Source organism: Dermacentor silvarum, chromosome 1 (assembly GCF_013339745.2).
Source record: "Dermacentor silvarum isolate Dsil-2018 chromosome 1, BIME_Dsil_1.4, whole genome shotgun sequence".
Taxonomy (NCBI): Eukaryota; Metazoa; Arthropoda; class Arachnida; order Ixodida; family Ixodidae; genus Dermacentor; species Dermacentor silvarum.
The window spans coordinates 377,843,234-377,987,412 of record NC_051154.1 but is presented as its reverse complement, the minus strand read 5'-3'; the positions used below and the strand labels follow the sequence as shown (position 1 = coordinate 377,987,412).

The window sequence follows — 144,179 nt, the reverse complement described above, 5'->3', positions numbered from 1 at the left end:
TTTCTAGCCACAGTACAAGCACCGTATACGCTGCTCGCACAGTTTGCATGCGGCGTGATGAGCTCCGAAAGCGCTTACATGTCCTTTCAAGCTGTGGCCAAAGCTTCGGGTCGTCCACCCAGTCATCGCGAACGATGTACACCGAAACAGGGGTATGCTGAGAGGCACCGCCCTCATGCACATCCATTGTAAACACGGGGGCAACGAAGGCAGCTGAGGCAAGCAATGAACATGTCACCATGCACGTGATCAAACATGGCGGCTCCCACGAGATCGCCGTGGGAAGGTTCTATAAGTTACTGTGTATACTGTGCGTTACCGTGCATGGCACTGAACGAAAACTAAGAATTCAATGAAAGGAAAGTACGCACAGGCCCTCACGGGCATTTTTTGTTGTTGTTGTTGTTTTACAGGACTTAATTCGACCAATAGTGAGGCGCAGCCCTCTTTCCAGACTTTGCTTGCCGGCCCGTGCGGCCAGATAAAATGATGGCACTTCCTATAACTTATTTTTACCCCCGTATTCACAAACGCACCTCGACTCGACCCTCCACTCGAAATGCTCCTTGAGGGCGGCTTTTCATTTCACAAATCGCCCTCCACTCGAAACGCGCCTTGTGTGAAAGAAAGCTCGAGCGTTTTATTAGGCGGGTTAGGCTCACGTGGTGTTCTTTATATTGCCACGTGTACTTATTACCGCTTCCGGTGACCGTCTTTCACCGGCGAACAAATGTTCAAAGTTATCGCCGAGCGCAAGACGCGCCTTTCTGTATGTGAAGTTTCTCAATTGTTATCGCCGGTTCTAACCGTTGTCTGTTGTCACCGAACCTTGTGTAATCTGATTGTATGAGCGACGCGAGTGAGTAGTGCTATCTGGAAGGCACGAGGGCACCAGAAATTGCGCTGTAACGTTTAACGAGTCATGTATAAAAGCCGACGTGCTTGACCAACAAAAGAATTACATTTCGACGATCGCCGACTGTGTTCGCCGCTATCGTTTTGTTTCGAGTGTGACTTGCTTTTGTGGGCAGAGGTTCGCCCAATAAAGAAAAAGTTACTTTCGTGATTCACAGTTTTGCTACTGTGTTGTTCCCCATCACTACAGCGTGACAATAAGCAGGGTGCTCATTTTCAAGTTTTACGTACAGAATTTTTAAAATCGCCTGTGGCAGGTAGCATAATTCCTATCGTTGAGCTTGGTTATTCGAAGAGGCGGACATTAGTAGCACGAGAAATCGAAACACATATTCAACTAATTAAGAAGAAATGACTAATGAACTTCTTAGTTAATTAATTTATGACACATATTACAATTTACGAATGGTAGCCGATTAGCCTACAAGACGCATCCACTTGAAATTAATTTCCATGATGTAAAGTAATTAACCAAGAAGTTAATTAGCGAATTTTTGTTAATTAGTTGAATATGTGTTTCGATTTCTCGTGCTACTAATGTCCGCCTCATCGAATAACCCAACTTAATGATAAGAATTATGCTACCTGCAACAGCCGATTTCTAAAAATTCCGTCAAACTTAAAAATGAACACCCTGTACAGTGTATACAGGGAGACTAGATACACGGCGCCTCATTGCGCCATCAATCGGATTTTCACCAGCTGACGGGGTGTAACTAAGCAATTTGCAGTAGGAAATAAAAAAATTCATGACTATCCACGAGAAGCCTCATTCTGCCGCCTTGGTGCTTTTGTACCGCGCTCTTCTCGGATCATTATGGCCAGTTTTTAGACTTGCTGGTAAACTACATATCATACTGGATTTGAAGTTTTACCAGGCATATTTGAAAACTAATTTCAAAGCGTGTCACTTTCAGCCCTAACGTCCATGCTGGCTTCATTCCACAATTTTTTATTGAGCATTCGAAATAAACGAAGCCTATTGCCTTACGGCTTCTGTGTTCGCCAATTACCGCTTTATTAGTCCGGGGCCGCCTTTTAGCGTCACTGTGATGCTGGTATGCCAGTGATGTACTGATACTAAGCTGACTCGCCCGTTGTTCTAATTTTTATTAAAAACACGTTCCCTCTCAATCTCTTCCCGTTTGCAGTGCTAGATTCGTCGAGCAAGCTTCCTGCTGGCATTCTAGAGGGCACGGTAACGGACCTAGGCGACTACGACACCTGTCTGAACCTGAGCTTCCCCGACCGCTTCGATAACCAGGTGGAAGACTTCCGAGGACAGTACTGTGGGGTGGCCATCCGATTCCCGCTGCCCCAGAAACCTGAGGTCATTCGACATGGCGCCGTCATTGTGAACCCCGCTGGATTTCCCAACACCAGCGTGAGTGGGACAGTACCCATCACTCTCGCTCGTGCAGGGCCTTTGGCATTCCAGTTCTTGTTACTTAGCATTGGCTAGTAGACGAAGAAACACGTTGATGTGTGATTTTCAACTAAAACAAAGCACACTTGTTTACGTTCACATGTGCAGTTTTAGTAACAAAATTGCTACCATTGCTTTGAACCAGCGCCCTGTGCTTCCCAATGTAACGATGTGGTAACGTTTAGACTTGTGCTGTCGAGCACACATTTCAATTTATTGTGATTCAATCAAGTATGCCACATTTCTTTCTACCATGCAATGTCGGCAAAACACTGGCAGATCAACCTATTACTTAAGAGCGTTGATAGCTCAACTGAATCTTCATTGAACGCAAAAATGTTGTGCGCCAAGAATGATGGTCTGAAGATCGAGAAACGTTTTTAACAGATTGATTTAGCTGGGAGATCATGTGGAAAGGTTGAAAGCACCTGCTTCTGGCTACTCCATTTCACTGGCATATCATGAAAGATAATATGACAGTTTACAACTACTTTAAAATTCTGCTTAATGCAGCAAATAAACAAGAAAGAAATAATGGATGAGGGATTAAAACTACTTTAAAATTCTGCTTAACGCAGAAATGAACAAGAAAGAAATAATGGATGAGGTAAGATTATAATTAGGTTTTACCGATACATCTGTACTATGTATCAACTGTTTGTACTGACTTACTGGCGGATAGTGAGGGCATGCTGAAGTCTTCCACATGAAGAGCAAAAGTTATCCACACGGATGAACAGTTCAGCCAGCTTACGTAGCACCAGTTAAAATGCTTTTATAAATCAAGATCACCACGAGAAATCCACAGTGTATTTGCTCTTGACAGACTTTACAAAAACTGCGGACTAACAAGTCTACAGGGTCTTGAAAGTTAAACTAACGCAAATTTTATTAAAATTATGATACTAGCTACTCAAACTCTGCTTGCACCGGCGGTTTATGTGCTTTGGCAGACACAATTTGCGCAAACATTTAGAATCATCGAACGTCTAATTAGCAAAAGCTTCTTAATTAACCTTTTTTTGCTTTCACGATTGTGGTATACGTTTATATTTGAAACCTTAAGACAATCGCATTTGAATACAACTTCACTTTAATTCTCTTGGAGCCTTTCTGTTCCGAGATACTCATCATCAAATTTGACACTTAGTCAGCTAATTTCGCATTAGGGGCGTGGATCTGCGTAAAACGTCAAGCCGTGAGAGAACGTCAACGTGAGGGAAAACGAAAAAGTCAGTCGCTGCTTGTTTTCGCCAGCCGACAGCAAGAGTGCAGCTGTTAGCTTCTTATATCTTGCGAACAATGTGCCACACGCATTAAGCTACGTGACAATGGGTGCTTGGTGTTGTGTCGAGATCCACGCCCCTGGATGACGAAATTAGCTGACTGACTGCCAAATTTGATTATGAATATCTCGGAACAGAAGCGCTGAAGGGGAATCAAACAGAGTGCAGTTGTCTTCAAATGCGATTGGGTTAACGTTCGAAATATAGATATATACCATAGTCGGGAGAGCAAAAAGAAAATAATGTTCGAAATATAGATATATACCATAGTCGGGAGAGCAAAAAGAAAATAATTAGGAAGTAAGTATTTGTGTTTGGTGACTAATTTGTCGCGACAAAACGAATAAACCGCGCTTGTCCAAACAGATTTTGCGTAGCTAGCCATAGCGTTCTTATTAAAATTAGTCACTTGAAGCCCCTGTATAGTATTCTTCAAAGAAGCCCAGTTACGCGCACACTTTACATGCAACACTTTGTCCATTTCTTTTTTTTTTACAGTGATTCAAGGTTTAAGAGAGAAAATAACTGCGAGACCCACTATAACGATATTGAACAACAAAGGCGTGTAGGGCGTGAAAAGTGTTATCATTTTTAATTCGCCCTTATTTAACTTCAGCATGACTGCGTTGCCTTACTAGTTCACGTGACATTTAATGATGATTTCCTCTCAAATCAGGTTATCAAGTACCTGGCCCGCAAGTCCTACACCCTGTACCACACTTTCATCCGCTTAGGCCTCTGCCTTCCTAGTCATTGCACAGAAGAGGATGTACAAAAACTCATCAGTCCAAGTAAGGATTCCAGTGCAGAATTGCTTCCCTTTGCAAGCCATACCTTCAACGCGCGCATACGTTGTTTGTATTTGTGTCCTCGTATGCAAATGATTCTGCTCTCCCGCATAGACAGCCTCCTGCGCCGTCAAGGCAGCGGCTAGCTAACGGAGTAACGTCATCCGTCTTTGAAAGGAACGATGACTTCATTGCAGCGCAAGTGTTACACGCTATGTAGCATACAGTTAAGATCGAGTGCTTCGGCATCACCATCAACGTGCGCTCATCTACTGCATTTAAAACGGAAAAAAAGGAAGGGAAATTTCCGAGGTTAGTGTCCCCGTGGCCAAGGCTGCCTTTGGGTCACGAAGCAAGGCTCCTTGTTAGCAACGTTCCAACAAAATGGAGTGCAGTAGGCACAGTGAGAACTCGCAAATTCACACTGCACAGACGCGATGTTTCACAGGCACGCTGTGAAAACGCAGCCTTGGTAATACACGAGGTAGCCTGAAAATTTTTGACAAAGCTGTACATTTTCGGCAGCAGACTTCCGAGCGCAGTGTACTAAATGATAACGGTAGAGTGTACTAGAATGGGGGAGTGGGTCCAGCGGACGCCTTGGCAAGCGCCGAGGGGGAAGCAAAAAACGCGGAAAATGTGGCGGCGCTGCCGTCGCCTTATTCTGCATTAGGGGTTTACGAACAGTGCAGGCAAATTTAGACATTAGGCGGGTCGAAATAACCAAACGGAGGTTATCTCATTGGTGGCTAAAATCAAGGCAGGGGTGAAATTTCACCCACCACAAAGTAAAAATTATGTTAATAGTCATGGCTAGGTGGCGTATGCCACAGCCCGATTTAAAGGGTTCAGCCTCATCCATCCATCCATCCATCCATCCATCCATCCATCCATCCATCTGGATCTCCGGCCAATAATCTCCGGCTCCAGCTGTTTCGGCAGCGCTCCTTGGCTGAGGCGAGCTCACGGGCTGAGTAGCTGTCGTCTGCCCAACGCACCGTCGTTGCTGCGTCGTTTGCGTTCTTTCCGCTGCTCTTTTTCCATTTTATTTACAATAGATTGGTGGGGAATAGTCTCAGTGTTACCGCCACCAAGTATCCGCCTGTCAAAGCCCCATCCAGCTGCGGTAGGGTCTCCGACGCGACAAGCGTCCGGCCGGCGCGTGGGGCCGCTCATTCGGGGGAAAGCGACGTTGGCGCCACCAACTTTTCAATATAAAAAAAAAAGCCTCAGCGGGGAGCCTGCGTTGGAACCACTCCCCCAGTCTAGGACACTCTAATAACGGTACACGCTTGTATTAACAGGGGCACTCGTGTTTGTTCAATGTGTTACGTCCTTGTTTTGAAGTGCGTTGCCATATTCCATCTGTAATTCGATTGTTCCGAGCTTCGCATTGTTGTAACGTAGCCATTTTCCCATGTTTTTTCTAAACTTTCCTCCCTTTTCGTCGTGAACTTACCATGCGTTTTGTTGAATGTAAAGTGTTCTTTGTGATAATTGTATTTTTATGTTTATTGAGTTTTCTTTTTCTCGTATTGCGCCGAATTGTTTTCTCCTCTTATTTTTTTCTCCTCTATAAAGCCTCTCACAGTTGTTCTTTGTTTAATTAAATTTTGCTGATGCACCTGGGCGCCAGCATTCATACTATCAGATTCTTCCCCGGCACGTTGAATATACAATAGATTGATTGATCAATTTATTTATTGATGGTTGTGCTAGAATGCTTACTAAAACTCAATTATTTTTTCGTACCATGCAGTGTACTTTTTCAATATGTACTTAGATTGTGTTGATTGATTGATTAATTGATTTTATTTATTATTATCTATCTAGCTATTGATCGATTCGATTGATCGGACGGTCCACTATGCTTAGTGTGTAATGTAATAGCTTTACGTTATAACGTAAGCGGTGGAGTCGAGAGGATGGTCTTTATTTATTTCGACCAGAGGTGACTTCTATAGCTTTTCAGTGCCTTGTTATGTTTCCTTCAGCCACTGTCTATGGACTATATGTAGCCACTGTGACAGAAAATCAATCTGCTTATGTTTAACTTGCCTGTGCAAAACCTTGTTGCATTCAGCAGCGGGTACCCTGCAAATTTGTATGCAGCATATTCTTCATTTTATTTAGTTCAACACTTTCGTCTTGTTCCGTTCGCGAATTGTTCTTGACTACTCACTGACGCAAGAAATCTTTTCTAACAACGCCTCGGCGTGCCTTTTTGTTTTGGGCGCCTGTTTGCTTATTTTTGTATACTTCATCTGCTAAAGTCCACTCACTGCCACTTGGCTCATAAAGTAGCACCTGCTCCTCTCTCAAAACTTCTTTTCAGCGTACTAGAGCCGGTGCGCTAAATCACTTATATGTTTGAAAGGAACTTCATGAACCTTCATGAACCTTTCTTCTTGTTGCCTTGAGTAAAATAAAAATGGTCATTTTGCGCAGTTAAGACATACCTTCACCTCAACGCCACGGTGCTCAACTGCCAAGTTCGACAAGACAACCACATGATGAACAAAGACCAGGTAGCCGCAATGTAAGCGGATGCGTTCTGCTTTGTCAATCGATATTTCTGTGACTGCTTTCAAATCTGCTCCTTGACTGAAACAACCTGTTCACAGCTAAAATTGTTTTTCCTCCGTACGCGCGCTAAGGACCGTTTAAGCATAAATGAAATGTTTCTTTCTCCACGTGTGATTTATTCTGAGAGCCGGCTATAACATTGTTGTCTTGAGTCTGTAAACTGCAAACTGGATAATTATACTTGTGCCGGACTTGTGTATCTTCTGTCTAAACACATCACTAATAAGGAATAGTAATTCGCCACTAAACACATTTGGACTGAGTTGGGAGCCATTTCCAACGTATAAGATAAACAAGCAGACTGGTTGCTCATTTTTTGTGCACTCGCGTTTAAGTTATCAAAGTGTTTAACAACTATTGCCTCCCCCTTTCCTATAGCACAAATATCCAATTTAACCTTGTATGAGCATCAGTGTACGGAACTTAGTGAGTCATTTATACATGCAAAACAGTGTACCATTCATACAATTAGTTGTAAAGAAATCAACCCGATAATAGTCATTTTAGAAGACTATCAGCGATGAGTCAGAGATAAATGTAAAATATAAATGTGTCCCATCGCACATTATGTAATGCCGTAACATGTATTTTGCTCCTTTTCAAGAAAATAGTGCCTTCACATGTTCTTTCCGCGTATTCAAATCTTAACCGAACAAAAAAAAAATTACATTTGCGGTCAGTGTTGAGTCAGCGGTCTCGTCTTTTCTTCTGGCTTCCTCTTTACACAGAGCGATTATTGGCTTCTTCGTCGTGATAATCTTGCTGGCCACCATGGCCGACATAGGCTACCGGCTGTTTGAAAACTGGAGATGCCACGCTTATATGAAAAGTAAGTGCGAGATGCGGCTTCTTGCTGTTTGCTTCTACCCAAACGCAAAGTTGTCAACTACTAATTTGTTGTAGCGCAGGCATAACTACACGGACATGGAATGCACACAAGACAGCATACAGTGCTAGCACTGTGCGAATACCCTAATGGTTATTATCATAACGAGCTGCCCTAATCGTTGCAAACTACTCTCTTGTCCCACAGTCTTATGACCATTCGTTGCCCTCATTCACGCGTGCATAATCGCCGACTTCGTTCCCCACTCACTGACGCTACTGCGTTCTCTCGCATAAAGTCTGCAGAGAACCAACAAAACCACAGCAGTGTGTAATTACCAGCAAATTGTAGTTCAGCGTAATACGTGTAACCTTATATAGCTGCACATGTACTACAGAATTATTACAGAATAAATAATGAATTATTTCCAAACTATAAAATGATGAACCATATCATAACCACTACCACCTCTGCCGGCTATCAGCTGCGCGTTCGCTATAGCCCAGGTGGCATATGCGTAGATGGCATCTTTAAGGGGTGGAACAGTAGTGCTCAGGTGTTAACTCCATAGTATAGCGTTCTAACATGTTGTTCCAGAGCCGATGGTACAGTCGCTGGTGGACATGTCCCTCCTGAGAGCCACCCAGAAGCTGCTTACCGTAAACACCCCTGATGACCGCCACAACAGGAACCTGCAGGCTGTTCACGGCATCCGCACGTTCAACGTCTTCTGGATTGTCGTCGGGCACACCTATGCCTTCGCCGAGCAGACCACGTACCGTACGACATCATCCTACTTTTATTCGCACATTGAGCCGCTTGCACACGAGAAATGTTTCTCTTTTTCACGGGCTCAAAATGACCTTGATTGCTTGGTTTCGGACGGAAAGCACCGAGATGAGCGGCAAGCGCTTGGAGCGATAAACATTCTTTTTTTTTTCGCTCTCTCCGGTGCATTCTCTTCAGCGCTTGTCCTTACGGCCTCGCGCAAGGATGATCGCACTCCAGGGCCCTAGTCAAGTGTAAAACTTTATGATTTGTAAATAATTTGTGGGCATGTAAGTAAGTGTTAACACAAAGTCGTCTTGAAACAAGATTATGTCTAACCTTAGTAAATATGGCTACGTCAAAGAGGCAAGCAAAAGGCTATATGTACAGGTCAGGTGTATTTATAGAAGCATACGCGGCAATAGCCCAAGCGTACAGCCCGCGCAAGGTTATATCGTCATCGTCACCTTCAAGAGCATGGTAGGCTTGCTGTTCTTCAATATCAGTAGCTGTTCCGTACCATTATTATTATGATAATGAACTTTGGGAGAAACAGCCTCGAAAACATTTCTAAAGCACCATCGATAAACACAATTTTCTAAGTGACAAATTTCAAACTCTTCCTACGAACCTGCGCCTTCAGCAGATACCGGTGTGATATGGCGTCCACCTTGGTTAGTTCACCAGATTACTCACTTTTTTGTCTTTCTTAGCCGCTACCATGCATGCCAGCCATATACTTGGCAGACCTGCAGAACATTTTATCAAGTTGGCCTGCCGTACAGGCCAAATTGATAAAACCACTGAAACATTCCAGCTTACGGTATTTTCTCGAAAATTATTTATCTCTGCAACAATTACTGCGTATTTTAGGGCTTTCTGTAGGCTTCGACGATTCAAGACTCGTATGAAAGCGTAAAAGCTTTTCGATCGCGAAATAAAATAAGCTGTACCGCCCATGCCTTGAGTACCAGCTGCTCATGTCGAATCTTCTTTTCTCGTGAAATTTTTCGGTTTTCAACTTTAGGTTTAGTTATTCGTGGAAAACAGTGAAGGCCTACTGAAACTGCTTTCGCACACAGCTCGCATATATACGAGGGTTTCTGTTTAAGCTGGATTCGCACAACGGGACTGATCGCTGAATGAGCACGCAGACAAGCGTGACGTGGCTGAGGTGCAATGAATTGTGCTGGAAGCAGGTCGTCTGCGGCGTCCTTACATGCGGCATGATTCGGCGGCACCGAGCCGAATCATGTTCGTCAGCGGAATTCGATTTGCACGAAATCAGCTTTAATGATGAGTCGAATTCCAGACTCGAACTCTCCGACAGAGAGCAAACGAAATAATCTAGAATCGCTCGCCGCTGGAGGCCGCTACAGGCAATGTGCAGAATTCTTGCGCTTGGGTAGTGAGGATTAAGGTAATAACAAAAAGATAAGAAAATTACAAAAAAAAATCAGGCGGGGGGGGGGGGGGTAATCACAATCTATCGACAACAGGCAGCACTCGGTCTCTTATAAAGCCCATACACCTCAAGAACTTCAGTGCAGTTATCATTTTATGAGGAGTACGTTTGCGAGCACTGACCTAAACCTTTCTCTTGTAATAGTGAACCAGTCCAGTCTGTCAAGTACTGCGCAGAAAACTTACCTCTCCGCACTATAGCTGGGCGGGTACAGAGAAGGTGTGTGAAAATCTCCCCGCAATTGCATCTGTCGCACGTGGCGCTGTCGGCCATTCTAATGATAAATACATATGAGTTCGAAAATGTGGCGCCGAGCCACATATGGCACATGGTCTATTCGCGCCGTGCTAACCGAGATGGTAGACTTATGTTCATACCATGGAACAACAAACGTCGACCAGACGTAGCGAAAAATTTCGATTCACACAGTGACAATGCACATTCACGGGACATCAGCGTTGCCCAGCTCCACCATCAGTTAGCGGAAGGAGAGTGAAAACGCACCTACTGCTCCCACGTACAGACGTCATCGCCACTGGTACCGCAGTGTCCTGGAAGCCATTGAAAAAGTACGTTGTGTTCCTTGTCGGAGATGTGGTGATAAGTTCGTCGAATATCCGAGACCAGATGTTCATTGGGTACACGGAGCATCACACTTGTATGCTTTCGAGGGCTACCTTCGTGTCGCAGAAAACTGTCCAATGTTGGCGTGCCAACTTGGACATCCAACAGGGGCCAACCGTCTAATGTTGGCCCCTGCAGAGACAACGAGCATTTCAATAAGTATGGGGATACGCTGGGAAAGGACCATTCCCTTTATGCTGCACGAATGCTCTTGGCTATTTGCGAAATTTTTTACTTTCTTTCTTTCGCGATTCTGAGGGAAACAATTAAAAACAAGTGCCTGCCTTTTGTGTTCTGTGGCTTTTTTTTATGTATGCGCAGGCTCGGGAAATAACATTCTGAGTATGGCTGGAAATGTGCTGTTCCAGCCCGTGATCAACTCATTCCTCTGCGTCGACTCGTTCTTTTTTCTTAGGTAAGGGGTTCAACACCGTTACGGGTAGCTTTCAGCCGCCTTTTACTTCAACCACATTGCATAACGCGGGAAGCTAGCGCCTTCGGCTTTCCTGAGGTTAGCGATATTGCCATGTACTGACAGACAAGAAGAAAGCCATCAAACACGCTACTTCGTTCTCAGCAGTGCAGCGGCATAGCCACAGAGCCGCAGCGATAGGTTAAATTCAGATTGAAAGTTTTTTATCTTCCTCACGAGGATATCGGAGATGGCTTGTTAGTACGTGCCCATGCACTTAAGCAGCGGGGCAAACAGGACGTAAAATGAAATACGAACGAAATAGCTGTATCTACTGGTTCATTCAGTGCAAATTATTTGTATTATACGCAATGTTAGTCGCGAAGTACAATACCACAATTGTCCTCTTCAGATCTTATCCAGGTTCAAGATCGCGAGGAATCCCGAGACGCTTTCGTATAGAACGTAGATAAATTGCTGTTGAGAAGTATCACGTAGTTAAGTGAATGTCAATTAGTCTGGCCCCGCTTCTCTAGCGTGACCCCGAAACTTTGTAATCCTCGTGCTGTGTCTACGCGATGCATCGAAAATACATTAAAGAAAGGAACATATCACCTATTTGTTATGAAAAGAGGTATTGTGGTAAATACCTTATGTAGAAATTCACATTCCGCGACTTTAGATGTTAAATGACATGTAGACCGCGGTAATGATATATATGGGTGTGCACATCTAAACAGCATTTATTAGGGGCGGGAGTAATAATTAATGCAAATAGTGCCGTTCCCTTTGCACCCACATTTAGGAGCGGTAGTACGCCATGATGTAATAGTATATAAGGAAATCAGTTATTTCTGGTGGTCAGCTCATTCTGGCATTTTTCTTTCCAGTGGATTCCTCCTCACTTTCAACCAGTGCAAGGTTCCCGTCAGGACGGCGCCCGTGGTTGACTTTCTTGGTAAACTTCTGGCTCGTTACTGGAGGTCAGTAACGCAGGCTGTACGTCTAAGGCACCCACATAAAGCGGACGGCATAGCCTAGACAAACTGGAAAATTGCTGAGTCGACGATTCTGAAATATGCATACGTGTAGCTTAGAAGTCATTGCTCTCCGCTCTCCCGTGGAGCTGTCGGGTTTAACGTTACCTGTTGCATGACCACATTTCCAGGGTTTTTCGGAACCGTGCTGATTGCGGAGTTACGAAAATAGGAATAAATGAAGGAAAAATATGTTTGTACACCGAAAACGTTTTCTGCTTCTTCTTGCAGAAATATGGTTTACGGCTGGCGATTTCGCATTGAGGACCACTTCGACTGTAAAAGAATTGTATAACTTGCATATAAGAAAAGCAGAAAGAATTTTTGCAAAATAAAACTACGCGTAAATAAAGCGCTATTAATATCTGTCATATTACTTATGCTATCTTGAAATACTTCACTCGACTTCAACGCAGCTATAGTGATATCACCCATCATCTTCCCAACATTACATCGCATCTGTTCGTTTTCTATATCGTTTTTTTTTCGTAGGTAACGCTCATTTCTTATGCAATCACGGAACGTGAGACTTGCCTAACTGAAGGTTTTGGCTTCCTATATATAGTGATTGCATGTACAATGAGACGTGGCGCAGGGATTAGGAGAAGAACTGCTCGACGTCACCCTGTGTTGGCCTTCAGGTAGGATCGGCAATAGGTAGAGGCAAGGAAGCAAGATGCAGTGTACAAATAGCACTCGCCTGGCGCAACTACGCCGGGACAGATCTGCTATTGTTTAACGGGGCTAACGCGTAACCAGGCATAATGCGGTGAACAGCGCGTAAACAGGACTTAATAGAATGGACTAAACGGGCGCTACTCCCAACTAATGTTGGGTGCCTGATGCTTCTTTCCATGTCCTCTGTTCGGAAGGTCGTCCTGGTTGACGTTCCTACACAAGATGTTCAGTTTTCTTGGAGCGGAAGAAAACTAGTGACATGCGCACCCTGCTCGCAGCCTTCTTCAGCCTGTGGGACAACTCATGTTGTCATCGCTTATCTGCCTCCCTTAATGCAGCGTTTGGCACATTCAAACCAGCTACCAGATGCGCCTTGTAACAATACTGGAAAGAAATAGATAACTCAATAAGTATACCGCGATTTCTATATTCGCCGATTGTCTGAAAATACGCCTTTATCTGTGTTATTCACGTCTCAGCACATGATCTCGTCACATTCGGAGGTTAAACTCGGCAAAAGTGATGTTCGAAACAAATTGCAGAGGCTATATTTCTACATTCTTTACAATCTCAATGTTGTAAAAAGGGCAGAACTGCTTGCTGGGCGTGCTCACGCGATTTCTTGCGCATTCTTTTACAAGGACACTCAAAAGGGATGGAACGCATGAAGAACGGGACATTACGTAACAAACGTATTGTCCCATATTTTTCATCGGTACTGTTCGCCTAAGAGAGAAGCAGCGACGGGCATCATCCTTGATGCCAACCTGTCCTGCATATACATTTAATAGTAATAAAAGAAAGAACAGGACTCTCACAAAACGCCGCGAGTTTGCAAGTGCATGAGCACTGTTTTGTATGTTTTGGCCCTTTTCGCGTCATTAGAGAGACTGCAGAACAGCAAAACGCGAGCATGCGCGCTCGCAGGTTGGTGCCGGTGGCTGCAGGTGTGCATGACGGTGCCTGTTTCTGCTTCCGGAGCTGGCGTCTGGTCCGATCTGGAACGAGAAGGTGGCACGGGCCATCGGCAACTGCCACCGCTCCTGGTGGTCCGTGCTGCTCAACATACACAATTTCTACTCCTACGAGGAATCGGTATGCTATGCTTTTCCCTCACTCCCTGACACTGAGCTTCAGGGTATAGTGGAAAATCACAGATAAGTTTTTTTAAGCGCTGTAAAACGTGGACAAGCGTTGTCTTTTAAATATGCAGTGTTTCACTTAAATTTCAGTTTTTAGTTTCAGTATTAATAGGTGCTGCAGCTGTGCAGAAAACAAAACGAGCAAGATGCATGTGAGCGTTGATGAACCATAAGCAAGGGGAAACGTTGTCCAGCAGTTTTCGGGACACATGACACTCGTTTTAGGTTGTTTCATGTACCCGGGCATGAGCGGCGCCGAAACACGTCACCAAATAGGCATCAGCCGCCACCATGTCGGTTGACCGACAACGCCTGCCTTGAGGTCATACTTTAAGATACAAGCCCAAAAGTCGAAGCCACTTGTAGCTATCGCTACGCCTCAGTAAGCGGTGGTGCGCCTCTTGTCGCTAGAATACTAGTCGCAGTTTGTAAAGAAAGTGAAGAGTGCGGAGGCTCTACATAAATCCCCTCCGAAAGATACAATAGAGAAAAAGGCCTGTTTGTTTTCGCCTATATTTCCCCTGCAGTGCTGTTAAACATTCTAACATGATCACTATTTTCTTTAGCTCTATTTTCACAGTGTTACCATTCGTTTGAATTCATAGCTCTATTACGATCTGGGTACTAAATATGCAAACCGGGAAGGGGAGCGCACCTCAACATAGTACAGCCGTCACTTTTCTTCTTTGGAAGGTTTCGCGCATGCACGCCAAATAGTCGCATTCTGAAAAGGAGCCGTGATTCTCATTCGGAGCCATGAACTCCCACTCTACAGCTTCGTTTCTTTTCTATTACTCTACCGTGCAAGGTTAGTTGGATACTCTGTGGAGCAGCACACTAAGGAGATACAATGACTGCAAGCGTTCGACGCGCACAAACAGAGCTTTTATAATGACTGCTCGTAGCGGCGTTGTTTTCTTTGAAGTACTGCATGTACAAGAGGGCTCCACGGAAACCAATGCAAACTATCGTGTAAGGTACTAAATTTATATATATATATATATATATATATATATATATCGCTTAACTTGGGCGAAACATTAAAATATATGCAAGTGCTACGTAGCTGGACAAAGCCAAGGTAATGTTTGCCGTCGCTTGGAGATACTCAGATAATTTCTTGCACTCCACCTAATTACATGATTAGTCTTATTTCATTAATCAACTTCTCAAGTACTATATTAGATGAACAGTGTCGATGAGACAATTGTAAAGCAACATGAAAAACTCCCGATACAGCTTTCCGGTACTGTATACGTGCTACATAAAAGTTGTTGCGAGCATGAAAGAAACCCGCGAATACATGCAAATTGCTTTGAGCGGCCAGTCGCGCGGCAATTTTGCGTGTACTCGCGGGCTTCTTTCACGCTCGGAAAAACACATGTAGCACGTATAGAGTGCAGAAAGCTGTATCAGGAGTTTTTCATGTTGCTTTACTATTGTCTCATTGACACTTTTCATCTAATAATAGTACTTGAGATGTTGATTAATTAAATAAGACTAATAATGTAATTAGGTGGGGTGCAAGAAATAATCTGAGTACCTCCAAGCCAGGGCAAACATCACCTTGGTTCTTTCCAGCTACGTGGCATTTGCATATTTCTAAATCTTGGTGCATGATAGCTGAAAAAAAATTAAATTATGGGGTTTTACGTGCCAAAACCAGTTCTGATTATGAGGCACGCCGCAGTGGGGGACTCCAGAAATTTGGACCACCTGGGGTTCTTTAACGTGCACCTAAATCTAAGTACACGGGTGTTTTCGCATTTCGCCCCCATCGAAATGCGGCCGCCGTGGCCGGGATTCTATCCCGGGACCTCGTGCTCAGCAGCCCTGGTGCATGATAGTTGAGACACCCTGTATTATAATATATATATATATATATGCGGGGGTTCTTTCTGTGTAATTTAACTGAATTTTATTCTTTCTTTTTACATGACAGAATACAGAAAATGTGTTTAGACACATAAGGAGTGGCTAGTAGGAGGTCTAAATATATGTAACTTGTATTAGTGCAAGTAACAACAAAATGTTTCGCAAATAGGTAATTCGGCAAAAGATGGGAACGCAATTACAGTTAATAGATGATTATCAATATATACTGGACAAATATTTTAGCCGCAGATAAAACAGAAAAAAAACACCTGTGAGCAAAATTAAAAATACGACAGGTATACGAAGAAGTTAGGAGCATTTATTTTAATGCTTCTAATTAAATTACTTTATTCGTAGTGCTTTTATTCCGTGAGAACAATACAAACAGAGACATGAACAAACCAGAAATGCACCTTTTCGAATATGTAGCCATGTTGTTGTGGATATTTAACTTTAGTATTGTGTATGTACCTGCGGTACGAACTGGAATCACAAGCAGTAGCAGAGCATTTGTCAAATTTCAATAATCTACCTTTATTGGAAACATTTGTCTTAGGACTCTGGCCAGCCCATTTTCGTCGGCGTAGTGTTATAAAAGATGCCGAGAAATGTTTGCATGAGAGTGGCCTCGATTTAAATTTTTTGATAGACTTTGCTGTTCTAGTTCATTCGAACCAGTGTTTTCGTCCTCATCATAACCACTAGTTGTTCTCTCTTTCTCTTTTTACTTTCATTCTACTTCTCGAATGCTGAATACTTGGTCAGAACTTGGTCACTACTTGGTGACCTCTCATTTTTGCACCATAAACATCTCCTCTCTCTTTGCTTTCCATTTTATTTTACGTTACTGCGCCACGTCGGAATTTGCTTGAATTGGCGGGCGAATGTTCAAACGGATACGTACTTGAGCAATCGCGGCTTCTTCGTGGAAACTGCGGATACTTCAAGGGCTCTCCACCCCTCCTGACGTCCCATAGGGCATGGTATCAGTACCACATTATTCAAACTCGTCCTCATCGGACTTGCTAGGACTTTCCCTGTCACAATGCAGTTCTCGATACGCCCAGACAGCCTCTAAACCTCTGCTTTACCTCTTCTTCAGGTGTGCGCTCCACCTCAGCGGGCGGCCACGTTGATGTCACTCTTGCTCGGCCCATAAGGCCTGCGTCTTTATTCTGAAAAGTGGGCATGTGTGGCGTTTACCCCCAAGACCATGATGGCCGTATGTCATCCCTCTTAAGGGCAGGTCAAATCATATGGCAAGGCTCATTGTTTCCGAATTGTGATGATCGATTGATGATCTCTCTCTCTCTCGATCTTATAGATTTATTATAAGAGAAAAGCTGGGAGGTCGGCCTGAACTACATCGTTCTAAGCTGCTACTCAACGTTGAGGAAGAGGAAAAGAGAAACAAAAGGAGAAGGAGAAAGCGAAGAAGATGATTGATTCCTTATTGCGCATACCAGCCAAGCAGGACATCATTCATGGCCAACTTCTTTTGCGCCAAAACATAATTTATTCCAGTCACTTTGGTACTGCAATTGTACGCAATGCTCTTTATGGTATATTTTAGGGCAGACCTTTCCAGTGTTGGGAGAAACATGCAACTCCATTATTTGTGCTCTTGAGATTGTAAAGACCCAGCTCAGTACGCATCAACGGCTGCTACGATAGTTGTTGTCAAAGATTACGACATACGATCGCAATAAACAATGTCATGCAGAAACCGCCGAAAAATGGGCAATCTTATGTGATTCAAAGCCAGCCATTCAGATCCGGCTGTCAAGCCTATATTATGAAAATTACAAACTGTTATTATTCGAAATTCGATGGACCTCACCACTGTGCTCTCAATGAAGGACACATCGTCGTTTTTAGGTGGCTTCCAGGTCACGCTTGCATACTTACTCGTCACGCGCCACCCAGTCTTCATGCCAGGATGATACTTAGCCACAATTCACACCTTTTGTTCAGACGCTGCGAGAGAACTCCGTACTCCGGCTCTTAACGTCACGCGAACCAACTGTAATTACCGGCATCACTCGAACTGTCGCCTGTGCATTCCAGATTTCTCTGAAGCTACAGCTATTACAAAGCCTCTCCCACTGAGATGCAACATTTTGTTGCTTGTGGGCGTGAGGAGCACTCGCAAATACTTCTTCGTTCATTATTTGAATGGGATACTCACATTTGTACGACAGTTTCTTCCGTGACAGTCCTTCGAGTATCTTTGTTCTCGCTACTATATACGACCACCGCCTTCTCCTCCGGACACCGTTAGTCCACCTGGACTCTAGAACATTCACGGCAACAAGGGTGCTTAGGTTACGGCTACCTGTATGGCTAGCTCAGGAAGCGGCGCTTGCATCAATGAAAGTTCCTGAAGTGAACTGGCCACAATGGCAGCCGGTATAGACTTCACGTCCAGCTGCATGCGTGCGCGCAGTTTTCTCCTTTATTTCTCTCGATTCATTTAGCAATCCTGTTCTTACTGTACAGGGAGGCGATATGGACCTGTGTCCTCTTTACGTCTAGGCGTTTCTTTTCCATTTTCTCTTTCTTACATGGGCTACAGACTTCAGCGTCTTTCTTTTCTCTCGCAGGTAAAACGTCTTTTTGCAACTTTGTTCTAATGCAAGTCCACTTAAGCCACTGTGCATTTGTGCTTGAGAACTCGCGTGTACGTTGCGTACGCGCGCCTCAGATAGGTAACGAACGTTCGTTACATTGCAAGGGATGTGGTATATCGAGTACTCTCCGGCATGAAACTTATTAGCACCATCCCACCTCCGCGGCCACCTTCGCGCTGCGAAATGAAGGAATATATACTCGGCCGTGATTGGCTACCGACAGAGTTTAAACAACATAATTTGTTGTTTCTAATGAACCCCATTTACGATGTTTACGGGGATAATTTTTGTCGCAATAACATTCTCATTTAACGGGCTATTATTCTGCCTTATTATGCTATGGTGTTCTCTCATTATGGTGTTCTCTAGAGTCTGCTCGAGAAAACAAGCACTCTGCATACATGCTCTTCCTGGACATACAGCAAGCTTTCGATTCGGTTCCCCATAAGGCGATTATTATCGCCCTTATGAATGCGGGAATTTCGGGTCGACTGCTTCATTTCGTGCATAACTTTCTATCTGAGCGCCACATGAAAGTGCGTGTTGGAGGAGCAACAAGTGATTCTCGCCCTGTTAAGTGCGGTGTACCACAAGGCAGCGTCTTGTCGCCGCTTCTCTTCAACAGTGTACTTGCTGGACTTCCAAGCCGATTGCCTCAGGAAGCAGACTTTCCAATATGTATAGCAATCTATGCAGATGACATTGCACTGTGGATCAGCGGTCCTTCGTACCATGGTCCACGTCTTCGTGGAATCTTGCAGAGAGCTCTGAATGCGACTTCAGAGTACTTGGAGGAAGTTGGTCTGCAGATCTCACCAGCTAAGTCAGCCGCGATTGCATATCATCCAAGGCAACGGGCTCGTCGAACCATGAGCCGGCTGTACCTCAGAGAGACACCGGTACAATGGGTACAACACCACCGCTACCTGGGTGTAATTATCGATGATCGCCTCTCTTGGCGCCCTGCCATTACCTCCGTGCGGTGCAAATCGCGGTCGCTGCTCAAGTATGTGGCCGCCTTGACTGCTAGGGGCGCTGGCTGCGACCAGACGACAGCACTTCAGGTATACCAATCGTCTGTCCTCTCTGGCGTGATGTATGCCTTGCCAGTCTTGAACGTGCCGCCAAATATGATGTCTGAGTTGGAACGGGACCATCGTGTTGCCCTCCGAGTCATGCTTGGCTTACCTCGTGAGGCACAATCTGTTCCACTACTCACGGAAGCGCACCAGTTGCCCCTGAGCTTGCAAGCAGACCAGAGAGCGCTACACCATATCGAACGTTTGCACCGAGCATCAGACGGCCAAGCACTGATTAATCGGCTGCTTCAGCGCCCTTTCTCTCGGATGGGGAAAATGGCGGCATTGTTTGTGGACATTACTCACAGTTCACGAGACACTACTTCTTTCACTACTGCGAAGAAGCGCAACAAATGCTCCTTCCCCATTTATCTGACAATTCCTGAAATCCACAAAAAATCTAGTCAGCCTGTTCCGGCACTATTTCAATTGGCCCAGTACTATTTGAAAAATTTGAAGTTATATTGAAATATTCACGGACATCTGTACACAGCGACGCGCAAGGCGCTTCTGCAGCTTTCTTCTGCCCTTCGACTGGCATCAGACGGGTATTCAGGCATGAAACTCATACACGAAGAATTAAACGCCTTGAAGCACCAGATCCCACCTCCGGGCGGCCACCTTCGCGCTCGCGAAATGAAGAAGGAATATATGTACTCTGCCGTGACGGACACCTCCTGGCCGACAGACAGCAGTTATTTAACGAACGCCTATAGGCGTGTTCGTGTACGTTTTTTCCTGAGAACTTGAACATCTCATTCGTTACGATGTTTACGGTGCGATACGATTTTTGTCGCTAATACACACTTTCCCTCATTTAACGTGGCTATATTCTGCCAGTTGTCAGCTTGCTATGGTGTTCTCTCATTATCCCTTTTCCTTTGCAGTGTCAACCCCACTACTGGTACATCAGCGCTGACCTACAGATATTTCCTGTGGTGCTTGTGACATCTATACTTATGGCCAGGTGGGTCCAAGCGTCCATCGTACGGCTACTACAATGTAATAGGGCACGCGTCCTCTTTATGTGTGTCTCCTCGTCTCCGTTCTTTTGCACTTTAATGCTTATACCAATAGGGAGCGAACCGGAAGAGGGTGGAACTGATATTGACATTCCATGTCGGGCCCGAATAATGCAACGATTATATTTCAAGTCATTTTCTGTTCGCGCTTCTTCAGTTGGCCGAGCGGCGCTCCGCCTACCAGTGGCGTAGCCAGAACATTTCTCGGGGGGGGGGGGGGGGGGGGCTCAAGTTGCAGCGCGGCCTCCTCCTTATAGAAGTTGTCGAGGCATCAAATACATGAATAATAACTGCATTGCCATTGCCGATGCCATTGTATATTAGATGCTGCAAACGAATTATTTAACGCTACGCACTGTGAAGATACGTAACATATGTATTTTTTCATAGAAGAATATGTTCGTATGTCCCACAAATTGTGGCAGAAGTAGCTGATATCAATGCTTTCGCGTTTTTTGCCTATTTAATAAGTAAAAAAAATATCACGCGAACTTTAGAACTATAGCAGTTAAAAACCATCAACGCAGTGCATGCAGCTGATATGAAAAACGTAAAGGCAATGAAAAGAACAAGTTGAGGACAAATATTTTGATGAATCTTTGTCATTCAACAACCTTGTTTACATTTTTGTACATATGCAAGGGCCAGGCAAAACCCTCAATGACGCTGTCCTTCGTTGCAATGGCTTGCGCAGGAGCAGCTGTTACCGGCCGTATATTGCAATTGCACCGAAGTTATAGTCGCAACAGTGAGTACATATAAAAAGCAGGAGTTCTGCAAAGTATACATTAGAAATGCGAAGATAGAATGGAATATACAAATGCGAAGATAAACGGCAAGAAAGTGTCGCGTGAAACCAAGTTCACTGCTTGTATACACAAAACATCGCAAAAAGATATTTAAATATACGTATAAATCTGCAATAAATCTACATATCTAAGGAAATGTCACGGTATATAATACGTCAAACAAGACAAATAAACATGTTGCGCAGTCACAGATAGTAAACTTCACGCATACGAGTATAAAGACAGACGATCCAGGCAAGAACAAAACTATGATATCAGAAATCGTGATATGCATTTGGGCCATGCTGCGGCCGCGACAGCACCATGTGGCTAGAATAACAGAAAAAGAATGCAGAAATCAATACGAAAATGCGTATTTTAACTGCCTGCACAGCGGCAACAATTAATCTGCACCCAAAATTAAAGAAGGGTATTGCTTCGTGCCACAAAAGAAGTAAAAGCATGTAGCTAAATAGGAAAGAAAAGGACAAAAGAAAGCCACAGATGATGCGGCAAGTTGATTTACCCAGCAAGGAGTGTGTTTTGGGGAAACGCCGCGTGTGTTGGGCTTTCAAAGAGCAAGGTCGGTCAAAAGTTGTTATTGATGTCCCCGTAATTTTGTATTCGCATGATAATTTTGATAATCATGCTGTTACAATAAACGGTGAAAATTTCTGTGGTTTTAAAAGCTAATGAACAGTCATACGTTTTCATAATTACGAGCTTATATAGGAGCGTGAAGGAACAGATATTTTTACATGCATTGATTTTTGCTGCTTCGCTATCTAAACGATAAGCTTCACTCGGCGGGGAAGTTTAGCAAATAACGTCGGACACGTTGATGGCGACGTCTCTGTGGGCGTATAGAAGCGCCACCATAACCATGCGTTCCTCAGACATTGTAGAGCGCAAGTGGTTTTTTAGTAATTTCCTATTTGAAAATCTCTCTGCGCTGGCAGTGGCACTGGAAGGGTGACTAGAATCTGCAGCAGTTTGTACACATGTACTATCGTGAGCAATATGAGCTCGAACACGGGAGCGCGTGGAAACTAGCCTCAAAACCTAGATAGCGTCATACGTGGATGGCGCTGCCGAAACCGGAGGGAAAAGGAGGGGCGCTCTTCCGCTAACTGTTGGCACTCCTGCTTCGCTAGCGTACAAAAAAATGATAAAAGTGGCGTATCCGAGCGCTCAGCCAACACCGCCTAGATTTAATACAAGCATGACCTGTGCATTATGGCAGTCTACATCACAGCCGATATCTCACCAGGTGCATAGCTTGATGGGTCATTTGATGTAGCTGTGCGCGTTGATGTGAACTGATATCACCACTAGCGGCCAGTGACACGCTACAAGCTACCGTTTTGCAGCAATGATATCGAGGCGGGAGTGTGAACAGCCAGCGGAAGTGCGGCGCCCTTTCCAATTTGTTTCAAATGTGGCCGCTGCATATCGGCCGATGTAGGGTTCGAGGCTATTTTCCACGCGCTCGCGTGTTCGAGCTCATATTGCTCACGATAGTACATATAACCTGCAGTCTCAATGAGAGAGGGCCTCTATTCTTGTTCTAAAACCTAAAAACACTTCTTCGATATCGTTTCCTCAGCGCCACGCTCGACAACATAGACAGCCGTCCCCTTACGGAAGCCAGAATTCTTGGTCCCTGGTCCCAGCCGACGTCGGAACGAACTGCTTTAAAAGCGCTAGTACGCTTTTTAAAAGAAACAGGACTTAGTGAAAAACTATAGAATGTGCGGACTGATACGTTTCGACGTTTCTTTTTCTTTTCTTTTTAATCTTCTCTCGTTTTCAAATTTTTTCTGCCCTTACCCCATCCCCCTGTGCAGAGTAGCCAACCGGACACTTAACCTGGTTAACCTCTCTGCCTTTCACCTCTTATTTTCCTTCCTTCCTTCCTTCGATATCGTTGACATCCTTGTTTAGGTACTTTGCACAAACAGTAAGCTGTTCGATTCCAGCAATATCCGTCGTTTCGTTAGTTTGGTTTGCCACAAATTCCTATAATTTGGTTTTGTACATCTGGTTTAAATACGAGGCATTACTGGGGCAACTTTACAAATGGTTCTTCAGATATGTATCTCCACAATCAGCTCGCATGCGAAGAAGTGCTCTGGAAATACCAGTATTTTCAGCAGGGGCTTTGCTTATATCCATAGGACCAGTGTCTCTATCGCCACGGAGAGCCAGACCTTGCCGCCCGCATAAAACAACTGTCTCAAACTTAATAGGCTGTTAACTTTCTTCTGTTTTCTCTTATTTTACTTTGCCTGCCCTGGTCCAGCTGATCGATCACATTGGGCGCGCTTCCTGAAAATGTTTGGAGAAATTTATCAGACGCCAGCTGGCAGATGACAGTCACGGTGATATTTAATATTTTCGTGTGTGTGGAAGATTGTGAGCGCGTGCTTCCATTTCTGGAACGGCTTGAATACGCGCGTTTGAGTGCGCGCATGTTGGCCCAAGTTTATAAGAACATTAAACCCACAAAGTTCCAGAATTTTGAAGTGTCAGTGCACCTTTCGCGTCAAAAGTGTACGAGAACTTTATACCAATCAAGTTTCGGAATTGAAATCCATGCGCTCCGTAGATTCCGGGGCCGCTGCACGATTCCGCGATGTGCCCGCTCGCTATCGAAAAGCCCTTGAAACTTTGTGCTCGGCTGGCGCTCCTTACGTTATGCGACTCCAGGTGCATGGGCGTTGCCACGAAATCCAGCCCGATTTGGCAATTTTCCCGCCGAAATGTCTTTTCGAGAGTCAAAAAGACATTGTAGACAAAATCCAGAATGCTTCCCGGCGCCGGTGGTTGTTTTGGTCGGCGGTGCACGACAGCACGAAAAAATTTCTGGGGAAGGGGCTGAAGCCCCATCAGCACCCCCCCCCCCCCTCCGGCTACGCCCCTGCCGCCTACATAATAATCGCTTGGCCGTTCGCAAGCGCTGAATAATGAGAAAGGAACTGGACCCGAGAGGAAATCGCTACATAATTCGGATGAATTGATGGGGCTTATAACCTTCAAAAACAGCACTTGGGCTAAGATACACCGTAGGAGACAACTCCTGATAATTTTGACCAATGGTATTTCTTTAACAAGGCACAATGCTTGGTACGCGAGCGTTTCGCATTCCGTCGACATCGAAATGCAGCCTCCGGGGCCGAGAATCGAACCCGTGACCTCGTGTTCGGCAGGAGTACGCCGAAGACACTGAGCCACCGTGACTGACATCCCGATAAAAAATGGTCCTGACTTGTAGCAAATTTGACAGCAAATGTTATTGAACCTATACTCAATAGGTTCAACCTATACTCAAGCTATACTAAAGCTATACTCACACTTGACTCAATAGCGTGGGTCCAAATATATAATTTTGAGTATTCGAGCACTGCGCTGTACTGCTACTGCATTTACAGATGCTGTGTACTTCTTGAGTGCTTGTCAAATGTGACCTCTGCTATCCTGCGTGGCAATTCAGCAAGTGCATAGCCTGTTCTATGATTGGACTGCTGGAGAACGTTAAGAACCTTTTACTTATGTACTTAATTTTTGCCTCAAAGGCCCTTGGTTAAATGCCTTTGAGGAATAGCGAGTTTGATGCGTTTGATATGTCTGCTAACGCATGTGTCGTTGACGTAATATTAAAGGAAACTGCATTTCAGCCGGCTTCATTTTCACTTTAATGTCTATGCGCTGAAATCATCAGTTTTTAACAGCGGAGCTGTCAAAACCGAGCGTTAGTCCGTAGCATGCGAACAGAAAATGTGGGCTGATCCTGGCAGTAGTGCAAAAAGGGTGCAAGTGCACTGGCACATACCCCGGTGAACTAGTGAAACTGAGCCTGGCAAAGTCTAGCTAAGCGTGGTTGTGACTACTTAAGCTTACTCAGTCATCGATAGCCAATCATTAGCTAATCGATAATCGATCAATAATCAATAAATTCCGGAAAATGCTGGGGATGACTTGGTAGTGCTTAGCCTAGCCCAAATACATGGCCAATACCTTGCGATAGCCAATTGATAGCCAATCAATAGCTAATCAATAATTGACAAATAATCAATAAATTCCGGAAAATGCTGGGGATGACTTGATAGTGCTTAGCCTAGCCCAAATATGTGGCCTTATCACTTACTTATTTACTTATTTTTTGCCTCAAAGGCCCTTTGTTAAGGGGTATTACATGAGGAAAAGCGATAGCCAATCGATAGCCAATAAATTGCTAATCGATAATCGATCAATAATTAATAAATTCTGGAAAATGCTGGGGATGACCTGGTAGGCTTAGCCTAGCCCAAAAGCCAGGACTAGCTAGGTGCCCATCAGCTCTGCTGTCTCTTTAGCTTTGCGCCTCCAGTGCAATGCGAATTTTTTTTAATATTCTGGCTAAAAACACGCTGTATTTGCGCGGCCCATTGAATTATCAACGGTGTTTCATGAAATGCATTCGAAATTAAAAATATGAAAGGTGCCATAATTAAGCGATTTCTCGTCCATTGTTATTATCCCAGTGGCACTCATCTTAAATTGACTCGAGATAATAATTAGACAACAATTATGCAAATTATAATAATCACCCTTTTAACCAAGAAAGCTGTACGATTGATCATAATGAAAGATTTATTGGAAGATAGTGGAACAATTGCACTATCTACCATGCAGGTGATATATCGCGTTAATGAAGTAGCTTGCTGCCATCTGTATTGTAAACAAACCCCTGGACCCATCGTGCGACCTGTTTTGGGTTCTGGTGCTGCACTCGACCCTTTCACCATTTCGCCAGCCGCATATGTGTGCACTGCGCGTGTGAAAAGCACATGATAATCGATGAGAAGTTCGGGTTTTGCAATGTGACCGCGCCCAGGAGGTAACATATGCCATACTTGGGGTCCTCGCAGGAACGTCAAGCTGGGCGTCATCATCTCTGCCAGCATCCTGGTCGTAAGCGTCGTGGTGGTTGGTGCTCTCACGTATATCAACAGCTACCCGCCAGCCATTCTGCTACTCGGCAAGGACGTGCTGTGAGTAAACAGGTGCTGCCTAGCACACCACTGACACATTCACTTGTTGCGCGTCCCTAAGCTTCGCTCGATTGAACCTCATGTTCCTCTACGAAATGTTTGGTCATCGGAGTGGTCCAGTAAAGTGCTAAAAAGTAAAAATACGAGCTGCTCTAACGGAGCCTTTTCGTAAACAGCTTAACGAAACAAACGTAAAGTGAAGGTAACTGGTGCTTTTATTTTCAGCCTCAGTCGCAACCGCGTTCGGACGCGTGCCACTGGCGAGAAAGCATTTTTTTTTTTTGGGGGGGGGGATGGGGGAAGAGGGCTTATGTGTTTACTGACACCACAGTCACATTACCATTAGGTATATTCATCTGTTTATTTGCCCTGGTTTTGCTCACGAAAACCCTGCTATAGCACAGCGAGGAAGTTATGACAAATGGACGTAAATGCGTATGTTATTAGAAGGGAGTACCCTCTCGACGTTACCGACTGAAATTTGTTGAAATTTGGCCGATCTATTGAAAAATCGTTTTTTGAACATGCTTTCTATTGCGGGAACCCGTACTCCAGTCAATTGCGGTGAAATTCGACAGATTGGCGAAGGGGCGATGTCCAGGATCCCTGGGTGCGATTAGAATGCCAGCTTTGCTTTGCGCAGTGTTGTACGAGCTATCGTTGTCACGCTATCCTATTTTCGGCGAAACTGTGCTTTTTTTACTTGTAAACAATATTGGTAGTGATAAGTTACACGAAGGATTAACTAGATCCTTAATGCCTACCAGATAGAAATGTTCAAGATACCCTTCAGGACCCGTTTTGCTGGAACGCTTATACACGGGATAAACTTACACTGGTGTCAACGTGTGAAGAAACGTTGTCAACAAAATGTGAACGCGGTCGAAATCGCTATCCAGGGGCATGGTGACATAAAGCTATTCTATTATATTTCTATTCCATTTCTGCAATCAGCCCTCCGCAGTTGGTGAAACATTTTTCGGGCAACCCACACTTCACCTGCCTGTCACGCAACGTCGCAAAATGACATTATATGATAAATATCTCGAATTTGGTGCGATTTCCTGGATATTTCTAAAAAAATTGAGCGTTCATTAAAATTTGACGGCCTTCAAATTCGCCATTTAAACAACTGCCCCTAAGGCACTAATAAAAAAGTTATATATTGAAGTCCTGTTAATTAGTTCTCTGAAGCTGACGTTATTAGCAGCAAAGTATGTCCGCCTCGCCTAGGAACTCGGCGGCGAACGCCACGTTCACTGCATTTGTGGTCTTTTTTTATAATAGATCGGTATTGTCTAAAAAACACACACTGTGTATGGCCAAAGCTGTCCAATTCTTTATATAGCCAGATCTGATTTTTTTTTCTATTCAAGCCAATCTCTGCCACTTCTGTAAGGGTTGTCTCGTTTTCACTTGAATCCTAATGTCATCATGCACCTGCCTCTCCATTCTTTTATACAGGTTCCATCTTTAATTATCGTTAGCGCCTACATATTTCTACGTTTCAATTTCAGTGCGCACCATGTGGCATTGCCCGCTGGAAGTGTGTTGCAACACAAAAGTAAAATGAAATACTTGAAACTACGTTGCTTCCAGTCTTTCGGTCTGATCGGCGTTGTAACTGTACCGTATGTTTCATGCCATAATGCTACTGAAACGTGGTGCAAGAATAATTATGGTGCGCTCAGCTTCACCTCTTATAAGTATTTCTGTTTGAATCATCCAACACACAATGGGGGCGGTGTTACATTGCTGTTAAAGGAAAGCATGCAGTGTGAATTACTTTTGTGTCACATGTGATGATTTTGAAATATTTACTGCTCGCGCAAGTTTCTGTGTCACAGGCTGCCATATGCCAACCCAAACATCTTTTATTTTTATTTTTTTCTACAAAAAGTGCTCACGTTTTGCTCCTGACAACGCCTATCTTTGGTATTTGCCAGAGACTTTAAAATATATATGTTAGGTCACTCCTCGCCACAACGAGCTATGGATACAGTAATTGTATCAGATTTTTTTGCTAACACTATTGTTTCATCAACCACAATTACAGAAAAGAGTTCAACATTGCTTTACTTGTTTATTACCAACATCAACATAAATAATATTTCTGTTAGAGCTCTGTCGCAAGATATCAGATATCAGCGATCACCTTTCTATATTTATCCTCATAAAAAAGTACAGTTTGCAAGAATGCAAGAAAAAGATGGCTTGCATTCAAGCTATATCTGGGTCTAGTCTGCAAGCTTTTAGAAATGAATTGTTGGCTTGTAATCTAAACAAAATTCGGAAGAACATCCCTATATTAAATTTCTAGACATAATCTGAGAGATTTACAAACGCCAGTTTCCGGATAAACAAATCTACTTGAGTAAACAGATCTGAAAACGCTGGATGACCCCTGATCTGCTAAGTAAAATTAGATATAACAGTGAACTCTCACAAAATTTTCATGAGTAGAAATTCTGCCGTTGTTAAAGAATATAAGACATACAGAAAGCTACTTACTAAGGAAATTAGAAACGGCGGATTGCACTTATTCACACAGAAAATATAAGCCAGCGCCGTTAAGATATCTTATGGAAAAAAATTAATTTATTTCTAAACCGGCATAGATCAGGGCAAAGTGTGGAAAGCATTACAATCAATGGGAGAACAATATCAGGAGTTGAACTTGAAAATACATTTAACGACTACTTGGTGAATCTTAGTGAGATTGTGATGGCTCGTGTGTTTATTTAATTTCTTCCCCCGATCCGAATATTTGTTCTATGTTTTTTGAGTCTGTAATTGAACAAGATGTCTATTCCGTTTTTGTGCAGCTTTAAGAACCCGTTCATGTCGTGATGTTGAAGTTATGCAGATTAGACTCGTGAAATAATTGCTGGATATTCTTCTCCCTTATGTTACTCGTATATTTAGCCTTTGTTTGTAGAGTCCAGGTTTTCCAGAAAAACATGCAGGTCGCGAAAGTCAGTATTTTGTTTAAAAAATGCGATCAAAAGGAAGTAAAACATGATAAACCTTTGTCAAAACTGCCAGTGTTTTCAAAAGGGCTAGAAAACGTTATACACCATCACCTGTGCTAATTCTGCAAAAAACATAATGTGATTTCGCCTACTCAGTTTGGATTCAGGAAACAGAGATCTCTGGAAATGCCATTAATGGAGCAAAAGGATTTGATTCTATCCCAGTTTGAAAACAAACATCTCATGCTCGATATGTAAGTAGACTTCAGTAAAGTCTTCGATAATATTAAGCATTTTGCATTGTTCGAGAAATTACAATGCTATGAAATTAGTGGCCATCCTCTAGACTTAATGAAATATAAGCTAAAATATCGCAAATGGTTAGTCGAAATTGACAGGGATTGCTCGGAGCTGAAGTCTATTTCTAAGGACGTACCGCAGGGAAGCAACCTCGGACCTCTTCTTTTTATAACCTACATAAATGACCTAATTCGTATTAATCCCGATGCTACTAGTTTCGGCGGGAGGCAGTACAACACTTCAAGAAAGAATGAACCAGCTTCTTGTGAAGCTAACAAACTGGTCACATTTTAACAACTTAGGCCAAAATACAATTAAAGCAAATGCTTCAGGCCAAAAAATGAGCCAATAAATGCCAATTTTCGTCGTGTCTATGGCACTACAGAAAGAGAAATGATAAATCATATTAAAGTTCTGAGTTACGTTTTCAAACAATATCATTTAGAACGAACAAATTGACAGTGTGTTGAATCAGTTATCGCGCGTTGCCGGTATGATGTACAGCTGCAGAACAGTGTTGCTATTTGAACTAAAGCTCCTGCTTTATAAATGACTTTTTTATTCACACCTTTCTTATGCATTTTTGGGGCCGGGGCTCCACAAATTTCACGATCTTGCAAAAACTACATCTGATGCACAAAAGGTATATCAAGATACTTTTTTTAAATTGCCATAGGATGCTGACACCGGAGAGTCATTTCAACAGGCTGGAATTTCACCGGTCTTTAACTTGTACGATTTTAAGTTAACTGTAGCATTATGGAGCGAAATGAAAGAATATCGCCATGGTGCATGATCTTTCTCGTCTATAGCAAAACATTACATCACTAAACAGACGGCACAAGAAAATGTGAAAAGTAGTAACCCCCAAAAACAAATTATTTAAAACATAAAGCCCTAAATATTGCCGACACTACTTAACCAATATGCGAATATAGGCATAGATTTTGAAATTGAGAGGATTGCACATGTTAAGTTTCTAAATACATTGAATCTGTATTCACACTTATATTTCTGTTTTTGTCTTTTGCTTGTGAAATTAAATATATTCTGTATTTAAAGAAATACATTAAATCTGTATTCACACTTATGTTTCTGTTTTTGTCCTTTGTCTGTTTGTGAAATTAAGATATACTCTGTATTTTTTAACCGATTTGCTGTAGGATGCGCGAATTGCTGAAGTTCTTCCTGATCATTTCTACTATTGTACCCTTGCGCTATTTGTCGTTGCTGACTACGTTGTACAAAGGCGGCTGTGGACCCTTGTCAACCTGCCTCTAGGAACAACGGCTTTTACCTACAGCTTCCTTCATCGTGATGAAAAAAAGAAACATTTTTATACCTCTCAGTGGCGTACTTACTGAAGTGTCCATCCCGCTGTATACACAGGAAGGGGGCAACCTCTACACCGCGATTCAATTGTCCTCATAACATTTTCCATAACCACTTCTTCTTGATGCTACTCCTCTTTTCGGTATGGCGGCACCTGTGAACGGCACTGCAGCTACTCCAAGGAACTGCTATCGGAGATCTACTTCCGGCCCTACGTGCACATTGGTCCATATCTGATAGGCTCACTGGTGGCCTGCCTGTACCTCAAGCGCCAGCACATTCGCCTCCCACCCGTAAGTGCCACATCATGCCTTTCATACGAAAAAACGATCGACAATGAACCTAGAGAAAGCACGGGGAAGGTAACTGTTACGTTTAATTGCAATGTAGTAAAGATAGGTTAGAGGAAAATGAAAGGCGATGAAAACACGACTTGCCGCAGGTGGGAAACGAAAGTGCACTTTCATTTATATTTACCTTGTTATTTCTACATTTCAATGAAACCTACCAATTACTTTCTCCTACGCTTTCTCTGACTGCTGTGATTTCGTATGAGTATGCGCAACAAAAATCGAGCCCCTCAGTTCCCTCTATTCTTCGCGCACGTCACACCTTTACGACGTTACCGAGGGCTTTTAACAATTTTGCTTCCAGATCCGGAGACCGTTAAAATAAAACAACTGCTGCCATAGGGCGAAATTGTTTTATGACCTCTCAACGCAAAATCGCTTCGAATAATTTTTGGAATAAAGGCAAGAACTCGGATTTTAAGGCTGTAGCTACATATGCATCGATTCCGTATCCAATGTATGTCATTCAGCGCCCGCAAGATGGCATTTTTTGCTTGTAACGCTGAGAGATGAATTGAGGTCTTGGTTAGCGAAGTGGGCTTTTGATCGAGTAGTATTGTTTCTGCTGCAATCAAGCGGGAAACCGTGGAAGAGTAGAACGAGCTGAGAAAACACTGTTTTATGGGACTTCATTGCACGTATGCATAGGCTAAATAACTGCATAGTGTGTAGCTCAGAATATACTCTATTTGTCACTTGATGTCCCGTTTCGAACTTCATATTGATTATACACAAAGAAATCCATTCACGCTGGCGACTCCTAGCAGCCAGTGCCAGAGCGATCGGCAGGCAGCCATCTTCTATTCCTTTCAGAATAGAGCAAGCTCCGGCTACTCCAAAACGATTTTCGTTTTGTTCGGGCTAACAATACACGTTTAGTGCGTAAACGTCCCTTTAACGTGGTGCGTTTTCGCAGTTTTGTTACGTTGCGTAACAGACTGGCGAAGTGGACGTGGCCCGAAAAATTTTGACCAATAGCGGAGGCTGATGACGCCAAAGGCGTAGATTCGGATATAATTTTTTGTTCGGAATTATCATGCATAATTAGCGAGCACATGCCATTTTTGACGTCTAAACTTGGCACGGTTTCATGCCGTCTTGTGACAGACAGGCGAAATGGGTGTGACCCGAGAATTTTGACCAATCGCGGAGGGCTAATGCCGGAAAGGGTATAGAAATTTATTGTTATAGCTTTAAGTTCGAGCTCCCCAGCCAATGAAAAAAAATGTATTTAAATTTTGTTTCTCACTGTTTCTACAGCGGAGGTGTCATGGTCACGCACCAGCACGAACACCATGATTGGCATTTGTGGGGACGAACACAGATCACAGCAGGAGCAAATCCAAAACAACACAGGGACCTTTCCTCTCGCCAACTTCTGGAAAAGCACTAAGATGCGCGCGTTGCGAGGTAGAGACGTGCATCACGGAAAGGTGGAAGGTCGTGTGGCCAAGTTAGCCCTTTATGAGACATGAATCCCACTTGCACCTCACAAAGAGCTTTCTCTCTTATCCCTGTCTGTAGCTAGACGACAGAGCAGCACATGTGTACAAAACGAACGTGGAGCTGGGAACAGCAAGAATAAGTAAGGAGTGAGAATGTGCCCCTTACCAAGGACGTTTACCGCTGGATTTCTTTTAATGAGTATTGGTTGGTGTTGTAGATGACGCATAGGTTTTGTGACTATTCTGTGGCGTCATGGCGAACTTCCATGCTGTCAATGGTCATGAATATCCCTGCTCCAACTGCCTCTCCTGTCTTGCACAGTTCCTGGAGCTTCTGGGCTGGCTAGTGTGCGTGGCGACCGGTGCCTACGTCAACCTGGTGACGGTGACCTGGGAGGACGGCCGCTATCCGAGTCCGCTCTGGTCGAGCGCTTACGCCGCTCTTCACCGGGTGCTGTGGGCAGCCTGCCTCGGCTGGGTGGTCTACGCGTGCGCCATTGGCCGAGGAGGTGAGCGCCCCTGCACAATACTCCCATCATCTCAACGTATTTTGTGCTCAGCGCTTATTGGTAACTTAGACTCTGATTGAGTTCAAGGAGTTTCAATCGAGATAAATTTAATCTATCTCTGCCTTTTGTATCGTAGGAATAGAGCAGGAGGAAGATGGACGCGAAGTGCTGCCTGTCCTTATCTAATTGATTAATGTGACGAAGCAGCAAAAAGAAACTGTAATACAGAAATGTGTGTCGAACGTGCTAAAATAAATTGCTACTTGCGCGTGGGCGTAATATAAATGCTCCGCGATTGTCAATACTCGCTCAATATTGAAAGACTGGCTGACACCCCATTAGAAGAAATTTCTAAAAAGAAATATTTTTTGGCACTGGCAGAATTATTGTAGTCGGGCGATGCAAAGCGGCTAATGTTGGTATGTAATGGCAATGATTAAGGCAGCATCTATCGCAAATTGGCTTTAGGGTGTTCCAAAATTTTGTGCGTGCGTATAGTGTGAATGCTGAGGACACACCAAAACAAACCATCTTAACAAAACAATTTCGCTTGAGAGCATTCCAGTGATTAATTTTGTGCATAAACTATGGGCTGTTTATTGTAATATTATCCAAGATATATAATGCGTAAACAGGACATACTGGATGCAATGAAGATGAGAGCATTAAGATTCTGACTTCATCAATCTTCCGCACCCCCTTTCCCCATTCCCCGGTACAGGGTAGCCAGCCGGAGATACCCTCTGATTAACCTCCGTGTCTTTCCTTTGCTTGTATATATACAGGGTGTTTCAGCGAACACTTTCAAAATTTATTTAAGGTTGCCTGTGGCAGATAGCACAATTCTAGTTAATGAACTGGTCTACTCGAAGCGGCGTACATAACTTGCACAAAAATTTGAAATGCATAATCGACTAATTAACAAAAAATCACTAATTAAGTTTTTAAGTAATTACCTGATGGCCCATATTGCAATTTACAAATTGTAGCCGTGGCGTTTGCAAGGCGGATCCACTTGGCAATAATTTTCAGGATGACACCAGTTTCGAGATATTATTTCCCGAACTTTGCGGAGAAATACATTGGCGTTCCAGTTAACTTTGTGCTTCAATGCATTATGCGACATTTTGTCAAGAACCTAACTGGAACGCCATTGCATTTCTCTGCAAAGTTCGGGAATTAATATCTCGAAACTGGTGTCATCCCGAGAATTCGTTCCAAGTGGATCCGCCTTGCAAACTCCACGACTACAATTTGTAAATTGCAATACGGGCCATCAGGTAATTCCTTAAAAACTTAATTAGTAAATTTTGTTTTATTCACTAATACATTTCAATTTCTTGTGCAAGTAATGTCCGCCTCTTCGAGTAGACCAGCTCATTAACTAGAATTGTGCTATCTGCCACAGGCAACCTAAGAAGTTTTGAAACTGTTCGCTGAAACACCCTATATATATATATATATATATATATATATATTAATACCTGCATATTGGGTTTTCGTTTGCGTAACTATATATATATATATATATATATATATATATATATATATATATATATATATATATATATACAAGCAAAGGAAAAACAGTCACTGATAGCCTGCTCAATCGACCTCTGTGCACGGAGCAGCCTTTGCTAATTCGTTCAACTTGCATTTGAAGGCACTAAAAGTGCGGCGCATAAGCCGGCAGTCACGTGGTATTTTTTAAAATTTCGCGCACTTTAAAGAAACGCTGGAAAAAAATTAATCCAGGCAGTTGTCTTAGCAGAGATGAAATAATCCGATGTTTCTGAACAAGGCGCTACAACTTTTGTATTGAGGATTTTTCGCTAGGACGTTAATAATTAAAAACCTAATTAAGTAATCTTTGTTATTTACCCAGCTTGGCGGATTGAAAAAAATGTCATGGCGTCCTCCATACGGCTCAGAACAATACTGCGCCAATACGACGCGTGTAGGGCCTAGTTTGTATCTTTAATACTTGGCTAAAGTTAGCTGAAACACCCTGTATATTGTGAATGCTGTTCTTGTGTTTCAACTCCTATACACATGCGACCTCCATCGTCCTTACATATATACCAGTAGGACAAAGCAGCCACAGTTTTTGCCATGCAAGTCTGACACAGTTCTTACATATCTTTAAGGTGATATGCTTCCCAAGAAGAGGAATCTAAGAATGGTTATCATACAACAAGATTTCAGTGAACATCGCATAAGAATTGCACAAGAAACCCAAATTACAGCTACGTATAGTCATCAGAAGTATGAAAGAGAACATCGAATTTTTTAAACGTCGATAACTCGTAATACGGTGGGTTGAAATCTAGGAACTTGATATATAATGATTAGTTTTCTTGTTGAACAGTTTAGTCTGAATGAACATTTTTATCAACAGCATGTGTCAAACCCCTATGGGTGTTTGACAATATTTTGGTGTTTTCTTCATAGTGCTGACGATTGTACATTCATTGGTGCTTTGTTTCCGCTATATTCATGTATTCAATAAGTCACCTATTTTTTATGTATTGTGCACATCCTGAAACGTTTGCAAGAAAAGCAGTAATTGAAGTACATTTGCTTACATGTTAAAAATGAGCGACTTCAACTCAGGTTCACTCTGCTGGAAATTCTTTATTGGAGAAACCACCCAAGACTTCAAGTGAAACTGTGTAATTTGTTTAACTTATAATGGCTCGCAGTGCTATTAGGCAAATAATAGTACAACTTTATAGAAGTTCTGTTTTATCGTGTAAATGCACCGAAATTCACAACAGTTTCCGACTGAATCTCAGTGGTTTTCATTTTAGATCACGTTTACTAAACCCACATTTCTATCAATATTTATCAAAGAAGCCTGTATAATTCGATGCTGAAAGTGCCCTTCTTGAAGCCGCAATGTAGTTCTACGAGCCAGAATGTTTGTGTCTTTCAAGTAAATTTTTAGAATTACACGATATAATAAAGGTTTTGCAGAAATAAGCATCTTGGTTTGCCTAATAACGGAGTTTTTGTCACAAATTTTTGTCGCTAATTCAGTGCTATAGCGTAGCCGTTTCGAGACCGACCTTGATGAAGCCAGCTGAAACTAATCTTTGCTTGTAACATTTGAAAACCTTATCGCATATACAGAGATGGCAAACAGTTTAGACCTACGGTAATGGATTATTATTTTTTTTCTGAGAGAGATTATCTAGGCGAAATTTTTGCTTTCTGACTGCTGTGATTTGTGACATAAAAGCACTCTTTGTATGACATGAAGTTTGTAGGGTTAGTATCCTTAAAAGGCATCACACTCGTTATTATCCTTTATCCTGCTACTTTTTTTAATATCCTCCCTTCATAAGGACCTTACAGCTTGAGCTCAAATGAAATCTTTCGGTGTTCTTGCGCGGAGGCCTTATGCCACCCTGAAAGTGTTCAATTTCACTACTGCTTAGTTTCATCAAACTCATGCTCGCACAATTCTAATTGTTGTTTATTTATGCAGGGATCATCAACACCATCCTATCTTGGAAACCTCTAGTTCCAGTTAGCCGCATCTCATTCACTATTTATGTTGTACACATATACGTTATTTACCTCAAGTTATGGACCATTCGGGAACGATTAAGCCCCGACCATTTTCATGTGGTAAGTACTTCAATTATCCGCAACTCACATTGCTTTAAACTATGCGCCACAGCTACAGGCAGCGCAAAACAGACAGAAAGATAAAAGAGAAGAGATGGCGCAAGTCCTAAATGACAACAGAATGTAATGTGAAAAAGGGATTAAGAATGCAAAAACATAACCGATAAAGGCACATGGGACGTCAAAACATGCAAAGCAACATGGTACCACACCGAGAGTGTCCGCCTATGCCTATAAATATTAAGAAATAGAATTATACGTGGAGATTGCTTTAAAATAAAGCATATTGGTTCTGAATCCTCCTGAATAGCATAAAGCATGCCCGATTATCTGAAATATCAGAATGAGATGTCCTGCAGCATTTTCATGCGTGGGAAGCTGTGGTTGCCTAAGCGCTGTGGTAAGTTTCCTGAAATAACTTTTACCACATCCAGGGGACCAACTAAAGTGAGCTGAAAGCTGATTTGAGAACATTGTTCGAGAATTCAGTGACTGATCTAAATGGCATCAAGCAGAATGTTACAAAATAGCCGTGAATTATGTGCGGTTTATTGTAGATATACAAAAAATTAAGCATTTGAAAATCTTTTTGAGCTCGCCGAAAAAGAAAAAAAAAACTGGTACCAGTATTGGGTTGCATACTGTGAAAAGTTATTCTTAAATTAAATTCAATGTTTTTCATTTAGCCTCGAGAAGAAAACATCAAGCCGTGACATTCCGATGTATTATAAGCTCATGTGTACATATGCTAGTCTTTCCGAGTATACAATCATCAAACGCCTATGGCACAGGTATTCAGCCTGCGCCTTGCAGTCCAGCATATGGAGAGAGCAATGTTTTCAGTTTTCAAGGTGCACATACAACGGTATGTTTGTGTACACCATTGCCATATTAAATCCTCGTCCGCAGTTTGGTAACGTTTACACTAAGTATCTTTGAAAGAAATCCGGGGTTGTAAATTTATTCGACTTCTTCTAAACACTTATTTGGCTATAGAGCAACAATCAAAATGCGTAAAGCAGTCACGGATAATGTTGTTTCAAGGTGTACTGGGCACCTTGGAAGGAATAAGTTTTCAAGTTAAAATGCGAGGACTTCAACATATTGCTATGCGCGGTTGAAGGTGTGGCTCACGGAAATGTTCACTCGTCCCAGAAATTCTGGTTGGTCGTCCAGGACGCTGGTGCCATTAGCGCTCTTGGAATGAAAGAATGTGATGTTTCACCTTTTTTTTTCTTTGCCTGGCGCATGAAACGTGCAGTTCATGTCGGCCATCTCCAACTTCGTGGTGGCCGTAATACTGGGTTTCGTGGCGTCTGTCGTGGTCGAAAAGCCCATCGTCTGGTTCTGGGACAACGTGACCGGCTCGCACAAGCCGCCCCGTGTCAGTCAGCACGTCGTCACCAAGCAGCCGCCGCAAGAAACTGCAAGCCCAGCCACGAACGGTGTCAAGAAGGAGCCCGTGTAGAAGCAATTCTGTGAACTACTCAATAGTGCTTGAACAGTGTGCAGCTGTGGTGCTACTGTGGATGTTTCGGGTTTTGCTTATTTTTTTTTGTTCTCGATGGACGTCACGACGCCTGTATGTGCAAGGACGCCAAGTACTCGACTTGCCAATCGCATTGCGCTTAGCGTAAAAGCAAGAAAAATAAATGACGCGGATGCTCCAGACTACGGCAAAAAATGCGCACATTTGGCAAATATGCGCATTTTGCGCGGGTTGCTTCCTTTCCTTTCGAATTTCAGCAACATTAAGCCCACTGAACACCTCAAAGCTTTACACAGCTCGAACTATAGGAAACACGGGTTGCAGTATGAGAAGACGGTCACGCCATATAATTCTGTCTTGCAGTATTGACGAGCAGAAGTATTCCTTTTAGTTGCTGATGAGTATCTCTCACGCGAAGTTCGCTTGACGCCGTTCTTTACGAATTGCTGTCACACTTCGAGGGGCCCGTGTTACCGAAACACTTACAGTGTAGTCGGCGTTGTCTATACTGCTACATCGGGCTTTATCGCGCCGCACATTATTCCCATGTCGTACGACGCGACGATATGCATCGCAAGCCTTCACGTCACTGAGAAGTATCCCACCAGCATAGAAGCTGCGAACGAAGCCAACGATTTTCGACCATAGTCGTGTAAACTTCACAATTGCAGATAACTTTTTGTAAAGAGCCTCGTGTAAAACTTTTTTTTTTCTTAAGTTGCGATCAACAGATGACAGGCTTACATATATTGACATGTTTGCCACCAGTGCTCCATTGCGCAACCTATTGTGGAATAATATCCTGTTAAATTTGCGCGCGCAACCCCGTACGATATAGCACGAAATATGGCCACATCATCTGTAATTGCATTTTATTTACGATACCACCTACTCTTACGAACTGGGATGCTTCTATTTGTTTCTAAATTTATTCAAAACTTTCACTTAGTATTGGTAATATTGGTTCTCGTGAACAGCAAATTGCTTGCAGGCACAGTACTGCACTGAAAGCATGCTACTCTTTTTTGCAGGGCGCAAGTACTTGCCTTACGTTCGTTCGTTTCCACATTATGCGAGACGCTTTATATAACTTCACATGAAAAGACGATAGGATGGGATAGGAATAAGCAGTGTGCTGAGAGATCTTTTTTAAATGCTGCCATAACGTGCTCAATTTCCATTTGTCTAGACATTCTTATTGATGTTTGTCTTCTGACGTGCTTGCATGTGTCGCATTTCAATTATATTAAAATATTGTTACACTGCATTCTCTGTGTTTTGCTTTCCTGATCGGAAGGAACTTTTTCTTGACAGTGGTCAGATGCGAAGAAATATCAGAATTGTATAAGCGCTGACAGCAATCGTGTGAAAACTGTGATCTTTGAGCTCTCTTTTCCATTTTGGGAAGAAAGCGATGTCAGTGGGAGCTAAATCTGGAAATGTTTCATGTTGAGGATCGTCCCTGGGGACGAAACTTGCGTGTGCGGGTAGGAAGCCGAGATGAGTGGAAAAGTTCAACGTCTCCACGACCCCAAAAAGGTGAGGCAAGTCCTCAGCTCCACAAAAGTACATGTCCATTGTCTTTGTCGAAATTCACAGCATTGGGCAAAGGGAACTTGTCCTAAATGACCATGATAGCTATACTGTGCAACAGCGGACTAAGGACGGACGGGAAATAAGGAGACAAGAGCTGACTCTTCTTGAAGAAGAAGAAGATATATATATATATATATATATATATATATATATATATATATATATATATATAGACACGTGTACTTATTTATTCTTTTCCGGGACTGTATTTCACCCGCCAATAACTTAATGTTATCGCTCAGCGCAAGACGCGCGGGCATTATTTGGAGCTTACGCGAATGTTATCGTTGATTCTATCTGTTGTGTATGTTCTCGCCGCAGCTTGTTTAATCAGACTGTATGCGCGACACAATTGGCGAAGTAATTTCTGGAAGGCACGCGGGCACCAGCGATTACGCTGGAATCTTCGACGAGTCATGTATCTTGACAGTCTTGACCCGCAGGTCAGAGTTTCGATGATCGCCGACTTTGCTCGCCGCTACGGTTGTGCTTGAGTGTTACTTATTTTGTTGGGCACGAGTTCGCCCAATAAAGAGGTAAATATCTGACTCGCAGTTTTACACTGCGTTGTTCTTCACCTTTAGCATAAGCAAATGCTTAAGATGTATACTAAAATTATTACAAAAGATTAAGGGGAAGTGTACAAAAATGCTAGAATAAACAAACATGTTTAGCATATCTGATTAAATCAATCACACTAGGTGACTATTTTTCACCACCCTGTTTCAAAGGGGAGGCCAATAAATCACCACCATCACAACGCGACCATGTAGTACGTCAGTCCATCTTTCATGTTAGAGCAAGAAACATTTCTTTTCAAATGTGGGCCACCTGCAAGGTATTGCGAAGCAATTATACGGACACTCCAAGCGAATTTTGGCCGTCGTCAGCCGTGAGGTTCCCTATATATTTAGGTATATGTATGCTATATTCCATGCCACGCTAGATGAGATGCGGTATATGCGGGTTATAATGCCACACCATTCTATCACTAAAGTTGCTCAGACCACGTCTTACATTTTTGAGAAAAATATTCGTCAGAAATTTGAGAATGCAGCACGCAAACAAATTTCATCAAACAAAACACCAACAGCGCATGCCTTTTATCTTAAATCTTCTCGGACGTAAGTTTTAATAGTGCGAAACAATAGCGGAGCTCAAGCTTCGTAATGATTTAATTTTATTGGCGTGGCTGTGCACTACCTCCGATATCGGCCCAGGAAACAGGTTTTAAACATACCCGATACGAAAAAGTAGTGCTAAAGTCGGCAATAAATTAAGGCGTTGGCTTTGATTAATAAACATAATAAAATTTTCCGATGGCAGGATTAAAACAGAGGACCCTAGCACAACAACTCGTTCTTACTTAGCTTCTGTTTACTTCAATTCATACTGCCACTACAGCTATGAGTCTTGCCCTTCGTGTAATAACCTGTTGCTATCGCATTCATTGTTTCGCCCTTATGGCGAAACTGTGACATTTTTCTTCCAATAAGACAATACCCGGACCTATAGGATCTTTCCTTCAAGCACATATGCATGTAACTGTAACGCCACTTAATAGCCTAAACTAAAACAACATGCCTACATAAGAAAACAAGGAGATCTGAAACTTTTCGAGAAATCAACGAAGTAAGTTAAGAAAGACGGAAGTCAGCGCTTGTCACCACCCTCCCTCCCTGCCCGTCTTTAGTCCACCTGTGCACTATACATACTATCGTTACCAACCAGGCTGGTCCAATACATTGCTTCTGAATGGCCCGACCGACAACTGCGAGGTCCACTGCTAAGTTTTAACGTATCTAAGGGAGATCGTTCGCCGAAAACAGGTCTATCTCTGTTGCATGAGAATTTGTGGTGCAGCAGCTGTATTGTTTTCTTTCACCTGTCCGTGTCAACAATGGGCGCTGTAAAGATTTATTGGTACCATCCTGACCAATTTGCAATCCTAACAATTTCGATGCTGCATCACAACAAACGCACCTGGTCGAGGAGCTCTCCGCTCTAGCGAGTTTCTCGCCTGAAACAGCGTATTTGTTTTCCCACGCACCCTATAGTCGCCAGATCCGGTTCCTGCTCACTTAGCTTTCTTCCCAAAACTGAAAGCTCAGCTTAAAGGTCGCCGCTTTGATACGATTGCGGAAATCAAGCGCGAATCGTAGGAGGTGCTGGACGTGTACAGGTAAGAAGGCGTCCAAAACAAAACTGCAAGGTAGCAGGTAGTACTGGGAGCGCTCTATTGTGGCGCAAGGGCGGCAGTATTTGAATCTACAAAAGTAAATTATTTTTTGAAAAAAAAAGAGCTAGTCTCGAAACTTTCTGAAACCACGTCGTCAATAAAGTGCGGCTAGATTTTCCTTCGGCTGAACAGAAATAGCCATAGGCTATAACTACAGGATCAACTTGCCCGCACTTAGCGTGCTCATGTAAATGAGTTATTAATTACAATGTTCGCATGTTACAGTGCAAGGTACTCAGGGTCCACGTGCGGGCATTTATGTACTTCACCGCCGCGGATTGCGAAAGCGCATTGTGCCCCATCACCCGCCGCGGTGGCTCATGGGCTATGGCGTTGCACTGCCGAGCACGAGGTCACGGGTTCAGTTCCCAGCTGTGGCAGCTCCATTTCGATGGGGGCGAAATGCAAGAACGTTCGTGTACCTTGCATTGGGTGCACATCAAAGATTCCAAGGTGGTCAAAATTAATCCGGAGTCCCCCACTAATCCCCCCATATACCGATGTGGTTTTGGCATGCAAAACCACATCAATAATTTTTTTTTCAATTGCGTTCCATCGCGCCTTTCTAAAAGCTGTTTTGTCTCTCCTGCTCCGAAATAGGCGCTTCAGCAGAAAAAATAAGTAAATAAGTGTCAAAAATTTAAGTAGACTATACAGCTAACGTTCTGATTTTTTGATTAAAAGCAAAAGCAGACCTGAATGATATTTTTTTTCTTGGCGTGACTGTGCATGCAGAACCATTTTAGATTTTAACGAACACGTGTCATACCTATATATACGAAACAGGGAACAGATGTGTTTGTATAACGAGCCCACTAAAAAATATGACACCGCTGAGCGCGATGTGACGCTAGACAGCTGTTAGATGCAGTTCGCCTTCAGGACTGGAAGCGATGCACATGCAGTTTTTATCGAAAAGGCACTGCGAGCCATTTTTATCACTTTACAACATATTTACAACGTATCGCTTTACAACACTTTACAACGTATCGCTAGTGTGAAATGGGGGCATCGCTAATGCGCCGTCGCCGACGCATTGCTTCCTTGTCTCGTGGACAGCGAAGCAAGCAAGAATTCTACGTGCTGCGTGTGCATGTCTGTGTGTGTGACACACACATGCACACATGCACGCTATACACGCAGATACATGACCAGTTATGGCGCCGAAGTGCTGAGCCCGAAACAGCAGGACGTACCATTACTGGCTGCGGACGGCAATTTCCTGGAGTCAAGGTGCGAGAACACCTGTGAGCCGGTATTGCGGTACATCGTGATAGTCGGCACTACGGTGTGTCTCGAAAACACTTGTGCAGTTACAACTCAGTGGAATGACAGTGACTCACCCAATGTGCGCTCAATGTAGATGTGATCAGGCCATCCATCTGTGCCACTGTTACTGTTCCTACAAACAATTCCACATACTCTCCACGGTGCGCCTTGAGTAGACTGGACAATCGGCCTTTTACCGAAGCAAAGTCCCTGGGAACCTGGTCTCAGAGCTCATCAGCCTAAAAAGGCACACCAGCTATTCTACAGCACACATGAAGTCGGCAGATTTGAGTGCCCGACTGCAGATACGCTGTGCCTTGTCTACGTATAGTGTGCGTGATTGATCTGAATTCATGTCTCCTCTATCTTTCATTCCCTATTCCCGTGTCATGGATAGCAAACCGCACAAAATCTAGTCAACCTTCACGCCTTCCCTTCCTTTGCTTTCTCTCTGGACTTGCAAAATCGTCCCTCCTACCACCAGATTAAGCATGGCAAGTCAGAAAAAACGCAAGAACGAAAGACTGGTGGTTTTACCAAGAGCTCGTCATGACGTCATTGATTTTGACAGCCTCTATTCGGACCTGCTAAAACTGCTTATTATTAAAGACTTTCCGAAAAAAAAAAAAGAATACCCAACCTAGCAAGTTCCCAGAGCTTTTTCTCGGCCGAAGTGGTCCAAATACGAGAAAACTACGTGATGTTGCACTGGCCTACCAACTGGCCGGCACTGCACCAGCTGCACTGGCTTACCAGCAGTGGCCGCAAATACACGCAAAGTTTCATCGAGTGGCTAGTCGCGCGGCAAATTTGCGTGTATTCGCGGGATTCTTTCACGCTCGGAAAAACACTTTTATGTAGCACATATTGAGCAACGGAACGCTGTATCGGGAGTTTTCCATGTTGCCCTACAATGTTCTCATTGACACATTTCGTTTTATTAAAACATTTGAGAAGTTTACTAATTAGGACTAATTATGTAATTAGGTGAAATGCAAAAAAATAATCTGAGTACCTCCAAGCGAGGGCTAACAACATTACCTTGGTTCTGTCCAGCTACGTTGCATTTGCATATATTTAACGTTTGGCCCAAGTTAAATGAAACACACTCTATGTCTGCTTATTCTAATCTTATCTGCTTCTCTAATGACAATGTAGTTTCGGCAACTAAGATTTCAGATAATGCGACTCTATGGGGTAATTATGTTTTTAGGTCGTTTAGCTTTCTTCGATTGGCTACAATTTCTTTAGGGACAGTTTAAGATATAGATCGAGTTATGTGGCTTGTTCTGGTTTAGAAGTCCAAGTGAATTGGGCTCTAAATGGTGTCGTCCCGGTGTCTGGTGCGTTGTTGTCTGCAAAAAAAATGCCTGATATGCATTCGCTGGGAAAAACCTGAAAGGTCTTTCTGAAGCTCGAATTAATTTATTAAGGTGAAAGCCTTAGATGGCTCATGGATCGAAAATTTGATGTCCGGAAAGTTCAATGGCACCAAAATTGATGGCACCAAAAGTTATGGTGCCACTATGTGTTGGTGCCACCATGGTACTACCAACAAAGGTCGTGGGTTCGAGTGCCTGAACTAACTCTCCGTTAATTAAGATAGAGTTAATTAAGGCACTTGAACCCACGACCTTTGGTGTTACTTAAGGCAAAGTTAATTAAGGCACAGTTAGTTAAGATAGAGTTCATTAAGGCACTCTAACCCTCGACCATTCGTGGGAGTCGAACCGAGGACTTTTGGTGTTACTTAAGGCGAAATTAATTAAGGCACAGTTAACTAGGATATATTTACATAAGGCACTTGAACCCACGACCTTTGGTGGTACTCGAACCACCTTTGGTGGGAGAAAACAAGTAATAAGAAGTAACAACGGATTCGAATGATTCGTGGAGCCACCATGCCACATGGTGCCACCATGGTGCCACCAAAAAAGGTCGTGGGTTTGAGTGCATTAATTAACTCTACCTTAATTAGGATATAGTTCATTAGGGCTTTCGAACCCAGGACCTTTGGTGGCAGAAAACCAGTATTCGGAAGTAGCAACGCCTTCGGATGAGAATGCCAAGCAATTTAATGAATGTCTCGTGAGTGCGCAGGCTTTCGCCTTCATTCTTTTGGGCGTATGCTAAAGCCACTCTCAACTTTTTGTGTTCGAGGGATAAAAGTATAGGTCCTTGCTGATCACACCGATTTCTTCCTTACCTAATGTTTTTTGAAATGTCGAGACAATTAGATTGGTTTAATTTTGTGGAGACTTGAGCCCCGTCTGGTGCTTCTAGATTCCAGTCCCCTCTTGTTGAGGGGGCGGGGGCTGTTTGCTTGGCAGGTTTTTTTTTTATTGAACTTCGCTTTTCCCTCGGTTTTTGAACCAATTTTCTAGGCTGCTTTTCGTTGTGATGCTCTCAATCTTTCATCTCATCCGGTGTCAGAGCTATGTTCTGATGTCCATGGCTAAAACTTTCCGCTTGTCCTTCGCAGTGTTCCTTGAGGATTTTCAAAAGTGACATTGAGGCATTTTTTAACGTTGTTTGCCAGTTTGCACGATGGTGTGGTGGGAGTGTTCCTAGGGCTGGTATAACCTTCAGTGTTAGTCCTTTAGGGATTATATTGCTCTGCGTGCAGTCTGTGTACGTTTTGAGATGGAAAGTGTAGCTAGCACGTTTCTTTTTTTGGTAAGTTTTCTAGCATGCAGAAATGCGGTGCTTCGTGGCAGACAAGGGTAATTAAATTTCAATGGCTGTCATTTATTTAGCTTTTGGCGGGTAGATCTGCGTGGGGTGTCTTTCTGTTTGGCAGGTTTCTTCCCGCATGTCTCACTTAATTCCAACTCTGTTTTAGTCTTTAGTCTGCGTATGTAGGCGGACGTACGGGTGTCTCTGTGAACACTTCGGTAGTCGATTTTGTGTTGTCTGTAACGGTCTGTTTGGAATGCCGTTGATTTCATTTCTGGAGTAGTGTATGTGCAGTGGCTTGTTTCACATTTTGCTGTCTGCATTCCGAGTGTTCCTGAGGTGACTGTTGCAGTTGTGTTGTTCGGGATGGCATGGTCGACAGAGTTAACTCGTCGACCGAGTTATGTTATGTTCTTATGTTGTTAGGTATGTTATGTTGCTGTTAATGTCGTCTGAATGAAATTGCGCGAACAACACTCTTCTGACGCCTCTCCTTGCTCAGGACTGTACTCTCATGATTTCTAACGCCAGGAATTCATTCGTGATTTAATTTCACCGCCATAATATTTCATTGCACTTTCGTTTTATACTATTACTCATTCAATTTTCCTAAGCATATATACGCTATAACCGACACTTGTCCATACCTATGAAGCGCTTGCTTCTATCTATCCATAGGTTTATTAATCGACATCTTTACTTTAATGATCATTAGCGGTACACGACCTGCAACCAATATGCGCCAACATGTAGAATGGCCTAGCGGGGAAAAGCCGTGTTTCTGCAATTCCTCCCACCTTACAGGCAACAGCCAGCCGCGGCGTTGGAGGTATTTAAGTGTACGTGAAAACGAGAACCGAAGAAATGATTCCGCTTTAGCGGCCGCAGATGAATGAATCTGCCATTTCATTGCATTGTAACATATTCATTTAGAGGTTATGCGCATCGTCATGTTCATGGCTTGACGGAGTACATAGGCCTTGTTGAGCTCATATGGTGGCACTGCGGCTTCACAACAGCCAGCGCCACCTCCTGAGCGCGACACGCATAATCCAGTTGCAACCTGACGCGCCAAAACCGCGTCGGCAGCTTATTATAGGCTACCATAGCCGCGTAATGGTAAGCAGCACATGGTGTTGGAATTTCAGGCAATCGATGGCATTGCAAAAAGAAAAAAATTATATACACGCAGTGCGCATTGTGGCGAGGGTCTGCTCACCGACAAGCAATACTCAAGACTTGAAAGTAAACACAGTTTGTTTCAGCTGAGTCGGGCAAAGCATTAAAAATATCCACGTGTTAGTTACGAGAATACAATGAACTTGGTATCGTTCGCGCTGTCCTCTTGAGCAACTGAATGTATTTCTTGCTGTGAGCTTAGGTAATTAATTAACAATAATTATTTCAAGAACTTTTAAAGCAATAATTTAAACACAAAATCTTCAATGTAGAAGTTGTAGAACCTATTAAAAATATCCAAATAATGTCTTGCTGTGCTGATAGCTGCTTTGGTTTTAATTTTTTCTGGGCTGAAAAAAAAGTGCACGATATTTGAAAAATTGCCACGTGATTACGCGCTTACGCGCAGCGACATTAGTGCCCTCAAAAACTCTACCAACAACCAAGGATCAGCTCGGCGCGCAGACCGGAGGCATGAATGGGCCGCAAGCAAAAATGATAGGTAATGGCCACATGCACCCGCGTCTCCGATGCACATGCCATCCGCCGCCAAGGCCTTCACACCCTGTACGCTGCCATTAAACAACAAAAGCACTGGCTGAGCTTCATGAATTTCCATGTGTTAATTAACCCATATCACATCGCTTCAACCGAGAAGATATCTCGACATAATTGGAACATAAAACCATTGTATTCGAACCATCTCAGTTGCTCGAAACCTGTTCGTGACTTCAGTCTGCGTGCAGCAATGATCATTCGTTCTTGGAATGTTTGAGGGCGCTAATGTCATTACGCGTAAGCGCTTATTCACGTCGTGAAAACCTCGTTCACTTTCTTTAGAGTCCTGAAAAATCAAACCGCAGCTATCTACACGAAAAAAATATATTTGGAGGTTTGTCAATGGACTGTACCACTTCCACATTAAAAATATTGCGTTCAATTATTGCTTTAAAGATTACTTGGTTAGCTATTGTTAATTAATAACATAAGCTCATAGTAAAAATACATTGAGTTGCTCAAGAGGACAGCGAACAGTACTAAGTTGGCGGCATTTTTGTAACTCATATACGTGGATTTTTTGGCGGGACTTAGCTGAAACGCCCTGTATGTTCTATGTACTCGTGTTTACTAACCTGTATTTGGGGGTGGGCCAGCAGGGAAACAAAAGCACAAACTAGGCTAAACTTAGAGAAAGAAAATTAGGGGACGAGCCAAGGAATGCCATGCATTAGTAGAAATTCTCTGAATTTCTGAAATTTCTTTGTCTCTCTCTGTCTCTTTGTATGGTCCACATTGTGTGGTGTATAGTGCACCATACATTGTGCACTATACACCACACAATGATTACCAATATATCCCCCCTCCCCCGTCCGCCTACTGTATTCCTGCTTGAGCAATATGTAGCAATGTTAAGGAATAAATAAATAAACGGCGGCAGGTGAAGCGGCGAGGCCGGCTACTGTAGTGCTGTGCTAATTTCCTTATTCCTTTCACAAAGCGCATGAGGTGAGCATTGCTACACATGCAGCGACTGATCTGTTTCGCAAATTTCGTACGTAAGGTGATTCAAGCCGAGTATTTTTCGGGAGTCGGTTCTGGGTTCGTCGGCACAAACGACACGCACTGCCGTCTTTTAAGGGCACCGAAATTTTCCCTAAATGAATGAAATTGATAACGGGGGTTCTTTTCCCGCGAATAGCCATTGAGTTGAGGAACCAGGTCTATTAAACGGTTCCACAAATTTTGCATGATGCTAGCCAAAGCATGCGTGCGACGTTTTCGAAAAAGGCAAGAGAGGGCGCGTTTCTGTGAAGGAATTCAGCGTAAACTTTTTGCAGTAAAGTACATTAAACAGCCGCACGGGGTCCATACGCCGAGCGCGCCATTCTTGAATTTACTGTAAAAAAACGAAGAAAAAAACACTCCCTCGTCAAAGGGCACTTCGCAAAAGTTTAGCAAGCGCTCTCAAATACCGTAAAAATGTTTCCCCCTCGTCTCCGCTGTGCATGCTCGCAGAAGATTACCAGCTGCGGTGTTTAAACACGATGGAATGCTCCACGACTTAACTAAAGCCATGTTTGAAACGGTGAAATGTTACCCCACCGACGTGCGCGCCATCTTTGTAACCCGTTGCCAAGCGCTCGCACCGGTGAAGGCGAACAGCATCACGAGAGGGTGCGCACGTCGCAGTATAAGCCATTACGGAAATGTGCGGCCCCCTTTCCGATCTTTTTCTTGTTATAAGTGTCATGCCCTTTGTACCATGCGCAATTCACTTCATTAGTTCAAGCGTATATAGACCTGTTTTAATTAGACAAAAGTTTGAATTTCATTCAGTCAGTCATCTTATTGCAATGAGGATGGCTTGATGGCCTACCGTAGTTGTTCGGAATGAGAGTGGGATGTGAAAAAATTAACACTCACATTCGGGAGTCAACGACGGCGGTGCATGCGAATGCCGATAGTAGGGTGTCCCTGGTACGATGAAATAATTCAAGCATTTGATATCGGGTGTGAGAAAGTGACTGCAGAGTTTATGCAGCCGGACGCACTTTCGCAGTGATTGGCGAATCGACGGGCTGGCGCTAGTGTTGCACGTCGAGTGTCGGTGGCAAGATCCCACCTTCCTCTTCGAAGCAGTTTCTGTCCAAAGTTGAATAAACACGGGGCACAAAAATTGCAGCATTTGAACAGATATACGATCAGAATAGGTGTGAGTGCGACCCACTCGCTTTCGCGGCAGGCGTAACGGCGGCACCATTCTATAATAGCACCTGTCAAGATGCAAACACGTCTGAGTGGTATGCTTATTCGATGGGGTTTGAGTGTTCACAAGTAACACCCGGGGCTGTAAGAAGCGCCACATAGTACAGGAATCTGGATTATTTTGTTTGCCTGGGTTTCCTTTTTTATTGACATGATATAAGGAGATGTTGACGCAAAAATAAGGCCCCGGCTACTCCTTAGCTCTTGAATTGGTCTAACCTACAACATACATGGTGCAACATACAAGAATACATGTCAAATAACCTTCTCACGCAAGCAACAACATACAAGCAAATACAACGTAAAAAAACGTGGCAAATACAATGAAGAAGTTCAATAACTCCACGGCACTGCAGAAGAAAGTCTCAAAAATACAAATAATAATAATGGCACCTTACAATACAGTGTCTAATCAGCAGGTGGTGCACACATTGTGTAAATGCATTATCACATATTGTCAGGACAGAATACTAAACATAACATTATCCACAAACACATATACATATACAGCGACATTGAAATAAAAGGAACATTATAAGCGTTAATAACGGCCAACAATGCCGCTCTCTTCGAGAAATGTTCTTAACGCTTTTAGAGCGCTCTTTTTCAAGGCCGTTGTTGACCAAGGGCGCAAAAGTTTCCTTAAGCTGAAAAGTCTGCGGTCTAATGTCATTAGAATTGATTTAAGTCGGCGTCTTTCACAAAAGGAGATGACATATATCTTCATCTACAAATCCACAATCACATTCGGGGGTTTCCGTCCGGCCAATTCTATGTAAGAAATGTTTTGTGTAGGCAGTGTCTAGCCTTAATCGATGAATAAGGCTTTCCATATTTCTGTCTATTGGCAATGAAACTTTGAATTCAATAAGCGGACTGATTTGGTACAAGTCAGAGCTCTTCGAGTTCTGGTCAAACCACGTATTTAGCATTCCCCTCAAAGCTCAATGCTACGTGTTCAAACCACGTAGCATTCCCCTCAAGGTGCACAAACGTTTTTGCGTTCTGTATATAATGGACTGTGAACATTCTGCTGCTAGCAATCTTTCCTACCTTGCCCGGAACAAACAGCATGACAGTAAAAAAACGCATTAATATTAATAGAAAACGAATGCCCTTCTCTTCCCCATGCACAATATACACTCTTAAGACACCTGACATTTAGATTAAAAAATATATATCACGTTACCTGGAGCTACAAACTTCTGCGCTGAAAAAAACGAAATATAGACGACTTAAAGCAGTCGTCATTTATGGGCGACAGATGCAACAGCAGCCTTCAGACAAATTTACGTATTGTATAGTCCTTAGGCAATCTTAGCGAGTTTATTGTCCTATGAAGTACAAAATGGTGGGTGAGTTTGGCCCTTTCCGAACGCATAACAAGTCACATTTGATCCTCCTTAGTCGATTGCCTTTTCCCAGATGTTTCCCTTGAGTCATTTTGTGCAGAGCTTTCAGAACGCTGGATTCATGTTCTCTTGCACATACGCGTTCAATTTCTTTTCGTGCGATGAGGTTTCAGACATTTTTTTACTGGTAGTTAAACTACCAGTAAAGGAATGTCAAGAATAAAAGACAGCCAAGAATGTGAACATATCCACTGGTACAAATCCAATAGTTCAATAAAGGGGCAGCCCATACTTAAGAAAATTATGCAAAATCAAAGAGCATGTTAAAAATAATTCACTATTCTTTATAAGACGCGTGTGCTTTAAAAATACCTATGAGCCGACGTTATGTCTGCAGCGTCAAACGCAAAAGTTTACGGGACGCAGGATCTGCCAAGTAGCTGATTCTCGCAAAGCGTAATCACACCGCCTAAAATGAAATGTTCCAGCATATAATAGCCTTCGCCACCTACACAGTCATTCATTAAATTAGAAGTGTCATGCCTGAACAGTGCAATCATTCAAATCAACAGGGGGAGTCGCATCCCGTAAGCTTTTGCGCTTGACTGTACATGTTTTCTGTCGTGATGTACTTGCTTTATGGCGCCGAAAAGAGGTGCATTGATTCTAGCTACTCCGAAGGAGATATGTGCCACTTAGAATCTTTAGTGTAGTTAGGGCTTAGAATCCTTAAGTGTATTTACAGATGGGTCTTAGATCTCTGTGATACATATCTCATCACGATTATTAAGGCGAAAGCGTTGTAAGTCTCGTTTGGAGGTGACCTTGAAAAAGGGGAGCCCAATTTCGGACAAAATGTCGGTCAAAAATATGCAAAAAAATGATAACTCAAGATCATCAGAAACCCCATATGTAGCAATCGATAAGTAATTACATGCGAAATATAAATAACGCTAAACAATCATGATAGTCATTCAATTAACTATGATAATGAGCATGGAAAAGCCGCCTAATTCGGTCTTTGAATTATGGCATACCTTGTGAACGCTGTAGTGCATAAATATATAAAGATGGAGCGAGATTAACGTTCTGATCTTCGATGCGCTTAAACATAAATGTTAAATGATATTACGCGTTGCCTGGGGTGACACATAAAAAAACAATTATATAGGTATCGTATTCAGTTCAACGCCATTTGTTTAACAACTTCGCTTCACAAAAAAACTTTAACGCGCGCATTGAGTACTATTTCAAGAGCCCTCCGACAGAAGTACAAAGGTCGTATCAAGCAACATCCTAGCTAAATCCGCAGAATAGCGGACACTACATTAGTGGTAGTTTGGCTTAAACACCACCGCTAGAGCCGGCCAATGCTCGCAGTAAGGCTGAGTTGCGGCTTTGTGGCCGTCGTGGCCCCACAAAAAAACCTGTCAAGATGTCATTAGGCATCCACTGATCAGGAGTGGGACGCGGGCTGAAGTGAATTTACACTGCAGGGACATGAAATCGAGCTGATGACGGAATCCATTCCTTATTCGATTGATCGTACTTAAACACTATGCAGCACCAAAAAAGGTTAAATTGATAAGAAATCAAATGTTTCGGATGTCATGCAGCTGACAGATTATTGTTTATCCTATAAACACAAATGTGAGGAAAATGTTCTATTCAGAAACGCACTTTCCGGCTATGTACGCTTTGTACATACTGTTCTATACAGGGTATCCCACGTAAATTGTGGCAAAGGGTAAAAATATGCGAGTTCCACGTAGCTGATACAACCAAGATAATGTTGTTTGCCATCGCTTGGAGCAAGTCGGACTATTTTTCGTATTTCGCACAACTACATATAACGACGATGTCTCGTGCGTTGACTGTGGTAGCGAGGAGACTCTTCAACACCTCTGTGACTGTCCTCGCTACAATTTACAGAGACGATCGCTCGTAATCGCGAAAGCGCGTTTGGAGCAAATACCTTTAACAGAGAAATTATTATTATTATTTGATTTGAAAACATGTGCACAGGAAAGGGAAAAGCGAGGAGCAAGGCTGGCAACTGCCACCGGAAGGGGCACAACGCCTGCCTACTCCTCAGAAAGGAGGATACAGAAACATATAAATGGAAGATAGGAAGGAGGAGAGGAAAAAGGAAAGAAAGAGCTAGATGACAAATCTCAAAGAATAAAGTAGAACACACAGTACAGGTCACACACAGCAGGGCCTGTCACAGCAGGTCATTACAGGTCACGCTACTGAAAAACGTTAAATTTAAGAAACAGTCCCTAAGTTACAAGCGTGAACATAAGTTAGTTAATTCCAGAAAAGTAAGAATTAAGAGTGTGATGAACCTGATCGCGTCGAGACGCACAACCACTGGGGTACAAACATTCGTCGAGTGTCGTACACCGCAGGCAAAAAAGGTGATAGTCCCTCACTACCGACATGCGCTGCACACTGAAAGCGGTACACTCCAATATCAAGTGCTGAAGTGTCTCTCAGCAACCGCAAGACGTACACGGTGGACTGGTCACACGTCCTTGTCTGCATAAACGTTCGCACACGTTCACACAGCCAACCCTTAGCTTGAGTATCGGAGCTCTAGCCCGACGAGGCAAGCCTCGACTGCGAACACGCGGCAGGAACGTTCCATTTGCGACGCGCTAGTCTGGATGCTGCTTGAATAGGTGGCGACGAATCAGCAGACGAGCGTCATCAAGCATGCACAAATTTTCAGGGCAAGCCCAGTCGTTATGAGTGCAAGCTGAAGCCAGCCGATCAGCCTCTCCTTTTCCGGCGATCCCTATACGTGTGAAGGTATCCATTAGGCAACGAGAGATACCCCACGCGATGAAATTTTGTTGTCCGAGTCAGTAACGCTGCGCACATTTGGGCAATCAATATTGAGGGATACACAACTGGGCTACAATATTAAGGACAATCAATATTAAGGGCTAACTGAGCAATCAATTTTTAAGGGCTACAGATTGCGTTGTAATCGGCGAAGTGGAGCGCGGGAGTCCGTAAAGATCACAACCTTCGATGTGGTTAACTCCTCTTGCACGTATTTCAGTGCAACATTGAACAATTTTAGAATGCCGACATCCCAAGGGATCGCAGTGGAGGGCGACGAGGGCTCTGTTGCAATTTTTAAGAGCTACAGAATTGTACAAGTGGCTGTAGCCTATGAGCCTGTGCTACAAATGCTACTGTGCTGTCCGGTGATATCCCTTTCAGACGCCAATGAATTCTGTTGATTCTTGATTGAGAACTTACTTTCACCCCATTTGTTAATAATCAGAATGATAAAAAGCATACACCTGCAGAATAGATTAAGAATTGACCATAATTTAGTGATTTTTTTTCAAATTCACAGAATATGGACTCCCTGTGAAAACTCCCCACAGGAACATTACATATGACAACATCAACTATTTCATGTCTAGCACGTTGGAAAAGCAACCATCCAGGCACTTCAAAATTATGCCTGAAGCAACACACTGTGAAAAACAATGAAAGGAGTACACCCACTACATACAACGACATACTGCTCGTTCTACTAAAACACCTTGAACCCGTTACTCAAACTTGCAACATGATTCCAATCAGAACAGTTTAAAGATGTATGCCACACATTTTAAGTACCATTCTTTTCATCAATTCTTTTGCTGTTGACGCACTTTCTTGGCGTACACATTTGTGTACACAGCGTCTGAAAAGGATATAGTATGCGGTGACAGTGACCGACTGTGACTGTGTATCTGTGCTCCTTTTCTTTCTCTCTCTCTACTTTCCTGTCACTTTACTTCCCCTCTCTCCCCAGCGTAGGGCAACAAACCGGATCTTCCCCTCGGGTTAACCTTCCTGCCTTTCCCCTTTCTTCTGTCTCTCTCTCTCTTAATTAACTTCTCAAATAATATATGCACAGCAAAATTGTCAATTAGAAAATTTTACGCCATCATGAAAAATTTCCGATCCATTATTGAATTAAATCTGGGGTTTTACGTGCCAAAAGCACGATTTAATTATGAGGCATGCCGTAGTGAGAGACTTCGGAATAATTTTGACAACCAGGGGATCTTTAACGTGCCCCCAATGCGCGGGATACGGGCGATATTGCATTACGCCCCCATCGAAATGCGGCTGCCGCGGCCGGGATTTGATCCCGCGACCTCGTGCTTATCAGCGCAATACCATAGTCACCAAGCCACCGCGGAGGGTCCGATCCATTTTTCAGTTCCTCTATACGTGCTGCATAAAAGGTTTTGTTTTTTTCCAGGCCTTAAAGAAAGCCCGCAAAACACGAAAAGTGCACCGCGACTAGTCGCGCGGCACTTTTCGCGTGATGTTGGGAACATATTTCAGGGTTAGAAAAAAACATGCAGCACGTATAGCTTCCTGAGACCCGAACAGAACTATGGAACATAAACAATCTTCAAGGTGGTTTTATTGTTTACTGATATGTTAATAACTTGGAAAATAATCTTTAAAGTTTAAATGATTAAACCATGATTAAATCCAAAATCTGCGTCTCCATGTACGTGAACAAGATATCTCCATTATCTCTTCATGTTTGCTATGGTAAAAACTGCATTTAATGGCTTAAACGCAGAGATGAAGATGAAACTACATGTAGTACGTTGTCTTGTTGCTGCCGCGTCCGGTATTTTCATGCAATCTCAGTGATTTCGAAACACACCTCAAGGTTGCATTCGGCCGTCTGGGACGACACAGACGTCTAGATCAATTGCGTGTCAAATTTCTCGAAGACGGATGGCAAGAATATGAGTAAACCACTTCTTTACAGTTACACATGCAACATAATTCATACCCATAATGAATATTTTGGGTAATCGCTTCCCGGTGAATTTTGAAAAAAAGTAAAAGGCAATCTGCAATGCATTGTACACGGGGTCTTGGATAGAGCACCATAAAGATGGATCGGGAATTTTTCATTATGGCGAAGCATTTTGTGATTGGCGATTTTGCTGTGGATATAATATTTGAGAAGGTAATTAGAAATAACTAATTATGTAATTAGAGCGAAATACGAAAGATAGTCTGACTTGCTCCAAGCAACGGCAAACAACATTACCTTGGTTCTGGCTAGCTACGTGGCACATGCATATTTTTAAATTTTGGGCACACGTTGGACGCCGTATAACGGCAGAATGTATAAGATGCATTTAATCTACTGCAACTTTCCTTTTTTCCCTCGTTTTGCATTGCTTTATTAGAATTTACCACTGAAGATTAGGAAAGAAAGAATTCTCGGAGAAAAAAAAAAAAAATATATATATATATATATATATATATATACACGGAAGTACGGAAATATAAGCGTACAGCTTATATTTCCGTGCTTACCGTTCAAAAACCAAAGATACTAAACTTTCGCCTATCTTCTCTGGCTAAGTTGACATGCAAGCTGCACCGAAGCCATTGCCGGCTGATGCAGAAGGGACGCTGGCCCGTCCGATGGAACAGCTAAAGCTTCGCGCTTTCATATCAACAAGCTCTCACTGCTGCGTTCGAGCGCTGTCGACTGCTGTCATTTGAACAAGCGCGCAGATAGACAGACGTCTTTGCATTGAAGCTGCGCGCTTTTCGCCTGCAGAAACGCTACTAACGTTAGCAAACATTATGCGCACCTCTGCGAATAGGGAACAGAGAAAAGCGCGAACTTAAATTGAATGTCGAAACGAGCCAGCGTGTGCCAGTTCTGACACACTTCCATGATGAGCTCAACTGTTCTTGCAAAAGCGTCTCGCTATACTTGACGTGCGGTGCTAAGCCAATCGTCTTCGCTCGGCTGAGAAGTGGTCGAACGGCCTTTCCTCCAAGTTTTTTCGCCAAAGAAAGTGCCGCGTGCAATCAAATGCACCTATACGACGAGCAGCTTGGGCACCCATACATTTCTCTCCGTTGGTTATCGAAGTCGATGCCAGTGACCTCGCGTCTTCCAGCGCAAAGTGGTGGCGCTGCCATTCGCACCGTCAGTCGATCGCACTGACCTATGTCAAACACGTGTCACGCGGACCGTCTAAGGAGGCTGCATTCCAGCGCAGATGCGTCACGCTCTGCTCACTAGCATAAAAAAAAAGAAAACTGACTTGCGGAAAACTGAGAAGCGCGGTGTCAGTATCATCATCATCACCAGCCTATTTTTATGTCCTCTGCAGGACCAATTGGCCTCTACCAGCGATATTCGATTACCCTCGTCTCGCGCAAACTAATTCCAACTTGCGCCTGCAAATTTTCTAGTTTCATCACCCCACCTAATTTTCTGCCGTCCTCGACGGCGCTTCTCTTCTCTTGGAAGAAGGCTGCACCCAGCGCGGGGATCCACTCCTCTCCGTGCCCCATCAAAATGAAGTTTTGTCTCTCTCTCTGCCTTCTCTTGGCACCCATTTTTTAAACTCAAATGGTTAACCGGTTATCTTCCCTACGCATCATATGGCCTGTTCAGCTCCATTTTGTTCTTCTAATGTCAACTAGAATATCGGCTATCCTCGTTTGCTATCTGATCCACGCAGCTCTTTTCCTGTCTCACAACGTTACGCCTAACATTTTTCGTTCCGTCATTCTTTGCGCGGTCCCTAACTTCTGTCAGTATACAGTATATACAGTAAGCAGGTGTCATTATACACCTGCTTTAAATATAAAGTTTGTGGTCCAATTTTCGTTCTGTCTGTCCGTCTTAGGCTTGGTAATATCGATGAATGATTAATCGATTAAGTGTATCGCGCAAAACGATAAATCTTCATCGTTGTCTACCACTCGTTTAATCGATTTCGGCGATTAGACCTGTCCGATTAACCGTTTTCGAGACTTTGACAGGAGTGGCGCAAAAATTTTGAAAGTGTACTGGAATGGCGGCGCACGAGCAGTGACTGTGCGGCTGGGGTAGGGCGACTGTCATCTGTTTTTCCAAGCCCCGAGCCGCGCGCTTCCCCTCTCTTCCCCCACACCGTGCACGCCAGCCGCAGGCGGAGGGCTTGAAAGGCCCTCACAATTCAAGGCATACTATAGCAAACCAAGTCGTCGGTCGTCGTGTCACTTCCTGTCCACTAAAGACGTGCCACAGCATGCGCGCCGGTTTGGAGCATGTACTTGACATAGCGCTCGAATTCATGTCGATTGCAGCAAATCTATAGCGTCCGAGCATCTGTTCTCGCATCATGGTTGTGTGGCCATTCAAAGAAGGTGTCGGTTTCACCCAAACATCCCAGTCAATTGACTTTCATTCGCCCTGTAAAAAAGAGCATGTGGTTTAAAATCATAAACCAGTCATTTTCTTTTCCCCCGTGCATATTGCAATTTCTTGCATATTTCAGTTGGACCTCTCCTCTCACTTTTGCCATTTTTTTTTGGTTTCTTGTTTGTACTGTACAGGGATTCACTAGTGCCATGTACCTTATTTAATTCTACACTAAGTGCCATTTTATAAGGTATATTGTTTATATTTTCAAAAGTCACTAGTGTGAACTATATTTAGTCTTTAACAAGTTAAAGATCATATTTTATCAAACGTTTATACACTTGTGTTTCCATCTTGGTTCCACTTCTAATGCATTAAGATAGTGTTCTACAAAAGTATGTAACTGTGTTTCAATCTTTTCAAAAGTGTCCCACAAAAATTTAGATTAATCAATTAATCGATGAGAAACCCTGCATCGAAAGCGATTAATTGATTACAGCCTAAAATGATGAATGATTAATCGTTGATCGAATAAAAACATTAATCGATCATCCCTAGTCCGTCTAATGAACATAAACTCTTCTTCCGACATTGATAACACTACTTTACTTTTACACATATGAGAATCAAACCGAAGGTAAACATTATATACAACCACCTCTGCCCCTTTCCTCACCTATCCTTCAGTTCTATTCTTTTCGCTACTCTAAGGAATACAGTTAATATTCAGAACGCCTTGAAAGCTATTTCGCTCCGAAATGGGGGAAAATCGCTTCATTGATGTGGTATAGCGTCTCAAAGCGACACAGGGGCTTTGAGAGACGCCATATCATATGAATGTTCTGAAGCAATCTGTACCATAAATAACGATCTTTGACTGTAACCCATCGCTTCGTACTCCCGCGCTTTTGCAGTGCGCTTCCATGAGAATGCGGGCATGGAAGCTTTATTAGTTTTAAACCACAGCTTCGTAGCTTTAGTACCTTCCCGCAAAAATGGGCAAAAGTAAAACCAGAACTGTAAATATTGCTTAATTTCGGCCGCATTATTAGGTAACTAATAAAGATACATGAATGAAATTTTGCGTCCTAGATGGAAATTCCTTGAACTCTAACTATTAAAAATTTAGCTTCCTTGAGCGTGTAGTTTCCGGGCTGTTTACAACAGAAGTTTGCGATATTTGGCAATCTTCAAAAGCAAATTATCCAAAAAGTAAAAACTCAAAATTATTTTTCTGCGTCTAGGAATTATATAAATATGTCCTAAAGCTACAGAGCAAGCTGCAATGCAGTACGTGCGGTAGTTTCTTCTAAATATGGTCACCACTGAGACACAGTTCGCAAAACCCATGTATGTCATGCTTGTTCTTGAAGATTTATTTCTAAATCACAATAATAAATTTCTTTATATTATTTATAGTTGGAATCTAAAAGAATTAAGCTTTCTATGGTATTTACGACAACTTCATATCCTAAGTAGAAGAGCCGCCACGGTTTCTCCAAAAGTACTGAAAACGGGGCGCTCGTGCTGCCGGAGTGGGACCACCACCTTAAGCAGAAAAAGGAATATACAAATAAAATCAAATAAAAGAAAAAGGACTGACGAAACAAGGACAGCATGCCCAGTCCTACTCAGTTCGTCGGCGTCGTCACCAGCCGTGACCATGGAATTAGCCCGGCGGCTACCTCGACGAAAATACCGCCCGCCACTTCACGAGGTCGACAGGAACTGTGACGGACAAAGTAGCGAAAAAGAAAAAAATTGGAAAGGAAAGCGGACCGAAGACACGGCCACGTCACTCACGGGCCTGCCAGTGGTTGCTCGACTTGAGTCGCTGCTTTATTGCAATTTCGGCTGTATACGCCTCACCTTTGGTATAGTTGAGTTGAATAGTTCGACGGGATCCGATCAAAGACGGATGATGCCCCACAGCGTGCCGCGGTTTTCAGCCGTACGCAGTGCGCCCCTTCCCCCGTCCTTTTTTCTTTCTGTCTTTTTTTTCTTCATTGAACATATATCGACATTTGGCCCCTGCGCTTGGCTCCTTCTGATGTTCACACCGAGCCTCCCCCAGTTTTGGCTCTCCGAGCCCGTGAACTCCGTGTGTGTTGCGGCCGTAGAAATAGCACAACAGCCATTCCGCAAGTCAGTAATTCTACGGAACGTGTTTTTCGCACATTTTCAGCGTGACGTCACCCTGTTTAGGCGTGTCCATTTGACACTTCGCGATGGCCACTCTGTAATTCCGGTGCGGAGGGTTGCGTTCAGTTGCTGATGCAATTCTTGTTTCATCCTTACTAGCAGGGCATATTTGCGGTGGAAAACGGCAACGTTTTCGGCAGGGAAACGCACGCCATAAAAATGCGCTATAAAATTTTCTAGAGTTTCAACTGGTCTCAACCAGTTCAGACTCAGGAAAAATTTGCGTGTACATATGTATATATAACCATATCCTAATAAGTCAACAAACCAAAAGACCGAGGACAGCATAGGATTGATTATACTTTATAATTGAATTAAAGAAATTATAAACTAAAGGAAATCAAAGTGGACTAAAAAGCAACTGGCCGCAGGTGAGGCACGAACCCACGTTCTCGCATTACGCGTGGGGTGCTCTTACCAATTGAGCTACCGTGGCGCTGACTGGCGATCCATTCAGGATCGGAAGAAGCCAGCGAATACACGCAGAATTGCCGCGCGACTGGCCGCTCGAGGCACTTCGCGTGTATTCGCGAGCAACTTTGACACTCGGAAAAACACATTTATGTAGCACATACTGAGCAACAGAAAGCTGTATCGGTAGTGTTTCATGTTGCTCTACAATTTTCTCATTGACACTTTGATAATTAAGGCAGTACTTCAAGACTTGGATAATTAATTACAATTAGGTGATAAAATGTCAGCAGCGAAAAAATTACTGGCGGCTACTCCACTGTACTGGAAACAATACGCCGTTCCTCTTTTTTTAAATCGTGCTGCGTGATAGCTGGGACACCCTGTATATAAACCAGGCGTTTCACGAAATGTGTTCGAAGTACCTTGCCACAATTTTATCTGGATTGCTTTTATCACAGAGGCCAACATTTGCAAATGAATCCAGCTAGTGATTATGCCAATTAGACTAATTAACTTTTTAAACGAGAGAGCCATGTGATTGAGCCTAAATAGAAGGCCTGAATCGTGCCATCCGAGGAGTTCGTGAATGTTTCTAAAACGAAAAGAAGTTCACGATTATAATTTTTACACCGTAATGAATACCAGCCAATTTCACAGAGAAAGCAAGTGAACTGCCGAAGGGCGAAACTGTTACGCGTTTAGTAGACGCCCACGAGTGACGTGACTGCTTACGCCTTAGCATCGAGCGAACATAAAGCGAGATGGCGAGCACATCAAGCTGCGATCTCGCGTGCTTCATGCTCGCCCGACGGTGAGGCGTAAGCAGCCACGTCACTCATGGGCGTCTGCGGGTCTTTGGAATAGTCGAATGCAATGCTGGTACTTACCGTATATGCTCATTAATGACCACACCCGTGTAAAAGCCGCACCCAGAACTTTGTACAAAACAATCCCTCAATATTTCCAAATTCCCGTATATAAGCCGCACCCTTGATTTTTGATAATATTGACAGTGTTGTCTGTTGTGTGGCGCAATAATTCCGAACCCCCCACTTTTTTTCTTTTTTTGACGGTGGCAAAACAAGGCCGCCGTGCCGTGTTTTCGGCGCCTCCAGGTAGCAAAATCGCAGACTCTGAGATTTAGCGACCGCCTCCGAGACGCTGCCGTCGCTGGTCTATGGGGCGTTACCATTTATTCCAGCCGGTAGGTGACGCGCTAAGGGTATAGCCAAGAATAGCCAGAGTCAGTACAAGCGAGTACTGTAGTTCAAAAAAGGCAAGTACCACAAAACTTTTTACGGAAAAAAGTGTCTCTTTCTCCGTGTATTTTGTTATATTATTTATAGATACTGCGATCTGAAATCAGATCATAGCAGGGTGGGTATACATAGAAATATGCAAGCATGTAAACACATACAAAATTCATGAAATATGCACGCATTTTTCAAACACTGGTGAAGAATACATAAAACATACAAGCGAATACACAAGCAAATAACTCACATAAATTCATAACATTTGCAAGCATTTTTCAAATATTGATACGGAATTCTGGGTAACAATCTCAGAATTAATTATTCCAGTATCTTATTGTCCTAGGAAAAAAGAATATTTGAAAACGTTATTCCATGGCCGCACCCCCGATTTTCACCCCAAATCTCGGAAAAAAACCTGCGGCCATTACAGAAGTATATACGGTATGGGGTCTCGTATATGGTTTACTCGTGTGCTGCGCCCAGATTGCACACTGTATGCTGCATCGAACAGTTCACGGCGACAGCTGTTGTAAGTTGGGCTTGCTGCGTTCGACCGTGTTTTCCGTTGCGCCATTGTCGTACCAGGCCACCAGCTAAGGACAGAGAAGTGAGTGAGTTGGAGTGGATTTATAGATGACTGAGGTCAGCTCGACAAGACGAGGACAAAGAAGAAAAGGAATGACAAAAAATATGGAGTTTTACGTGCCAAAATCACCATCTAATTACGAGGCACGCGGTGGTGCCTGGATGCCTGGATGTTTTGCTTGAAAAACAAAGCAAGTTGCGCCTTAAGCTGTTTTACTCAATCTTCCATGATCATGTGTGAATCTGCTCATGAGACTATCCAAGGTAGAGCACTGCACGGGGCCGTTTTTCAGGCCCGGGCCCGGCCCGAGCCCGAAACTACCATTCGTTGGCCCGCCCGAGCCCGCTCCGCTGCTTTTAAACCTGGCCCGCACACCAGGTCCGGTCCCGAAAGATTCCGGCCTGGCCCGACCCGGTCCGGCCCGGTTCGGTTCGACCCATTAACCCTTGACCTATACGAAGCTTGGCCGAGTTCTCGGTTATTGTGAATATACTGTCATGTGATCAACGGGCGTCGGGTGCTTTATTATTATTAAATTATGGGGTATTACGTGGCGAAACCACGATCCGATTATGAGGCATGTCGTAGTGTGGGACGTCGAATTAATTTGGACCACGTGGGGTTCTTTAACGTGCACCTAAATCTAAGTAAACGGGTGCTTTTGCATTTCGCCCCCATCGAAATGCGGCCTCCGTGTCCGGCATTCTATATCGCGACCTGGTGCTTAGCCGCTCAACACCATAGCCACTAAGCAAACTCGGCGGATACGGGACTGACAAGACGTGCACTGTTCTCAAAATGGATTTTTTTAATCGTGCTCTTAACTACATAGACAACGGGAACTGGCAAATACAATACCATGAATGCCACGTGACAATTATCAAAGTGGGAACGTGTGTCAAAACAGCAATACAGTGGAATAAAAGCTTATCCCACAAAAGTTCTTATATCATACTGAACTAATTAATGCACGCAGGAACTGCTAAGGTGCATCGAATTATTTTGTTGAAAGAACTATTGATGTCTGGCTGTTACACCTCTCTTCTAACCTGTTAATGTGTAAAGCTTCCATCACTTCTCTCGTTATTTGTTCCCTATGTAGCGATAGAATGGCGAGTAAGTTAGTAAGGTAATCCGCATGCTTGACAATGTCTGGCCAAACGGGAGAGCTTAGAACTGAGTACGCGAGAGAACGCTCCTGCAGACGCCTTTACCACATTGGGAAAAAATCCACTGACTTCGGGCGCTGCTCTTATAACCCTCAACTATCACTTGCGGCGACAGGAGCAGGCTCTCTCGGCGGACACCGACACCTTCGAAAGAACAATTTTTTTTTTCGCGAAGCACACAATGTCGCATTCGTCAGCTACAGTAGTGCCTGCTCTCGCCTTCAAAATACGCACACAGATGCCACCACTGTGACAGCCTGCGTAGCGCACGAATCCACTAAAGAATTGCCAAGCGCTTGTGTTTCGCGATAGCCGAGTGGTTAGACCACCCGGCTATCAACTGCACATCGCGGACGTCAGTTGGATCTGCAGTGGTTGGCGACGTTTTGCTTTCCTTCGGCATATGGTGAGGGTGACAAGGTGTCCTGACGACGACGCCGGCACGACGACAGCGACGGCTGCATAGGGACGTCATAGTAACGGTGAGTATCGAAGCAGAGACACAGCTAACCGAAATAATTTCGGACTTTTATCTGCTGTCGAAACAGTACGAGGAGACGGGGGAAAAATTAACCGACGATTACGATACTTCCTAATACGAATTTTGTGCGCAGCTGTTTAGGTGTTTTGAATTCGCGATGTATTGTGACAAAGAATTTTATTCTGAACGACAGGGTCCTCTCGGCGGGGCTGAGCCTCTGCTCGGGCAGCCCGTTTAGCAGCAGGAACGGGCGCCTAAGAACGGGCGCCAACGCAGGAACGGCGGACACGCCAAATAGTTGCGCTATAATAAAACCGCTCTTGTCCGCACACTCCAAAAATGAGCATGGCTTACTTTCGTTTCTCGGTAACCAGCGCGCGTGATTAAACGGCGCACTTTACGGGAGCTTATCTTTGCATTCATGTTGTTCAAAGCGCATACGTTGAGTTCGTTTGCATTGCGCGAAAAAACCCGCAGCATTCCGTTTGTCATTTCAGCGTTTTTTTCAACTGGGCTCGTGTGCTTTTTTTCTTTCTTTCTTTCTTTCCTTTCTTCCTTTCTTTCTTTACTTTATTCGTTCTTTGCTACTTTATTTTCCTCGCTTTATTATATTTTTTATTGGTTCTCGTTTTTTTCCTTCAGGAGGAGCCCAATACCGTGCCCGAAATATGGCACCATATCTGCCAACGGCTCGCCCACACACACCTGGAGTACATCGCTCAACATGTCTTGCGAATCTCCGTCTTCGCTCCAACTTTTTTCCGTGCTCTTTCTTTATTTAATTTATTCGCTTCGTACACGTCTGCCGGCTTCCTTCCCTGTTGGCGCCAAAAAGAGCGCGCGTCGCCTAGATTTCGCTCAGCAGGGAGGCGACGACGGTAAACACGCGAACGAAACTCCCACTCGTTACTTCAAGATGTGATATATGTACATCAGGCGCTTTGCCCGGGCGAGCTTTTTTTTTTTGGCACGTGCACTAACGGCACCGCGCCCTACCGTTTGAGGCGGCTCGGCGCACGAAATACGACAGGGTCCAACAAGGTGGCAATCCTGACACTTGAAGCATCTGCGGCGTAGGGCCATTTTAAAATTAAATTAAATTATGGGGTTTTACGTGTAAAAACCACGATCTGATTATGAGGCACGCTGTATAGTGGGGGACTCCGGAAATTTGGACCACCTGGGGTTTTTTAACGTGCACCTAAATCTTAGTACACGGGTGTTTTCGCATTTCGCCCCGATCGAAATGCGGCCGTCGTGGTCGGGATTCGATCACGCGACCTCGTGCTCAGCAGCCCAACACCATAGCCACTGAGGTAGGGCCATCTTTCTCGTATCTGCAGCTTTCTATGCTCTGTAGCGCACAGTCACGTCTAACCGTTAACCAAAAGTGCCATGCTGGGCTGGTTGGTGCATAGCTGCCAATGTTTGCAGCACAAACGGTCGCTAAGCGGGGGGGAAAAAAAAAAAGAGAGAGGGACGGTAACAAAGAGCGCCAGCTCGCAACTAATTTTATTACATTGAAAACGCACCCGAAAGCACGGCGCTGTAGGCGTGGCATATTGAACTAGTATTAAATATCTCCGAGCGGAGACAAGGCAGACATCGGCCAAGCAAGCTGATATGTTAATGTGGCCGAACAAGATAACATGTCCTCTCGATTAAAAAGCAGAAGTGGCTAACACCCGCTCTTACACTGTGGCTCGTGTGTACCGCAGTTTGAGGGCATTCGCATTATCGAAAGAAGCCGTGATACGATTGCACGAGAGCCAATGGAAGCATATTTTAACAAGGTGGGTGACATGCATTCATTCTGCAAAAGCGACTTTCAATTTCTCTAAATATGGCTGTGCGGTGGTGTGTTAGGCAGCGTATATTAATTTCTTTGCTCTCTATGTACTACGCATAAAAGAAGTCGATACAATATGCAATTAATTGGGAGTTAGCGCTCTTTCTGCCCGTCTTTTCGTTCTTTCGCTTATACCAGTTGCACCGCCAACATTGACGTCTAGCCAGTCTAAACGCTTAGCCCGACGACTTGCTGTTGGCGGCGACTCGTCCGCGAATGTAACAGCCCGTGTAGTCGTTATCGCTCCAAAAGGATAAAAACAGCACTTATATCTATGCTCCCAGTTAACAGGTCCGCGACACTGCTAAGTCGAGGTTACATTCGTTCGTGTACTCTGAAGAGATCACGACAGACGCAATGGCCAACGAGTGCGTTCTGCGACTGGTGTCATTGAACGCCCCGCGCCTGAAGGGTCAAACTGACACATGCCACCTATAGTGACATTCACTTAAAAGGACACCAACCACCTGTATGTCTGACACAGGAAATCGGTCACTTGATGGATATCAATTCTGTACATTTGCGGGCTTACCGAGCAAGATTCTATTGCGTGTTTAAACTGATTAGACGGTTTGTCTCACTCGAAGTGGCTATCTCTTACTGAAGGCGGAAAAGCCGACTGCAGCAACCCATTATATCTGTCAGGAATTCTAGTGGGCAGAGTTAGATACATCTAATTGGAGAGGTTGGAAACTGTACGCCTCCGGTTTTTACATTTCACTTGTAGAGAGAATATATTTTTGACTGCGGAAACAAATAAAATAAACGCAAAAACGAGACTTTAGCAGGAGCAAGCACTAACGCATATAAAAAATACAAAAAAAGGACGAGAACACCGAACGTGAGTCACTGAGTATAAGCCATTACGGATGATTTTAAGTAATACAGATTAATGCAATTTATGTAATGCAGATTAATGCAGCATGCATGGGAATAATGGGTAGTGCCTAAACGTCGTCCTTCTGACTTCAGACGGCTTCGTGACTTTGTAAGCTCGTCTTTTTTCAACAAAGTACTGTTTAATAAATAATCCAAGGAGCAATCATAAAATTGCCCGACTTGAGGATTCAAACACAAGGGCATCTAGCACAGAATCCCAACATTGAAACCATTACGCCCCGGATGCATGCATCGACAGGCAGTCATAGAACGCCCTTAGGAATTTTTCGCGAGCGAGCCAGCGCATTGAGATGCATGGCTTTGGTCACCTCGACGGGCTGAACCGCACCAATTAGTAGCGATAGTGCGTACTCGCAGAGTCTTCTGCACTTAGAAAAGTATAGATTGCTATGAAGTTTTGTACAATGAAGGCAGATAAAGTGTAATAAACAAAGTCACAAGAACGTGTAAATCCACAAGCACGAAGATCACACAAATCCATGTACTACCCATAATTTCCCATGGTGGCTGAAGGATTGAAGCGCCACGGTTCCCTCTAGTAATTGTTGTAGGAAACTCCATGATAACAACAAGGCAGACTCGCGTTTGATGAAATCTTCGCGCATGCGTCGATGCTTGACCTCGGGTTGCATCCTATGCCATTGACCGTATTTATGGCTACGTGCACACTCGTCTATGTTTTGCGTCACCCCGATAACGCACTCGCTCGCGAGTATAGCGCTCCCGCTTCGATCAACATCGATTTCGTGCTCTTCGCTTCAAGCGTGCTTCCTTCCGCGCTGTCCTAAGACTCCGCGTTCGCGAGTGGCCGCGCTGCAACTCGTCTGCAGCAATCGCCAGCGGCTGAAGCAGCCATTCGAGTCGATCGCTGCTTGCGCAGTCGTGGAGGCGGTCCATCTTCCTCCGTCTGCGTCCAGCAGCGGGCGTGGAAGGAAGTGCGGCACGCGCGGAAAGCCGGAAATAGGTGGCACACCAGGGGCTGCACTTCTGGCTTTTCGCGTTGCGCAAACAGCGCGAGTGCACCGGTGTGCGGCTCTTTGTCAACGCGCCTGATTCGTCTCTGTCCTTCGTTGTTTTTTTTAAACGCGGTGAAGAAAGTCATCGCCCCCCCCCCCCCCCCCCCCCAGATGAGGCCCACTTCAGGCTAGGCAAACACGTACGGTAAACGGGGCCCTTCAGAATCTGGATGCCCCAAACCAACCGTCTAAAGAGGCAATGCGTAGCTTGAAATAAACATAGAAATAGTGTAGTCAGTTTTGTGCCTCGTAAGTATTGGGTCTGCCTGCTACAAGTACCAGCCACGTCTTCCTCATTCCTTCCGCATTCGTGTTTAGCGCTGCGCAAAATTTTATAGATTGCTTTGCACACGGAGAAATCAGGCCTCTAACCAAACAGTAATTTTCGACTCTACGCTCCAGTAAATCCCGTGAGTGTATCGACAGGCTTCCACGCTTGGGTTATTTTTGTTCTAACCACAAGTATAGTTTCACGTGGACTAAGATAGCACCAAATAACAAGTGTCCGCTTGGAAGACCTGTGAAAAACATTCAAGAATAGTGTTTCTAGGACGCTGCTTAGTTCAACCGCTTTGATCCCGAAGGGATCAGTTTTCTGCCGTACAAAGAAAAATGCATGCCAAAAAAAAAAACTTTTATGGACTGGCAACCGACTGTTGCCGCTGAACTGAACTTTGCGATTGTCTTATGGAGTACTACAAGTTTCATGCGCTTTTTTTTTTGCCATACGTCTCCTGAAGCTCGCGTTGCTACAACTGAAACCATGGAGCAGTATTTCATAAAATCCTCCGTAATCCTGTATTGAAGTCAAAAGCGAGAAGTTGATAGGACAATTTCTACTTATCACCGTCATTTGCGTCAGGGATGTGTCAAACGTTTTTTTGTTAGGAGGCTTGAGTGTCACCTTGATCCCAGATTTATTCTGCTGCTCAGCGGAAGTCGGGAAAACTATAATTTTCTTGCGACTTCGTCCTTCACCCTGGAATTTAAGCGAGTAATGTGGAAGTAGTGCGGGATCCACTGCACTATTCCTTTTTATCTTCTGAGGGCTAATGTCTTTTCTTTTCTGTTTTCTTTTACGTTGGCGATATTGTTCCCCGTAGGATATCGTAATGCGAAAGATTTTGCGATTGGGTGTGCGCTACCAGCATGCACGTGAGCGCTGTTCCCTATTGCGAACCGCTGGCCGTGCTGTCGCTGCCTCCAGTTACAAGCGGGACGCAAAACCGCGCTCGATATGCAAAGAAGAAATAATGGAAGACAGCGTCAGTGTCACACTTATATATATATATATATATATAGGAGGTCCCTGCTAACGTTATCCAAGGCATTAAAAGAATAAAGAGTTTAAAAATCATGGCGCGAGATACGACTATAACACAATATTTTTCTGCCAGATGTCTGGCGACCGAACACCGTAAATCTTTTAACCGTATCTCGCGCGGTGATTTTTTAATCTCTTTATTCTTTTTGAATACCTTGGCCAACGTTAGCTGGGACACACGGTATATCAAGACGAAACACTCGAGCATAGAAGCGACGGTCATGAGAGATATACCATGCACAACCACGCGGCACGATTCGTGGAGAACTTAAGCAGGTTTTTGCGCTGCATTACACCACCTTGCTGTCAAAACTGTTGTGACGATAAGTCGCTTAAGCATGTAAAACAATAACTTCTATTTACGTACCACAATCTCAGCGAAAAAGATACATTCAAGTTCATAACAAGTTAGTTTGAAGAGATGGAACATAAAAAGAAAATGTACCGAGGTTCACTGAGCAAATCTACATTGTCACGTTCACGCGAGAGAAGAATACATTTAGATGAGAAGAATAAAAAAAAACTAAACAATGTTGTCAGTGAGACGCGCTGTAGCAGTATATTCCACAAACCTGTGCCCCAGCTAACTTTAGCGAAGCTGTTCAAAAAAAGAAAAAAAGAAGAAAATAAAGGTTAAAAAATCACGGGGCAAGGTACCCTTATAAGACCTGCGGTATCTTTCTTTTCTTTTTCTTTTTGTGAACAGTTTGCCTAACGCTGGTTGAAACACCCTATTGAGCCTTTTTACGGAGTAGTTTCCTCTAAAGGACTGAGATGAAGCTTTCGGCGCCGCGCCGCACGTTGCCTCAGTGAAAGCACACGAATACCAAACCATTACCGCTTCTGCCCTGCTACTATGAGATCTGGTGTCAGAAATGGAACTGGGAGTTCGCTAGCGCACTGTGCTCCATTCATGCTGAAAAATGTGGAACGGTTGAAGAAAGACGTGTGCAGTACAGTGAAACTTCACTTGAACGAACTTCAAGGGACCCCAGGAAAAAGTTCGTTAAAGTGAAAGTTCACTGAACTGAAATAGCTATGTTGCAACTTGTTATCAGGAGTCAAAGAAAACATAAGTTGTTGAAATGAAATTTGAACCCTTTTATTTGCAATGCTGCTTACTTCAATGTGAATTTCTGCTTATTTAGCATGTTTTCAAGATTGCAGTAATCTTTTGCTGAACTTGTGCACTTAGGACTGCAGTGATCCACACACTTGTTTCCATGCGATTCCATAACGCGCCCGAAAACGATGCAACCATCCACTGCTTGCGTCAAAGCCAGTGACATCGAAAAGTGCTGCGAATTCCAAAGCCTTCTCTGGAATCATGGGTCCTGAAACCGAAATGTTTCTGGATCGTAAATCCTTTAGCCATGTGGCAACAGCGTCGTCTACTTAACTGAAATAGCCAGTGCACAGTCTCTTGCGCGCGGGCCCGAACTGCGCCCTTTCCGATGCGGCCGCGATTGCTTGGCGCTGGCCCTTATTGTCGACAATGATGACGCCGGGATTCCAAATGCCTTCGCAACGTCAACTTGAAGCTGCCCGGAGTCCAGCCTACGCAAAACATCCAGTTTTTCGCCTAGAGACAGGCGCTTCCGTTTGGCACTCGTAACGAGCACGCGGTTGCAGGGCTAAGGCTGCAACTGTCACTTCGGCTGTGGCTCCGTTTCCTTACGAAAATACGTACGTAGCCAGCCAATCCAGGTCAAAGCCGAAGGGGTCCGACTGTTCGTCACGTGGTATGAAGCGTCGTTATCAGCTTAAAATAATAGCCTCCGCGATGGGCGCCGCTGGCTGAACTTATCGCGAAGGCCATGGTACAAAAAAAGTGCGGTTCTACTTGTGATCAATATGACGTGAGAGGCATTGCATTGTGTCACAAAATATGTTCGTAGACCTGAAATGCGCTCTGCACTATATTTCGTTCAGCTGAAAAGCGTTAGCATTGGGTTTAATGGCGCTTCGGCGGGGGATTTAAAACAAGTTCGTACAACTGAATAGTTCGTTTAACTGACATTCGTTCAAGTGGTACTTTACTGTAGTCTGCAGAAATAGTGACTGGCATATTAAGGAATAGAATGAATCTGTGGGACCAAGTACACTGACCGCTGCTACATAGGGACTGCCTGTGTTGTCGGGCCTTCACGATGCACGGCTTCCCTCGAGGAGAAAGAAATGCAGTCATCCGCCAGCGGTGTATCGCTAATCTCTAAAAAAAAGAGAGAACGAAAAAAAAACGAAAAAGGGAGAAAAGGACTTCAACCTTGGAACGTCGGCAAGGGTGAGTACCGTTCGTTAAACAGAGGCAAAGAGAGTTGCGCCGCTTCCTGGCATAGTAAGTTTTTCGCACGTTATCTGCACACATCCACACCCAACTCGAACGCAAACTTACGCACGCTCTATCGCCAACGTATCAAGAATACGTGAATGGGCGCACACTTGAATCTTTGCGCCGAAGCATGGGTTACGGCGACTACACCAACAGCACACGGATGTTTGAAACTGAATGTTTCGTGACGGTCCACAGAGTTAGCGAGTGACCAGGGATAATACGTCCTTGCTGCAAGCTATTACCGGTTGACCATTAGAGTTACAGAATGGGAGTCAAGGGAAGAGAAACGCAGTCGAGGACGGCAGAAGATTATGGGGGGTGATGAAATTAGGAAATTTACAGGCGCTAGTTACACTCAGCTAGCACAAGACAGGGGTAATTGGAGATCGCTGGGAGAGGCCTTCATCTTGCAGTGGACATAAAAATCGGCTGATCATGATGATGATGATGATTAGAAAGTACAGAAAATCTGCTTTCCAAGCCTTTGGCGCAGCAAGAACAAATGTACCGGAACTAAGTTCACGTCCGCAAGCGATTAGGCAGAAAATAAACAATCAGATAGTGAGCGCACCTAGGAGCATTATACTGATTCAGAGACATGACAAGCCGCTGCTTCAAAGTGTTTGCCAAATGAAGAATGGAAAACGAAACACACTGATTCTGATTTAATTCATAATCTAAAAGTCTGAACAACTTGGAAAACATTTCTAGCCCCGCTTTTAGTCAAGCTCCGCATACGCACCTTGCGCCGTTCGGACAAGCGGTAATGAACTCTGAATGCGCTTATATGTCTTCTCAATTTGTGGCCAAAACTGCGTGCGGTTTACCCTGTCACCGTCTACCATATCCCCCGAAACATGGGTCTGCTGAGCCGCTGCGGCGTCATGCAGGTCCATTGTAAACACGAGGGCAACGGAGGCCAAGTGGTCAGCTATTTTGTCAGTGTTACAGGGCAGACCAGGTATATCAAGCTTCATATTCTGTTTTTTATCCAGTTTTTTTTATTATGCGACGGTCACGCGATAGTCTAACTGTCCCCCAATTACCATTGAGCATGCGTGCGCCCACGCGGAAGGCACACACGCTATACCTATACCATGCGGACACAACCATGGAACTAACTTTTGAGCCGCTACTACGACACAACAATGCAATGCGAGAGTGAGTGAGTGAGTGAGTGAGTGAGTGAGTGAGTGAGTGAGTGAGTGAGTGAGTGAGTGAGTGAGTGAGTGAGTGAGTGAGTGAGTGAGTGAGTGAGTGAACTTTATTGGGTCCACAATAGACGCGAGTAAACTCGACGTCACCTGGCTAGGCCTACTCGGGGACCATCAGGTCAAACCTGATGGCCCTCTCGCGGGCCCACTGGACTACCAGGATTTGAGAGGTCTGATCCTGGGCCTTAATATGCAATGCGAGAACAAGATTATTTGGAGTAACGTAAACTGATGTAGAAAGGCAAGGTTTCGTGGTCAGCTTAAAATTTTGCACACCGCTGTAACTAAGTGGTCGAAAATGTTACCCAGCCACGACTATAGGTGGAACGAAAGGATCAGGCTGTCAAACGTTGTTACCTGATCCTCCAACTTTAATGTAACGGAATGTGTTAATGTATGTTACTGTTCCCTGTTCACTGTTCACTGTTACTGACCTTGTGACGAATAAACTAGAAAATGTCTGACATGCCATGGTAAAGGCACTTATATCCAGCGAAATCGTACACTTCAGAATGTTTTTTTCTGTTAAATTAGCGCTATAACATAACAATAACATAATCGGTGGTGATAATTTAGTCCGTGCGATGCATGCGTAGCGCTTGTTGAGATTTGAATTTTATCTGTTTGTTTGCTTGTTTCTTTCTTTTTTGTTTCTTTGCCCACCGCGGTGGCTTAGTGGCTATGTTGTTGCGCTGCTATAAGCACAAGGTCGCGGGATCAAGTCCCGGCCGCGGTGGCCGCATTTCGATGGGGTCGAAATGCACGAACACCCATGCACCGTGCATTGGGGGCACGTTGAAGATCCCCTTGTGGTAGAAATTAATCCTCAGTCCCCCACTACGACGTGCTTCATAATCAAATCGTGGTTTTGACACGTAAAACCCCAGAAGTCATTCATTCATTCTTTTTTTTTATTGAGATGGGCAGAGAGGAGCTGTAATGGAACCGCATTGGTCACACCTTCGTCTTTTGAATAAAGAGAATATATTTAACGCTGTTGTATGCATTAAATGGTTACATATATTATTTTTAAAATATGACGTATGGCACACAGTAAAGGACACAATCCAGCCGTGCTTTCATACCATTGACTCAATTATTGAGGCGTATTATCGTGACTCTTTGTATTTCGTGGTCTGCTACTTTTCAAGCTGTTGCGCCATTTCCTGCCCCATTATTATTAATGTTATTATTGCCATTATTATTCATGTCAACATATATAAGCATCACAAAGACAGAAAGAGAAGCGTGCTAGCAACTGGGTCCTAATAGGGACACCACGCGCACCCGCTCAAACATGCGAGAAAGAAGAGCAAAACAACAGATCACACTGTGTCACACGCCGAGTACGAGCATTTCAAACGAGAATCCAGTACCGGGGTTGACAGAACTCCAGAGCTGCTTTGTGTGCCTCATGTCCAGTTGCACCTTTAAACAAGAAATCATAATGCGCAGTTCGAGCAACATTAGGTTGTTGGAACTTGTTCAGCTGCACACAGCGACAAGTGAGGAAAAGTGGGCATTCTATCAACTGTTCAAGCGTTTCGCTGGATTGTCTACAGGCCGGACACAAAGGGCTCGGCGAACATCTTCATCAGTGGAGGCGATGTGCGACATTAACACATTCGATGCGTAACTTGAGAGCGATAGAGACCTACTGTGGCGAGTTGGGTGTAGGGTGATTTAGAAGAGCATTCATCCTCTCCCGCGCTGCTTCTTTTCGGGCTACTGCCTTTGTGGCTTCGGTCAGTCGATGCAAAGAACCCAGCTGTGGCTATCCATCTCACGGCTAACATTCCTACGCCATACTGTATTGATAGCGAGAGCCGGCACGAAGGTTCTTTTTTATGTGAATAGCAGTTATGAGCAAGAGAATAGGCCTGAATATGGGCTTCGGTTCGCCAGATGTTCAAAGAATTCTCATGCAAAACACACACACACAAAATACACGCTGCTGTGAGGATTTCAACCAGCGCCTAAACTCTTTCAGGCCAAGCAGCCCATTCCCTAGTTCAAAACGGCTGTACATTAGAAAAAAATAATATACACATACATTTATTTATTAGTTAAAATACATTGTAGGCATGTCTTACCTCGAACACTGCTTATACTCATGCATTGATCGCAGTTATTGTGGATAAAATGGTGCGAATGGCACATAGTGAGCGTTTCCCATACCGGACAAATAACGGGCTTCGTTTTTGAATTCAGGGGTCGCCACAAAAATGGACGTTTCGTCACTACTTGGGCCAACAGCTTCCTGGGTGATAAGTAAAACTTAATGTCTTCGCCACCTCTAACAATGCATTACGTACATCCTCTGACGACACACACGAAAGTAGAGATATGCCGTAAAGGTCCCTATAACGATATTTCTCACTGCGCTCATCTCGTCGCGTGACGCAGCGCTGGGATCTTGTCACAGTTTCAGGAAAAAGAGGCAAAGTCGACAGCGACGTCGGTGCAACGATTCCGGGCATCAAGATGCAGAGCGAGTGGGGCGACAACGACGCTCGGAAAGTGACAGAAATCGCGAGTTCGCCGGGTGCGATTTGCAGCGCGTTAAGCGTGCCTTTACATACGGTATTGCGGAACTATTTCTCGCTCGTCAGCTAGAGAGAAACTCGCGCGGCACATGCAAATTCTATGTCCGCAGTGAAGTACGAGCCCAGTGGCTCTGGAGAGCCATGAACGGCGTCTGGTTGTTAGGTGGCTGCGTTCGCATTTGAGCGTGCACTTCGCGCTTCCTTTTCCAAAAGCGCGCCGCTTTGACGGTTTGCATATGTCGCATCTGTCGTGCGTGGTTTTCCGTGTCCTCCCTCCTTTTTTTATGTTCTTATTTCATTCCTTATCCACTCCCTTTGACCTCTCCACTCTTTCGGCCTCCTTGACGCGACTCCTTGCACGGCCCCCTGCTCACCGACGCGGAAGCTTTTCAATAAACCCCTCGTCAGTGACCGCTCACTCCGAGCCACATTTACCTCGCAGTGTGCCGGCGACCTTCAGGAAGCATTCGCTCACCTCGTTTTAGCGACTTCCAATGCAAAAACAGTCTACTTGTCTGCTTCTGGCTTGCCCGTGCCCATCTATCCACTGTCGATATGTTCCTCTCTCATCCATCCCTGCTGTTCGCGCCGATCAAGAGGCCCCCTCTAAGGAGTAGGATGGGCTAAGAGGGAAACCGCTGTTTTCTCTTTTCTTCTTAGGTGCTTACGTTTAAAGCCATCAACGCCTCGCAACATTGATGGCCCCAAAAAGGAGTGCTTCCTGCTCATTCTCGCCGATCTGCCGCACCGCGCGGCCCTTACCCCTGTGTTACAACGTGTCCTCCCCTCCCGTTATGCGCAAACACGGACGTTTTCATATGCCTCGCCCCGTGACGAGTCGAGAAAGAGACGGGACGGGCCGTCGAAAGCGCGCGCGCTTCGAACCCAATTTCAAACGTTCTCCTCTCTCCCTGCATTTTTCTTCTTTTTTTTTATACGTGACCTGTCCTCCTCTGTTCTATACGCGGAGAGGTACGACGCTCGCTTCGATGTGGCTGCCTCGTCCAAACCGAAATACTGCAGCTTCAAACAGTCGGAGAGCAGAGACAGCGCGTCGCCCTCACGTCTTTCCCGAATGTTGAACCGACTCAGTCGCGGTTAGATGAGTCAGGTGAGCCGGGTTCGGAGCTGGAGATGAGTTGATTTCGAGGTGGCACGGCGGTGGAGAACACTGGGCTGGTTCTGGAGAGCGCATCAGTCCTGCCCGAAAAAAAAAAACGTTTGTTAACAGCATACCTGCGAGGAGAAGTCTAGAGATAGTGCCTGATAAAGAAAGTGAAACGCTAGCACCAAGGCTAGTTTTCAGGCAGTTGGGCTATCGCAACCGGGCACGCCGTCGCTGTTACAGCAGAGAATTCGAAGATGTGGTGTTGGAGGTTCGGGTTGACGTTGCCGATTGTGCTCGCGATGATGACTTCGTCGCCGCGCACGGTGCGGGCGACAAGCAGCTACGACGAAGACGAACTGGTCGCCAAGTGGAAGGACATGGAGTCTTCCATGAGAGAGGTGGTCCAGGGCGCCCTGAAGAAGGCCCTGCCCGAAGTGCTGAGGATGGGCCAGGAAGACGGCGGCCTGTCGGCGCCCTGCACGTCCGCCTTTATCGGAGTGTTTCGTCGACTCGGCAGCTTGGACAAGGAGGTGATGAAAAGTGAGTATGACTGCGAGGCACTCGTGTCGGTTCGCTTGGATACATGCCATCTGTGGCGTGCATCATTGTTACCTGTGCGTGAGTTGTTTGCAAAATGTAGGAGTTATTTCAGTGAACTTGACGCAGTTGTATGTGTCGAGTGTTGGCTGCGCGAAGCAAATAATTCCTTACGTGCTAAGGAATACTTTGCATCGTGTCTAGTGAAACGCAATAATTGGGCGCACATGTGTGACAAGTGAATGGCGCAGAAACGCTTGCGGCCTTGCAGTCGAAGAAGGGTGATACGAAACAGCGTACATTATTGCCTCGTGCGTATGTGATGTTTTGGGGTTAAATGTGAGTGCTTACGTTGAGGAGTAAATGCTGGGGCTTCCTTTTCGGTGAACCATGCAAGCATCGGGGCTTACTGAACAAAATGTGCGAATCTAAAAGAAATGTGCGAATAGCGTGTACCACCTATATTTTAATATCCTTTGTTTGCTTTGAAGTGTATCGACAGCTCATCATTCCGGCAATTATACAAACGTAAAAGTGTTTTTCTGCTGCACCGTGGAACCACGGCTCACCGTGACTGCACTTTTCTCTTGCCTATGGGTCGGTGTGGTATTTACGAACGCGTATATTCTCTCAGTCTTGAAATGATCAATACACCAATGTGCGGCACCTGGGGTTCTGAAGAAACCATCTAACATCTGTTGTGCACTTGTCCTCAATACGACGTCCAGCGCAGATATTTACAGACGCACTGAGCCGACTGGACTCTATAAGAACATCTTAGGAAACAAAAATTGTTGAGCCCTGGCCACATCCGTCGATGGGGCAGAAAGCTATTCGTGCACTGCTGCACTTTTTGAGCAACACCGACCTCAGTGTGCAATTGTAGTCCGGCTCTCATTTTCTACCTTTTTTTCTCGATCTGGTCGTGAGAGCATGCCGGGCGGCCGCGGCTTAGGGGTCCTGGACTGAGGACTCCACGCACGCCCAGGGCCCGTCGAAGAACCTTGCGGTTTCCCTTTATTTTATGAAATGTTTCCTCTCTCCCTCCTCTCTCTATTCCCTCTTTCCTTTAGTCTTCGTGTAGGGTAGCGGACCGGATGCTCGCCTGGTTGGCCATCCTTTCCTCTCCTTGCTTTCTCTGCCTCACTAGTCTGGGAATCTGAATTATATTGCCGTAATAAGCGACAGATCAACCTGGCGTAAATGCATACATTAAAGCAGAATAGTACGGTGTTGACACGAAGAGGATTCAGGACATTATCTAAGTTTTCAATCTGTGTAAGGAAAATTTTGAGGCATAGCTACAAAAGCTTTGTGTATCTTATCTTTGACCGCGTAGCTCATTTTTTTCCCTGTTCCCTCTGCGTTACGTTTCATAGCTTCACGACGCCAAAAATGGGCTATTTCTTAGCGAATTTCAAGCCGGAACTTATGTCACTCAACAATATCACACGAATACGCTGAGTACCCAATTAGTTATGAAAGTGAAAGAGCGCAGAAACGTTAGCGTGGCCAATCAGGTTATACTGTGCCACTGGACATCTGGGCACTCTCTCATCACTCTTTTCAAGAGAGATTAGAGAGTGCAAAGTGGAAAGTCACTTAAGGCTGTCGCAGGGACCACAGGGGAGATGAAGGCATCGCTTTCGGAGTGTAAGATGACGGTATGCACTCTTGATTAGAGTCATACCGTCATCTTACACTCCGACAGCGAGGCCTTCATCTCCCCTGTGGTGCCTTAAGTGACTTTTGCTATTACCGGAATTACAAAGAAAGCCAATCATCCGTTGCCGGCTCTGAAGCAACTGACGCTCCTATTGCTGCGCCAGGCATATCATGACCGCATGCATATATATACCGACGGTTCGACCTTACCTACCAGCTCAACTACCGCATTCGTCGTTCCCACTAAGCAGGTGACAGCTCACTTCAAATTGTCGCATATGACTACATCTACGTCGGCAGAACTTGCAGCCCTCCATGCAGCTGTGACCTACGTTACCGAAGAGCCGGCACAGAAATGGGTCATATTTTGTGACTCTAAGGCAGCTCTTCTCGGTATCAAGTCTGCCTTACATCACAGAACTTACGAGCAGATGATATCCGACATCAGGGAAGTACACCACCATGCTCTAGAAACAGCGCGCAACATAATTTTTCAGTGGATTCCTGCTCACTGTAGCATCGTCGAAATGACTTTGCTGACAGAGCTGCCCCGTCTGCCCACGAAGACACTCAATCGCGTCCAATACTTTTGGCGCGGACGGACACTGCCAGGGAACTTCGTCTGCTTGCACGCAAATAGTCACGCGCTTTCTGGATTTCAAGTGCCTTCCGTTGCCGATTGCATAAGCTGGACCCCTTGCTACGGCTACAACTGCCATCTAGCCTTTCCCGCGAAGAAACAACCTTGTTGTGCCGCTTGAGTCTGGGGGTGCCCAGCCCAAAAAAGTGAATTGGTCCAACTGTTCGTACCAGTTGTTAGCAATTGCACCCAAATGGAATTAAATGAAAACCAACTAGAATGCGCACTAGAATTGGAAAAACCAATTGGACCTCACAATAACCAACTGGTCCAACATTTTACATTTGGTCTCCCAATTGGAATGCTTGTTTGTCCAATTGGTTGTACATCCCCAATTGGAGTAGACCCATTGAAACATTGATCTTCCAATTAAAATTCTCGTTGTAATATTTCTTACTAACATGACAGCCTAATTAAAAGTGTCTTTAGTTCAGGTTTGAATTCAAGACCCATTGAACTGTCTAGTTAGTTCTTCACTTCATAACTTTCCGGCCAATTGAGCCAAGCGTGCGCATTCTGAATTTAAACCTTTGCTAGGGTACGTCAAGAGCTGCAGTCTTACACCATTTGAATTGCTTAGGATTTTTGCAAAATTTTTTTTTCATTTGCTATAGGGTGTAAGCTATCTCGAAGAATTTGGACAGCTGGTTGGGGCATTGCGAGCTAATAATCAGTTTAAATATAGTACAGTGTAAAATGCAGCTAGCTCTACAGGCTTATGTATAACCTACGATTGCGCTCCCAGAAGCTTTAACTTCTGTATCCTACAGAGCAAATATACCTAGATGAAAATAGGCTCAATGCTACAAGCAAACATTATAACTTGTGTAATTTTTCATTTTTTTCTTGGATATTTTGTGTACACATATCAATGCTCGCTCATATGAGCGTGAGCTTACCGTTTCTAGTAAATGATTAAGTGCAAAAACTGACTACTCAAAGTTTAGAAGAAAAGTAATTTTTTAGTGCAAAACTAAGTGAGTTTACTGAAAGAGGACTCATCTCCTGGTGAACTTACAAGAAATGTACGCCGTTGACAGCAGCCGTGCAGGCTAGGAGCAAGCCTGTGATGACAGTTTTCTTACAATTAGTGAAAGCACACCAGCACAATCATATATGTTCATACTGTGTGCATAAAACAAGACCACCAAACATTTAAACCAAGTCTGTGGCATCACACCATGGTATATTTATTAAAACGGGCAAAATTCATTATCATAAAATGGGCATTAATTAAAATAATATATAAATATTTAAAGTATTAATTGGGCATCACAATATTTTTAAATGTAATAAATTCTTGTAAGCAACAAGTACCTCCTTTATATGGTTTTTATTTTATGCATGTGGCACTTAGGCACACGTTACGTGTTGGCCACCTGTTAGCTTCAATTGGATGGTCATGTGTGTTGAAGTGGTTAAAATGTTGGACACCAGTTTACGTCAACTCGTTGACCATGTTGGGCCCCATTTAGCTTCAATTGAATGACCATGTGTGTTCAACTGGTACACCCGTTCGGGGGGCACCAGTGAGCTTTAATTGAATGACCACATGTGTTCAACTGATTAACCATTTGGATACCAGTCTACTCCAGCTGGTTCACCAATTGGGCACGATTTAGCTTCCATTGGATGACCACTTGGGCACCAGTTAGCTTCAATGAGATGGCCATATGTGTTCAACTGTTTGACAGATACCAGTCTACTTCGCTGGTTGATCAGTTAGCTTCAACAGCTTTACTAGCTGGTTTACAAATTGCATGCAATTGGTGCACTCCAACTGGTGGTGAAATTTCAATTGGTTGAAAACCACCTGGTGGCAATTGGTACTTTTTCAATCGGACCCATTGACATTTTTAGATGCGAAGCATCTTATGGTCAGAGCTATGTAACTCCATCCCTCCGCCGTGCGGCGTCCACACCCGCACTGTGCATGCGCATCCTCCTCCCTCTCCTCTTCTCTCCTTGTCTCATCTCCTCTCCTCCCTCCTCCCCCTCCTCTCCTTGTGTCATCTCCTCTGCTCTCGGCATTCCTCCTCTCCTCTCCGACGCTCCTCTCCGGATTGCACAACGAATGGCAACACCTGCGGCTCCGCGCGCGATAATGCGAAGCAGCTTAGGTTAGAGACGCGACGGTAGGCGCCCCAGAGGCACCGGCAACAGTTACCAACGCCGCGCGCGTTCGGCGCGAACGCCGGCAAAACGCCGACCGCGTTTACAACACTTCTGTGCGTTGCTGGTGCTGCTGCATGTCCAAGTTTATACAGCTGATAAAACTACTTTGAGTCGACCCCATGGCTGCTTCGCATACTACTCAGGGCTCCCCTACGGGAAGATGATGTAATTTTTTTTTTCACTGGATGGCTTTCACGAACGCCTACTCCTATCATATGGGAATGGCCGAGAGCCTGACGTGCGACTCTTGTAGGTGCGAGGAAACCACCGAGAACCTATTGTGTACCTTTCCTTGCTACGACGTACAATGCCTCTCACTCGGGACAACTTTAAACCGACTGGACTCGAGACCGTTCTCTGAGTCAAAGATACTCGGACCATGGCTACATCCGTCACTGGCACAAAAAATGATTCGTGCACTAGTACACTACTTGATGTGCACCGGTTTAACACACCGCTTCTAGTGTCCCTGTGCATCATCCCACGTGCACTCAGTACTCACTCTCTCCCTCTTTTCATCTTTCTATTCCCCCTTTCCCTTACCCCCCGTGTAGGGTAGCAATCCGGACGCTCGTCTGGTTGACCTCCCTGCCTTTCCTCTCCTTGCTCTCTCTCTATTGGGATGAAAACAAAATGTAAGGTTCGTATTAAATTAATATGTCAGATATCACTCTTATATGTGTATTACTACACAATAGATTATACATGTGTCATGGATGTAAGTTATACGTAGTTACGTGTATTTACCTTAGTCTACTCATCTGTGAAACTCTGTTTGCCTCTGTGTGTTCTTGTACTCCTTCCTGTGCCTTCCGTACACTCATGTGAGGAAGCTCGCACATGTTCGTGTTCTCACAAGCTCTTAAATTCTTTTCATTGATGGTTGTACTTCCCTTTCATGCAAAGCATTCCGTGCAAACTTCATGCGCTTTGAATCTATCTATCCTCCTACGTCGTGATGACGTTGTGGTCGTTTCTTCAACTGTGTATAAATTAGAATCGGCATGGGCGGCATGACATGCATGCATACATGACATGAATGGGATGTAATGACATCAATGACATGACCTATTTGTCACGGCTTGTATATCATGACATAGATGATATGAACGACATGATGCCGTCGTGGTCGTTTCTTTAACTCAGTATATGTATCAGGATATGATTGACACGTGTGCATGACATGGATGACATGACATGAATGACATGGCATGTAATGTGCGTCATGACATGAATGACAGGACGTAGATCCGGATGTCATGTCATGACATCAATAACGTCCCATGCTTATCATGGCATGTATGTCATGACAAATGGTGTGAATAACATGATGCCGTCGTCGTCGTCGTTTCTTTAGCTTGATGTATATCTGGATATGTATGATATGACATAATTGTCATCTCATGAATTACATGCCTGTCATGACATGAATGTCATGAACCGCGTGACATGCCAGGACGTGACATTCATGATAAGACATGCTTGAGGATGTTACCCCATGTCATGCCATGTCATTCTTGTCAGGCACGCATGTCTCGCCACACATATCCTGATACATAGCCAGTTAAAGTAACGACAACGACGCCAACACCTCATGTCATTTATTTCATTCGTGAAAATCGCGTAATGACATGCATGTCATGTCATTAATGTGGTGCATGTCATTTCAGTTCATTCGCTTCATGGATTTCCTGATATATAACTTCTTAGAAAATGGACTTGACATGAACGACAATAATGTCGTGACATGGCGCGCTATAACGTAAAACTATTGAAATCTGTTTTTACTCCAATCGTCTCACGTCAAATTTATAGCCGCCAACTCAAGCATCGGGCGGTGACCAGTAGCGTTGTTTGAACAGTCCAATAAAACGCTCTCCTCGTTTATAATAGATCAATTTTGTGTGCTTCCAAAGCGAATAGCATTGCCTACCTTGACTAGTTTTTGTTATTTAATTGACTGACACGATGCGAGCGTAACGCGGAAGTGGAGAGGGTTTTGATGGGGCCGAGCTAGCGAAGTGAAAGCAGATAACCGGATGAGGATATAGCGGTGCCGGCGTCTGCGATTGGTCTGATTTCCCTCGCTTAGCTTGCGGTAGTTAAAAATGTTCTGAAAGGGTTCCTCAGCGAAGATGAGTTGAGAGAGCGATGTCTTATACGCGGCCGAAAGGGCTCGACAATGTTATACTGCCACGCAAAAAAAAAATATTATATGCAAACACATCAATTCTTCCCGGCAGCTCCGAGTAGCCACTGTCAGATCGATCGGCGTGCAGCCATTTTCTATTCCTTCGTTTCGGAACGGGGTAGTCTCCTGCTATTCTGAAAAACATTCAGTTTCATTCGGCATAATAATGCATCTTTAATGCGTACACGTCACTTTGATGTGGTGAGTTCTTGCTTGTTTGTGACGTCGCGTGACAAACGGGTGAAGTAGGCGCAACCTCAAAAAAAGTTGACCAATAACGGTGGGCTAATGGCGAAAAAGACGTAAAATTGGAAATATTTATTTTTCTTTTGTTTGGTCTAATCATACATAATCCGTGTGTGTAGGTCATATCAGATGGGCAGTTTTTGCTGTTTTCTTGATGTTGCGTGACAGACAGGCGAAGTGAGGGTGGCCCGAAAAACGATTCACCAGTCGTGTAGGGCTCCTTGTAGAAAGGGAGTATAAAAGTTATAGCACCCATGGATGGCATGCCATGCATGTCATGGCATGATTCTCATAATTGAGATTACATTAATAGATTGAATGACATGACATGCATTTCTTCAACTGGATATATTCTGGGTATGCATGTCATAACATAAATGTGTGACATTAATGACTTGTCATGTATGTCATAAAATGATTGGCATAAATGACATGAATGCATATGATGGCATGCCTATATCAAGTCATGTCATGATTTCCATGGCAAGAACTTATGCCGACTGTTACGACTGGACTGTGTGGCGAGCAATTTGTGTCCCACCGCCACAGCCACTCGAGAGCTCGGGTGATTTTAAATACGCTGTGCCGCCCGCAACCGCTAAAAAACGTCTAAGAGCCCGCAGTGGCGAAAAGACGTTAGCCTTTGTGCGTGCATTCTCGCCTCCTTACCCACGGCTCGCACGACGCCCTGCAGACAGCACTGTGGAGCCTACGCTCCACAGTGCTGTCTCCGTTCAGCGAGCGGGATGATTTAGCATCGCATGTGGATTCCCTCTTTCTTGTCCTCCTCGGCGAGGGAGACGCCGGCGGTGTCTGTGTCTGTGCGCGTCAGTGCCTTTCCCTGCACTGGCCAAGGGGCGGTTGACCAACGGTTGAAATCTGTTGAACGATCTACGTGTACCAAACGGCGGCCGCAAGCGTGGATAGCGTTGGCTCTCTCCTTCTCTTGAGCGAGGGCGTTCCGGCCTTTATAAAGAACGCCCCAGCCAACGGATTTCGGCCTTCAGCTTTTCAGCAAGCTTGACTGCGTGTCGCCCCCTGTGAGGAAGCTTGTAGAGCTGACCACTCCGTAACGATGTAAAAAAACGTCTTTTTTCCCGTAACGTAGATTGCCTTTCGTCTCGGCCTCGGCCCCTCTACGCTGGTGAAGCTCCAGACCGCCAGGCCCACGCTACCTCAATGGTCCTTGGGTGAACCGTCTTTAACACGACCCAGTGGATCAAGTTGGTGGTGGCTATATGCTCGTGTCCGTGATACCGTTATGGTCGTCGCATCGTCGTTCTAGCTTCGCAAACCGACTCTCGCCTATAATTGTCGCGTACTACTTGTGCTCCAGACAGGTGGCACGCGTAAGATCCCGGCATCTCGGCCGTAGAACACCGGGTTGTGCTTGCATCCGTTCAAACAGCGACTGAAAAGAAAGTTTGCCACGAGCGTTCATTTCCGAGAGCGGGACACCAACGCCCAACCTCCTGGTTCCTACCGAAGCTCGTACCGGACTTTTATGGCCCTTCTCGTTGTTACCAGGCTGCTTAATCAAACATCGAGGCCTGCTGTTTCCTGGTGCGCATAGTGTCCGACTACGACAACGCTGCATCGAATGCCACTATGGCAGCTGCAACATGGCACTCATCCGAATGGCTATAAAACGACACGGGCTTCAGGTTGTGCTACAGTATCGCTTTCAAGTCACTTGTTTGTGTCCTCCAAGTGGTAACAAGTGCTGCCGTCAGTGAGCATTTAGTTTCTACGTTTCTTACCCATCTCGAACATCCATGCTGCTCGCTATTAATTCGATCCTTCGTAGAAATCATGCAATCGTGGTTACTGTCATCATCTTGCTGCTGTCGTCCCACACACACACTCACTCTCGCATTAATTCAAGTTCGCGTCACAAACACAAATACTGGATTTACATAAACACATTGTTCAACCTGGCAACGCTCTGCGGAACCTCAAACAATGCTACATTGCTTCTTACATGCTACATAAAAGTGTTTTTCCGAGAGTGAAAGAAGCCCCCGAATTCACGCAAGATTGCCGCACGACTGGCCGCTCAAGGCACTTCGTGTGAATTCCCTGGCCTGTTTCAGGCTAGAAAAAGCACTTTTATGCACCACGTATCGAGCAACAGAAAGCTGTATCGGAAGTTATTCGTCTTGCTCTACAATTTTCACGTTGGCACTTTTCATCTATTTAAAAATTTTAAGAAGTTTGATTAATTATTTAAGAACAATTATGCAATTAGGCTGAATGCAATAAATAATCTGAGTATATCCAAGTGACGGCAAGCAAGATTACCTTGTTTTGGTCCAGCTACGTGGGATTTGCATGTTTTTAATGTTTGGCTAAAGTTACGTGGGACACCCTGCATATGAGTGTGCTATGTCCCGCCCGGAAACTGCATCGGTTTCTGTTTATACAATCGCCGAAACGCCGTGCACCACCCTCGCTCGATCCAGCTGCCGTAGTTGAAGTAGCCGTACTTGTCCGGTAACCTGAACCATGCCCGAACCCAAGCAGAGCCGCAGACAGCGACTCAGGACTCAAGCAAGCCATAACACATGTAACCGCCAAGCAGTGCACATTGCCACATAAATAAACAGTTCTAAAGACAAAGATTCTTGGACCGTGGCCCCACGCGTCGCAGGCTTACAAAGCGACGCGGGCATTGTTACAGTTCATGAAGTCGACTGGCCTCAGTGACCGATTGTCAAGCGTTGGACAACTGCACGTGTTCATACTGAGAGTACTTTCTTCCCTCTCTCTCCTTTCTTTTCATCCCTTTAAACCCCTTCCACGTGTAGGGTAGCAAACCGGACATGCGTCTGGTTAACCTCCCTGCCTTTCCTTTCTTCTTCTCCTCCTCTAAAGACATAACATTGGTGACTAGAATTCCCATGCATCGCACGTAGCCTATGTCTATGACTGCAGCCTCCATGGTGACGCACGGTTATAGTGAAGAATTTTCCTGAGACCGGTCAGGAAAATCATGGTCAGAGTGCCTCAACTTTTACTTTGAGGCCAACGGCATCAAGGAGGACGTTCGGAAGCGTGCTTTTATGCTGACACTCTGTGGATCTTTCACCCATGAGACAGTGAAGGCATTGAAGGCACCGAAAACACCGAGAACCGTTCCGTTCACGGACGGTGCTCTCTCCTCGGCCAGCATTTCTACCCACAGTCATCCGAGCTTTACCTAGATGAGGCTTCCAGCGTCTCGACCAGCTGCCATGCGATTAAATTCGATACTTCGCAGCAGCGCCGAAGATACTGCCAACCGAGTGTAATTCCAGCGCTCCAACATGGGTGCCAGAACAGTCGCAATCGAACGAAGCACAGACAAGCTCGACTCCATCGCCAGGAACGATGCAACCCCTTGACATCATGCGGCGGGACCAGTTCACCTGCGTACTCCAAGACGGCAACGTCCAGCGTAGATGGTTTGCTAAAAAAACTCACTTTTAAGAAGGCCCTCGACATCGCATTGCGAGCAGATAACGCCAAGATCCAACAACAGCGCATCAAAGGCGAGGCATCCGATATCAACAAAGCCACTGCAACATCATGTGCAACCGACAACCGGAACAAGCACTCAACACAGTCTGCTTCCGCTGTGACAAACAGCACAGCCCGGACAACTTCCCATACCGCACTGCCAGATGCCGCTACGGCAGAAAGGCAGGCCACATGGACAAAGCCTGCTTAAATAAAAAGCAGAAAGAACGAAGAACGCAACTCCCTTGTAACAAGCTAGATGCTTCACATCGTAAGCTGCATGCTGTAGACCAGGCTGAAGCACTGGACATCTCAAAAACTCTGCAAGAAACAAGACAGCATGACTTGAACTCCGTGACGCCCATCCAAGACTGGAAGCTTAAGGTCTGTTTGTAAGTTGAAGGCGCAACCCTCACATTCGAGGTTGATTCAGGAGCTGCCTACTCACTCATCAGTTAGGAAGCGTTCCGAAACGCATAGCCAGCCGCATGCTCTCCTCAAAATTAACGTCGCCTTACGATGTTGGTTTTGTTGCAAGGCGACCATGATTGCCTCGTGAACATTGTCTGGAGAAAGCCTCCAACCTTTCGGTACAGCACTCGTCAACGTAAAGTTCAAAGCGTTACAGCCTCTATAGCCACTATAGTTGTAACGAAAGCACCAGGCTGTATGTAATCTCATCGGCCGCAACAGGATCCAGTCACTTGGCATCACCCTAAATGGCATTGATCATATCCACTGTAACAGAAGTGCTACAACAAAATTAACGTGTACAAGGGACAGCATATCAATCTCGAACTGCACGGCTCAGCTTCTCCTAAGTTCTTATACATGCACGACCACTTCCACTGACCCGGAGACAAGCCATAGAGGAAGAGCTGAAACAAACCCTGTCTCGTGAACGAAGTGTTGACGTTAGACTACGGTTGGCCAGATGTTCTTACAAGCAACATTCGACTGTGTGCTCAGCAACTGGAAAAACAGCAGCACAGCTGATGTTTGCAAGATAATTGCCATCAAACCTCCACAGTATGCTTCCTACTGATTCAACACATAGACAGAATTTGTCAATCGCAAACAAACCATTTAATGCCAACCAAGAAGTTATTGCACGTAACTTCAGAACGGAACCGCTTTGGATTCCAGGTGTTGTGTAGGAGCTACTGGGTTCCGCTTTTGGCTCATCGAAACAATAGTCACGAAAATAAGACGTCGCATGAATCGCCTCCGGCGTAGGTCCGCCAGCAAACACGAGCAACCATCTTCAGCTCCAGCGCCTTTGATAATGGACCTGCCGACGCTCACGGAGCCGATATCACGCATTAATACATTTACCGGAGTGGCAGCAGTGCCTAGCCCGAGTACTATAACTACAACAGAGCGACGCACATACCCACGCAGGCTACGATGCCCTCCGAAGAGATATGAAGTTCTCGGTTAACAGGGGGAAGGATGCCATGTCCCTTCCGGCAACGGCATCGGTTTCCGTTTATATAATCGCCGAGGCGCCGTGCGCCACCCTTGCCCGCTCCCGCCGCCAGAACTGAAGCATCCGTTACATGAACCATGCCCGAACCCAAGTAGATCCGCAGATAGCGACCCAGGGCTCGAGCAAGGTAGAAGACATGTAACCGCCACGCAGTGCACACCGCCACCTCAATGAAGAGTTCCAAAGACGCAGCGGAGCGTTTGTGATAAACTAGACGATGAACGCTTCATTGTGTGTGTTTCCGTGCAAAGTGCGAACTTCTCTCCTCCTACTTATATCTCAGTCCCCTTTCCTCCTTCACCCGCCGTGGTTGCTCAGTGATAGCGCTATGGTGTTGGGCTGCTGAGCACGAGGTCGCGGGATCGAATCCCGGCCACCGCGGCCGCATTTCGATGGGGGCTAAATGCGAAAACACCCGTGCACTTAGATTTAAGTGCACGTTAAAGAACCGCAGGTGGTCCAAATTTCCAAAGTCCCCCACTAAGGCGTGCGTCATAATCAGATCGTGGTTTTGGCACGTAAAACCCCATAATTTAATTTAATTTCCTCCTTCACCAGTGCAGGGTAGCCTACCGGACTCAGCCTGGTTAACCTCCCTGATTTTTCCTTACGATTACTCTCTCTCAATCTTCTCTCACTTACCATATGAGTAAGATAGACCAGCCAGCAAACACGCAAAAACGAGAGGCGGGTGGCAACGCCGCCGTCATGTGCCATCATCGTGGCGTCGTGGATTATGATAGCGCCTGTCCAAACTGGTCTGGTTCATCGGCTGTTTCCAAAGAAATGCAATTCTAGGGTTAGTTCTAGTAGATAAACATAAATACCCCAGGAAGTGGATGGGAAAACGGCACCGCGGTAGCTCAATTCGTAAGAGCATCGCACGCGTAATGCGAAGACGTGGGCTCGTATCCCACCTGCAGCCACTTGTTTTCTTCATCTACTTTCAATTTCCATTCATTTATTATTTCCTTAATTCAATTAATAACTGCAAATAATTCCCCCTACGCTTTCTTTGATGTCATTGTTTGTTGGCTTTGTATAATATGGCTATATATGTACAGCCTCCTGCAATTTTAGCTATATCACGCGAGCACCCATCACGCTTCATTTTAGCGGCGATAATCAGCGAGAGCGGCAGAAGTACTCTCAAGTGCACTAATCACTTTCCTGTGCAAGAGTCGTCTAATGCGATGTTCCCTTCAGGATGGCGTATGACCATATTATAGTATTATTGCGCGATATAGCTAAAAATGCGGGAGGCTGTACATATATCGTATTGTAGAGTATGAATAACTTCAAAGTAAAGAGTACGACGTACGTTGGTATTTCACAGTACATTTCTCACGGTTCAGCTGATCGTCCAGCCTTTCTCAAAGTAAGAAGTACATGCATTCGCGATTCTTATTTTTTAACGTGTTATACATGATAGTAATTGCGCTACTGACAACAACAACAGTCAAGTACGACAGTGTGCTTTTTAGACACGCGCTATGCTCGAACTGCTGCCTATGGCAACACCACCTGGCCGCTGACCTGACCGCTCTACCTACCGCAGCAGCAACACACATGTGCTTTACGAGTCAAGTGTGATATGGCGCGGCGAAACAATGCACTACCCACTCCCACATGCAACTCACAAGAGTCACATGCACTCCCACAACTTAACAATCTTAACCAAGTCCAAATCTGAATTTTCATTTATCAGTCAAAGCGATTTTTTCAGCTTGTCGACGCTAGGACATTTGCTTTGAGCGACGAAAACAAAAAAATCAGGGGCCGTATGCAGGTCGTACTCTAGACCGGCTTGTGGGAACAGCCGCCATGATAGTGAACTCAGCGTTATCGAAAGTTGCGATAAAAAAATGGTTCTTATGAAAGAAAATTTTCGTGATTTCAATAAGGCGGCAGACAGCCGCAATGACAATGAGAGTGGTTGAGGGCTTAAATACCGTCTCACTGATCATGGTATTGCACCACGAAAAATGTTTAGCTGCTCACGTCGCGAGTTAACTCAGGCCAAGCACGCGCTGGCATATATCGTCACAGCCCTTCTGAACACGCTGAAAAAAAAAACACTCTATCTGAAATTCTACCCAGGCATCTGCCTTGTTTGCAGAGGGACGGGCCTGGGGCTCGAGCTTGTAATTAGTAATTATTCTTAATGCTGCACAGGTTATAAGTAACTCCGACAAGATTGGCGACATAATTTCCCTTCTGATTTCTTGCTTCTGGCAGGAGCATTGCGCTGCTGAGCTTGCGGTCGCGATTTTGATTCTGGCAGTGTCGGTCGCATTCCAATAAGGGTGGAATGGCAAAACGCTCATTTACCGTCTATTGTGTGCACGTTTAAGCACTTCAGGTGGTCAAAATTAATTCGAAGCCTCCCATTGCGACCTCTCCAAGGCCTTCGACAGGGTCGCGCATAGACACATCCTAACAGAGATTTCCTCTCTTAACCTGGGTCAGCGTTCTCATGACTACACCAAATCTTTCCTCGCGGATCGCAAGGCACACCTCCGACTAGGCACGGTCTCGGGAGGGCCCTACCAGCTAGGCCACTGCGGCACCCCGCAGGGCTCGGTCCTCTCCCCACTGTTATTTAATATAGCCATGCACAAGCTCTCCACTTGCCTCGATGCAATCCCAAACGTGGGTCACGCCATATATGCGGACGACATCACGATCTGGGCGCCGGGCGGCTCGCTTGCCATGCTCGAACACTCGTTACAAAGCGCGTTGGAGGCAACGGAAAACTTTCTTTCCAGCACGGGCCTTGAACTCTCCCCCGCTAAATCAGAACTACTGTTATACCGACAGTCCCGACAAGGGGTCAGAAACCTTGAGCCTCCGAAAACTCTGCCGATAGAAATTCGAGCTAAGAATGGACATCCCATACCAAGGATGGACTCGATCAAGATTCTAGGTCTCCACATTGATGCTAAGGGCTGTAACTCGACGGCCCTCAACAGGCTCACTGCACAGGCTAGTAATGTCCTAAGACTTTTAGCCCGCATCTCAAATCGGAGAGGCGGTCTCAAAGAGGACAATCTGCTCAGAGGTTACCAGGCATTCTTCTTAAGTCATGTTACCTACATCGCGCCGTACCTTAATTGGGGTAAGGCGGAAAAGGCCAAACTCGACTCTCTAATCAGAACCGGTATCAAGCGCGTGCTCAGCCTTCCGCAGTCCACGACTACCGAGAAGCTGCTGGAGCTAGGACTCCACAACACTATCGATGAGCTAATAGAAGCTCACACAGTGGCTCAAATAATGAGATTGTCGTCCTCTAAGCCAGGGATCAAAATTTTAGAAGAAGCGGGTATCCAACCCAGACATGAACCGGGGACCAAAATTATCCTGACCCAGCAAGCCAGAACTAGCATCATGGTTGACCCCGTACCGCGAAACATCCACCCAGTGCATAACGAGGGTAGAAAATTCGCGAGAGCCAAGTCGATCCTTAAAAAGATCAATCAGCACAAACTAGGGGCCCTCTTTGTCAATGCTGCCAGATATGACAGTGGGGATAAGTTCGCTGTCTCGGTTGTAGACGCGGAGGGCAACCTGCTTAATGCAGCTTCTGTCTTTACTAAGTTTGCACATGTGGCGGAGGAAGCGGCGATCGCTCTGGCTTTTCACAGCGCAAAAGTTCCCCTTATCATCTTCTCGGACTCACGCACAGCAGTTAGATCCTTCTCGGCCGCACTAGTGTCTGAACAGGCGAACCATATTGTGAACAAAGCACTTCAAAGCACTCGGGAGAGCAGCGAAGGAGGATACCACATCTCGTGGTTCCCAGCCCATATAGATGCCTCAGTTAACCCACTCGGATGTAATCCTAACGAGCAGGCCCACCGGACAGCGCGCGATTTCACGTACCGCGCTGTCAGGGGTAGCCAGGCTCGGAACGAGGTCAACATCCACAAAGATCCATTATGTACCTTCCACGAAATTGTTTCCCATTATCGTCTCGGCAGGAGGAAATTTCCACCCCCCCACCCCAAATTGAACAAACCTCAGGCTAGCACACTCAGACTTCTGCAAACCCGTTCGTATCCCACTCCCCGGTCCCTTAACAGGATATACCCTGACCATTCACAGTCGTGCTACAAATGTGGTCATGACTCATGCTCTTTTGATCACATGCTCTGGTTGTGCCCAGCCCTTAACGCCTCTCCACCCATCACGAAAGAGCAATGGGAGGAATCCCTCAAGAGCAGCAATCTTCAAATCCAACACCAGGCTGTCCAGAGGGCCCACGACATCGCGACGGGACTTGGTCTCCCGGTCCCATCGTGGGCGGAGCCACCGACTTAATCTGGGGGAGCCTTCGGCTCGCCTAGATCTTAGTTCCTCAGGACTGCAATAAAGTTCTTGTCATGTCATGTCCCATTGCGACATGCTTCATAATCAGATCGCGGTTTTGGCCATGTAGAACCCCAAAATTTAATTAATTTAATTGCTTCTGGTCGGACAGCATTTCAGGCGGCTCCGTCTAGGTAATGCCATACCACCCATACCATAACCTCTGCTCACAACAGTGTGTAGAAGTGGGATGGTATTAATCCAAGGCATGGCAGTGCGCTGCGTTCAAGCTCGTCTCAGTCGTTCCAGCCAAAATATCGTGCGCGCCTTCAATCGCTGAGCACAGCAGCAAAACGCGGAATCACAACACAGTGTTGTTTTATTGTTAGGAAACGCGGTCCTTCTTGTGGTCTATATCTTCCTAGGACTATAGACAGAATGTTAGGGGTAATGTGCACATCCTACAATCGCCCTTTCTGACATTACTGTGACAGTGTCATAAAATCCTATTCTTGGCCAATGAACGCAGTGATCGACGCATCAGGCAAGCTGGCTCCGGGTCTCCTGGACGGATCGCTCACCGACTTCGGCGACTACGAAGAGTGCCTAAGCGTGGCCGTTCCTGATGCCTCTTCGGAGGATGGCTCCCTCCTGTTCCGCGGCCAGTACTGCATGGTGAAATCGAGGCCACCGCTACCGCCCAAGCCACGCGTCGTCACCAAACACTTCGCGGCCATCAACTTGACCCTCTTCCCGGAAAACTCGGTCAGCCTCGCTTCCGCTACTCGAGTGTTTCCTAGTATAGGAGAGGTCGCGCGCGTCGTAGTTTCCTAGGCGTCGCGCGTAAGAACTGTCATAGCGTTGTCAGTAATTTACATTATCAGTCTCTAAACCCGGTGGAAAAAAATGGTGAAGGCCAGCCGGCGCCACCTCTTACTGCGACAGCAGTTTGGAGCACGAAACTGGGTTCGCTGTGTCCGTCCGTCTCAGTTAAGTCCATTTCACAATGCTAAGCTTCGCCTTCTGCATGATGATAACCGGAACTTTGTCCACCACACTACCGGCGCAACGGATTAAATTCATGCTCTGCCTGCTTGCAGATGGGGGATCAAACCAGACGGCAGTGGTGGTCGCCAAATATGCACTCGAAAATTTGTGTGGGAATTTGCGGGTCACAGAGAATGGGATTATTTATGTCTGTGTACGTAGTTCAGAGGCCACCACAAGTATTACGATAGTGGGCGAATGCGATACTGTGTGCATCCGGAAACATAAAGTTGTTCTTGAGAAGATGGTGATGTGCGCTGCTTAAGCCTGATGCTGTCGTTGTCGATAAGTTAAGATCCGGAGGAACCAGCAAGAGCTGCTTATTTTTTTTTATTAATTGATTGATTGTACGTTTTCTTGAATCACTGTGAAAAGGAATTAAACAAAGGAAATCAGCAATTGATTTATATGTGACCCAGAAAAAAACTTTCTCCTTTTAACCATGTAATAAGTGCCTTGTTTTCTTTTTTCTAAAGAAATGTACAAACTATGCAGTGGGAGGAAATATTTGCGCTGATGCATTGTCTCTCCTGTGCTGCGTGCACGTCGCTATCTCGTGTGTTTGCACGTCCGTGATGTTCCCGTATAATCCACGCAGGTGATGCGAGAGTTCGCTAAGGACGCTGGGACATTCTTCACGACGACTGCGAGGACGGGGCTGTGCATGCCTTCGGTGTGTTCCAAAGAGGACGTCGAAACAATCGCAAAGAACGGTAAGGCAAAGAGCATTGCGCGACAGTAGTGAGTTTTAGTATAGTGTAAAATGCTTGCGTTAGCGTTAGCGTGCGACGCAACGCTAACGCAAAGAAAGGCTGCACTAAATGCGCAGCACAAGGTAGTGTTTTAGAATGGCGGAACGGAAATACGCTAACGCAAACATATACGGCGCCATCTAGATGTAAAAACACAAAGTACTGGAAAGCTAAATCCACACGAAATGTCGAGCTGATCCAATTCCGAATCCGCACGTGTGTCCTTAAGTCAAGCTTATCGAAAGCCACTGTCGCTGCGTTAATTACGCATGTAGGTGTTTGGTTTTTAAGTGTTGTTTTGTCAGAGTCCCGTAACACACTGATTATTTTTTGCATACCACGATCGAGTGTTCTGTGGGACCCATATTACCTGTCCTTCTTAAATTGGGATGACATGGATGCCCTCATGCTTCGGGAACGAGAGCGACCGCGCAGGTTGTACAGTGATAACTTACTGTGACACAGTCACAGTAATGTCAGCAAGCGCAATTGTAGGATGTGCACATTACCCCTAACATTCTGTCTATAGTCTTAGGAAGATATAGAGCCCAAGAAGGAGCGCGTTTCCTAACAAGAAGCGGCCTGCTCAACATCGCGGCTTTACACCAAGGGAATAAGCGAAATACACTTGGGCGCCATTTCGAGGCAGATACAGCAAACATGAGCAAACATGAGCAAACCCTCTCGTTAAGCCTACTGCGCTGATAATCGAGAACGTAGATCGAAAACAATGCCCATTTGTCACCTGTACGCTGCTGTCGAAGCATCATCACACAAATCTAAAGCGAACACGAGCATTAGTGGGGAACGAATGAGCCGAACAGTGCAGGCCGACGACTCGATAGATCTGAGGCGGGCAGCGTTCACTTCGATTGGCACTACCTTGTTGCCGTACGTATGGTAAGGGCTAAATCCCGAAAAGAGCGTGCGTACGTAAGAGCTCCAGCACCGTTTACGTACAGCGCATGTGCAGTGTGGTGCACGCAACGCGAACGCTAACTCTTTGCGTTTGCTGCTTTACGCTATACAAAAACTGTCAAGTACCTGAGAAACAGTGATGTTCGTTCGATATATCAGATCGCATGGGTGATGCACGTTGACTTCTTTGCTTGCATACAGTCCGCAACATACAGCTGTATGCCTAGTAGAGCACCGCACGGGCCATTTTTTTTGTAGTCCGGGCCCGGCGCAAGCCCAAAAGTGCCATGCGCTGGCCCGCCCAAAAGATTCGGGCGCTTCAGTCAGCTTGCCCTATTTTTGTGATGATGGCATCGAACATATGCTCCGGCTTTCTTCCAATCCAGCTAAATAGCCGGGCGTTAGTTTTCGTTTCTTATGGCAGTCGATCCGTGATAGATGGCTAGCGACGCGGAAAGACTTCAAGAGTGCTAATCACTTGCTATGTCCCTGAAAACATGTCTAGTCACAATGAGGACCTTCGTCGTTGTGTTCCAGAATGGGCTACTGCAAATTGTTATCGGTTCGCCTGGTACACAAACGGCAAAGTTGTTGCACGAGAGGCTGAGGGAGAGTGAGTGATAACAATCCCCGACTATAGTATACGAGCTCGCCAACTTGGTTGCTACTTGATATGGCGCATTCATTTCTGGCTGACCGTAATACTAATCAAAGACGCGTGCTATATCCTGCGCACATTTGTCATTCTAGAGGCTAGCGCACTGTTTCATCTTTTTTTTCATTGCCTTTTATTGCTTTATTTTGTTAGTTTCCCACTCTTAAAAATTTCATTTTGAATACCACTTCATTGTAAATAATTTTTTTATGCTTGTTCGGATAATTTCACCTTAAATTAGGAACTTTGTTACTCGGTTTTTACTCTCATCGTGTCGGTGGGATCTCAAGATAATTTCGCGCGTACTAGATAGCACATTTAGACACATCGGAATAAACATACTTTAAAAGCAGTGCAGTAAACGTACTTATAAGTGCGCTTATAGCGCTCGTCTGTCGTCTGGCATCTTTTGTCTTTGTTTATATCTGCTCTGCAATTCACCAATATGTTGTACCAACAAGCCCAAACTGCCAACATTACTATATAATAAGCCGACGGTCCGACAAAGGTGGCTGCCGAGTGGTAGTGAGGACGCGCTGCTTGCTGTCATCTTGCCATTGTGAGATGTAAGTGATGAAAAGGATTTTGTCATCTCAGACAAACTGCCACAGAGGAAGTAAAGAAGTGTGACGTGATTTAGAACTCAGGCACCATAGTGTCGCAATCAGAAATGATACCACGACGCCACCAGTTTTTTCGAATGAAACTCTTTATGCGTGAACTGCACAAGCACTATCAGGCAGACACTTTACACTTCGATGGCCTGAAATGGAATTTATAAAGCACGATGTGTGCACTGAATACGCATGATGTGCACACTTTGCAACATCATCCCGTTGTCGTCATACTATTTTCGTCGATCCATCGACGTTATTCCTTGTTTATCATTCTATCATAATCATGCTGTCCACATTCAATCGTGAATATGCCGCCGTTGTCATGTTATCTTCTTCATTTTGTCGTCTTCAGACAGACGCTATTATGCATCCATTGCCATAGCGTCGTCCTCATACCGCCGTGGTCCTAGCCATCGCCATCATTGCAGCTTCTTCATCCGGTTGTCATCATACCGTCATTGTCACGCCATCGTCGTCATACTGTGTGTTAATTAGCTTAGTGTTATTCATTTTTTGAACAAAAAAGTGTTAATTAGCTTTTTTGTCAGTGCGTTCGGGGCAGCTGTTTAAATGGCAAACTTATTTTTTTGTTTATTTTACATACTTCCAAGGCTCGTAGGCACTTTAGAGGAAGCCACATTTTATTGCACGCCCATTTCTTAAATCTTGAAAATCACACCTTATTCGAGATAGTCATCATATAATTTCAACGCTCAATCCAGCCAATATTGAAGCCAAGCGCACCAGCAGCGCAGAAAAGGCGATCTTGCTATTATATCATGCAAATGTTATTTTGAAAAGCTCGGTTTAATCAAGCTATATCATTTTTATAAATACCGGCTATCACGCACTTTTTCCAAGGAATGTACACAAAATATTAGGACTAAACAAGTACACGAAATGGCTGGCCTAAAAAAAATTTGTCGGTCCTTCCATTCCGTGAAGATGGACGATAAGCGAAGCTTGTCCCTTTGTAGACCTAACTGTCCTCTTTGCCATCAACTTTGTTTACTCGAATGTGCCCTTGTTCTTCATCCTGCCTTAGAATCAGTTCATTAAATCATACTTGTGTCCCTGTTCGTTGGAGCGGATAACACTGATGAAGAACAAGTTGTGTGGAACCTCAAATGCTTGCGTTCGATGTCTAGAGTTTGCTCGGCGGCGTGGTTAGCAGCATCCGCCCGCCATTTCCGCTTATGATTCTTCAAAATTAAATTGCCTCCAAATTAAATTTGTCCGTCACGTAAGACAATGAATAGCTCATACCCCCGTAAACACGGCCTCCCCATTACGACATTTTCCAAAGGCACTTTCATGCCTATGGAAAATGTAAGACGGAAGTCATGATATTCAATACCATTACCAAGCGGGAAATTTTACATCGGCCAGACTGAGCATTGTTTGACTGACCGATTAAGGAAGCATGCTCAAAAAGTAAAGAAAAAGGACAAATTTGCGCATCTTTTTTAGATGTTTTTTATAACATGGGCGCCAGCCACGATTTGTTGAAATAAGTATTCTCAGCAGAAGCTTTAAAGGAACGGCTCGTTATCCTTATGAAGCGTTTTTATAAATATGAATAGAAACCAGCGCGTAAGCGAGCCCTCCCTTCCCGTCTTTCCGTCTGAGATCAGTGTTTATCTAATTGTGAACACTGGCTGTAAGATATCACACTGAAGTACGGGGTCTTGATGCTGTATCAAGCATCCGTGGTGATCGTGCAATATGACGAATAAGCGGTTGGTAATGAGCGCTTGTTCGAAAAAGGGCCCTTCTTGGGTGTTTTTGCATTTGTGATAGCGTGTGCGTATGCGAGAGTTTTCGTGCGCTCTTACGCTGTTACCAAGGTGGATTGCCAAGAAGCCCAGCTGTAAGTTCTGCTCGGCTTTCCTTGAACCGCCCCTGGCGGGAAGTCTCCTTATCTAACAGTTTCATTCACTTTTTTCTTATTATTCTCACGTTCTAATTAAAGAAAAGAGTATTTCACCTATGCGTTATATTGCCTAAAGTGTTGGCTAAGTACGCTGATAAGAGTATTTTCTTGTTTAGTTTTCAGAGGAATACACTGGGACGCGATTGTAAGCGACTGCTCTCAAGACTCGGCCGTCAACCTGACCCTGAAAGACAAGATTTTTATGTAAGAGGACACAGTCTTTTTTGTTGCCGAACAATATATTAACTATGCGGGTGGACTCTCTAATAAGCAAATAAAAAATGATTTGGCTGTATTGGGGACGCAGCAGCAGTGGAGTACATGAAACACCTTGTGGCTGCTGTTAAGGGTGTATGGTCCCCAGGGTTTAGGAATTAAGTAACCAAGTGTACAAGTGACATTGATTCACGCAATACAAAGCTTACACGATTAACTTATGATACAGCTAGTGGGGATCCTACAGTCTAATCTTGCAATCGTGCTCGCTCCTTCTTCGTAGTGGGCCCGCCGTGGTCAAAAATAGTGTGCACGAATTGGCGTCCCTTTGTTCTGCTGCCCGAGTCTCCTCCCGCCATTTCTGGACCCTACGTGTCGAACTCGGGGATGCCATAGCCGAGCAGCTTCTTCTTCTTTCTGGGATTTTACGCGCCAAAACCAGTTCTGATTATGAGGCACGCCGTAGTGTAGGGCTCCGGGTTAATTTCGACCACTTGGGCTTCTTTAACGTGCACTACAACGCAAGCACACGGGCGTTTTTGCATTTCGTCTCCATCGAAATGCGGCCGCCGTGGCCGGGATTCGATCCCGCGATCTCGTGCTCAGCAGATCAGCTGTCAAAGTTCTGCCATAAATGGCAAACTTTTGAGGCTTATAACCCGCTGCGGTGGCGTAGTGGCTTTGGCGTAGTGGCACTACGCTCCAGGGTGCGGGATTGAATCCCGGCCGCGCTGGCCGCCGTTCGATACGGGCGAAATGCAAAAACGCCCGTGTATCATGCATTGGACGCAGGTTAAGGAACCCCAGGTGGTAAAATTGATCCAGAGCCCCCCACTCTCCGGTGTGCCTCATAATCATACCGTTACTCTGGCTCATATAACCCCAGAATTTAGTTCATTTAGGTTCATTAATTAAACACTTTAACTCCTGATGAGCACACGTTTGAGTAAGATGAATTATACCTACTATGGTTGAATGAGCTTGTCTCCCCAGTTCGGATCGAGAAACGTACTGCTGAGCTGTGAGTGTCTAAACGCCGAGCGAAAGGCTGAACTTAGCTTCAATTGCGTCATGCGTGGCGCGACAAGGTCGCCATAAGTGCACATGACACATGCATGATCGAGTAATGGCTTGTTTCCTTCCTCTACACAACGATACAAAAGTAAGGCGTGTGGGTAGTAGGGTTGCAAAAATATAAGCGATATTAGTAGTGCATGTTTTCGTTAGATGCAGTTTTAGCAAGCGATCCCCTATGCTAACCGAATTGAAAGACGTTTCACATCAAAAGAAACAAAACATTAGGCTCACGCTTACATCACCAAGAGTTATTCATTACGTTCCGTGGCGCACCTGCGCAGTATAGCAGCTCTCGAATCCCAGTGAAGTGTGAGCTGTGAGACCCCCCCCCCCCTCCCCCCCTAAAAAAAAGTGCAAGAAAGAATTTTTTAAGCAAAGTCGTATTCAGAAAACTGCACGATCTCGCCTTATCATCGTAAAGGATGAAGAAAGTTGTACGTTACAGATGTGAGTAAGCTTGGCACAGAGGTGACTTTACGTATTGAAAGGACTGGGCGAATTGAAGAAAGGGCCATCACACAAAGAGGCACGCAGAAGCAGGGTAAGTTACTGCACTTACGAGCACGTCATTTTCGTTTGTTTTCTTGGGTGGTGTCCCTTTCATCCATTGCCGCAATAATTTCCCAAACAATCAGCCTTTCAAAATGTTTCACTCGAGTTAGGTTACATGTCCCGCTAAGTCCAAAAAATTGGCACAAAAACAACCAGCGCCTTTATCCGCCATTTGTCGCAATATCAGGTGGTATCAAAAAGTTTTGACACTGGCTCTGTTTTGAAGAAAGTAAATTATTTATGTGCCTTCCAACACTGTCACCTTTGAAATAATTCTCTTGTGCAGCAATACAGCGCTTTCAGCGTTCCTGCCGCTCTGCGAATATGTCCTGGAAACCTCTTTTTCTGAACGAGTCGAGCGCCCTTCTTTCAAGCTTGTTCGATATGGGGCCCTTCTTGGGTGTTTTTGTGTGTGAGTGCAGGTGTGTATGTGAGAGGAGCAGGACAAGCAGTTAAAGAATACAGTAGTTTCCCTTCATAACTTCGCATTCAGTTTGAGCAAGCACAGTGCCAGCACAGGAGTTTGCACGCAAGAAATGGCTCATCTTCTTTCTTCCTGGAGTTTTACGTGCCAAAACCAGTTCTGATTATGAGGCACGCCATAGTGGAGGGCTCCGGATTAATTTTGACCACCTGGGGTTCTTTAACGTGCACTACAAGGCAAGCACACGGGCGTTTTTGCATTTCGCCTCCATCGAAATGGGCCGCCGCGGCCGGGATTCGATCCCGCTACCTCGTGCTCAGCAGCGCAACGCCTTAGCTGACTGAGCCACCCCGGCGGGTAAATGCCTCATTGCGGAGCATACATCGCTCTAGTAATTCTCAACAATTCGTGTCCTTTGAAGGAATACTTTTACGTTGTGTGCTTCAAACGTCTTTTAGTCAATGCTGAAGTTGTAACACGCATGCGTAGAGGCCCACTCACGTGGAATATTGATCCGGGTTGCACTTCCTGCCCAATTAAATTATTTCAAAGCTGCTAGCACGTATGCTCAAGAGTGTGTGTTGTGCACAATGTATCAAATAAAATTTACTGATTATATTTTCTTTGCGACCGCACTATTCTGCTATATAGATTACCGTATTTGTGGAGGCAAGACTGGTTACGTACGTTAAAGTGAATGACTTACGAAGCCTTCTTTTACTTTTTGGAGCTTCTGACATAGTTGAATATTCTCTTCGCTGTTTTTTTTTAATGTGTTGATGCCTCTGAAATGGTATGTCCCCTGGCTAATATTTATAATGTCCTAATCTATACAGGCACAGACCCAGTCCGGGAGATAGCATTGAAATAGCAAGATAGCATCGCCTTAGTAATAAAAAACTAGAAATTAATGTGGTCAAGTGTGATATGACGAGTCTTGAGTTCTTAGAAATAAATATCTGCTATGCCGCTGGACAAGCGCGCACGATCGACATACCTAATCGTTTTTTCTTCCACACCAGACGCTAGGACAAGCAGTTAAAGAAGACACGAATATTGTGAAAGAATGAATATGTAGATACATCCAGCTCTCAGTTGCCATAGTCGGAACAATCATAGAGCTAATGAACTGAAGCAGCTTACTTTAGGCGATGCCCAAATAATGTTTCTCCGGCACAATTTCGTCCACAAAATGACATGAAGTATGAGAACAGATGTGCCACATATACCTGCTTCTCAATCATCATCATCATCAGCCTATATTTATGTCCACTGCAGGACGAAGGCCTCTCCCTGTGATCTACAATTACCCCTGTCTTGCGCTAGCTGATTCCAACTTGCGCCTCCAAATTTCCTAACGTCATCACCCCACCTAGTTTTGTTACGTCCTCGACTGCGCTTCCCTTCTCTTGGTATCCATCCTTCTCGTCCTCATCAATCAAAATATCTATCTGTTGGAAAATAGTCGAATTAACAAAGAACCTACCTTGCTTTCAGAGCCGTGCTGGTGTGCATAAGCTTACCCGTGCTCTTGTCTACGGCGGCGCAAGTGATTGGGAAGCTTCTGATGACGTCGCCAAGGTACAAGAAAAGTCACGGTAAGGTTCCTGAAAGAAAACGAGCTCTAACGTTTCTGTGCTCTGTGCTAACGAGCTCTGTGCTAAGTTAACCGAAAGCGACGTCGTAATAACACCGTTGGGAAGTGTGCAGCTAAGTGTGTCTTTTATCGCTCTTGCTTCGGCTACGCTACAAACGCTACTCTTAGATGATTAAAGTGCACATTTTCCTATTTCTTCAGTAGCCGGTGTTCATTGCCTTCAATAATAGCAACAGATGCATAGCCTTGTATGGTTTAGTTATTGTTCGTTAGGCCTGAAAGTAGTAATGATGTTATTGAAGTTAACACGAGAAATGCACACTCGGGAGAAAAAGTTTGGAGTGCAGTACTGATGTTATATTTTTTTTCGCTGCCCCGGTATGCCGGCTAAAATCAATTAGTAAAGCCTACGAGAACGTGTACGACCAATGCATTGTATTGAAGCAATTCCCCGTTACATAGCTTTACTAGAAGACATTAAAAATGTTTTGCTGACGCCATCATCTCCAAGCTATTGCTCGCTACTGTACATCAAACTGCATCTTCCGGTGACATCTTATACCTGGTCTGATACTTGTGATACATTAACTTATGGTTCATTTATGTTGAATTTTACTGCGAATAATGGCAACATTACGCTTGAAAAAAATATTGTTACGGGGAGTCAAGACTAGTCAAGACTGCACAGGTTCCAGCAGGTTTTCAGTCCGACAAGATAGCCTCTGACCCAGCCCCACTACAATGTCTTTGTCTTTGCCATTGCTCGTGACATTATCCCCGGCCGATGAAGCACCGTCCTGGTGCTTGTTGTGATCAAAATGGATTATCACAGTTGTAAAGTTTGAGGCGGGAAACATGTACGATGTCAGTTCGCGGTGCGGCAGTTGATGAGGTGGATGCCATGGGAGATATCTCATAGGTGACAGGAGTCACCTGGCGCAGCACGCGATAGGGTCCGACGTACCGCGACATTAACTTTTCACACAGGCCGACGCGACGAGATGGGAGCCAGAGAAGGACGAGAGAGCCCGGTGGAAAATCAGTATCCCGGTGTCGACGATCATAGATGGCCTTTTGTGCGATCTGCGATGACGTGAGCCGAGCGCGGGCTACTGCGCGCGCGACGAGCGCACGCGTGATGACATCTTGCGCATAGGAAGTCGTGGACGTGGAGGCCGGATCAGAAGGGAGCAAGGTGTCAAAGGGTAGTAAGGGATGGCGTCCAAAGAGAAGATAGAAGGGTGAGTAGCCGGCAGTTTCATGACGCGATGAGTTGTATGCAAATGTGACGAACGGGAGCGCAACGTCCCAATCATGGTGGTCATCGGAAACGTACATGGAAAGCATGTCGGTCAGTGTACGGTTTAAGCGTTCGGTGAGTCCATTAGTTTGAGGGTGATATGAGGTCGTGAAGTTGTGATGAGTAGCACATGATCAAAGGAGATCGTCAACCACACGAGACAGGAAGCAGCGACCGCGATCTGTGAGTAGGTGACGTGGAGCACCATGTTGGAGGATGACGTCGTACAGTAGGAAGTCGGCTACGTCTGTGGCACAGCCGGTCGGCAACGCTCGAGTAATTGCAAATCGAGTGGTATAATCCGTAGCGACTGTAATCCATTTGTTGCCTTTCGTGGAAATTGGAAAGGGACCCAGCATGTCCAGGCCCACTCGATAAAATGGCTCGGCTGGAACGTCAATTGGCTGAAGGAGACCAGCGGGTAGAGTCGCAGGTTTCTTCCGACGCTGACACAGGTCACAAGATGTTACGTAGCGGCGAACGGACCGATAAATGCCCTTCCAGAAAAAGCGTCGTCGTATGCGATCATAAGTTCTGGAGACGCCTAAGTGCCCGGAAGTGGGGGCGTCATGAAACTGGATGAGGACATCCCTGCGCAGATGACGCGGGACAACGAGCAGGAGTTCTGCGCCGTCGGGGTGCATGTTGCGGCGGTAACGAACGTTATCCTGAAGCAAGAACATGTTGAGGGAAGGGTCGAGGGTGCCGGATTGCAGACGGTCAATAAGAGAGAGAGCAAAGATGGATCTCGACGTTGTTCGTCGGCCACTTGGGTGAAGTCTGTTATCGCCAAGACATAGGTGTCGGGGTCCGTTTCAGTGGAGTCGGATGATTCAACGGGATGGCGGGAGAGGCAATCGGCGTCATTGTGTAACTTGCCAGATTTGTACACTACCGAGAACGTGTACTCCTGTAATCGTAATGCCCAACGGCCGAGCCTCCCTGTGGGGTCTTTGAGTGTTGAAAGCCAGCAGAGCGCATGTTGATCTGTTATGACCACGAACGGCCGTCCATATAGGTACGGACGGAATTTCGCGACAGCCCAGACGAGAGCTAAGCACTCCCGCTCAGTAATTGTGTAATTCTTCTCCGACTGTGACAGAAGACGACTAGCATACGCTATCACACGGTTGGCTCCGTTCTGTGTTTGGGCGAGGATAGCACCAATGCCATGGCCGCTTGCGTCAGTGCGAAGTTCTGTTCTTGCAGCTGGGTCAAAATGAGCCAGCACAGGTGGTGTAGTGAGGGCACAAATCAACGACGCAAAGGAAGACGCTTGGTCCGCGCCCCAAGAAAAGGCCGCATCCTTTTTGAGTAGGTCCATGAGGGGTCGAGCAATGTCCGCGAAGTTGAGAACAAAGCGGCGAAAGTAGGAACAGAGCCCAAGAAAGCTGCGTACTTCTTGAGTGGACCGCGGAACTGGGAACTCGCGGACGGCACGGACCTTGTCAGGGTCTGGTTGGACACCAGTTCCGTCGACTAAGTGTCCAAGTAATTTGATCTGGCGGCGCCCAAAGGTACACTTAGACGAATTGAGCTGGAGGCCAGCCCGGCGAAAGATGTCGAGAATGGCCGACAGACGAGGGAGGTGGCTGTCAAAGCTGGGCGAGAAAACTATGACGTCGTCCAGATAACAAAGACAGGTCGATCATTTCAGACCGCGTAGAAGAGTGTCCATCATGCGTTCAAAAGTTGCAGGAGCATTACACAACCCAAAAGGCATAACCTTAAATTGGTAGAGGCCGTCGGGTGTGATGAATGCGGTCTTCTCGCGGTCGCGGTCATCGACAGCAATTTGCCAGTATCCCGAGCGGAGATCTAGCGACGAGAAATATTTGGCACCATGGAGGCAGTCGAGCGCATCATCAATTCGTGGGAGAGGATACACATCCTTCTTCGTTACCCGATTGAGATGGCGATAATCGACGCAGAACCGCCAGCTGTTGTCCTTCTTTTTCACAAGCACTACAGGGGATACCCAAGGGCTAGAGGAAGGCTCTATAACATCTTTATCAAGCATTTTCTCTACCTCCTTTTGGATGACTTCGCGCTCAGAGTGAGATACTCGGTAAGGGTGCTTGTGAAGGGGGCTGGCGTCTCCAGTGTCGATGCGGTGGGCCACTACATGTGTACGTCCTAGTGGACTGTTCGCAACATCAAATACGTCCAGCTACGAAAATAGGACACCACGGAGTGCTGCACTTTGGGAAGGTAGGAGGTCGGGGGATATCATTTCGTCCAGAAGTGCCTGGGTTGGCGCCGGTATGGCAGGTTGCGTCGCGGTCTCAGCGTCAGCAGCGAATGCAGAAACAATACATTCTTCCAAAGGTGACAGTTCGGCTAGTGAAATTCCTTGAGGAAGAACATGGGCCGAAGTAGAAAAGTTGAGGACTGGAAGCAACGTTTTGTTGTTGGCAATAAGCACTACGGTATGGGGAAGTGCGATGTTGCGCGAAAGGATCAGATCTGTGAGGGGAGCGACCACATATTCACCATGAGGGACTGGGGGAAACGGTGACATAAAGACGTAGGTAGCAGCCTGCGCGGGTAGTCGTAGAAACTCCAGGGAACGTAGGCGAGCGTTACTTGATGCGGTGTCATCAGGACACAATGGCAGTTCGAGCCGCAAAATGCCAGAAGAACAATCGATGAGGGCAGAGTGGGCGCTCAAGAAGTCAATGCCAAGAATGACATCATGTGGGCAAGCGTCGAGAACGGCGAAGAGAACTGAAGTGTGGAGGCCGGCAACAGTAACGCGGGCAGTGCACATACCAAGAACAGGTGTTCGGGTGCCGTCAGCTACTCGCACAGTATGAGAGACGGCAGGTGTCAGCACTTTGCGTAGGCGGCGTCGGAGCGTAGAATTCATAACAGATATGTGGGCGCCAGTATCGATGGGAGCAGTAACGGGCACGCCGTCGACGAGAACACCGAGCAAATTGCGTCTTGAAGTAGGGGTCGATAGAGGTTTTGCGGTCCTTGTCGTCAATGCAGCCTCACCTCCCGGAGCAGCACTTGCTAGTTTCCCGGGTGGTGTCCAGAGGAAGCCGGAGAATGAGAGCGACGGCGTTGAGGGAAGCGCGACTGGCGACTCTGAGGTGACGGTGATCGGCTGGACCAGTGTCCTTGCGCGGTAATATCGGCGTAGGTCGGTTCTGAGCGCGAAGAAAGACGGTGAGGATCACGGGCCGGGAGTTGGTCGTCAAGAAAAGATGTGCTTTAGTACGGGCCACGATCTTGGCGGTGGTCACCGGGGAAACTGGGTCGGTAATTCCGACGATTGCGGCAGTGGCGTGAAATGTGGCCGACGCGAGAGCAAGAAAAACAGATTGGTCGATCGTCAGGTGTCCTCCTCTCAGAAGGGTTGCGGTAGCGGGGTGTGAACCGGGGAGCGGAAGCGGCAGCAGCAACCATTGGGGCGGTGTGGTGTTCAGTGGGAGGACCGGACGCGCACATGGGCGGAGGGGCGTAACTGGGGGCTTGTGGAAATAGGACGCCCATATTTGCAACCTCCTGACGTACGACGGCCTGAATGAGAGATATTGTCGGCAAATGGTCGTGAGCAGGTGCCTGATAAGCGGCTGGAGCCATGGCTTCGAGCTCCTCGCGAACAATCCTGGCCAAGTTAGGCGGCGAGAACGGAGGGGGCGTCACGGGATCATCGCCCGAGGAGGTCGCAGCTGTATTCGGGAGTCTGTTAAAGCGCGGAGTAATCCGCCTGCTTTTTGCTTGTTCAAACCGCCGGCATCCTGTGATGATGGAGTCAACCGTGGTGCAGTGCTTACACATGAGGATGTTGAAGGCATCGTCAGCTATGCCTTTCTACACGTGGCCAACCTTGTCTGTCTCTGGCATGGCTTTGTCAATGGTACGGCACAAAGCTAGTACGTCTTGGATGTATGCGACGTACGACTCCGTGGACGTCTGAGCTCTGGCCGCCAGCTCGTGCCGGGCTGTCATTTGGCGCGCGGCCGATCGGCCAAACAGTGCACGCATCTTCTCCTTGCATAGGTCCCAACTTGTAAGTTCTTCTTCGTGCGTGTTAAACCACACCCGAGCCGTGCCCCGTAGGTAGAAAATGACGTTGGCAAGCATTAGAGTCTCATCCCACCTGTGGTGCTTGCTGACGCGCTCGTACAAGAGGAGCCAATCGTCGACGTCTTTGTTGTCCGTGCCGCAAAACGTGCCGGGTTCGAGGGGCTGCGAAAGGACCACGGTCGGCGGCGCCGCAGGCGCGGGCTGCGATGCCTGCGTACTGTCTTCGGCCATGGAGGCGGGAGAAACGTGGCGTCCGCTCCGAAGATCCAGGGCCGGGTGGAATAGAGCCCGCAACCTCCACCAAAAAGATGTTACGGGGAGTATTTAATTAACCGTGAACGGCTAGCGCTTGCCTAGTCAGAGAGAGAGGTTTATTTGAAGAAAGGCAGAGAGGTCGGCTTGAGCGTTAGTTTGCTCTGGCCTGCTACTCTACACTGGGGAAGGGGGGAGGGGATAAAAAGAGCGATGAATGATGATGATAAGATTAGGAGGTGCGTATGTACATGTCCATCCCGTTGAGGTCATACTATAGCCGTGCATGGAGTCCAGTGGCTTGAAGGAAGGCTATAGTCGCTTCGATGACCACAGCTGCACTGCTGGCGTCAGGCCAAGGACCTAAGACAATCTCGTCAGACATTGGTCTTTTAGTCACTCGCTGAATAGTTGAAATGAGGCTGTGCCGTTCTCGCGCGTACGCTGGGCATGAGCAAAATATGTGCTCAAGTGTTTCTGGCACTGGGCAGTGATCGCAGTTGGGACCAGTGTCACTGCAGCCGATGATATGCGTATAAACGCCTCGCGAGTGCAACACCAAGACGAATCCGGTGTAGCAGACTTGTTATGCTCCTCTTCAGTTTATGAGGCATGCGGAACTTCATTTCTGGGTCCCATTTGTGCAGTCTCTTGTGTCGTCGATCAGGATTGGTCTAGTACTCAAGTGTAGAGTTCCGCATGACGCACCGAAGCAGGGCATTCGTGTCTGTTCGTGAGAACGCGATGCTTACTTCTGGCGCATTATTTACAGCTATTTTAGCTTCAGCGTCTGCTTGTTCATTTCCTATCACGCCACAGTGTGCAGGTATCCACTGAAAGGTGACGTGGTGACCGCATTTGGTCGCAATGTCGAGAAGCTCTGCGATTCTAGAGCTAAAATATAATAAGGGCCTTGTCTCATAACGCACTCAATGGCTTGAAGAGCGGGTTTGGCGTCACAAAATAAAGGCTTGCCTAGTCAAGACTGCACAGAGCGCACAGGTTCCAGCAGGTTTTCAGTCCGACAAGATAGCCTCTGACCCAGCCCCACTACAATGTCTTTGTCTTTGCCATTGCTCGTGACAATATTTCAAACAGGCAAATTTGTGCGGATATTACAATTGCCCAGGGCAAAACGCACCGCGTTCTTATAAAATGTACAGGTGTATACCTTTATAAACTGTTTAGAATGCAGTTTCGTCCATCGGCGAATATTTAAGGTGATATGAAAATGGCTTCACCGTAAGTGACTTATAGAAAAAAAATGTTACCTGAATTAAATTATGACGACCACGTCCCGTTCTCGATGGGTACCGTGTGGCCGTCGTACGATGCCACCGCAATTTCAGCGAACAACGCCACCATTGACGCAAATTGCGTCGGTGGCATGCGATGTAGAACGCCGTGCGAAGTGTAGTACTCAGCCTATAATTATGCAGTATACGACTGGCGCGTTCAGGTGGGACGGAAGTAAAATCAAAATGCTAGTGATTGTTAAGTGGCCTTTCGAGATGTAAACATTTAAAAAGCCACAAAGCCTGCTACCAGCAGTGCTTGCGAATTTGTTAATTCAGTATGCACGAACCTAATTTAGGATGTGAACAAAAAATTGGCGTGCCACAAACGAAAACCCCGCGGCTGGAAAGTCGCGTCTTCTTCGAGTGCGCCGTATTCTGTATCTCTTTTGCGCCTTTAAAATATTGAAATACTGAATTCTACTAATGTTCCGCGTTGTCGAGGGCAAGCTAGGGCCAAAATCGGCGGAGGTCAAACGCATCTCCAATTCTTGGCCACGTCCATCCGTCTAATATTGCGCTCTGCGATTCACGCTCTCCGCGATAAAGTCTGACGACAAGTCAGAAAAATTACCGCCAATGTTGCTTCAAACTGGCACAGAAAACAATCGATCCTCCCCAAAAATACTACTTCAACTATAGATCAGAGATATGCTGAACGCGGCATGCATACAAGATAAGTATTCCTGGCAACTGTATTGTCGCTTGAGTGAGCGCACGTTGAAAAACACAACGGGGAATTTATTGTGACCGAAGTGTGAAAATATATTCCTTGTGTTTTTTTTTACCATTTCGACTTAGTGGAAAATTAAGGAGAAAATATTCGTCAGTAATTTAGAGACAGAAGGACGGATGCGTGCATTGGAGCAATCTCTTGTTGGCAGCCGCGATTAAGACAGTGGGTTGGTCAGGTAATACATGTAACAGACAACTGATGGTTTATTAAGGTCAGTAAAATGGGTGCCGTGGAATAGAAAAAAGTAGTTGGAGGCCGCAAAGAATTAGCGTTATGATATTAGAGAGTTGGAGGTACGGAATGGCGTCGGCTGACAGAAGACATTGGCCGATAACAGATCACTGGGAGAGGCACTCTCAGTGCAAGTAGACATAATAATGATGATGACAATGAACGTGTCTTCTGTGGCGTTGGAAGCCGTGCTGTAATGAGTCGATGCCTGAATTCGCAGCGCCTTTGTTTATCTCGTGTGATTCCACACCTTTTAGATTATCATGAAAGCTCGTCGTTCCTCTTTTCGTATGAATATTTTTCTGTGACGGAGAGTTATGGTCACGGCTTCTTCTTAGTTTATTATGTCAATAATTATTGCATACTGTAATAACGAACAATTCAACTGTGAATAATTTGTAAGAAAAAGATCAGCTTTCTCGTTTTAAACAAAACAAAAACCAAAAGTATGCCAATTTTGGGAAAAAAGAAACCGAAGTTGCTGAATACTTGTTATAAAGAATGGGGAATTGTATCACGTACAACTTGAACCATATGCATGAAATTGAAGTTGAAGTGTGCCTATGGCGTCATTTCTAGCTTTCCGTGCTCAGAATGAAACCTTAGTCCATAATGAGACATCAAGGACAGTATTCACGAAACTTCGCTCACATAAACGCGTTTTCTCATTTGCTTGAATCACGCTGGAGCCCGGAACCCTGCCGCTCATGGTATCAATCGGAACGATTATGAATGACGAACGCCTTTGCGATGCCCAATCCCTGGCAACACTTACGTACGAGAAGGCATATGAATACGGGATCTGGTCGCACTGAGATGAACGCTATTCATTTATGCATGGAAAACTACAAACAGTGCAATAAGGATGACAGAAGGTGGAAGACACAAAACGGGCGCAATTTATGAAATTTTATTAGAAAATGTATTATGTATATGTAACAAAAGAACACGCATGCGCCAGGCAATGCGGAAAAAATGAGAAGAAACAAGCAAATGAAATGTAGGCTACTAATCACACATTAAGGTACAAAACCTCTGAGCCATGCAAAATAAATGAAATATTACTGATACTCTTGTCAGAACGTTTTTATATGGGATGCCTTTAATTCAACATTCATATATGAACGTACGGTAAGATTTGACAATGAAAATTGCCGTAATTTATAGTTCGGTAGCACTGACGCTCCACCGATATTTCAGGCCCAGTCTTCGAACGACTCACCGGCCTGTCGGCCTACGAAACGGCACGCAAAATCTTCGTCGTGAAGGAGCCGGTGGACGACGAGACACGGCAGCTTCAGGTGTTCCACGGCCTCAGAGCATTGAGCATCGTTTGGATAGTCTGGGTGCATCACTACGCCTACAACGACACATCAGTGTATTGTGAGCCTTCTCACTTATCGACGGACGCGTGTTCGGGCGCTGCACACGTACTGTTCCATTTTCTGACAGAAGGGGGGAGGTATGCAGGAGAATAACATCCTATGGCTTGTTGCAGGACACCATTTTACGCGTGGCAAATCTGCATCCAACCGTTCTTAAGCACAGCTCTGCATCTTTTCCTTGCCTATAACGCCTTCATTATATGAACCTTCCGGTACGATGACTCACGAAAACACAAGCAGCTTATGAGTACTTAAAGTTGCGAAAGCGAAAGCAAATGCGAGAACAGACCTGCGGAGTGGGCGTGGAACATAACTTTTAGCCACCACAGCAACCAAACTGTTTCAGTATTTCCTACTTTTTAGTGTTAGGATGTTGATAGCGGCCCGCCATTTACTTAACGACATGTCTGTAAGTGGAGCTAGCTCTTTAAATGCTTTCCTGCTGTGTCAAGTACTTGCTTTCAAAACAGTGAGCAGTAACTTTGTGAAGACAGCAGGAACTCGGAGAACTCCCTCCATCGTATGCTTCTATCGAAGCTTCTCTCGCTTCTTTGCTCTTTATGTCCCCTTCCCCATGGCGCTAAGCCGTGCTCCTTGAAGAGTTGCAGGAAATAGCGCCTCTTCCTCTTCCCAATCACTATATATATATATATATATATATATATATATATATATATATATATATATATACTGCAGTAAGGAATGCGCGGAATCCCCAAGTTTATGGGACCGCGATTTTAGCTATACAGAGTTGCACGCAAGGACACGCGCTCACGGAATTCAAGCAGGTGTAAAATATAGTTTGCACGCCACCTTTGAGAAATCAGAGAATACGAGTGGAACAGTTTCACTAGATCAGAAAAACATAGATGAGACAGAAACATTAAAAGATTTGTCGTAATGACAAGTTTTAATGGACGTTACGTGTGCTTTTTAGTTGAGCGCTGTCTTTTCAAATATACTTTAAAAAACACGCGTGCGCATTTACCAATTTTGGGTGGTGACAGCTATTTCTTCTCGGCTCTACTTGTAATGAGAAGCAGAAAAGTAACCTCGTAAATTCAAAGGGAACGCGGAATGTTTCAGAGCGTGCATCATTAAGCTGGCTCAACTCGGGGAGCTTGACGCGACACGGTATCCCTCTAGGACCATAACACATTTCTACGGGGCCTTGCGCCCCGTAGCCCGCAGGACCTTACATTAAAGTTATCCCATCCATCCATCCATACATTCATAACACATTTTACTACAATTCGTCTCTTTTTGTTCACTATGTCACATAACATCCCTTGACATATATCTGTTTAAAGTATGACAGTATTGTCTTTATAATGTAAGCCAAAACCAGAAAAATTGTCATATGCCAAAATCAGAAAAAGGTACATATCTTTACTACAGTTTACGCAGTATGCACCTTCTTTCACTATATTTTCTCGTTTGCATCCAGCCGGTGCTAAGATAGCCAAGAAACTGGTGGTGCAGTACAACACGCAGCCATTCAACAACGCTTGGTTGGCAGTGGACACATTCTTCTTTATCAGGTAAATCGGACCGCTATGTACTGCACCGATTATAGCAGCGCGAATGACGCATTGTTGGCCGCATGTGTGCGTGTTGATGAAAACAAATTAGCGAAGTGCTATTTCCAGCATCTTCCATGTTGAAACACCCAAATTACTCCCGTATACCCAAAGAATCCTCGACTCAAAGTTCGCCCTCCACTTCAATGATGATGACGATGATTTATTGGCATCCCCTTTAAAACGGGGCGGTGACCGAAAGTCACCTAGCCTGCTTTATTAATCCGATACGCTATACATGTTTTTCATCAAACATATTTGTTTACATCGCCTTAATCTTTTTTCCCTTCAAAATCTGCCATGTACCGCTACCTACGATTGTAAGAGATCTGGTCGTATGCTTCCCTGCTTTTTTTCCCACCAATACTCTAAACTTATCTTGCTTATCTCGAGTGCTGACCGGCTGATGCTTCCGTCCACTTTAATCTCAAACGTTTCTACCTACGGGTTACCTACGGTTTGCACTGGGTGAATCCCTTTGCATTCCATTAGGATCAGCCGAGTGGTCTCCAGATTTTTGCTGCCGCATAGACATGCCTTATCTAGTTCCCAGTATTTGCTCCGGTATATTTTTGTCCTTAAGCAACTGGCTCGAGCCTTAGATAGCAAGGCACTGTCCTTTGTGCTATCGTACGGATTTTGCCTTCTAATTTCTTTCTTCTCATTCTTGTAAATCTCCATGGTTCTTTTGTGACGAAGCAAATAAAGCAATCAGCAATCAGCATTTCTTGCATCCAACGCACTGTCTCTATTTCTCTCACTTTCTTTCTGATGACACCTGGTTGTCCCTTTACAGCTTCAGTTACCCTGTACTTGGTTGCCAACTTCCTTGAGCTCTTCCTGCGTTCTGTGTCCACGCTTTCAAGGTACGGATACTTGTGCACTTTAGCCGCCCATTTATTGTCGTCCATGTTCCTGAGTCTTTCTTCAAAACTAATTTGGCTGTGCGCTTCTCTGACAACAAAAGAGACCCAACCTATGTCACCCTGCCCTGCCACATTTGGGGTTTTACCGTGGGCTCCCAAAGCCAACCGGCCTACCAATCTTTGGTTAACTTCCAACCCCGACAAGATATCCGATTTTAAGCTTAGAATGGCATTTGCGAACGTTAGCGCTGGCACCATTACTCCTTTCAGAATTCTACGCACCACCTCATACTTATTGTGGCCCAACAGTGCTCTGTGTTTCATTATTGCTGCATTCCGCTTCCCCTTTACTTTCGGATTACCTTGGTGGGTGCTTGAGTAAGTCGTTCCTTCGTTTATGTATACACCGAGGTATCTATATTATTTGAGTATGGATATGACTTGCGGTTGAATTGACACCACGTAATTACTCGTCTCTTCATAAAAGATTATCATTCTCGTTTTTTTCTGAGCTAACCTTGAGGCCTAGATTTGTCACTGCGTTACCACAGATATTCACAAGTTTCTGTAAATATCTTGTATTGTCCGCTAGTAGCACTATGTCTTTCGCATTCACCAGTCCAGAAACCTTCTGTTCCACCATTTGTCCATTACGCATGTAGGATAAATCAAACTCTAATTCGCTGCTTTCCAGTCGTCTTTCTATGCCCTTACCATAAAGCGTAAACAACAATGGAGACATAGGACATCCTTGCTTCAGTCCTTGGTGAATTCCCTCCACTTCGTTACCTTTTCGACCTTCTTCCCATACAACTTGTACTAGGTTGTCTCTATATATCTCCCTCAGCAGCTCCACGAAATCGGAATCTATACCTTCGTATTTAAGAATCATCATCATCATTAACAGCTTATATTCACGCCCACTGCAGGACGAAGGCCTCTCCCTGCAATCTCCAATTACCCCTGTCTTGCACTGTCTGATTCCAACTTGCGCCTGCAAATTTTCTAACTTCATCACCCCCCCCCCCCCCACCCCTAGTTTTCTGCCGCCCTCGATGTTTTTAAGAATATCCCATAACAGTTCTCTGTATATGTTGTCATAGGCTTCTTTAATACCTATAAATGCTATCCATAATGGTCTATTCTGCTATTCATAACGGTCTAGCTACTGAAATCTCTATGCCGAGATGAGCACAGTGCCACCCATCGACTGAAAAAGACACTACGGTTCTCAAGAATTGATCCGGAATGTCAATGAAGCGCAGGGACCACTACTGTTGAGTGGTGGTGCTGCCATGAACTTTCGTGCATGAGCAACATGTATAGCTTACCTGATTAAATAAAGCAGGCTAGTTGACTATGTGTCATCGCTACGTTTCAAAGGGGATGCCAATAAATTATCATCATCATCATTATCGTGAGTCGAGCTGATGTGTTGAGTGGAGGGACGTTCTAGCACACGGGGGTTAATCTTCTGTGACATGGCAGTCTATAGCACGCATGCCACAGCCCTGCTTATTTTAAATCTAGAAGAAAGTCATCACGATTAACGGCCGCTTACACTCTTTAATACATGCTGCATACGGCCGTAAGGCTCCAAAAGCTGCACGCCATTAAAAAATCTAGAACCGCATCTCAATCAAGTCGCTAGCCAGGTACCAACTTGCTCCTTTTGCGATCTTTTCTAGTATAAACTATAACAACTACCGGATGCTTTCTACAGCATAATTTTAATCTGTACAAACAACGAAATGGCGCAAAGTGCAGTTGTGTCTTTATGCCTATACATTAGCTGTGCTTCCTACACATAACTCTTGCTTGGATGCCTTCGTCTTTCCAGTGGCTTCTTTCTCCTGTACGCAATATACAAGCAGATGAGATCGGCTGGCCTGGGTCAAGTTTTGTTCTACATCGTCGTGCGGTGGTGGAGGTGAGGTAACGAAGCAATCGCCTGACTTTGTCACGCTCATTTTAGCAACTTCCATGTAGAGGTGCGTGTTTCGCTACAAATTTTTGGGACAGATGTTTGGAAATTGGGGCCAAAATGTCAGAATTTCTGGGGAAAGGGGCCATGAATTATGAATAAGCCACATTTCATAACTTCATTTGCGTTGATTGCCACAACTGAAAACTTAACAGACCACTGACACTAAATTTCAAACTCAAGACATTTGTGTTGCTCGATTCCCTGGCATACATAGGTACCTCTAACCTAGTATTAATGGCGAACGCTACCTCGAGCGTAATTTAAGATGGGCTTAAAGTCGGCGCCAGTGACTGATCCTAAACTGCAGCACCTGGCGACATCGTCAACTTAATCAATATGACGCCTTCAGTGGCTCCTACGGCTGTACGTGACATCTTTCCGGCTCCGCGAATATTGTCGACATCATATACCAGGATACTTGCGCCGGGCACGCAGCATCCCCGCTTGCCTGTCAGACTGCTCGCAAGAGACACGGTATACGATCCGTTGACCGATCCCGCGTCCGAATAGTACCTACTACCACACCAAACCAATTTTCAAATTCTGACAGGATGGGGCGTTGAATCGGACGCCGTATGACCAACCAAATCACGCAGATTTCTTGAGACGTTCAGCAGAGCCGGCGCCGGCGGCAGGCCGGATATCCTCCGGTCCATCACGCGCAGCCGAGGCGTTCACGTCTATCGCTGCTCACGGAGGGATAAAAAATTGCTTCTAGCACAAAATAGTAACTAATGGAATAAAGTTATGTTGAAAGTGCACCTGGCTCTACAAAGCAGCGCTTAGTACTAAAACAATGGCGTGCTTGGAAGCCGCGATGCAAGGGCATTTCTTCTCCCAGACAGACAGCACACACCGACCGTCTCAGCGCGAGGCAGCTCGCCTGGCTTACACGTTTCCTCTTCGCACCCACGGCATCCAGAAAACATGTTCAATTTATTAAAGCACGACGGTATTTGAACAAACGCTAATCATGTTGGCCGAAATAAGCGCTCTATACAGGGTGTTTCCGTTAACTTCGGCCAAACTTTTAAAATATGCACATGCTACGTAGCTGGGCAGAACCAAAGTAATGTGCTTTGGCGTCGCTTGGAAAAGATCAGATTGTATTTGCATTCCGCCTAATTAATAATTAGTCTTAATTAATGAATTAATTTCTCAAATATTAAAATTATTGAACATTGTCAATGGGAAAATTGTAGTGCAACATAAAAAACTGCTGATACAGCTTTCTGTTGCTCAATACGTGCTCCAAAAAAGTATTTTTCCTAGCGTGAAAGAAGCCTGCGAATACACGCAAAATTGCCGTGCGACTGGTCGCTCGAGACACTCTGTGTGTATTCGCGGGCTTCTTTCACGCTCGGAAAAACAGTTTTTAGTAGCACGTATTGAGCCACAAAAAGCTGTACCGGGAGTTTTTCATGTTGCCCTACAATTTTCCCTTTGACACTTCTCATCTAATTATAATAATGGAGAAGTTCAATAATTAGGACACATTATCTAATTAGGCAGAATGCAAAGCATAATCTGATCATCTCCAAGCGACGGCAAACAACATTACTTTGGTTCTGTCCAGCTACGTAGCTTGTGCATATTTTAAAGGTTTGGCCCAAGTTAACTAAAACACCCTGTATGACGAGCTGCGGTTGGATCGCAAGTGCCGTCGGCTGCGGCGGCCAGCATGCTGTGCAGTGTCCAAACTGAAGATGGTGTGCTATATGCATTAAGGCAGCGATACCGACTTGCACAAAGCCACCGGCCTCACTGGTAATAGATGACGACGACCACAATCCTGACGCCGACGACATAGTGTAACACGCTCGCGACTAGCAGACGAATTCTGCAACTGACAATTCAACAAGCGCGCTCTTCAACTTGCCCGGTTTTGGAGCCCACGTGTTCACGCCTACGGTCTATTACGACCGCCGCGGTACGGCGCTCGCTTCTTATGGGTTTTGAAGTGGTTTTGGGCGCGCGTTTCGAAGGGAAGCTAGAATTGAACGTAGTTAACGATGCTTTCATTAATTCTTTATCACATTGGGGCATTTACGGTTTCATTCCGTGATTATAAAACACAGACCAACTCATTAAATCATTATTTAAATTGAGTCATTTAAAATTGCGTCCTGTTCCTGCGCATGCCTTCGTTCAGAATCCCAATTTTTTTTTAGAGCACGAATGAAATAAACTGTTTTTGCGTATTGCACTGATGTGCGCAGTCGAGCTATTCTTTCTCCCCACAGTTACAAGTACAAATTCCGCCCTACTCCCGCATAACACATATTGGCAATTTTATTAACGTTTGGGTGAGCATGCACCGGCTAGGCTCCGGTCCAGAACATGTACGCTGGTAATAGGGGGTGTACGTAGCCATTCAATTCAACACCAGCACTGAAAAGCAAGGAGAGACATGGCACGAGAGGGGTGCGACATACCGAAAGGCGCCCCGAAATAAGCCCCATAACATGACGTCACTCCATAAATTATGACCTGCGCATGCTGGTCGAGATAGAGGGAAGGGTAGTTGATCGAGCAGGCAAGTCCTACGGCAATTTCACACACTGACGCCTATCGGCGAGTCACGCCGGCTGTGCGGATCGATAACTGCTCACCTCACGAATCCAATGATTTTGTACGATGATATGAAATCAGAGACGAAGCGTATTTGTTTGCGGAAGATTACTGGATATGTGAATTATGTGGCGCGTCATATCCATATGGTGTATGAGGTAGCTATACCCCTGTCAACAAAGAAATGTGTCACAATAGAGTTACAACGAAACAAATTATGTAAAAAAAAACACGGTGAAAGATACGAGTTACGATAAGAGCTACGCTGTTCGGTTGTCAGAACGCTTACCACCAAACACAGTAGTTTTTTTCTAATTTAATCTTACACCGTGTTTTGTTATTAATTTTTATCGTTCCACGGCTCCTTAGCTAGTACAACGGTATATACAGGGTGTTTCACGTAACTTAAGCCAAATTTTATAAATATGCAAATGCCACGTAGGTGCACTGAACCAAGGTAATGTTGTTTGCCGTCGCTTTGAGATACTATGATTATTTTTTGCATTCCGCCTAATTATATTACTAGACCTAAACATTGAATCAAATTCGTAATTATTATTTTAAGTAGTTGAAAATTGTCAATGATAAAATTGTGGAGCAACATGAAAAACTCCCGATACAGCTTTCTGTTGCTCAATACGTGCTACATAAAAGTGCTTTTCCGAGCGAGAAAGAAGCCGTGAAAGAGCGGCCGCCTGACTGGCCACTCAAGGCACTTTGTGTGTATTCGCGGGCTGTTTTTACGCTCGGAAAAACACTTTTATGTAGCAAGTATTGAGCACCAGAAAGTTGTATCGGGAGCTTTTCATGTTGCTCTACAATTTTGTCATTGACGACAGGGGAACAGCTCAAAAAACACGAAAGACAAGAAGGGAGACAAACATCAACGCTGACTGAAGACTAAATTCTTTATTCAGAAAGGAACACAAATATATACCTAAAGAAAAGAAGGGTACAACACTGCGCATGGCCAAAAAGAGTGAGACACCGATTAGATTTCCCCGAATTATTGTGGTTGTTAAGATATGTCAGTTCTGTCTCAGACAATGCCAATGACGGAGGGCTGACGTAAGATGTACCATTCCTTGCGATAGCAGCCGCCTCATAGATTTCCCGTGCACAATTGTAGTGTTTGTGTATCGCGCACCGTGTAAAGTCAAGTCCCGGAGTACGGCACACATCACAGTCACTATAGTGTAAGGCTAAGTTGCTGCCAGTACCGGAGCGAAGGCTATAGGCATGCTCTCTTAAACGATCGTTTAGACAACGACCACTCTGTCCAATGTAGGAGCGTCCACAGGGAAGAGGCACCTCGTACACCACACCTGCTTTGCACTTGACGAATGGTGTGGCATGGTTCTTTTTAGAAGCTGGTTGTTTGGATTTCTCGTGGTTGACCTGTCGGCAAAGTCGACCTAGCTTGTTAGGCGCAGACATGACAACACGAACACCAGCGCGCTGGGCGATTCTCTTTATGCTGCGGGAAAGGACATGAATGTAAGGTATGACGGCTTACCTGCTTCTGCCGCTGTCTGGCTGCTTCACCGGAGACAGTTTTGCACAGTTTTCAGGTAGTTTTTCCGCGACGCCGGTGAGGAGTGGACGCGGGTATCCGGCACTGAGCAGCCTCTCCACTTAGGAACAGAAGCTGGGGTGCACCTGGTGATAGCAGGAGCGCTGGAGAGCGTTTCCAAGCGCGGATGAGGCAACACCTCTCTTGAAAGGCTTAATGTGGGCTGAGCTGAACGGAAGAAGGCCAGTCTTACACCGAGGAGCATACTCCCAACAAATGGGATCCAGTTTAGGCCCAGGAAACTAAGGCTGTCCTTCTCAGGATACTCCTTAGTCAGTGTGAAGACGTTGAGGACTTCACAAAACTTGACGTAAACTTCCTAGAATTGAGTAGTGGCGTCGTGATTACCTTGTTCAAGGACATTGACAGTTTTCACTTTATAATAATAATTGAGAAGGTTAATAATTCATTAGGACTAATTATCTAATTAGGCGGAATGCAAAAAAATTATCTGAGTATCTACAAGTGATGAAAAACAACATTACCTTGGTTATATCCAGCTACGTAGCTTGTGCATATTTTTTAAAGTTTTGCTCAAGTTAAGTTAAACACCCTCTATAACCCTACACGTACCATAAGAAGCTGAATAAACAAAGGGCAAAATATCAAGCGATACAACCAACTAGCAGCAGCTGACTAAACGTATGTTTCTGGTATAGGGGAGCAAGACAAGGCTTTCCAGTGCCAAAATTACCCCAAAACGCACTTCGACTGCCTCAGAACAAACCCTCTGAAAATCCCTATAGTTCTTCAGAATCAATGGAACGGTTCTAAGGAACGAATAAATGGGTGAAGGCTGCATATACGCGTATGTACAGGCAAATTCTTAGAGTTGGCAACACGGTGAACAGCGTTGATCTTGTGTAGAGGAATACCGATTGGCATCTAGCATGCGAACTGAGTGACGTAACCCGAGCATTTTTAAATGAAGGTGCCTTTTCTTACTTTTTGTGCAACAAATGTTAGAAATTGCTACTTCCACGCTTCATAAACTGTGTTACACGTTTTGCAGGCTGATTCCGATGGCTTGCATGGGAATATTCATGCTTACATTGATTCGACACTTCGGTGATGGACCTTTGTGGAACGAATACATTGGTGCTGAGATAGAAAAATGCAACAAGAACTGGTGGCTTTTGCTCCTCAATGTTCAAAATTTCCTCAGACATGACGAACTGGTAAGATACATGTGGTTTTCATTACGAATCAATAACGAAAGAAAAATAGTATGTAAATTTCTGCAGGATAGTTTGCTTATGTCCCTGTATGAGAATTTAAGTTATTTGTAACTTCTTTTTACAAAGAACAAGTCTAATATGTGATCTCATCTACGTGTGAAAAAAATGTAAGTGACGTCATTTCAGCTCATTTAAACAAAAAATATTTTCGCATTCAGAATACAAGGACACACCTTCACACAAGTGGACCACCGTTACTTAAACTAGCATTTCTTTCGTTTTTCTTTGACTTCATTACACTCAGTAACGATGCTTGTGAACCTAAAATGAATGAACGAATGAATGAATGAATGAATGTTTTATTCATCTCAGTCAATTAGGAAATGGATGCCAGGCAATGAAGGTACAAAAATATAGCTTGAGAATATTTGGGGTCCAGAAAACAAATACATGCACATATTATGCAGGGGTGGCACGCAGACACAATTTATGCCAGCAGGCAATGGCGAAATAACATTTCGAAGGACACAAGATGTAATGCCAAATAATGGAGAATGGAAGATCTACAACAACTTTGAATAAAACATAATTGCAAACAATGTATTAGGAAACAGTATTATTTGTACACTTTTAATAAACTATATCTTAAAATACATCGTAATTAAATAAGGGCTTCCCCTTTAATGGTTTCTTTTCTGATCTGTAAAAAGTGTTTCTTCTTTACTGTGCTCGCAATGAAGCCTATTTTTATTCCAGTGTCTTGTGCCCTACTGGTACATATCCGTAGACACACAGCTCCACATCTTCTTCATAGGCTTCGCGATTTTATTGTTCAGGTGAGTTACGAAGGTGAGGTTTGCTATACAACTCAATTTCTAAGTGCATCCCTGTTTGTAGTTATTTATCGGCGTTAATATCTTGCCGCGGTAACTATTGATTGTGTAACAAGTAAAGCATTTTGAGAATATGATCTTAATTCAACGAGGATTCACAACAAAGTATATCCGACCCACAGCTATCCTGCACCGTAATGTCCATAGGCGGTATACTACGTGCCGGAACCTAAAGCTTTCTTGCCCGAAGCTGTATGAGTGCACTGGACAAGTGTTCTAAGACTGGATTCGAACTCGATGGTTGAGGGTACAGACCGCTAGACCGCGATCGCTGTTTCTTTCTTGTGCTTTCATTTGCGCTTTCATTATGAAATTATGGAGTGAAAGATATCCTTCAGCGTTTGCCACGAATAATCACATCCACACTTTCCCGTAAAGAAACGTTCCTCCTCATTTCGTCTAACTCGTGAAACCCTTGCAAAGGAGTGCAAATTCTATAATCCTTGCTTTGTCATTCTTTCTCTCCTTCCAGAAATTTTTATCTTTCGGCGACCGCTATGCTCTTCTTGGTGATCACAAGCACCATAGTGGTTGCGTGCCAGACTCTAGTCACAACTATACGCCAACAGCGCTATTTGTCGCAGGGGATTCAACGTGAGTGCAAAACCTGCTTTCTCGATTTCTTACACGTGAATAGTTAGAAGAGACCAGTAAATGTCGAACAAGGATGCCCTACAAGCTTGTCGGCTATCTCAAAGCCTTTGACCATCAACTCCGGCTTCCATCTTAATGTGCGCAAGGTCAGTACAAGTAGGGTTAAATGAGAGCTAACTGGAGAGCTTAGAAGCAGTACGCCTCCGGCTAACCCATTTCTTTTCTTTGTAAGAAACAGAAACTTGCTATAGCATAAATAAAAACAAAAAAGAAGAACGAAAAAAACAAAAACACGAAAGATCAGCAAGGAAGGTGAATCACTGCATAAAATAGCGCCTATTATTTCGAGCCCATGTCTGCACTGATAAAAAAAAGTATTTCACTGCACTGAAAGCTCTCCTTTGAAGGCCACTGACTTTATCCGCTGACATTATCCGCTGACTATATCCACTGACTATATCCACTGGCTATATCCACTGACTATAAAAGAAAAGTGTACAATCATTGCACTTTACCGGTGCTAACATTATGGGGCCGAAACTTGGAGGTTAACAAAGAAGCTCGAGAACAAGTCAAGGACCGCACAAAGAGTGATGGAACGAAAAATGATAGGCCTAACGTTAAGGGACAAGAATAGAGCGGTGTGGATCAGAGAGCAAACGGGAACAGCCGATATTCTAATTGACATTAAGGAGAAAAAATGGAGCTGGACAGGTCATGTAATGCTTAGGATGGATAACCGGTGGAACATTAGAGTTACAGAATGGATACCAAGAGAAGGGAAGCGCCGTCGAGGATGGCAGAAAAGTAGGTGCATGGGGTGATGAAGTCAGGAGATTTGCAGGCGCAAGTTGGTATCAGCTAGCGCAATACAGGGGTCATTGGGGATCGTAGGGAGAGGCCTTCGTCCTGCAGTGGACATAAATATAGGCTGCTGCTGCTGATGATGATGATGATGATGACTATATTGTCACGTAGTAGGGACGGTGAAGAAAACAGTCGCAAAACTGTGAATGACGAAACGGACTTTCACTAGCCGGTGAAAAGTGGTCACCGGTGAAAGATAAACAAGTACACGTATCAATATCCATGGTCCAAGTATCGTCCTAAGTGACAATGGATGAGAACCTAGTGACCTAAGCTTAAAGCACAGTTGTTGGTTTTGCTGGGCATATAGGGGGCCGTCGAGCGACACGTGGGCTATGCTCTTGTACGCCGTTCCACACGAACACAAGGCGGAGTATGTACGATGGATTTTAATGAGAAAGTGCTTTGTGTAGGCCCCACCAAGGCGAAACAGCGAAACGGGCTTTCCACACTTCGCGGTATCTTATCATATATCTTGAATTTCCATCCCAGGGTCTATAATATACAAAATTGATGTTCTTCACTCTTTAACAAATCATGGCGCAGGTGATCTCGCTGGGTCTTTTCGCAGTACGCTTTTAAGCTCGCTGCTGAACAGCGGAATGGTGTGTTCTTCATGTTCGCGCGCACGTCTTGCCCATCCGTTCCATTTGTTCATTTCTAAATATGACGATATGTCATGGAAACAACTGAAATACAATTTCATGACCACAGTCGTTCCCGCAAACGTGTGTACACTCCGCAATTTTCACGATTATTTTACTCAGCGCACTTCTTGCTTCAACGTTGCAGAACGCCTCAAGATGAGATTGTAGCTGTGCAATGTACCCATCTATCTGGAGGCTGACTTGCCGCAATGAACCTTGAAGCGTCCAAAATCACGTGCAAGCTTACACATGCGCAGTATACTCTTAATCTCGGTATAGCAAAAGCGCACACTCGGCTGTCTTTGGTGCACGAATCATCTGAGTACACTTGTTTTGGGTCAGCATATCTTGGTTGTACATTTGAAATAACACTAATTCTACCGCAGCAGTTGGTGAGACCTCATACTTATTCTGCATTCCCTCTATGTTTAAAAAAACTATTAGGCCTGGGTACATCCATGACGGCAGTGTTTCATCACTGTGTAAAACAAAATATTAGAACCATTAATTCGTAGTCAACTAGTTGTGAATGTAAATTACATCTATTTCTTAGTGGGAACACTTCCGATAGCTTGTGGCGCTGATGTTGAGTAAATATTGTAAAAAATGCCGCCATGTCCCTTTCTGCCTCAACAGAGTGAGTGCAGACACTCGCGCCTCTGCGATGACCAGTGTGCTTCACTTAGCCTTCGGAACTTTAGACCACTTGCAATCAATAGGTGCAACTTGCCTGCTCAGCGTGACACACCATGGAGTGTACTAACACTGAATATCCTACAAGTGATGGTACTAAAGCAACGTGAAGCTCCAATATTCTATTACGTACCGACAGATATGCTCCAGCGTGTACCACGAATTACCACTTGCATGCGTGCCCGGAACAAAACGTTCCTCCTCAGTTCGTCTCGCTCGTGAAACTCTTCGAAAAAAAAAGTGCAAGTTCTATATATAGCACGCTGATGTGATTGGTTATGTTTATTTCGAAATATTAAGTTGACTTTGCCATCACATTTGTTTCTTTTTAGTTTAGCAGTGTCATTCAGCTCAAATTATTATTGCAGGTGCTCGTTTCCTGTTCACTAGGTGTACGGGTTGTAGAATTTAGGCGTCGTTACCGTGTTTAATAAATTACAAGATAAGCTCGGGTAGGCTTGCAATCCAAACATTTTGGTAATATTTTTGAAAGTGTTTAATTCGAAACTTCACCTTCAGGCGTGGATTTTGATTGCTTTGATTGCTTTATTTCCTTCGTCACAGTACAGTGTAACAGGAGGCGGAGGGAAAGCCGTTCAAATGACGGCTTGAGGGATCCTCCGCCCCCTTTGTGAAACAATGGCAGCAGCTGAAGGACATCACAATGTCATACACTTTTTTTTAACTGTCACATTGTTTTACGTAAAGATCATGTCATAAAGGAAAACTGAAAACGTGGTTTATACATAGCTTATACAACAAAAAACAGCGCGTGTGATATGAAAGATGATTCTGCTCGCGCACTTGTAGGTACACATGCATTGTAGTCGTCGCCATCATTCGGAAAGACCGGTGGGCGCAGTTTTCGCTTTGACAAAGCAGTGGTTTGCTCTAATAAGTAATTTTTAGACGATGTAGGATATGGGTGAGTGCATGAAGTATGATGTACACTCGAGCATAATTTGTCTTTCTTTTTCTTCTGCGCAGATTCGCAAAGGAGGTGCTTGAGCAAATTTATTTCAGACCATACACACACTTTGGCCCTTTCTGCTTGGGTATGATCATCGCCTACGCGTTTCTGACGAAGAAACCGCGCTTTGAACTGGGATGGGTATGTATTGGTTTATTATAACACCAAATCGTTATTTGTCACATTGTGTTGGTTAATTTCATTTTAGGCAGTAAGTTTAATAAGGCAGGATTATGTTGTGACAACTCGAAAGGTTTTGGGCATGCCACTGCCGGTTTCACCAGAGAAGCATGTGCAACATTCTTAGAACTTAATGCTTAAAACTGGGCAAATGGGAACTTATACACATGACACAATTCTGGATTCTAAAGCGATTTAAAGTAAAGTAAAAAGGCACGATAGAGCTTGCGATCTCGTGCTCAGCTGTAGCACGTTTTACCCAGGAAAAAACAGCGAAATGCAAGAACAAAAGCAGGAATATACGCAATATCTGTGCTTGTTTACCTCTGATATTTTCGACATAAAACATAAAAGCAAAAAATTTAAAGGCAAGCACGAAGGGTGCAGGCCTATATGGCGTAGGTACTAGAACTGGGTCCTGAAATCCACGCGCGTTTGATTACTTGAGACATGAGCTCGTCTGTTTCGTTGAACCTATCCATTGAGACAATGGGAGGGGGGTAAGCGCACTCCGGAGTTAGTGGCTGTCCAACGTCGTCTCCGTAGAAACATCGCTGGAACAAAGCAGGCATCTCTGTTCCACGCATCTACACAGTCTTCGTGCCGTGGTCCTCATTTGATGTCCAAGTTGCAACGCAGAAGTTGGGGAAACGAACCCATGCAGGATTCCTGCCGTTAGATAGCCGATGTTTTGGCGATAAGCTATCGACTGCAGCTTAGGGCTGTGCTAAGCAGTTTCGTAAATTTCATTATGATATTCTCTTTTTAGCATCCAAGCCTCATAATTATTTACGGGATACGCCAGGACATACTCGTCTGCCCGGAATGCGAAACACTTACGAGTAGATAATAAAATTACGAAAAGTAAGTAGGCAGTTGAAGTCGCCTTCGTGCTAGCGAAATAGTCAGAGACCTTCATCGCAGCAGACAACAAACAATACGTTGTTACCCGAGAGATAAATTCCCCAACTGTCATCCTGTTTTCCTCGATCTCTGGTCGCGCGAAGTGCGACTGGAGTGCGTGGATCGCAGTGAAAAATGCTTTACAGCACAGTTGCGGAATGGGGCCTTCCATTCCATTCCCACTCCATTCCGGAGAGTGGAAATCTCTGTTAATTCCAAACTTTCTAACTCCTCGTAATGGTGATGGCCGGACCTTTCCCACTCCTGTAGTTGCTCAGCTCAACCATTGCACTCCTCCAATTGCAGTAAATGAAACGCTTTCTCTATACTTGTTTACTATTTGCGCTTGCGTACCTCGTAACAAAAAGATATCTATTAATCCTTAACATAATGTTACTATTTCTTTGGGCACATACTAATATTTTGTCAGATTGAAAAGCGAAACGCATTGTTGTGTTTTGCAGAACGATCTTTCTTGTTTCATGTTTATTGGTCTATTTTAACCGGCATTATTTATTAAGCACCCCTCTGTGTCCGGCTGTTATCACCCCTTCTGGATAGTAGACTGTGTGCGAAAAAGCATGGCGCATGTTTGAAATCAGCATAGACTGGCGCCAGCTGCAACGGCGTGCGATATCGTTCCGGCCCTCTATCCTCGTTTCGTAAACCATGCATGCTCTTGTTAATTGAATAATAAGTCAAGGACACGCGTAGGAGTAGTTTGTTCGTGCAGTCGACGGAGGAGTCATTAGGAAAGACGTCTACAATATCTGTAGGAACAAATGTGGCATAACACATCACATCAATAAAACGGTAGAACGGGCGCTGCCCCCCCCCCCCCCCGTCAGGAGTAGCACTGGCACGGGTTTTGTGATTTTGTCAACAGTCTTTATTTCATGAGCCTCGTTAATGTTACGTTACGCCAAAAATTTTCACTGCCGCGCAGATCAGGTTGTCGTTTCTTCATCGCCTACCCGGAGCACTACAAACTCGAGGACTCTCGGTGCTACAAAAATGCACGCATCCTACGTACTTGTTCCTGTACATACTAAAGCTCTTATTGTTTCATTATTTTCTGATACGTTCAAGTTCTTCCCATCAATTAATATTCGTCGCCACCCTTGTCACCTCTGGTTCATTCTGGCAACGCAGGCGTGCCAGGGAGCCGCGTGGATTGCAGTGTTCCTAGCGGGAGCCACCGTGCTGTTCTGCACCAAGAAGTGGGGCGACGGGGACGCGCTGCCTGCGCCCTGGATCGCAGCCGCCTACGCATCCTGCCACCGCCTCGTATGGGCGCTCTGCATCGGATGGCTCGTGTTCGCCTGCATCTCTGGCAGTGGAGGTGCGGACACCGAGCTTATCGCGTCTGTCATTAATATGTCATTAATTACAATTAATGAAGCATTATTCTGTCATTAGTAGACATTACTGTCACTACTGTGTTAGTAGACATTAGTGTCAGACATTAATCTGACAGTAGAAAGCGCACGTTCGCACTTTCTACTGTCATTAATGACAGGGTTAACAACGTCGTCGTCAATGACGTAGTTGTACGGCCTACAGTATCAGCCGAAAGAAGGAAAACGAAGCCACAACAAACGCCCCTCAGCATAGCTCACTGAAGCCACACGTGGTTCAAGCGTTACCGTTGTCCCGTGCTCTAAAAATTGAGTAGATCTCAGAATTGTCTAAATTGTGATGCCTATATGTATTTTCTGTCATTTCTACTAGGCCTAGGTGAATTATAGGTTGTCACCAGCTGCGTTTGCACGAATGCTACAGTAGCGCATCGCATCGTCATTTCAGGCTCATCGTGTTCTAGAAACGGAGATGAAGCGCTCGGAAGACGCATCGCCTTTATGTAAACGGCTACCATGTCGCATCTAGAGAAACATAGAGTGAAACGAGACGTCTGCAGTTTGTCCTCCTCCACTCAGTGCCAAGGAGAACGCTCTAAAAACATGCGCAGGCTCATCGTGTCGGACACTGTCGCACGAGAGTTGATGTACTGCACGTCAGGGCTGGAACATCGCATACTATGTCGTTCAGTGCAGAAATCGTTCCCCACCTTCTTTTCTTTCTACTTTTTTTTCGTGCGTGTGTGCATATGTACTGCAGTAGACCGCCACGTTCATCAAGTTTTGATTCCGATTCTTAGATGAACAAAAAACGTGGGTTCTAACCAGTGATGAAGTATTATTTCTTAGGTGCAGGAATAGAGAGGACCTCATAACTCACATTTAGCAAGGCTTTAGAGGATTTGAACGGGCGATGAACATCTCCAACATCAAGCCAACTCATCTATTCCATGTATTCCCCATACTGACGTCACTCTTCCCTTTCACTTCCGCTGTCACTTCGTCTGATCACCCGCCAAGCTCGTGTCTCAACGAACGCCTGTGGTGGTCTGTTCAGCTCACATTGCTTAAATTTGGAGGATTTCCATATCGCGCACGTGTGCTTCCACAGCAAACGCGCGTATAGCAGATTCCGTCCCGAGGTGTTTGTTAACCCTTTCAGCCCTGGAATTCTTATTTTGGTCGGATAAATTTTTGTGCATGTTTTCTTAATAGTTAGGACTTCAGAAGACCACAAACAAAAAATTGACCCAGAGGTGCGAATATTTACGGATTTACAAACATGGCATCAAATTAGGACATCAGGGCTCAGTGGTTGTGAAGTGAGAAAATGGCTTTATTCCTGCTACTCACTACAGTGCACAAAATCTGAACGAACGTCTTATTTGGCAGTGTGGAAGCCCTTGAAACAATTTCGGGACTTCGTGAGGCACAGGTGAATACTACATTTTTTCACAAAATACGCGGCTCTTTCCAGTGCATCCCTCCATTTTGCACCGCTTTTCCCTGCTGTCATCATGCAGAAGCCAGTGCCCGACCTGGTCATATCTCACGTCATGAACGGGTCTGTTCTCTTTGTGTTTCACTTTCTTGAATGGTTGCAGCGGAGACCATGAAGGCCTTCCCCTTTTCTGTACTGGTGGTTTCCATCATTCTTTGCCAAGTGCCTCAATTATGCTCAATGTAAAGTCAAGAAGGTCATGTTGTTGTGCAGATGCAATGCGCAGCAGATCAGCATCACGCCTGTATTCAAGCCACGAATTGACGACAGACAAGTTCATGAAATGAAATATCATGCGTAGTGTCCACTTCCTCGAGCGAATGGTCGTCCGTTACAGTGCAACCAGAAAGTCCGTCTTATCGACACCTCCCATGCTGCGATTATATTCGCTGACAATAGCCGGACGTGTGACATCCAAATAGCTTTTCTCTGCTTTGCTCCAGCGGCGAGCAGTATCTTCAGGTTCGACTGCAACAAAGTTGGAGGCCATTGTCACTGCCTTGTTGTCCATCCACCTTGTTACGGCAATTGTCCCATCACTTGTTACCATGCAGTCAGAAGTACTACGCCCCCTTTTTTAAGTTATTTTTCAGTCTTGAGCGGGCATTTCTCGCATCTGTTGGCCCTCACAGTTCCTGCTGCAAATATTTTCCTCTCCAATAACGCACGTAGTAAAGGCAGCGATGTGAAATAGTTGTCGAAGAAAAGTTTATAGCCTATACATCAGACGGAATGCTTGAAGCCAGGTGAGAAACTATCGCTCCTGTGATGCCGTACTGTTGCTTGAAGGGGTCTTCAAGGTTAGTAGTAGATCCTTGGTATGGAAGAAAATCATAAACAAGGCCAGACTCCCCACAGAGCATAAATATTTTTACACCCCAAGGATGTGGATTCCCTTTCGCATACTGTTTGATATCGAGACGACCCTTGAATGGCACGATCTGCTCATCAATACACAACCTGTCTTCTTTTTGGAGTTCGTGGCACCGCGCTGCAAACTGGTCGAGCAGTGGCCTTACTTTCCAAAGACGGTCATTTGGGTTGGGGTTGTTCACATCGACAAGGTGCAAATTATTGACCAACTTTTCAAAGCGGTTGCGCGATAACCCCGCATAAGCTGTGAGCTCAGACTTCATGTTTGGTTTCCAATACAAACGTAGTCGGGGGTACCGCAGAACACCCATTGCAGTTAAGGGTCTCACTACGGCATACTTTGATGCAAATATAGGTGCGATAAGACCGTTTCCGCACTAACGTCAACCCGACAGGTCGGTTAGGCATACGAATCTTTAGGTGCCAGAAATGACATTGTAAGGTCGACAGCGAAATTCGGCTGTATCAGCAACGACTTGTGTATCCCACATTTACTCCCATGCTCTCATGTACTTTGCGAATTTCTTCGAGGCGGTGGTGCGCATAATACGCAAATCAAAACTGTGCAGCTTCAACTTAAGAGGAAGCTTTAGCTGGGCACCAACTCCGACGTCTCTATTCAAGTATGCATAAAAACGTAGAACCACTTTCATGAGACAACCACCCGACCGATCTGAATGAAATTTCTTGCATTTGAGAAAGTTTAATTCTAGTCACTCTAGAAAGCAAAGGTTTTATTTAGGGGTTGAAAGGTTTCAAAACGATTCATGAAAACTGGTAAGCTTCAAAAAAAGAAATTCAAGCGTTAAGTTAACAAATCAGTAACTCTAGCTGCACCTGTTAGAACATCCAAAGTGGAGAAATTTATATCTAAATTTACCACTTAAGTGAAAACGTTTACGGGGGCTTTGCACAAGACGTACTCAGAAATTATTCATATATTTCAGAGCGGTATATATATATATATATATATATATATATATATATATACTGGCTGCGGCTACGTATGGCGCGGCAGAGCGCGGCCGCGTGGGCCTTACCTTGGAAGTGATCTGCAATGAATACCGAGTCTAGGTGCGCCGAGGGCTCACAGCTTCGTGTGCGCTGTGTTCTCGCCGCTTAGTTCGCGTTGAAGCGAGAGGCAGCACAAAGGTCAATTCGCTCGCTGCTGCTGCCGCTCTTCCTCACGCCAGCGTTTTGACAGCAAGTGACCGCGGTCATTGAGTGAGATGTCTTCATGTTTGCCTCTGCGCACATGACACCACGCTTGTGGGTTTAGTGAGTAAGCGAATAATCACAAGTTTTTTACGGTCGATAAAACTACTATCGCTACTTCGTATAGCTGTCTACTAATTTACTGTCGCAATCGATGCTTCGCCTTTCGGGCGAAACTGCCACTTTTTTTCATGTTTGCGGAGAAAAGCTTCAATTCACGCAACACCGAAATGTTTCTTGCGAAAATATTGCGTATGCGATGTCACAGGTTCAGTAACAGCGCAGCCTACATTTCGCGCTGCACGAGTTAGACTGAGTACGAGGGAACCATAATGTAAGAGTGTAATCCATGACGATTCAAAGCTTTTGCACATGCCATTGTGTCAACGACCATGAATACATCACGTGGCTATTTTTATGTAACGCATTAGATAGTGTTACCACCACGTTTTGGTGAAATACCAGCTCCAGAGAGCTTTGAGTGTAATGTAAGCTTTGTGGGGTCTCACACGTGCTCTTGGGACAAAGGAACGACAACACAGTAGTGCAAATAATCACAAGGTCATTCATTGCGCCTTTCATACACCAATGCACACTAGCCGAATTACAACCAATACAAAATTCACATGGGCGCACGACAAATCAAGTAAGTGCGATTCACCGCGACCGGATAGCGAGCGAATATGTTCGCCCCATGCTATGACACCATTTCCTAGTCGTTCACGTGTACGGTGACGCGAACGGTGGCGCGTTCGAACGATCCGTGTTTAGGATCGCTGTTTAGGTTTGGAGGCCTGAGAGATCAAAATTTAGCATAGAAAGCTTTTATTGGAAAAAGGCAGCAGAAAATGTCCCTAACAACACGGCAGCAGGACCCGATGAAATCCCAATACAGCTAATCAAAAACCTCGGTCCAAAAAGCAAGGCACTGCTGACTAATGCCATAGAGCAAGTGATTAGAACAAAGAATATTCCCGTTGGATGGCGTGAAAGCAAGATGAATCTCATATACAAAGGCAAAGGAGATAAGGATAAGACGAGCTCGTACAGGCCAGTTACAGTAACGTCGGTGATATATAGAATGGCAATGCAAGCCATAAAATTAGAACTGTCGAAGTGGGTGGAGGAAAACGGTGTATTGGGGGAACTACAGAATGGGTTCAGGCCAGGCAGACGCTTAGAAGACAATATGTTTGTACTAACTCAGTGCATAGAGATTTCAGTAGCTCAGAAAAGACCTTTATGGATAGCATTTCTAGATATTAAAGGAGCTTATGACAACGTAGACAGGGAATTGTTGTGGGATATTCTTCAATACGAAGGCATAGATGACGATTCCGTGGAGCTGCTGAGGGAGATATATCGAGACAACCAAGTACAAGTGGCATGGGAAGGCCGAAAAGGAAATGAAATGGTGGGAATTCACCAAGGATTGAAGCAAGGATGCCCTCTGTCATCATTGTTGTTCACGCTTTACGTCAAGGGCATAGAAAGACGACTGGAAAACAGCGAATTAGGTTTTGATTTATCCTACATGCGTAATGGACAAATGGTGCAACAGAAGGTCCCTGGACTGATGTACGCAGACGACATTGTGCTACTAGCGGACAATAAAAAAGACTTACAGATACTTGCAAATATCTCTGGGAATGCAGTGACAAATCTAGGCCTTAAGTTTAGCACAGAGAAATCAGGGATTATGATCTTTAATGAACACACGAGTAACTTCGTGCTGTCAATTCAACAGCAAGTAATACCCATAGTGAAGCAATATAAGTACCTCGGCGTACACATAAACGAAGGAAAGAATTACTCAAGCAACCACCAAGATAATCTGAAAATAAAGGGGAAGCGGAATGCAGCAATAATCAAACACAGAGCACTGTGGGGCCACAATAAGTATGAGGTGGTGCGTGGAATCTGGAAAGGAGTAATGGTGCCAGCGCTAACATTCGCAAATGCCATTATATGCTTAAAATCGGATATATTGGCGGGTTTGGAAGTTAACCATAGATCAGTAGGCCGGTTGGCTTTGGGAGCACACGGTACTACGACAAATGAGGCAGTGCATGGTGACATGGGTTGGGCCTCTTTTGAAGTCAGAGAAGCACAAAGCAAAATTAGTTTTGAAGAAAGGCTCAGGAACATGGATGAAAATAAATGGGCGGCTAAAGTGCACAAGTATCCCTACATGAAAAGCGTGGACACAGAATGGAGGAAGAGGTCAAGGAAGTTGGCAACCAAGTACAGGATAATCGAAACTGTAAATAGACAACCAGGGGTCATCAGAAAGAAAGTGAGAGAAATAGAGACCGTGAATTGTATGCAAAGAATGGAAACGAAAAGGACAATGGAGATTTACAAGAATGAGAAGAAAGAAATTAGAAGGGAAAATCTGTACGATAACACAATGGGCAGTGCCTTGCTATTTGAGGCTCGAGCCGGTTGCCTAAGGACGAAAACATATCGGAACAAATATTCGGAACTAGATGAGACATGTGTATGCTGCAGTAAAGATCCAGAGACCACTCAGCACATCCTAATGGAATGCGACGTGATCCACCCAGCGAGAACCGTAGGTAACGTGCAACTCCCAGAAGCGCTTGGGTTTAAAGTGGAAGGAAACATAAACAGATCAGCCGTAGAGATCAGCAAGAGACGATTAGAGTACTGGTGGAAAAAAAGCAGGGAAAAAATGGATACGACGTGATCTCTTAAAATCATAGGCAGCGGTACAAGGTAAATTTTTGAAAAAGAAAAATAATTAGAGGTATACAAAAATGCTAGATAATGAACATGTATAGTATACCTGATTAAATCAAGCAGGCTAGGTGACTATTTGTCGCCGCCCCGTTTCAAAGGGGATGCCAATAAATCATCATCATCATCATCATGTTCGTCCATACCGGTGCCCTCCTCCTAGCCTCGCGAGACGGTCCCGCGAACGGGCCGGCGCACGCGCGAAGCGTTCGTGCGTGTTGGTCGCCGATCCCAAGCCAAAGATGAACAGCCTTCTTCCTTTTGCGCCCGCCTAAACCCCCGCCGTCAGGTGGCGTTAGCAGCGCAACGCAAGCGCCATATCTCGTAATACGCTGCAACTCCGCCGCCGTAAAGCTACGCGGCGAAGCCAGATTACGGGAGCCATGCGGGGAAAACAACTTCAGGGGACGCGTGAGAGTTGCGCATCCCCACAGCTTGTGACCTTTATTCTATCTAGACTTAAATCTGCATCCTGTAATTGCATAAAATTTGTCATACATAACGGCACTCGTCTGCGCACGTGAAAGAGCTGCGGATGCACGCACCCTTTTTTGGGAGCTTAACGAAGTTGTGTCTAATAACTGCCAATAAAAGAAGCAGTAAAATGGCTGAGCCTTATTTTATTGAAAAGAGGAGCGATAACTGCGTTATTGTGCCGTCGGCTGCTAGTCTTCGTTGTGAGCTTCATGGCATCTCTTCTAAAAAAGAAAAAAAAAAACGGAAGTTTTCTTTCTTGTCCACGGTTTCCTATTGGCAACTGTGCGCGAAGTATTATCTGCCTATTCTTTATTCGCCTTGCTTCACTTAAATTTTGACTTGCTAGTTGATCCTGTGCGCTTGTCCGGGCCTGTGTTTTCGCCATCTTGGCACTGTGTTCCCACAGTGATGATCTGTGACAATTGAAAGTATGATTTTCTCTGTTAGATCTGACGTAGAACGTCATTTACTCGGACTCAAGAACAGCCATCAGAAACTTCTCGGCGGACCTCGTCTCTAGGAAAGCAGCTGCGGTTGTCAACAAAATCTTCCAAGAACCGGGAGAAGACAATCTCACGTCCCCACACGTCACATGGTTCCCGGCCCACATGGGCAACATTTCCGGACCTCCTGACTGTAATCCGAACGAGCGCGCACACCAATTGGCGCAAGCACTCACATTCCGCGTCTGCAGTCCGCCCCCTCGCTTCAACCCAGCCTGCAGGGATCTAGACAACAAAGACCCGCTCGTATCATACCACGAAATCGCTTCAAATCATAGGTTAATTAGCAGGAAGAATTTTTCCTCCTCCTCACCAAAACCTCAAAAGCACAGGCCGTCACTTACAGACAGTTGCAGACTAGGACATACATCACACCAACAACACTAAGCAGGATCAACCCTGACCTTCCTACTGCATGCCCACACTGCGGCCACGAATACCACAACTTCGAACACATGCTCTGGCTGTGCCCTGCCAACGCGGGCACGGACTTTCCTGACCAGTCCTCCTGGGACTCAGCGCTCAGAAGTACAGAGCTCATCGCTCAGCTCAAGGCTGTCCAGAGGGCCCGGGCCGTCGCCGAAGGACTCTGTCTACCGGCCCCGACCTGGGTGGAGCCACCGAATTGATTGGCGGGGCCTCCGGCCCCGCTTTAATTCTTTCTCCTCAGGACCTCAATAAAGTTCGTACTCACTCACTCACATAGAACTAAATTACCGCTCGGGCGTATTCTTTCCACCTGGTGTCTTGCGCCTTGGGTGCACGTTAAATATCCCCTTGGGGGTCAAAATTATTCCGGAGTCCCCCACAACAGCGTGTTTTGGAACGTAAAACCCCAGAATGCATTCTTTCTTTCCCCCTGCTATCCTGGGTGCAGGCTTGGTCAACAGCGTGCTCTGCAGTCCACTGCTGGTGCCCCTGAGCCGGCTGTCGTACGCGGTCTACGTGCTGCACGTGCCGATCGTCTGGTTCCGGCTCTGGACCATTCGAGAACGCATCCTCATCTGGTTTCTGCCCATGGTGAGGGTTGGCCGCTTCCTGCGCAGTCTTCAGACACGTTACGCAAGTGCTCGATGAGAACCTTCGTGAAAATCCTGAGCAATTCGCCATCGCGATAACTTAAATTGAAGTTTTGAGACGTTTTAGCGGTGCCAACTGTTTCCGCAATTTAAGCGAGCACAGTCACGCAAGCTTGTACAAAATGTGCTATACTTGCGTAAGTCATACAAGGACAACGTATTTCGCATTTTAGGAAGAGATTCAAAAGGAAGCACTGCGTCTTTGTGAGGCTAAGAAATGCTTTCTTTGTTTGAAAGGTAGACTCCGACATTTCCCTAGTATGTCCAAATATGAACAAAATGACACGATATGCTGCCCTGAAAACAAGGAAAACTGATCTAAAACAACTAAAAAATAGAAAACGAAAGGAATTTTAGAATATAAGAAAAAGAATCCTTGCAGAGTACGGCAGTGAAGTGCACTTTTCACATTTTGCTTTTTTTTTTTTTCTCTTTTTTGCAGCATTCCACTTTATTTTACCAGAAAATTTTTTTAAACAGCTGTACAAGATATTGACAAACCGCAAGACAGTTTAGCAAGCGTAAGAATGTATCGAAACTTTATGCGAAAATTACAAATAGGCTGCAGCGGCATTAGATGCATGGACTTGCATGAACATGGCCATATGGGCCGCTTGCTCAGGAATTAATGCAAGCGGGCATTTCTCTGTGCTGTTCCTGCAGTCGACTCAGGGGGTGAATCTTCCTATTGACCCTTTTCGCGGCGATCCTGTGGGCACTGCCATATTTGATCACGTGGTGACGCGTCCATTGCTTGCCTCAACTGCCTCCGTTGCCTCCTTGTTTACAATGGAAGTGTATGACGCCGGCGCGGCATAGAAAACCTCTGCTATCGGAAATATCGTAGACGGTGGATGACACTAAGCTTTGACCACAGCTTCATAGAACATGCAAAAGCGCTTTAGGAGCTGATTAAGCTATGTCCAAACGGCGCAAGCAGCGTATATGGTGCTTGTTCTAAAAGCGGGGCTAAATTTGTATTCCAAGATATCCAAACATTCCGCTCATGAATTCAGTCAGGATTAGTGTGTTTTGCTCTTTGTTCTTTATTCGGCAAATATTTTGAAGCAGTGGCTTGTCAGTTTCTGACTCAGTGAAGTTCCTCAGTGCGGCCACTATCTGATTATTTTCTGTCTAATCTCTTGCGGGTGTGCTCAGTTCCGATAGATTTGTTCTTGCTGCGCACAAGGCTTAAAAACGTAGCTGTTTTGTACATTTTAATACCTTGTAGGAAATATATATTACAGCTAGTAGCTCGCTTACTCTTGTGGACTGTCACGAAACATTCAGCTTCGACCATTCGTGCGCCATCGGTGTAGTCCGTCATTGTGAGTATAAAGTGCGCATATATTTAAGTGTTCGCCCATTCACTTATTCTTGATACGTTGGCGATATAGTGGGCGCAAATTTTCCTGCCATTTGGGACAGATGTGTGTAGATAACGTGCGCGAAACTTACCATGACAGGAAGCGGCGTTACTCCCTTTGTCATTGTTTAACGAGTGGTACTCACTCTTGCCGACGTTCAGGGGATGAAGCCCTTTCTTTGAAGGTTAGCGATACAAGGCTGGCGGATGAGCAAATTTCTGTATCCTCGAGGAAGGCCGTACATCACAAAGTGCCGGTAACAGGTTCGGACAGTTGCAGTAGTGGTCCGCGAACTTGGACACAAAGATTCATTCTATTCCTTAACATGCTAGTCACTATTTTTGCAGCCAACTACTGCACACGTCTTCAGTCTACATGATTCAATCTAGCATGATTGGAGCACAGTGTGTTAGCGAAAACTCAGTTGCATTTCCGACAGCTGATCGCACAGAAGCAAGGTAGAAGCGGTAATGGTTTCGTATTCGTGCGCGGTCGCTGAGGAGAGGTATGGCGCGCCGCCGTAAGCGCCATCTCGTTTCTCTAAAACAAACTGCTCCGCGAAAAGGGTCAATACCTCCCATTGGTTCTCGTGTAGCAGACGCTCAGTCGACGTTAGCGCCAAGACGCACTTCAGTTATGCCCTAGCGAACGGATGACGGTACTACGGCGGCGAAAAAAAAAAGAAAAGCGACGCGATTTTTTTTCCTTCCTTCTTTCGCTATAGCACTTTTTTTCTTCCTTTTTTTTTGATTATAACGTTGCTCCGCTCGCTTCTCCTTTCCCTCATGACTTTCCTATCCCTCCTCACATGTCTCGCCTCCCCTACCCTCATGCTTCGCGCAGTGCTTTTTTTTTTTCTTTAGCTGGTCCGTTTTATTTCTTTAGCTGTTAGGGGGAGCGCTGCAAGACGTGATCAGGCCCATCGAGCCCTGCTAAGTTTTCTGAAGGACACTGACTTGGCCTCCCGTTTATAGCATTATTTGTATTTTTGTTTTGTTCTGTCTGTGTCTCCGTCATTTCTTTATTTCCGCTTTTCTTTTCTCATATTTTCATTTCCTCTATTCCCTCCTCCTATAGGAGTAGGCAGGCGTTGTTCCCCTCTCCGTGGCAGTTGTCAGCTTGCTCCCTCCTTAATCCATTTGTGTCCTTGCGTGTATAAGTGTACAAATTAAATAATAATAATAATAATAATAATAATAATAATAATAATAATAATAATAATAATAATAATAATAATAATAATAATAATAGCTGTGCGCGGCGCGTTTTTTTTTTCTTTGTCGCGGGCGTTACCAGACGCACCGCCGGACCGAAGCGCGCGCTCCTCTCCTGTCCGGCCGTCACCGTAGATTCGTGCTTGTGCGCAGTAGGTTCTTTTTGCGTTTTCATGCACGCAATCCTGTTCATCATTACGATCACGCAAGCATGTGCCCAAATTATATTTTAAAAAAGTAATTCCACTTGCAACACAACAGTTCTTTGGACTCACTTTATTGTGTTCGTTTGCGAAGACCAGAATTGAAGCAGACAGTGCAACACACTATGCATAGAATGCAACAAAACGCGGATACTGTTTCATGTACGCACATGTAAAAAACATTTATTGTAATTGCTCTAATGGCCAATGCGCTGAATAGATTCTCCCGGCCTGCTTGTCGCTCGATCAATGAAATCCACCTCCGTGAAGTGCGCCGAGCATATCGTGCGGTTGTTGACCTTATCTCTGGGCAAACCCATTAGGTCCGTCCTTCCAGCGTAGTTTAAAAACGCTTCCATCCTGATTTTCAGCGAACATCATAAATTATAACATTGCAGTTCGAACATACAAAACTGAGCTCGTTTCGCATCGCGGCAGAGTACTAGCTGCGATATATCAGCCTTAATTCTCAGAAACGCATTTCTAAACGATGGCGACCAATTAGCTAGAAATAAGTACAAAGCGCACACCTACACACGTGTTTCTTGCGATACGCACAGGTGGTACTATATATATCAGGAGCTTTATGTTCGCTGCTTGTTGACATAACGATTTACTGCATCGTTTGGGTTTTTTCAAATCAGCTATCTCCTGCCTCACCACCGGACAGCCATGTACGACTGCGCACAATTACTATCACAAATAAACACCGGGAAGTAATCTGCAAAGTGCTCACCTGTTGCCTTTAACGATGTGGTAGAATTTCACGTCGCATGGCTCACTTCGTCTTGATGTGTTCGCACACCAGTGAACCATATACGAACAGCGACAGCTGCGAGACATTGCGGGAAAAAGCCGACAAACATGCAACGGTAGGGTACCACATGGACCACACTGCTGGCGAGGAAGGCGAAAACCGCAAAACTGACCGCATAACGCCAGGAAAAAAATTTTGTTTCCGTTTTGGCCGTTATCAGCACGGCCGACGGCGAGCGCGGGCCGCGCCGCCGATAGTTGAAGGCGAGAGAGAAACGACAAAGTTGAGACAGGATTGACAAGAAAAAAAATAAAAGCGATTTTAGTTTCGCATTCATTTCATGGATGGCGCTGCAATTCGCGCGGACAGAAAACCAGCGGAGTTTCCGAGGCCTGGTCGACTGACCTCAGCAATTTTTTTTCTTCTTGTTGCACTCGAAAGTTGTAGACGCAATGTGGAACATCAAATGTTCAGGAAATGAGTGATTTCTCTCCCTTCTTTCTGTCTTTTCACGCGTTCATCTTTTTCCCCCTGTGTGCAGCAGTAAACATGACGTAAGTATGGTTGACCTTCCCGTTCTACCTTGCATCTCTCCCAGACTTACTCTATCTTGCCGTTTCTATAGATCCCGTGCCCCAGTTTTTAACACGGCGTCACTCATAAGCGCGTGCGTTCCCGTTTTTATGTCGCGCAGTTCTACAACGCCATGGGCACCCTCGTCCTTTCTTTCTTCGTGGCTCTTGGAGCGTCCATCTTCATCGAGCGGCCGCTGGTCGTCGTAAAAGACCTGGTCGTGAGCTGCATCGCGGGACCGCGAAGCCGGAAAACCTCGCAACCCGACGGACATCGCAGCAAGGGAGGTCGAAAGGCCGACGCCATCGGCGAGACGAGACGCATGGGCCCGTCCGTAGCGAGCATCGCCATTAAGCTCTCCGGCGGCCGAATGTTCGCCAAGCAGGCGCAACCGCCCACTACGAGGACGACGCCGACTCCCGGGTTTCAGAACGAGTCGTGCACGGTCCACCTGTGATCGCCGCGACAGCAGCTTACCTGGCCGTGGCACCTGCCTTGCCACAAGTACAACTAGATGCATGATCAACGATGAAAACTGCGGGCCCTGTCATGTACTGCGAGCGCCTTTCGTTGTGGCTGTGGGGGAAGGAGGAAAATACTAGCGAGCATTTTTTTTTTTTTTTGCTGTACTTAGAAGGCCACCCCAGGGCCGGTATATTGTAACTATTTAATTTTTTTCTGCACTTCGTCAGTGGTCCGAGCAGCATTTCACCTACGTTCTCACTGGGATCAGGCAGTCGTGGGCGGTGGATAATAAGAAGAGAATAGAATCTAGCAAAATGGATTTTTACATTACACCAGCCGATGTTTGGGTGGCGCAATCAAGCGGTGTTCATAGATACCGCTGTGATGATCTTGCCTGCAAATCATTACAATGACACCCGCCGCTAAAACAGCTAAACATTCATAAGTGAAAACCCGCTTGACCTTCTTCTTAAAAGAGAGTCTCCCCACGAGCGGAGACGCGAAGTCACAGCTGTCGCCTCAAGCCGCGGATCCCCCAAGTATCGAGCAGCGACGTACAACATGTGGGGATTCCCGCGAAATGCATAGAGCACGGAACCCTCACCTGAAATGCGCCCCGCAGCACGAAGGACAGTGTCGTGACAGCTTGCCTTCGGCTCCGGTAAATGGGAGAAGGCAGGAGAGGATCATCGCTTGCGGGAAATGGGAGATAGCCTCAGCTGTGAGGGGGGAAGCTCACATGTTCGGAACATTTAATTTGCGTCTAACTCAGCAATCAATGACCTTTCCTGAAGCCAATGTCTTTCTTGGCGAGGTTACCCACCACTTTTCCGTATCGGATATGTTTCTAGCCTCTTTTGCGGGCCGATTCCAGAGATTGTGCAGCCTAAAGAAGTGGGCCGATAGGTGCTACTGGGACCAGTGGTCCCCTTGATGCACCTATATATATATATATATATATATATATATATATAGTACATAATAAGTACGTATATACGTATGTAAAGCATATATATGTAATAAATAAGTGTGCATAAAGTTGTCCGATCGCAGGAATCGAACAGACGACCCCTTGCAGAGCAACCGGATGCTTTAACCATTAGGCCACGGGCGTATGCCTCAGTATGCGGAATGGAACATTTTGAAGAATTTCCTGCCTACAAGCTTACGCATTTTAATGCAATGCCAACTATTGGAACACTGCCCGCAAATTTTCACCGTCGTGAGTAATTACACATAAAAATTGTGATTTCCTTAGTTTTAATAAGTTCTCTGAAAAACATTGCTCTCTATAACTGTACGATTTCTCTTTGCATTAGAATTTGAACGCCAGGTGGCGAGAAATGTCTAGGCGCGTTCATGTTCCGAAACGCAGAGACTTGTGCACAGAAGCAGCTGTATTTTAAGACCTCAGGTAACACAGCTTTGCTTGCTGGAACGAATTGTAACACAGCTATGCAGACCCTGCTAGCT

The 144,179-nt window shown here is 45.1% G+C and overlaps 3 protein-coding genes across 3 annotated transcripts in view; all 3 read left to right on the top strand.

The window, feature by feature from the left end:
• Positions 1-26,380, top strand: part of LOC119437481 (nose resistant to fluoxetine protein 6-like) — a 54,216-nt gene extending 27,836 nt beyond the window's left edge. The window contains exons 2-11 of the mRNA XM_037704492.2: positions 2,067-2,299; positions 4,304-4,418; positions 6,864-6,954; positions 7,730-7,830; positions 8,425-8,607; positions 11,006-11,099; positions 11,987-12,079; positions 13,739-13,906; positions 20,425-20,504; positions 26,258-26,380. Of these exons, the coding sequence (XP_037560420.1) occupies positions 2,067-2,299; positions 4,304-4,418; positions 6,864-6,954; positions 7,730-7,830; positions 8,425-8,607; positions 11,006-11,099; positions 11,987-12,079; positions 13,739-13,906; positions 20,425-20,485 (1,139 nt within the window). The 3' untranslated portion in view covers positions 20,486-20,504; positions 26,258-26,380. The remainder of the gene's footprint in view (positions 1-2,066; positions 2,300-4,303; positions 4,419-6,863; positions 6,955-7,729; positions 7,831-8,424; positions 8,608-11,005; positions 11,100-11,986; positions 12,080-13,738; positions 13,907-20,424; positions 20,505-26,257) is intronic.
• LOC119445815 (nose resistant to fluoxetine protein 6-like) lies at positions 20,497-38,389 on the top strand. Its single transcript, XM_037710111.1, has 6 exons — positions 20,497-20,504; positions 26,258-26,380; positions 31,157-31,277; positions 33,102-33,288; positions 36,779-36,921; positions 38,183-38,389. The coding sequence occupies exons 1-6, from the start codon at positions 20,497-20,499 to the stop codon at positions 38,387-38,389; spliced, it is 789 nt and encodes a 262-aa protein (XP_037566039.1).
• A 38,921-nt stretch (positions 38,390-77,310) lies between these two features.
• Positions 77,311-143,602, top strand: LOC119445809 (nose resistant to fluoxetine protein 6-like). Its single transcript, XM_049660606.1, is given in 18 exon segments — positions 77,311-77,625; positions 94,364-94,599; positions 95,480-95,594; positions 99,873-99,960; positions 103,523-103,574; positions 105,639-105,641; positions 112,555-112,600; positions 112,675-112,857; positions 114,307-114,400; positions 117,146-117,235; positions 122,449-122,614; positions 123,371-123,450; positions 123,980-124,056; positions 124,059-124,101; positions 127,296-127,419; positions 129,514-129,703; positions 137,926-138,068; positions 142,363-143,602. Coding segments are annotated over 18 exon segments (2,352 nt in total). The 5' UTR covers positions 77,311-77,339; the 3' UTR covers positions 142,699-143,602.
• Positions 143,603-144,179: the final 577 nt, after the last annotated feature.

Excerpts from the sequence above, each read along its gene's own strand:
- LOC119445815 (XM_037710111.1), top strand. Across the intron at positions 26,381-31,156 it reads CTACTCGGCAAGGACGTGCT|CTACTCCAAGGAACTGCTAT; the intron begins GTGAGTAAACAG and ends ACGGCACTGCAG. Across the intron at positions 31,278-33,101 it reads AGCACATTCGCCTCCCACCC|TTCCTGGAGCTTCTGGGCTG; the intron begins GTAAGTGCCACA and ends TGTCTTGCACAG.